This window comes from Chelonia mydas, chromosome 2 (genome assembly GCF_015237465.2).
Source record: "Chelonia mydas isolate rCheMyd1 chromosome 2, rCheMyd1.pri.v2, whole genome shotgun sequence".
NCBI classification, from domain to species: Eukaryota; Metazoa; Chordata; order Testudines; family Cheloniidae; genus Chelonia; species Chelonia mydas.
This window is the reverse complement of record NC_057850.1, coordinates 50321110-50464951: the sequence shown is the minus strand read 5'-3', so window position 1 is coordinate 50464951 and position 143842 is coordinate 50321110. Positions and strand designations below refer to the sequence as shown.

Here is a 143842-nt window from a genome sequence, read left to right as displayed (position 1 = left end):
TCAATATGAGGTCTCATATCAAATTCCCCAATGTTGGATGCAACACTTTTTGAGTTAGGACACCCTGTCATCTATAATATTTACAATTTCCAAGGATGTTTTAGTACTGGCAGCATGAGACCTCCAACATATATCACTCAGCTTAAAGTCCCCAGTGGTCACTCAGTAGTTTTTCCCCTGTGGAATTGGTCATCATATTTCTTAGTGTGATTTGGTGGTCTGTTGCAAGACACAAAACAGGTCCCCTTCTTGCACATTATCTGTTCGGACATTGACCCATAAGCGTTTCTTCTGAGTTGTCAGTGACTCAGAAACAGGTAATTTTAAAAGGTCTTTTGTTAAATACATACTGACAAACAGAAATGCCACCAAGTTGAGTCTAGGGCCTTGCTTTGCTCAGCCAAAAATACTCCATTGCTAAGTCCAGGGGCCAGATCCTCTGATTCACTAACTACACTTTGCGCGGCTGAGAGCGAAGAGGACAGAAATAGCGACTAATTTCCCAGTTTTAGGAGCACTCATTGCTGGAGTAAAGCTGATGGGAGCACTTTAGCTGCCTTCTGTGCCAGCTCCTCACTCCCACCTCCTCCCCCCAAGTATAGGGGTCTTGTTGGAAGAGAGTTAGGGGCAGAGGGAGGCTGTGGTGGAACAGAGCTCCACTGTGCTGATACTCACTGGGTTGAAATCATGTAGGTAGCTCTTGAGCAGCTCTAACTCAAGCAAGGCTGGGCAGTGCAGGATCAGGGAGCCACAACTAGCACCCTGTGCCCCTTTCTTCACTCAGACACAGACACCATGGCAAATTGAGCCCAAGGGGTCTTAAGCCCACAATCCCCAGCCCACCTCTCCTCCCTCATAGCTCTCAAATAGCCACAGAGAAATTTTTACAAGTTGCAGAGGCTTGAACTTCAGAGTGAACTACAGGGGGAGGGGGAAGAGTAAAATTGCTCAGTTGCTACTTAGTAAGAGAACTAACCCTGAAGACGTAGTCCTGGGACAGCCCAGCGAGAAACAGGGTACATGAAAGGGCACAGACAAGGATAGTAGGAACTACTGTTAACTCATTACAGCATATTTTTGGCTAAATATTTCTCATAGAGTTTGATGGTCTCTATTGATCTTTGGGCAACTTAACAGGTACATCTCTACCTGGGACATAATGAATTGAGTTCTGATAATTTATATCTGCATTGTGTTACTAGATCTATGTCCTGAGATTATGTACATACTGTGTAGATCAAAGGTGTTTCTTATTTTAAGACTGAGTTGATTACTTGCAAAAAAGTCACTATCTTTCAATATATCAATACATGTACTTTTTAAAACAGGCCGGGGGATGTGTGTGTTATGCTAGTATTGCAAAAGAATTGTTTTTGCATATTCCTCAGCAACACACATGGTCCAAATCCTCACTTATTGACTTCCAGGTATTTTGAGTAACTATCATGAGAAAGATAAGGTGGGTGAGGTAATATTTTTTATTGGACTGCCTGTTAGCAAAAGGGACAAGCTTTTGAGCTCCACAAAGCTCTTCAGGTCCAGATTCAGAAGTGCTCTTATTTCTATCCACCACCACTTTAAGGACAGCAGAAATAGGAAAAACTGGTCTTTCAAAAGGTACCCTGCACTACAGTGTATTTTCTAGGTTCAGCTGCCCTCTAGTGTTCAGGCAGGCACATTGAAACACACAGTATTTGTCTATATATTACTCAAACACTGTATACAAAGAGCATGAGCTAGAGTAATATTTTAAAGATTTTCCTTTTTTCTTCTTCAGGTGCAAGTCATTTTATGACCCAATCCAGAAAAAATGTTCATCACCTCTGAGGTCACAAAACAACACAGGCTGGCTGAATAGCACCAGCCTACCATCCAAGGGAAAATAGGGAAGTGGGCTATTTAACACAGGGAATTTGTAAATAGCTCTATGCTCTCCACCTCCAGCAGGCAGCACTTCATCTTCTGAAGTAACTTCCCCTGCATAGTCACATTAGAGAAGAATGGCTCTCATTGAGCCACACAACCAGGTATATTCAAATAAAAACTACCTCATCCCTTCTCATAAGAAACGATTTGCTCCTACACCTCAGTGTTGCTGTTGTATTTTGGTTTTCCCTTCCTCCTGCCCAGCTGTGAGAGAGGAAGACTTGTTCCCCACCCAGGATCACATTTGGCACGGGAAACTCTAGTGTAAGGGATGCTTCACTTGCCTTACTCTTTTCCACAGTGAAATTGTTACCCAATAAAAAAAGCATGGGCTGTACATCTTTAAGCTTCTTATTTCAGTCAAAATGATTTTGACTGGTACTATGCTTAACTGATCAACTGTGTAGGAACCCACCCATGGTAAGATGTTAATATTTGCATGAAGGGGTAGTCATGCAGTCATAATTGAAAGTCTGTGGCTGCAACTGGGACATTTGGACAGGGAGTGAGGGAACAGAAGGGTATTCCTTCTAACTAAGAATGAGGAAATGGAGTCACAAATCTGGTAGCTGCAAGGAGGCAGTTGCTATCTCTTGTACCTATGTGATAGATTATTAAATAGGCAGACCTCTCTCTCTCATTCACTCACAGACAAACTAGGCCATTTAAGTTTTAAAGGTATAATTAGAATACAAATTTCAGAGGGGTAGCAGTGTTAGTCTGTATCAGCAAAAACAACGAGGAGTCCTTGTGGCACCTTAGAGACTAACAAATGTATTTGGGCATTAGCTTTCATGGGCTAAAACCCACTTCATCTGATGAACTGGGTTATAGCCCATGAAAGCTTATGCCCAACTTATGCCTAAATACATTTGTTAGTCTCTAAGATGCCACAAGGACTCCTCTTTTTTTCAGAATACAAAGTTTTCTAGTTTGACTCCTTTTTATTTTTTATTAAAAACAGTTTTAATATTAATCAAAATTGGCCAGCAACTATTTTCTCTGTAATATGGTCTAAACACCTTTGACATTTGAAACACAGAATGAAAATATCTAAACAAACCAAATATGTACAGAAACTTTTCAGACCATCCACTAATAAAGCAATCTTTTTTCTTTTATTATTGCAAACATCTCTCACATCAAGTACTATGTTATACATTTCCATTTTACAAAACAAATCAGTTTAACATCAGAACTTCTGCACAGTTCATATTTCACACTGAAACCCAAATTTCTCACAAAAAGCCATAGACATAATATATTGGCCAGACCTGCTAAGACACCACATTCATATCTTAGATTTAAAAACAATTAAGCTGTGGTGAAGTTCAAAAGATTTTGATTATTTTTTTCCTACAGGGCCCCCAAGAAATGAAATTCTAATGAGTTCCTTCTCCTTGTCATTAGCCCCTGAATTATCATGCAATTCTTTATCTCACTAGGGCTAATTGTTTAAAGTGGCATGGAACTGGAGTTTCTAATTAAACATTTCTGTAAAACCAGCAAAACATAACTGGTACAATTTCCAAGGAATTTTATCAAGAGACCTGCAGGTGCTTGTATTTTAAGATACAAAACACCTTTTTCCACACTAAAAAATGAATAAGAACCACATATTTTCAAAAGTGATCATAACTTGGGGTATCTCAATTAGACATTCAAAATCAGTGGACACTTCTGAAATTTTTGGCCCTAGTTATTAATCAGTCCCCAAATTGACTAAATTTTACTCTAAAATGTACAGTAACTGTTCAATGTACCCACTGATATCAACATAATTCTAAAAATAACTCAGACTGCAAAGGACAACTAACCCTAAGGCTTTGAAATTGAAAAAATTACCATTAAAATTTAAAATACTGTAATTTTGGGGGGGTGGGGTAGGGATTGCTTTCCAAGTGAATGAGAATTTTTTGAATTTCAAATAGTCTTTAGACTTTGAGGTAGATTCTCCCCTGAAATGTATGAGTAAGTCCCCTAAACAGTTAATGGGAGCTACGCACACACATCAAGTAGAGAATATGCAAGAGGCAGCATCAACTGAAACCAATGGACTCATTCATCTTATGGTCTTACTTTTAATTATTAGAATAAAGCCCATTTCATTTCTCAGACTTTTGCCTGAAGGCATGATGGGAGGTGTGTACAGAGCTTTCTTCTTCCACATTACATCCTATTTTTTAGGAACAGTGGTCAGTTATTTCTATAGAAGTAATGGACACACAAGTCTAAAAAAATAAATGTGTCTACTTTTCTCCAGGTATTTCTCTAAACATTCCCTGCAATAGCAACTGAAATCATTGTTGAATCACTCTTCCACAGTGATAACATACAAGTGCCCTGAAGTGTGCCAAAAACTAAATGTGACTGCCTCAAGGGTGAGGTCTGGGATCATGTGATCTACTTCTACATTTCCTTCTCCGGTGAGAAATTCTGGACAGACTCATGGCACTAAGAATTTAGAGGCTTCATATGAAAATCTCATAAGCAACAATCAACCTTGATTACATTGGGGGAAACCATGAGAAAACTGGAACGAGGAGCATTAAAATTTCTCTTTGTAATATGATTTAGAGCATTAATTGCTCTCCTGTCTTCCAGTGTGTTATATAAATTGTAAAAATTCCTTTTATGGGATTTGGTCCTTTTTATCGTGAACTCCTTTAAGCAGCTATAAAACTACACAGGAAATAAAATTTACAGCAAAACTGATGTTTAATTTACACAAACTGCAAACTTTGTTAGAACCAGTTTAATAACAGTTTCAAATGGGTCTGGTTTCAAAACCCTATTTAGAAATCAATCTGTAATAAGATACATTCAGTAGAGGTATATTACTACCCATTTAAGTTCAACATGTGACCTTACGTGGGAAGTTATTTTCTAAATTCACAGAGTATGTGACAACTCTTGACAAACTTGGTATTACCACACTTAAGTGTAGTTGTGGTATTCAATTTGTTGCATCGTCCCTTTGTAGGGGGATTATCTGAAGCTCTTTGGCTATTCTCTCTCCTATGGCTCGACTACTTGCAGCAATTATTCTTCGTGACATCAAATCAAATGGTCCTCCTAAAAACAAAGTCAACAACGTAATTGGCTCGTAATCTTAGAAGAATTTTAATCTTGACAAGAATAAGCATTAAGATCAACTGTCAAAATGCAAAACTTAGTCTAGCAGAAAGTGCATTAACAAAACCAAATCTAAAAAAATTAACAATATATTACAGTGTGTAAAATCAAATTCTCAACACTAACAATGTAAAACACAATCCAGTGGCTCATTCATGTATATAGCAACCAAATTCTTCATGCTACTTAACCTTGGGAAATGCTGCTAAAGGGGATGGGGCCCTAACTCTACTTGGTTTATACCGAGTACCCCCTAACAATACTAGAAATGTGTGGTTGCATAAGGGAAGCAGCAGACATTTAACACGTTTCATTTAGAAACTACCTATATTTTATTTTTAGTTTGGAGGAATAGTAAAGGATTTGGCGAGAAATGAATCAGGGAAAAGAGTTAAAAAGAGACACAGCATGACCTCCTCCCCATCCTCCTCAGGGCAAATATTCAGCCCAGCATACAGACAGAATAGCAGAGCTGTGTGCTGAAGGAGGTTAGGAAGACATCCTCCATGCAACCCACAGAGTGGCTGAAGAGATGTTTTCCTGGGGCTATTTCAGCCCTATGGCTGATGTAAATCCTACAGGCCCCTAATTTGACTCTACCATTGAGGCAAAACTAGAACTTGACCCTTGCACTGCACAGGGAATGGCCATCAGAAATGGGGACCACCATTACCATGGAGGTGGGTGCGAGCTCTACTTGTACCCCTTTGTATGGGTCTAGATGTTCTCCACTTTCTTTGAAGCCTCTTATTGCCATTGCTTACACAAACATGGAAGGATTTTACTGTCTCTGTGGTTGAACGTATAGCAACATTTCACTTTGGCAGAATTAAAAAGTTACAATTTTTCTGTGCCAGTATAGGTATTTAGCCAATGTAATTAATTCAGATCAAATTTTGCCCCTGGATAAGCATGCACAAATCTCACTGAATTCAGCTGGTACCTAACATTCATACCTGGGAATACAATTCAGACTGATCATTTACTTTTATATCTTTTTATGCTTTCAAGGCCCGGCTTGACAAGCCCTGGCTGGGATGATTTAGTTGGTGTTGGTCCTGCTTTGAGCAGGGGATCAGACTAGATGACCTCCTGAAGTCTCTTCCAATCCTAATATTCTATGATATCCTAACAGGGAACTATACTACTGCAAGAGACTCAATGCTAGTGAGCAAGAACTTCTGCTAAGTGAACTAAAGGATAAAACAAGTGACAACTATTCCTCTGCGTTAATTTGATGGAAACACTGTTTAATAGAGTAAGAACCACCCAGATGACAGGATGACTGAAAATCTTATTGATATGGGTCCTCATTTTGGTTTGCCAGGTGGTTGACAAAAAAAGAGCAAGAGAACACCCATACACTCCAATGTTCTCCATAGCTCAGTTTTGAATGTATCCACATTAAAAAAAAAAAAATTTCCTGAAGGTTTCCTTCATTTACCTGATACATCCAGCAGCACTCCACCGGCTTCAGTAATGATAATTCCAGCTCCTGCCATATCCCAGCAATGAATGCCCATCTCATAATATGCATCGGCTCCACCAGTTGCCACAAGGCACATGTTTACAGCTGCTGTACCAACAGCTCTAATCCTAAAACAGATACAGAGATTAGTTAATTGAGAGTAGTTTACAGGAACATCAAAATATTAAAACTAACCAGACAGTGTATACTGGATAGCGTGAATGAAGCAAAGAAGGAAACTAAGGCTAATATGAAAGCATATTACTGTGAGAAATAAGCCAGTATATATTCATTCCTCTGTCTTCTCCTGCTTACTTTCTATCCTAATTGCAAACAAGTGTGCATACATTCATTCCCAGATTTCAGTTGACTAGTATTAAAAAGAAAGAGTAATTAATATAGTGAATTTAAAGGAAATCACTTTCAAAATTGCTTTCAAGGTGAAAGCATGAGGCGTGTTTAAATAACCCAAGATAAACATTATTAAAAATATCCACCTTTGAAATAATGGATAGTCCACTTTGCTTTGTGAGTGCTAATTAGTATGCAATTTAAATCGTTGTCTGATTGGAAAAGTTACTTAGCATTTCATTTCACAACTGAGTAAACAAGCAGCTTTCTTGACTTTTGCAAAAATGTAAATGCAATTCTCACATAAAACAAATAACTATGCAGTGTAAATCAGCTATAAATAGGACATTTTCAATATTCTTTTCTGTTTCATATTCACAGTACTCATCAGCATTGTTGCCCCTGAACAAGTTGTACAATTACCTTTTAGTGAACTTGTCAGATATCACATATTTTCATATATCAGACATATAACAATTCAATCTAGATTTTATTGGTAACTAAAGCAGGGTGGTGCTCAAGCCAAGGGAAGAGCCAGTTTAATCATCTGTGACCCTTGATTTACAAACAACATATAGCTGGCAGCTTAGAACTTCAAAGTGAAGATTCAGAATTGAACAGACAATACTACTGTGCTCTGAGCAAAGGTAGTTTAACTCTTCATTTCACAGAAAACTTTAAATCTGTATTCAAGTGTAGACAGGTGATACCTTGTTTCATGATATCAAAAATCTTTGTGGAAGTATGAATGGCATATGTGGTCAAGGAATCAGAAAGGAGCCTAAGAATCCTGGAAGAAAGGATATTTCCAGGCTGGTTCTCTGGGCCCAATCCTGCAATCCTTATTCATGTAAGTATTCCCACTAAACTCAGTAAGAGTACTTGTATGAATAAAAGTTACATGACCAGGACTGTAACTAGGCATTTTAGCACCCTGGGCGAGCAAGCATATTTGCTCCCCTACCGTTTTTCATCATCATTTTTCTGCCTCCACTGCTTTGTGCCCTAGGCAGCTGCCCTGCTTGACCCACCTGGGTTTCAGCCCTGTGCATGACTGGACCCTTTAAGCCAGATACATGTAAGTAAGGCTGGTCAAAAAGTATCCCTTGAAACTGTGTTTATGATAAAAAATTGACTGTGGAAAATTGAATTTTTGTGGAAAAATTTGTTGGCCAAAAACCAAAAACTACTGTCCGTGGCTGAATTTTTTTGTCTGCAGGAAAAAAAAAATTCTGAAAAGCTCTACATAACAGTTACAGTTTACCTCCTGATTTTTCTCCTTAGTTACATCAGAGAAGGGGAACCTAGATAACTGGATAGATCTTCTTTGTATCTAGTTTCTATGATTTCACATGACTTTTCCAAATGTCTGAGCCAGAAGGTATAAAACATGATTTCAGAAAAAAAATAGAAGACTTTTAATTTTTTGAACCCAGTATAAAATGATACTTTTTAGACCAGAGAAACTAACATTTAGTTCAAAGTATATACCAAAGTTTTTAAATCCACAATGCTGTTTTGATTGGCACGGAGAGTACTATATATCCTACTTTCTAAACAATAATCAATTAAGCAGGTTTTCCAAGGTAAATTCATGTTTTTTTCATTCAAGGCCTTGGGTTTAAATAAAGCCATGAGGATCTGTAAGAATAGCTGAGATTACAAAGTTTAGAACCTCTCTCCATGGGCATAATTTGGGGATGGAGGGGCATTGCCCCCCAAACTGCAAGCATCAGGCAGGTGCAGAATTTGCCCCCCCCTCCACACAGGGCCACCATTTAGGAGGGCAGGGGGACACCTGCTCACCCCTGAATTTTGTACCAGAGGTCTGCTCGTGGTGCACACCCCAGCCCCAGGAACAGCTCTTCACTGCAGCACTGTGCAGTGAGGGTCCCTTCCTCCAGGAGCCGGCAATTCACCAGTCAATTTCCTCCTCTGCTGCACTAGCTCACCGATCCCGTCCCGCTCCACCAATCAGCAGCTGAGACTATATGGAGTGACAATCCTCCAAACAGATAGTAGCGGGGCAGTGAGCAGGCCTCTGGGGGTGGGGCAGGCAAGGAGGGGGAGCACAGGGTCTCCAGTGGGTGGGGCGGGGGGGCAGAGGAGAGCATAGCACACCCCATGGTGGAGATGGGTCGGGGAGAGCACAGGGTCCCCAGTGGTGTTGGTGGGGGAGCACAGGGTCCCCTGTGGTGGCAGTGGGGAGGAGAGGGAAAGCAGAGCCCCCAGCAGTGGGGGTATTGGAACCTGCGGGGCTGGAGGGGAGGGCATAGGGCTGTGCCCTAATGGAGGAGGCAGCTGAGAGGGAACAGTCCCTACTGCAAAGATTCTGAGAGAGGGGGAGCTGCAGAAGACTGGGGGCCTAGGAGCAGCTAAGTGGGTCTTGGGGTCAGTTTGCCCTCAGAGAAGCAGTGAGCAACCTCTCCTCTCCATGGGAAGAGGCCGGGGACAGATCCTTCTGGTCCAGAGCTGTCATGTCCACTAGTGGTTGCAGCTTCAAGGACAGGTATGCGTCCGTGCTGTGCTGCAAATTCTGCCATTGGTGCTGAGCTCATGGGGGATGAAAGCTGTGCTTCTGGCCAACCCAGAGATCGACCTGTAACCCTCCGACAACCCCCCCCATCACGTAAGTCCCCTTCAGCTACCAGCTACCACCAGTAGGCATCTCAAAAGCTGACTAATATTACAGTAGCGCCCAAACACCTTAAATCAGTAGGAGTCCCCCATTGTGCTAGGCATTATACAAACCATTAAGAAGGCCCAGTTCCTGCTCCACAGATATCAATCTAATCCTTTTAATTCCATATGACAGGCGGACTAGTATTGTTATTCCCATTTTAGAGCAATGGGAACTGAGAGACAGTGTCCAAACACAGAATGGTACTTTGAGAAAATTCCATATTTTAAAGCTGAGAAAAAAACCCAGAGCTTCTAAATTATAAACAAGGCTCTTGTTTTTTTTTCTCAGCTTTAAAATATGGAATTTTCTCAGTGTTTGGTTTTAAATATTCTCCTGTGAGAAATGCTACTCAATCACTGTAGTGTTGTGATTAAGAGCCTCTGGAAATTAAGTAGATATTAAACTGAAGTGAAAACTTGAAAGTGTCAGTTTCACTCCTGTTTAAAGTCAGTTTCTAGTCTATTAGTATTTGTATTAGGGTAACACATCTAGAACCCCGGGCACATGCAGTATAAACTCACAGGGCCTTGCATTAGTAGAATGTTTCCAAAAGTTAAATTATCTAGTCCAAGCTTGGTGAACTGCAAAAAAGTAAGTAGCCTAAATGATAGAAAATAATCTAGGTTTTTCTACAATTGTGTCAACTGCTGTATTCAAGAGTAGTAATAAAGTAAGAATATACATTAAAATTTTAAACCTAACCAGTGTCCCTTTATTTAATTTTCTTTCTTTATATAGGAATTAGATATAGTGCTCCTGTCAGCTAATTTCTAAGTAGTTATCTGCAAAAAGCTAGAGTTTTCAGGTGCCTAAGTAGCCCCTTGAATCACGGCTAAAGTTGCCCCCTCCCCGCCCCCCACCTCCCAATCTGAAATGGCTCTCTGCCCATGCGTGACCCCACTGACCTGACTGGAGCTGCCTCTCTCCTCCAAATATAGAGGTCAAACTACGTCTATGCCTCTCTCTCATCATGATAAATAACAATGTTGCATAAATCTTGTCTCTTATGTACAGTTTCTTGGTAAAAGCCACAAGACAAAATTTAAACCCCCCCCCTTTTTTTTTTTTTAAATTACAGCAAAGAAAGCTGAGTTTGACTGCCATTTTCCTTCCTAAAAATCACATTTGGTGCAAGCTTCAAGCAGAGGATGAAGAACAAATTAAAAAATACCTTACCCATGAACAGGAATACTGAGAAGCCTTTCCATGTTAGAAAGGACTATCTTTAAAGTCTCTGGTTCACGGTTAGATCCCATTTCTGTTACTAAAAGTGATTTTGTAATATCTGGGAAGGGAAAAAGTGACAATTTTTTTCCCAACAGCTTGACTTACATAAGGACAATATTTAAGCATTTGAGTATATCATGCACTTTCACTGATTGCTCATTGTAATAAACATTCATCTCACATGTTCACTTTATATTCAATATAGCATAGAACTAACTATTTTTGGCTAGACACTAACAGGAAGAAAAACTTAGCAAAAAAAAAAGCACTGTCCAGTCTCACTTTGTGCATGTGTTCACTGGGATTTATTTATATCACGAATTACGATTCTTAGTAAGAATCAGAACATTTTTCAAATCGTTAAGGTCTTGATGCAGTCAAGTATTTAAACATGGACTTAACTCATGTAAGTTGAGAAACAGATGAACAGTGGTACAAATAAAGTTAGGCCTACACTTAAATGTTTTGCAGGTTCATGGCTGAAATAAGACTAATTTTTTGGTAGATTTGTCTCTGTTTCTAAACAGACCAGTTTAACAAATATAGGTGATAAAACTCCCAAATTTCTTAATTTTATTTTTATTTTATAACATTCACAAGCACGTTACGTGCTTCAAAGAAAACAAAATATGAGATCCTTCTCAAAGGGCTTACACTCTATGGACAAATAAGTGTACATTTATGCAGGGATGTGAGTGAGGAATAGTTATGAGAAAAGGAGACATTATACATCACTGGTTTCTAATAATTATATTTTGGAAAAAATAAATGTAAGAATTTCCATCCTCATTCCCCTTCCCAAAATAAGCTAATCAGTACAACTCACCTTCTTGTCCTGATACTTGAAGCTTCTGACCATTGCAAAATGCACCTTTTCCTTTCCTGCCAGTGTACATTTTGTCTTCCACACAACTGTATACAACTCCAAATTCAATCTGCAAAAAATTCTTTTCCATTAGTGTGGAAATGCCAGTTTTACATAAAGAGAGTGGTGGTTAATAATATGTTATGAATTTGATTGTATTTCTCTGTTGGATGTTAAGTAATAAAATAAATATACCTTTTTGTTGACAACAAAGCCAATTGAAACTGCCACAAATGGAAACCTTTAACACAAAACATAATATTTTACTAACTTATAATTGAGATATTATGTTTCTTTTGTTACTATACATTTTTTAAAATCCTAGTTGTACTCCAGCTATGTAATAACAGAGGAAATATGGAAGGTGTAAGCTATCAAGGGTGCTCTTCTGGAACTTTTCAGCTACTACCCTTCGCCACCAAACAGGCTCAGCAATGCGAACTGTAATTATAAAGCGTTTATTTGTTAATACTGCATCTTTTGCTTTCTAACTTTCTGGTTGATATTTGCAGCAAAATGGGTGTTTTCTTCTAACTCTGTACTAATTATACTACATAACATACTCAAGGCATGCCAGCTGTTGGTTACAGCTGGAAAGCATTCTATTTGAGAGCATTATAGTACTTGCAGAAGTTTTTGTAATACTTGCCTGGCTGTTTCTAATCAAATACAAGAAACTCAAGATCTATAATGAGATGCAATGACCACAATTGCAAACACCATTAAACATGATTACTTGAATGGTTCCAGAGAAACAGCAAAAAAACTCTAGTCTAAATGTTGCCCAATTTAAGTAATAATCAAAAATAAACAGATATACCTGTGTACAAAATTAGTAGTTCCATCAATAGGGTCAATAATCCACGTGGGATTATCTGTCAAGGTACTGCCTTCTCCAGCTGCAACAGATTCTTCTCCAATGAAACTAGGGTAGCCAAAATATATTTAAAACACGAATAGGTTAAGAGGCTAGATATTAACTTTGCTGTGGGTGATGTTTATCAGTCTTAAAAGAAAACCAGATATAACCTGAAAATTAAACAGCAGTTAATGTGAAATTTAACTGAAAACAGCTAAATTGCAATTGGTATCTCAGCAAGCTGGAGGGCTACCTGTTGAGGAGTGATATTAGTACTAGAGATAAGGAGGCACAATATTAGAGATAGTAAAAATGTTTCTATCCTTTAATATTAGTTTACAAAATTTAGCATTACTTTGAACATAAGATTGAAGTTTCTCTTATTAGAGCAGTCTGTTTTACCATTTTTCCATATATTCAGTGTCATGACATCATAGTACCATATAACGATGTAAAAAACTAGAAGACAACAGGGAATTTTGGCAAAATTGTTTTATGTAAACTGTACTAAACATAAGCAATAAGTCAATTGGGGGGCTGCCTTGGGGAGGAACGTCAATTAAGCAAAATACGTGAAATTCCCATTCAAGAAACCATTTATTTCTGAAGAACTGGGAAGGTTGAGGGATATAATTAAAAACTCTTTAGAGAATACGTGCAATTCTTGGTCATGTACGACCAGAAGGCCTTTTCCTGTGCCAAAGTGTACTATGACGACACACCATCAGGTACAAGTAGAAAATCAGAAATACTTAGACAGACCTCACAGTAAGTGCCACTTAAATATTTAACATCTGAAGTTATGGAGTTCTTCCTTAACTTCCCGGCAATCTCATATTAAATTTCCTTGAGAAAAAAGAAAGACTCCATACTTGATCCCTTCAGCCACCATTAGCAATTAAAATATCAACAGAAATTGTACCTGTGAGAAGGATATTTTTCTTTTATAGAAGAAATAATCATTTTTTCCACTTTTTGATCAGTGACTGTCACTAGATCTGCTGGTGAGCTTTTAACCATAATGGATATTTCCTCTTTCAATGCTTCCCGGACTACCTGTAAAGAATATTATTTTGTTTATAAGAAACTTCAGGAAAATACTAATTATTCTGGCTTCCAGGAAAGTCCAACACATCTTTATTCTTTTCTGACTGTAATAAGCTGATCCTAATTTACACATGTGCTTAATTTCATGTACTGCAAGTAATCTCATTTAAGGCTGGAACATCGGTCAGCTCCGTTTTGTTAGGAGCTGTTTTAAAATTTCTTACTCTTACAATATTTTAGCATTAACAATGCTTCAAAGCTGTAATAAAATATTGAATGCTGCACCTAGGTAAATTATTTCCAGGCCAGGCCATACACATGTGACTGAATCTCTGCCTCCCAGCCAAGAAAATCCTATTGAGGACTTCTAATGAAATGAGATGAACCTTTGTTTGAGGGAATGCTTACTGAGGCAGTTGAAGGGAGTTCAATATTTACTGTGATTCTGAAAACTGTGTGGCTGGTATATGCCCTCACCTTACCTGCATGCACAATAAGAGGCTACTGTATAGAAGCAGAGGCAGGAAGTGGAGACCTGCCCATCCACACTACCCCATGGCTCCTCAGAGATCTGCTAGCTCTTTTTCTTGCTCTCCTGCCATGTTAGACCACGGCCAGAGGGGAAAACCACCTATAGTGAGGGAGCAGGAGCTGTTGCCTGGCAAGGGAGAGAGCCTCAATGAAAGGGGGAGGAGGGAAGGAGAAGGCAAATTGTCTGCCCAAGGACTAGAGAGGCACCATAGCGGAAGCAGGCTTCCCGTGAGACGAGACATAGGACTGCGGAAAAACCACTCAGAGAAAATGCTGCCAGTAGCCATGCACACTGAAGTACAGTACAGAACTGTTCAGACAGAAAAACAGTGGTATGAGGGACAAATGAGATGCTACAGCAGAAAGGGAACTTAAAGGGAAACACTTTTAACCAAATTTAAAGTACCAAAAGTGTTTGTGCAACAAGGAGAAAGGATAAACCACAAATCATTGCTAAGTATCAACCTAAGGAGTTGCAAAGATTTTTTCCTAAATTAGCCTAGTCAAGAACAGGATAGTTTCCTATTTTGAACTTAATGCCGTTTTGCTTTAGAAAATTATGCTAATTTATGGGTTTTTTTTGACAAAATATAGAGGTGGAATATCTGAGCAAATTTAAAGTAAAATTCCCCTAAAAGACATACACGAGTTTCTCTAGACAGTAATTTATAAGTAAGTTTACATACCTCTCCAGCCTTTCTTGCTAAAGTAACTGCATAATCCATGCATTGTTGCCAAGGATCAGCCATCTTATCCTAGGTACAGTACCTATTGGGTAGATTTGTTAATTTCTTAATACAGTAAAAGCTGCGTCATCTGGCACTTTACCAACCGGAAAACTCTAGAAACCGGCATTTCTGCTATCTCCCAATACAAATCTTCAATGAGTTTGCCAGGTGTCCGGTTGTCCCTGCTGCACCTAGGCAGAGGAACGACCAAGGGGGCTCCGTGTGCTGCCCCACCCTGTGTGCTGGCTCCGCAGCTCCCGCTGGCCGGGAACTGTAGCCAGTGGGAGCTGTAGGGGTGGCGCCTGTGGGCAGAGGCAGCACACAGAGCTGCCCGGTTGCGCCTCCGCCTAGGGGCATGACGCTACTTGCAGGGAGATGCCCAAGGTGAGCACTGCCCGGATCTGGGACTCTGAACCCCTCTCCCGCACCCCAACCCCCACACCCTGAACCCTTCTCCCGCACCCAAACTCCCTCCCTCCATTGGTAAGTACAACTCTTAGTTAACCAGAATTTTTAACTAACCAGCACCCCCCATTATGCTCATCCAAAGATGCTAGACAATGAAAGCTTGCCTTTTCTCCACAGTACAGGGGTTAATTCATGAAAACACTAAAGCTTTGCTTTGTTCATGCATTGCTGGGTAATTTGAAGTTTAGATCATTATTATTAGTTTTCTATACTTTTAAAAACAAGCAGGCAAGATTAAATCCAAGACACTAATAAGCATAGACCCTGAAACTGGAAAGACATACATGTGTGCTTAACTTTACATAGGGTGGGCAGTCAGCGACTTTGATGGGAGTAATAACCATGTATAAAGTTGTTAGAATTTTCACTATAATTTGCTTTGGATGAAAAACTGGCATATTTCTAACTATTTTTAAACCAAGTTTGGGTTAAGTTACTTCAGACATTTTAAAACCAGAAAGCAAAATAAGTAACTGTCCTATTTTGGAGATACATTCCACACTCAGACCCCTCAAAAATGGTTAATTCCCCATAGAAAAATTTACAGAATATCGCAATTACTTTAGTACACAGTTGCCTGTACATCCTCAAGATATTCTGAACCAGTCTGAAAACACACGATCAATATTATAATTTAGGTAAGTCTGCACAAGCAGTGTAATACACAATGTGCTACACAATATTTTTAGATAAAATTAATTTTAATGACATAAAATTAGTGTGTGACCCACTAGATTATATGAACTGTAGGAACCTCTTGCATTTCTAGGGATTATTTATTTATTTATTTGAAACAGAAAGTAGAGTCCTAGTACTCTAAAACCTATTCTGGACAACCTGCTTTAACCTGATGGGTCCACCACTGAACTCCATCAATACTGCTCCTGAAACTGACAAAGGCATTGCTAAAAAGCAACACAATGCAAAGTATTCTTCCCATGGCAGAAAAGTCTGTTGAATTAAGAGCATGCTGTCAATATATTTAAATATCACAGCACTTATAATAAAGATTGCTGTAGAAATGTAAAAATAATCATGTTAGCCTACTGGATTTAGTAGGAATGGCATTAAATAAAGTTATATAGCCAGTAAAGATCTATGATGATAATGCGTAAAGTTACTATATTTCAGGTTCCCCAAAAAAGGATACTGCCGGAGGTGGGGGGGGGGGACAGGGTGCAGCTGGAGGGGGTATTTGGGGACACACTAGAGGGGTGTATGTGTTACTGGGAGGCAGGGTTGCCACCTTTCTCATTGCTGATAACCAGACCCCTGAGGCCCCGCCTCCTGCCCCACCTCTTTCCCACAAGGTCTGTCTCTGCTTCCCCTCTTCCCTCAAGGCACCACTCCCATTGCTGGTTCCTCCCCTCCACCACTTCGCTGATCGTCTCAAGGAGCCTGCCTGCAGGTAGAAGGCAGCCCCAGTTGAGCAGGGGCTTGTGCAGATTTATGATCCAGTGCCCCTCCTGCCCCACAGTAACCGTATTTTTGATTTGGTTGCCGGTCCTCTTTTCCACTGGACTTTCAGGTAAAAAAATCAGGCACCTGCCAACCATAAATTGCACCCAGAAGCCAAAACCCTGACTGTCTGGGTAAAACCTGAACTGGTGGTAACCCTATTGGGAGAGAGCACTGGGGGTTGCTAGAAGGGTGTGTATACTGGGAGGCGTGCCTGAGGGATGCGGGAGGAGATACCTCCACCCTTACCCCAGAGATGGTGGGGGGGGTAGTGTTGCTCCCTACCATGGTGGCAGGATGCTGGTGCAGACCTAGGATACATTGCCAGCCTGTCAATCGGCACCTTCCTGCAGCTCTCTCCCTAGGGCTGGGACCCAGGACCCGGGTGGGCTGGGAGCCGACAGCCGTGGCTGCAGCGGAAGGGACCAATCAGGGCAGGAAGACAGACAGCTCTGTCTGAGCTGCAATGTTGGCTCACAAAAATCCCAGGCATTGCCTCTCATTTGGAAAAAGTCTTCCCGGGCAGAGAGAGGATCACAGAATATGATGTGTCCAAGGAAACCCAGACGTAGGCTGGGAACCCTAGATAACGGGACCTTAGAACGAGCAGCAGGTAAGACAATCCGCCAACTTTATCCCTGGCCACCGGAGTGAGGCCTTGCCTACCAATGGAAACTGACCGAAACAGCTGTTCTGGAGTAATGAGCCCGGCATAATCCCTGCGCGCGCACCTGGTGTGCGACGGAAGCGCCCTCTTCTGCTTCAGTTCAATCCACTCCGGAGCCACTCCGGATCCAGGTGCCCCACCCGCGACGGCAACGCTCACAGCGGAGAGCAGCCGCGAAGTAACGGCTAGGGCTGGCTACGGAACAACCCAGGAGCGCGCCCCCTCCCCCCCCCGCGAGCCGACTCCCACACCCCGCCGGCCCGCGGCTATCCCGCTCGCTCACTGCCCCCGCGAGCGTAACCCCCGAACCGGGCCGCGCCTGCGCTCGGGGCCCAGCGCCCCCAGCCGCCCCCCGCGCGACCCCGAGAGTCTCTGCTCGGCGGCTACCGGGGACCCGCGGTGCTGTTTGTGCCGCTACACCGGCGCCTCCGCCGGCTGACACCGACCCGCCTGAGGCCGTCGGACGCCGGGTAGCCCCGGGCGGGGCGTCCCCCGCCGCTTACCTCACGCAGCCCGTGCCCGGCTCCCTGTCAGTGCTGGGGCTGAGGCAGTGACCCTCGGAGAAGCATCCCGAGCTGGTGCGCATGCGCGACCGCGAGCCCTTTGCCGCCACCTTCCCTTCCTTGGGCCCGATTTCCCCCTCCTCCCCGCCCTGTCTGACCGGCCGTCCCTCTGCGCCTGCGCGAGGCTAGTCCTGCTCGGCGTCCCTCCACGCCCCGCGTTCTCGGGGCAGCCCCAGGACAGGGGGGAGGGGTGATCTCGGGGACGGAGGACGAGGGGGTTTTAGGCCAGGTCTGCCCGTGACGATACTAGCGGGACCGTGCGGGTTTCAGGGGGCGTGACACGCGGGGACTCGGCAGATTCTGGGGCCGAGGCATTTATCCAGCGCGCTCTCTCGCTGGTCCCTGTGGCCCGCCGGACCCACTGCTCCCCATCTCCGCTGGCCTCCCCGCCGCCTGTATCGTTGTGCCAGCTGTCACTCCTGCCTCGGGGGTGCGGAGGTGGATTAAGCTTTTGAGGAGACCTGGGCCAGAGCCCTGCAGCCCCACCCCGCCCCCTGCGCGGGAAATGGGGTTGAGGCATGGGGGGTTACCCTGCTCTGCCCACCCGGCACTCCTGCCAGGGAATGGGGCCAGCCCCCGTGCCCCAATCTGGCAGGAGCAGGGCCAGCCCCCAGGTCTGCTCCGCGGCAGGAGTGCTAGCACGTTGAGGCACGGGGGGCACCCCCATGGGCCCAGTGGCTAATCCGCCACGGTTGTGGTGCATTCCCATGGTCTACCTACCTCATTGCCATCCAAGTTCAGGGATGCTGCTGTATTCCCTTTCCATCGTCCAGTAATGGTACCCATTCTAAGCTCTGCAGACAACACCTCTTTTGGGTGCAGACCTGTGTCTCTTTATCCCTCCTGCTCAGGGTATTTCCATGCTGCACAGTTCCCTGCCTACAGGGTGAATTTCCCCAGGAAATCAGACAGCCTCAGCAGGCCTGCTTTACCTTCTCAGAGATAACAAACAATGTAATTGCCTACAGTTAATTTACCACACAGTTCTTTCTAAGCAAACACATTTATTATTAAGGTAAAAGCATTAGAGAGACAACGCATTAAAAACAATAAAAAACCTACATGCATGCCAATTAGCTAGATCACTCACAACTTCAACAAGGGCTCTAGCAGGTGAACAGTCCTTCAGTCCCCACACTGGCAGTTTTGTTTGGTCACAGATTCATAACACTGTTACCTCAGAACAAGCATGCTCATGAATCTGAGATTCCCTTCCTTCCTTTGGGTATCTGATCTGGCCTTACATAATAGGTGATCAGAAGACAAAAGGTCCCCTTCTCAAGAGGTAGCATCAAGAGATTGGGTTCAGAGGTGAGAAATTTACATTCCTTCCCTCCAGATATTTCCTAAGAAACTCACTCAACTTTAAAAGTTCACACTGTTTCTAACTAGTCAGGTCTCCTCCCTAGAGACATTACATACAGGTCCACAACAAACATTTGCCTTTTGAATACAATGAACTTCTAAGGGTATGTCTACCCTGGCAGAGTTACAGTGCGAGCAATTACAGTGCTGCTCAGAGAGTGCTGAAAGGAAACTGCTGTTGTTTGTTCACGCTGACAGCTGCCTGCGCAATAGCGTGTTCACACTTGCGGCACTTGCAGCGGTATTCAGAGCAGTGCACTCTGGACAGCTATCCCACAGAGCATCTCTTCCTCTTCCGCCACTAAGAGTTGTGGGAAGGCGGAGGGGGTCACGGGGCATCCTGGGTCCGGATGGCTTTGCATCCCATCCATGCCTGTGCTTTCATCTGCATTTGGTGCCATCTTTCAATGATATGTGTACTGCGCACTCTGCCTCTTTGGTCTGCAGGAATGGATCCCGAACTGTTGACCAGTATGCTGCTCGCTCTCACTAATACATCACAAGTGATAGTGAAGTTATTCCTTAAACTACAAAGACAAGAGTAGTGTAGCTACAACATGAGATTGCTTGTGGCATTCACGGAGGTGCTGACCACAGTGGAACACCACTTTTGGGCTCGGGAAACAAGCACTGAGTGGTGGAATCACATCTGGGATGACAAGCAGTGGCTGCAGAACTTTCGGATGAGGAAAGCCACATTCATGGGACCGTGTGATGAGCTCACCCCACCCCTGCAGTGCAAGGACACAAGAATGAGAGATGCCCTGCCATTGGAGAAACGATTGCAGTGGCGATTGCAGTGTAGAACCTGGCTATTCCAGACTGCTACCGATTGGTCAAGAACCAGTTCGGAGTGGGAAAGTCGACGGTTGGACTTGTGTTGACAGAAGTGTGCAGGGCCATTAATCGCATCCTGCTCCAAAAGACCGTTACTCTGGGCAACATGCGTGACATTGTGGCTGGCTTTGCACAAATGGGCTTCCCTAACTGCGGAGGGGCAATAGATGGCATACATATTCCAATTCTGGCACCAGACCACCTAGCCACCAAGTACATTAATCGGAAGGAGTATTTCCCAATGGTTCTCCAGGCGCTTGTGGATCACCAAAGGCAGTTCACGGACATTAACGCAGGCTGGTCCGGAAAGGTGCATGATGCATGCATCTTTCGGAACACTGGCCTGTTCAGGAAGCTGCGAGCGGGGACTTTCTTCCCCATCACCATAGGGGAAGTCGAAATACCCATTATGATCCTGGGACACTCTGCCTACCCCTTAATGCTGTGGCTTATGAAGCCATACACGGGGCATCTTGACAGCAGCCAGGAGTTCAACAACAGGCTGAGCAAGTGCTGAATGACTACTGAGTGTGCTTTTGGCGGTTTAAAGGCCCGCTGGCACTGCCCATATGGGAGGCTGAACCTGGCCAATGACAATATTCCTATGCTTATAGCCGCGTGCTGTACACTCCATAATATTTGTGAAGGGAAGGGTAAAAGATTCACTCGGGCCAGACTGCTGAGGCGAAGCACCTGAAGGCTGAATTTGAACAGCCAGAGACCAGGGCTATTAGAAGGGCGCAGCATGGGGCTATAAGGATCAGAGATGCCTTGAGGCAGCAATCTGAAGCTGAAAGCCACTAATCTTTGTTGCTATGCTCAGGAGTGCAGTGCTTGTAATGCTAGGAGGTGATTGTGATGATGGACTATGAAGGTTTAAGAAAACTGCCTGTTGCTTTGCAGGGCTCTGTTTGCTTTCAATTAATGGAATAAAGATTGCTTTCAAACCAAAACAATTTTTTTTTTTTATTAAAAAACAACAACTGGAGGAGAGAGACAAGCAAAAAAAGACATCAGCACCGAGGGGGATGGGGGAAGGGAGGGTCCCAGGAGGAGGTAGGGTCCCAAGACAGTTAAAGATTTGTGTATGTCCAGGTATCATATCCAACCTTCTCCTTTGGAGTACAGTGAAGCAGGTACTGTATTTCAGCAGGGCTAAACTGCAGAGGGACGGGTGTTGAGTGCAGTGGGTACCAGAAGTCCTCATTGCAAGGTATTTACAGGCCAGATATGCTAAACATTCATATGCCCCTTCACACTTCAACCACTATTCCAGGGGACATGTGTCCATGCTGATGACGGGTTCTACTCGATAACAATCAAAAGCATTACGGACCGACACATGTTCATTTTCATTATCTGAGTCAGATGCCACCAGCAGAAGGCTGATTTTCTTTTTTGGTAGTTCGGGTTCTGGGGTTTCCACATTGGAGTGTTGCTCTTTTATACTTCTGAAAGCATGCTCTACACCTCGTCCCTCTCAGATTTTTGAAGGCAGTTCAGATTCTTAAACCTTGGGTTGAGTGCTGTAGCTATCTTTAGAAATCTCACATTGGTATCTTCTTTGCATTTTGTAAAATCTGCAGTGAAACTGTTATTAAAATGAACAAACTGTGCTGGGGCATCATCCAAGACTGCTATAACATGAAATATATGGCAGAATGTGGGTAAAACAGAGCAGGGGACATACAAATCTTCCCAAGGAGTTCAGACACAAATTTAATTTACACATTTTTTTAACAAGCACCACCAGCATGGAAGCATGTCTTCTGGAATGGTGGCCAAAGCATGAAGGGGCATACGAATGTTTAGCATATCTGCCACGTAAATACCTTGCAATGCTGGCTACAAAAGTGCCATGCAAATGCCTGTTCTCACTTTCTGGTGACATTGTAAATAAGAAGAGGGCAGCATTATCTCCTGTAAACGTAAACAAACTTGTTTGTGTTAGCAATTGGCTGAACAAGAAGTTGGACTGAGTGGACTTGTACGTTCTAAAGTTTCACAGTTTTGTTTTGGAGTGCAGTTATGTAACAAAAAAATTTACATTCGTAACCTGCACTTTCACGAGAAAGATTGCACTGCAGATTGTATGAGGTGAATTGAAAAATACTATTTCTTTTGTTTATGATTTTTACAGCGCAAATATTAGTAATAAAAAATAATATACACTTTGATTTCAATTACAACACAATACAATATGTATGAAAATGTAGAAAAACAAAAAATATTTAATAAATTTTAATTGGTATTCTATTGTTTAACAGTGCAATTAAAACTGTGATTAATAGTGACTAATTTTTTAAATCTGATTAATATATTTGAGTTACTTGCTTGAGTTAATTGCGATTAATCGACAGCCCTACTTATTAGTTCCTTACATATGTTCTTCCCTAGAAAACAGAAGCACATTCCCTTCCCTGCCATCCCTGCAGTGCATCTGGTAAATTCATTTAACAATCTGAAAATCGTAATACAACTACAGGAAATGGTCAAACAGCAGCAAATTTTCATGCATGTTATCCAATAGCAAAACAGGAATGATTAGTAATGAGCTGAATATCAAGATCTTTTGTCTCTTTCACTGAAGTCCAATCAGTACAAGATCATTATCACAGAAATTACTGGGTTGCCAAATGATCTATCCAGACCCTGTCACACCTTGTATGGAAATGGAGGCTGCACTGAGGTTACAGCAGCTGGAGGATGGAGAGTGCAATGCCTCGTAGACACTTGAGCATGACCAGATTGCTGCTCCAACTGGTGGCAAGGGCCACATCTTGAGGGAAAAAAAAACAGGCAGAATTATGCATCCACATTTGCACATGCCATTTCTGAAACTGTGCCCAAAAATGGGTATTTAGACACTTAGCTGCCCATTTGTTTGCACAGTTGCCCAAGTAAACAAGGGCCTGGCAGGGTAGTCATTGGGGGAATGGTCCCTTTTGCAGAAGCAGACGCTGGAGAAGGAACTGTATTCAGAACTTCTACACATTGTGACTTGTAGGGAGAGCGGGGGTGTACAGGTTTGGTTTTGGAGACTTAGATACAGTTTGGCCTGCCTGGTTGTGGTTTTGGAATGGTGTCTACTTCCACTTCCAGGTTTGGGCATAACGACATTATTCATGTGGTATTTCCTCCCTGCTCAGAGCCCCAGCTCTACCTTAGATCCACCTTCCATTTCTCTCAACCCCAGCAACAATCCTCGGTTCCTCCTGAGCTCTCCCTCGCCTATATACGTCTACCTCTCCTAGAGGCTTGGCATGACTCCTGCCCCTGAGAGTCCAGACCCTCTTATAAAGGTGCATAGTTCCTCAGGGACTATGAGGAAGCACAGAATAAGGAATGAAGGCTGACACTTCACCCTCAGCCATGTGGTGATAGCTTTCAAATCCTTTAATAATGCCCCATCACAAAGAGCCTTAAAGAGGGACCGAGAGGTTAAAGGTAAACAAGCAGCAGCCTTCTGGCATATCCAGATGGGGGGTAAGAAGAGATGCTGCCAGCATACATGCTCATATTTAAAGACCGACAAGCCAAGAGGAAAAGCCAAGTCAAGATAGAAAATTAAGGGGAGATTTTTCATTGAGTTGGGCACCTTACTGCCCTTAGTGGCTTTGAAAATTTCCTCACTAATGACTAGCTGCCTACCTATCACAAGACAGTTACCATGAGAGAAAAAGGGGTAAAGGGTGAACAGTGCTAATGTTCATCTGGAGATTTACCAGCTCACAAGAAAAAAAGCACAAGTCAGAGAGGCCCCCAATCTTCCCAACTCTGGGTTTCCTGACTTCTCACTCCCTTAGGTTCGGTCTGCCATTCTCAGAGGGTAAGAGCTTGCTCTACCGAACTCCTTAAAAGCTGCATAGGCAAACCCCTTCACTTAGACGCCTTCCCATCCTGCCTACTCCTGTATGTCAGGCTGTCACTCCCCTTTGTGTAAACTCCCATTCTGAAAGCATCAAAAGCTTTGCACATGTAAGACAACCTGAGCTTTCTGCTGCATAAACCTGCAGGGCCTGCCTGTAACATTATTGTGTTGAATGTGCAGCATGGGACATGGGTCCCTGCCTGGGAGAAGACACCTGTTTAAACTCAAATATCTCTGATAATTAGCTAAATAACATTTTACATGTTATGAAAATGTACTTGTCTTTGGTACTTATATGGCCCCAATTACTGTAGAAATTAAGTGCCTCAGAATCTTTAATATACACCTCTACCCCGATATAATGCGGTCTGATATAACGCGTATTCGGATATAACGCGGTAAAGCAGCGCTCCGGGGAGCGGGGCTACTTTAACTCGCTATATCAGAATTCGTGTTTCCGCAAGCGGTTCCTCTGCACCCGCCCTTTACTTGCTGCAGCCCCACCCGCCCCAGCTCACCTCCGCTCCGGCAGAGGTGGAGTGGAGGTGGGCGGGGGAAGGGGGGCGCAGAGGAACCACTCCCCGCCCCAGCTCACCTCTGCTCTGCCTCCTCCCCCGAGTGCGCTGCTGCCACTCCGCTTCTCCCCTGCCCCCTCCCTTCCTTCCTTCCAGGCTTCCCATGCCAAACAGCTGATTGGCACGGCAAGCCTGGAAGGAAGGAAGGAAAGGACGGAAGGAAGGGGGGAGAAGCAGAACGGAGGTGGTGTGCTCAGGGCAGGAGGCGGAGCTGAGCTGGGGCGGGGAGCGGTTCCTCTCCCTACCCCGATATAATGCGGTCTCACCTATAAGACGGTAAGATTTTTTGGTTCCCGAGGACCGCGTTATATCAGGGTAGAGGTGTATTTATCCTTATAACACCCCTTGGATGTAGGAAAATGTTATCATCCCCATTTTGCAGATGGAAAACTGAAGAATAGAGAGACTAAGTCCAAGGTCTCATTGGAAAACTGTGACCATGTAGGGACTTGAGCCCAGGTCTCCCATGTCATAGGTTAGCTCCCTAACCACTGGACAATACTTCCTCACTTGTGAGCTTGTAAAACATGGGTTTTTTTTTTTTTTCAAACTCTGTCCTGTACATTCTTAAAAGCAAGAAATAGAGAATAAAAAAATACATTACTGTCGTGCTTTAGAAAGGTACCGGACTGTTCTGTTCAATAGGGCTGCCACTCTGTTTAGCCACAAAAGAGGCAGATGTAGAATGAAGAAGGGCTCTAGGTCAAACCAGGTATCCCCTCCAATAATATAAAGAGCTTCTTACCTCTTTAGTTAACTGTTCACTCTGCTAGTTTACATTATTAATTCATTTATTGTTTTCATCAATACTTTGTAATGTACAAAAAATACTTTAAAATACAAAACCGAAAATAAAAATTTCATTTGATTGCATAATGGCAATAGAATAAAATAAATGGAAAGATTCATAGCATAGAGGTGATGCCCGCTTACCAATCCATTCTCTTTTTAGCAGTATCAACCACTCCCAAGTTCTGGTAGCTGGTGGATGAGTTAGTTTACTTGCCCATAGGCATCCTGTGCCAGTTGTGACTGGAACACTTTCTATCTTATAAATATTTCAAATTGACCAACATCAAATATTTATTAAATGGGTTAAACTATTGTTTCAAGTAACCACAACTGTTCTACATTAAAAATATACATTTATTTTTAGAGATAGGGCTCAATTCTACCCACAGTTATGCAGATGGAACTCCCACTAAAGTTGGTGGGAATTGTGTCTAGGTGGCTCAGGGCTGAATCAGGTCTGAACCCATTCTAAATGTAAGTTGTGCTTGGATTTAGCTCAGTGTTTTCTGGTGATCTTTGTTTCCATCCAGTTCACCAATTAGCTACTCTAAATATGAATTTGTATTTTCTATAAACTGATCTTCATTATCAAGGTATTCCAGAATAATGTTTCCACCATTATATAATGGACAATCTTGATTGGATAGCCAAGTAGCCAATGTGTGGTCCAATGGCAAAGCTTCTCCAGATGCAGTATGACATAGCCTTAATTTCTGCAAGAAAGCCCCCCACAAAAAAATCTTGTTGTTAATTCATATTCATGCATGAAGAACAGAAAAAGAATTGTAACATTAAATGAAAATTGCTACCACTGATTTACCTTGGCTGTTGACTTGTTGTCATTTTTAAGGTCTGCTAAGCAAGCTGCAAAATCTACTACTTTGCCAATACTCCACTTACTGCAAAAGAACATGGGTTTGCTCTTCTCCTTGCTTCCCTTAGGTAAAAACACTTGAAAGTAAATTCTTTCTGTCTACAATAAGAAACAGAGAAACATACACTCAGGAGAAACGAACAATCACAAACACACATCTGTTAATTTTGCTGGTCTAAAGAGAATTAAGCTGACATGTACATTATTAATTATAATTATTATTAATCACTTTATACTGCAGTAATCCCCAAAGGCCTCAGTCGAGATTAGGCTCCCATTGTGCTGGATGCTGTTACAAATACCTATGAAGAGAAAGTCCCTGCCTTGGCTATTAGACAATAATGATCACTTTGAAGAGGAAGAAGGTAGTTTAAAGAGGTAATGCTGGTTGGGCTCCCATGCTGGTGTATGTCAGGAATACGATATGTCACAATACTGTGGAAGATCCAAGCTGGAAGGCAAACAAAAGGCTGCTGGTAGTAATGTACACTGTGGAGGTGATGTGCTTGAGCTCTGATGATAAAGAGCAATCAGTGATATTAGAGGTGCCTGCCAGCACTTTTGTCTAGGCCAGCTTCTCAACCTTCATCCCATCCCTCCTCCCTGTAGGTACCAAAAGGTACCATGTGGCCTTCCCTTGACTGAAGCATTTATAAGAGAGGGCACTATTACAATCTTTATTTCCTAAAAGATGCATATTTTAAATATGAAGTAAGGGTAACCTGTTTTTTTCTGGTTTGTTTCCCCTTCATACTTGTTTCCCTGGTTTCATCAACTTCTATTTTATGTTCTATAGACATAATAGATAGGTTCGCCTTCGCCAGGTGCCACTGAAAGCAAGTAAGCAAGATAAAAAATATTTCTTCTTTTCATTGGTTTTACTTGGGCTTCCCCTAAAAAGAATTCATACCTCCCCACCCACACTACCCCTCAGTCTGTGGGCTTGCCTTCACTGCAGTTAACTCAAGTAATAACCTGAGCGCTGACCCTAACCTGAATTCCGTCCACACACAAAAACCTTTAACTCAAGTGTGGTGCTGCTTTTAACTCAAGTTAGCTGGCCCAAGAGGGGATATAGGCTGAAACTCAAAGAAGCGCAATTCATAACCCACTAACATGACCACTCTATAGTTGGATGCAGGATAGCGCCACTCCACTGCCAATAGTCCTCCAATGCTTTCCCACAATTCCTACTGTGTGCCCAGAAAGGACAGACAAGATCTCTCACAATTCACTGGGACAGAATTCAGACAGTGGCTCAGCTTACTGCAATACTAACCATGAGAGTTCCTCCAGAAGTCTCACTGCAACACCTGAGTGAGTACAGTGCCAGGGTAGACATAGCAACTTGACTGTTATTTCACAATCTGAATACTCTCACTCAAGCCAGGCAAACTCAAGAGGAGTAACTTGAGTTTATTCTGAAGTAAAAACATACCCTGAGAAACAATCTAGAAAAAAACCTAGAAATCTAGAAAGGGCCTGACAAGAAAAACATGAGGGCTTAACTAGACCAACTTTCCAGCTGTGAGAAGTGATGCAGAGAGGGATCCAAGGGACATCTGTCACCAGGCTGAAGGGAGAGTTGGGGAGAATAGCACAGAATGAGGGCTGGGAAGAGAGACTGACAAGGGAACTGAAAAGAGAGGAGAATTGTGGGTTGGAGTTTAATTGCATCTGTGATAGATTATCACTATTCTAGATAATTAAACAATTAAACTCCAGTTAAGCAAATGAATAATGAAAGGAATTAACATAGAACCATTTGTGCTGTGGGTTACGATCTTTAGAGTTAGGGAGCAGCAATTTAATTTTCTTGTAACAAAAAAACCCAAACTCATTATGTTACCTCCTGCATCTCACGACATTAATCACTGTCTCCCTTCGTACATCTATTAAAATGGCACAATCTAAGGACTGTGTGGCAAGCAGGACTTCACGTTAAGATTGCTACCTAAACAGGAATGTCTAATTTGTACTCCAAGCATGTGATGATTTGTAGTAGAGAAAAAGAAGTCAGAATAGGATTCAGAGAGGGAAGAGCTAAGTTTGTTTTACAATAATTAAATATAAAACAAGACAAAGACCAATAGTAAAAATGATGAAATGCATTGTATATGATGTGACCAATATGTAAAATTACAAACTGGTCTAGAATGAAATCCTGTAAGAGCGAAATGGAAAGTCGTTTACAAACTAAAAATCCTCCTGGCTTGAAAAAAAATGGAGATGTTGCTCTGAATGATCATAACAATGAAGCAATGAAGAATCTGTGAAGTAATGGATGCTGCTGACCTTGGCTATGGTGAGATATGTAGCTCAGCTAAACTGCAGCAGAAGTGTGAACAAATCTTGCTCTCACTCAAAGCTCAGGCCAAGTATGAGCTAGATTTCTCCTGGCTGGCACAAAGATACGCAAATTGCACCCTCCATGCACCAACCAGGGTCACTGCATCCACATGAGAGGGCAGGCAGTGCTTCAGGGGTTATAGGCTTTAAGACTTGGGCCATGTCTATGCTTCAGCGGCACAACTATGGTAGTGTAGATGCTTCCTTCATTGTCAGAAGGGGTTTTCTGTCAATGTAAGTAATCCATCTCTCTAGAGGCGGTAGCTAGGCTGATTATGTCTACAGTGGGAATTAAACTGAACTAACTATGTCACACCAGGGCACAAACAGTTTTCACAGCCTTAGTAGGGTAGAGCAGGCCTTCTTTTGGGCTGCAATTTGTTCATGGTTAGTGTCGCAGATTAATTTGCTGTTTAAGTAGCAAAATACATGTCCATTTCCTCTCACACACACAATATAAGAGGATTTGCTTTCAGACAGGAGATTCAGGCCCTGATCCTGCATATGCTGAATTTTACACACAAGTACCCCACTGAGTTCAATGGGACTACTCTTGTGTGTGAAGTTAAGCATAAATATAAATGACTGTGTTTTCAGGGGCTAATTCAGGAACAAAAATACGTAAACAGAATACTTCTTTTTTAATATTCTTTTTTACTCTAAATGAGAGAGTAAAATTAACAACAGAAGTCTAGAAATCTGTTTATATCCTTAAATAATAGAATAAATCAGAAACACAGATATGTTTGAAGGCAACTGCAAGGACTGACCTGTGGCAAGGACTTATCCCCACACGCATGCATTTTCAGTTTTATTAGTGCCACCTTTGCCGCTGTTTCACTGTTTTTTGCTCCTTTCCGTCTTTTGCTTCTTACTGCCTCCTCCTTTTTAGAATCTGGGGAAAATATTATTTCTGAAAGTTACTGCAAGTCACATTTTCTTTCACTCTGTTACAAATGAATTTACCATTGTGTCTATTGTCCCAAAATGTTTAGAGTTCAGTGCACTGGAATGATTTAGATCTGCCTCTATGGGTGTGCCTACACTGCAGCTTTCATCGTAACAGAAATTGATATTTAGACTTGATTAACAATAAAATCCAGGGTCCATCAGCTTTGTCCTCATCCTGTATTTGTACGGAAAGGGCAGCCTGGGCCACATCTGGATTTCACGGCACACTTTAGGGACATCTGACACAGTGTATCATGTACACTCCAAATATAGGAGCAGAGCTATATACAGGCACTCACAGGTAGGGTTTATCCACTCAAGGAACCTTCATTCTTTTGACAAGCTTGGACCTCTAGACTAATACAAAAGCTCAAACAGTCCACTGAAGAAAATAATACAATAAATATCCTATCGGCAACTGGGCAACTTGCCTATAATATCTTTAACTAGCTTCTGGGTAGCAGCCATGCGAGGTTTAGGGGTATCCAGTTTCTCACACTCATGGTCTGACTGATGACGGTGTCTATAAACAATAGAACAGCAAACTCTCATTAGATGTTCCATATGTTAATGACAGAGCATACGTGTTTCAACACTTTTCTCTGCTCACCTTAAGCAAAACTGTTTCTTGCAGTAGGGGCATAAAACTGGTAAAAGCTCTTTTCCATTGCAGCCCTTATACGTGCATGGGTAAGATCGGTGTTCGTCCGATTTCATGCTCTCGCTTCTTATATTCACCTAAACATTATTAAGAAACATGCAATGTAAATAAACATATGTAATGAAAAATAACTTGCATCCTTATCCAACTTGCTTTAGTGCTTTGATTCTGACATTACAGAAAAACAGTAAATTAACTTAGAGTGCTTTAAGGGAAACCTGCAAGCTACAAACAAACACACACACACAAATGCACAAACACACAAAAGTTCTCCATTTGCAGCTATGTCAATTGAATGTCCCCAATAACCAGGTTTTGTGGGGTTTTGATGTCTTGCAAAGAAATCACAAATTATCAGTTTACCTCAGAACAGCCATGAGAATCCCGGCTTCTATGTTGAAGGCTTAGAGTTAAAAGAAAAAAAGTCCCCATCACAATCCAAATTTCAAAAAGAAAACATGAGCGCATATAAATGTTTGATAAGTTGTAACGTAGCAAGGCTTACATCATGATCAAATTTCAACTAAATAACCACTATTCTCTTCCAAAACTTGTACCAGCCTACAGATTTTTATCACCAAGGGGATTGGTTTTAAAACTAAAAGTGTCATATGAAGGTTTAGTTCTCAAAAATTAGGCCCCAATTCAGCAAAGTACTGTTAGTGAAAGGGGCTACTCACATGCTTAAAACTAAGGCCCAGATCCACAAATCAACTTAGCTGGCTAAACCCCCAGATCTAATCCCAGTTTTAAGCCCCTCAGTGATCCATAAAACCCCACTAAGCTACTGCCCAACCGTAAACTCGCTCAGCACCTACATTTTTGCTGTAAAAGTTCCCTGGCCACCTCAGTTTCTGTCTCTAGATACATGCATCCAATCTCATGCCTAAACCCCAGCGCAATCCACAAACAGGGGTCAATGGAGGAGTACCTATCTTGCTTGCACAGTCCAATCTGGTAAGCATGCTCTGAGCATGCCTACCAGCCTGAGATACATTCAAAATCCAGGAAGGAGGCAGGAGGTGCGTGCCTCCCTTATAACTTTCAGCCCAGTGGCTAGAGCCCTCACCCAGGATGTGGCAGACCCAGTCAATAGAGCAGAGGGTCTGGACCCTGGGTCTCATCTTCCAGATGGGTGCTCTAATTACCAGGCTAGAGAGACATTCTCACTCCCTCTCTCTGACCCAATGACTATTTAATTATTTCTCCAAAACAGAACATCTTCAACAGGAGAGACTGAGGAAGACTCACATCAGAATCTAATCTAATTTGAGTGTCACATCAAATATATAGAGAGAACATTTATTTATCAAGATTCTCAGAACTGGAAGCAGAAAGGTAAACGAGTTCATTTGACCACATATTACCAGAAAACAATAAGAAGCCTATGAGCAGTGAGCTGCTTTATCTGATAGCTTAACTGGAAAAGAAAAGAGCTAAATTTATAGTACGCGTTCCAAGAATTTTAACTCCAACATAGGGAGCTCTAAGTGAGACAGCTCTGTTTTGATCTGGCTGCGTACAAAAATAGTCTTCCTGTTGACTTAAATCGGAGGTACCAAAAGCACAAGCTGAAGACCAAATATGCCCTATGGAGTATGGCCATCTTCTTCGTCTAACTGCACTCATTCCCAAAAGACCCGGAGAAATAAAATAGGACATTAATAAGAATTCCTGATATTTATTCCTGAATTTATGCAACAAAAAACTTGTTATCTCCTCTTTTATTAAATCAAAGTGACACCCTCCTTGATTTTCCTGTTCAGCTTAAAATACTGTAACATTTCCCTTTTGGTAGTTGGATTCAAGTTTAAGCGTGTCTAAGATCTTATATTATATGATGTCTTACCAAAAAACTCCTGAACAGCCATCACATACAAAGGGCAGAAAATCTGAAACCAAAAGAGCGGGATTTTTTTAGTTACATAAGGTAATTATTTAGCTAATAGTTTTTAGTCTAGATATTTATAAGGTTAACTACCAATGCCCACAAGAAATAAACACAAAAATGTCTTCCCTACCAAAGCATTCAAACGAATTTACATTCAGCCCCTTCATACAGTGCCTGCATTAATATTTAATAACTTGGACCAAGTCTTATTTGCCAATTCTACAGACTCAAAAAGACTAAAAAACTTCAATCTACTTAACAATGTTGTTGTTTTTTTGGTAGCACATCTTAAAACGTGCACAGTATACTCTAGTTTGCTACTGCTACTAACAAAATAAGAGGTAAAATGAAGTGCATGCATGTATATTCTAGGAATTTGAAGGGCATGTCTGTAAGCAGTGCTAACAGGATTTTTTATATAAAATCTATTTAAACAAAAATATAAAGAAAAGCAAGCTGTATTTTATCAGTGTCAGCCAATTTATTATTTATGGCAAGATCACCCTGATCAGTAGCCCAGTTACAGTTTTATGGAGTACAAGGGAGAATCTTTGCTTTTGTACAACTATTATAACGTGAGGCACAAACCAATCTTATCTTTTGATATATATTCATCCCTTAATTCTGTGGCAAATCTAGATATTTAAGCTATTATGCAGAATGACTGGTGCAATCAGTCATATATGAATGCTTTATTTTTTACAGGGGTGAAACCATGTCTAGTACTTAGACCATGGTACTGGGCATCAGTCCAGTTTACTGGGCTCTACTCCTGGTTCTACTGCTAACTTCCTGTATAAACTCAGGCAAGTCACTTAGTCCAGTGTGTGACCTTTACTCATAATGAGGAGCACTTACTCATGAAAGTAGTCTCACTGACTTCAGCAAGACTGTTCCTATTAATAAATGATTACCAACATGAATAAAGATTGCACAACTGCACCCCATATCTTTCTATGTGTCAGTTTCCCCATCCGCAAATGGGATTTCAGAATACAGAGGTGTGATGTTTCCCTAATTAATGTTTGTAAAGCATTATGACAACTTTTAATGAAAGGTGCTATAGGAGTGCAAGGTCTTATAATATACATTTCCCATCAAATCTGGTATTTGCAAAGTGACCTTTTGCCAACCTTTAACAAGACTGAACCTCTCTTCACAGCTTCTGCTGTCTTTATGGCTGTTCCTGAACAAGCATTTTTCAGAAAATCTCCCAGTTTTGCACCACCACTGCACCACATCAGCTCCAATGGTGCTAGCACTAGAGCAGACAGGGATAGATTTTTTTTACAAATGTGTTACCTAAAACTGCTCAGAGCAAAACTCGACAATGAGACAGAAAAACATTTGAACCCCATTTACACTAACGCAGCAATGGTGAGAGTTTTTCCAAAAATTGCTGGTGTAAACAAAACACGGGTAAGTACGACAGTTCTAAAAGAAAGGGCAGAAAGTGTGGCCACAAAGCTCCCTATTTGAGCATGAGCTTTCGTGAGCTACAGCTCACTTCATCGGATGCATAGCATATCGTGGAAACTGCAGAAGACATTATATACACACAGAGACCATGAAACAAAACTTCCTCCCACCCCACTCTCCTGCTGGTAACAGCTTATCTAAAGTGATCATCAAGTAGGGCCATTTCCAGCACAAATCCAGGTTTTCTCACCCTCCCCCCCCCCACACATACAAACTCACTCTCCTGCTGGTAATAGCCCATCCCTCTTTGAAACCTCTCTTTATAATGCGCATGATAATCAAGGTGGGTCATTTCCAGCACTAATCCAGGTTTTCTCACCCCCCCCCCCACACACACCCCCCTCCAAAAACCACACACACAAACTCTCGTTCACCTGCACATCCACCAATGTGATATATGCCATCATGTGCCAGCAATGCCCCTCTGCCATGTACATTGGTCAAACTGGACAGTCTCTACGTAAAAGAATAAATGGACACAAATCAGATGTTAAGAATTATAACATTCATAAACCAGTCGGAGAACACTTCAATCTCTCTGGTCACGCAATCACAGACATGAGGGTCGCTATCTTAAAGCAAAAAAACTTCAAATCCAGACTCCAGCGAGAAACTGCTGAATTGGAATTCATTTGCAAATTGGATACTATTAATTTGGGCTTGAATAGAGACTGGGAGTGGCTAAGTCATTATGCAAGGTAGCCTACAACCCCCCCCAAGACGTTCTGGTTAAACTTGGATTTATGCTGGAAATGGCCCACCTTGATTGCTGTGCACATTGTAAGGAGAGTGGTCAGTGTGGATGAGCTATTGCCAGCAGGAGAGTGAGTTTGTGTGTGTGGTTTTTGGAGGGGGGGTGAGAAAACCTGGATTAGTGCTGGAAATGGCCCTACTTGATGATCACTTTAGATAAGCTGTTACCAGCAGGAGAGTGGGGTGGGAGGAAGTTTTGTTTCATGGTCTCTGTGTGTATATAATGTCTTCTGCAGTTTCCACGATATGCTATGCATCCGATGAAGTGAGCTGTAGCTCACGAAAGCTCATGCTCAAATAAACTGGTTAGTCTCTAAGGTGCCACAAGTACTCCTTTTCTTTTTACGAATACAGACTAACACGGCTGTTACTCTGAAAGCTCCCTATGGCTCTCCTAGCTTGTGTGGTACTTTTACACATCTCATTAGGCACTGGAATGGCATTGATTTCAAAGATTCTCCCTTGTCCGCCATAAAACTGTAATGCCAGACCAGGAGGAACGAAGCTGTTAGCCCCATTAACAGTGGCTCTGCAAAGCTAAACTGTTTTTTTTTTTGGTTCACTAAACTACACACTTCAGTCCACCTGCTCTACTCCCCATCAAATGGGGCTGGACATTCTGTCAGCTGTTGAAAACATTATGGTAAACGAAACAAAAACTATGTCCAGTGAAGGCACCCCTTCCTTAATGACGCTTCAGATGCCGCCCTGTAATCGCAACATGCTTTTAACATGTTCCTCCAGAAACGAATTCCTCCGCATGCTGACGCTGGCAACCTAACTGCCAGGGGCCTCAACCTCCTGTGGAAACAGGCAGGCAGGTTGTGTGCAGTAACTCACACATACGACACCTGCCCTCTGATGATGGGGAGAGAGGACGGCCTCAGACCCAGCAGCCTCACTGCACCGTCCTGGGTCCGGGGGCGATGGGCGCACAGGGAGCACCGGCCGCGAGGCTGAGCCGAGCCAGCAGGGGTCAGCGGCACGCACTGGGTCACCGCCCCCTCGCTCCGCCACGCCCCCTGCCCATCTGGCCACGCCCCCTCTCGCCGGTCCCTGCCTCTCGCAACGGGGGCCACGCCCCTTGCTAGCCGCCACGTCCCTTTTTGCAGCACCAGGCTCACAAGCCTCCCCCCTCCCCGGCGTGTCCCGCCCCAGGCAGCTCGCGCTCGCGGCCCCGCCCAAGCGGAAGTGGTTCCTCCGTCCCCAGGCGGACGCAGCGGGGGCCCCGAGTGCCCCCTCACCGACCCAGCTGGCCGCAGTGCTCCACCCCGCAGTGCTGCCCGACCGCCAGCTCCGCCATGGCAGCCGCCTGCGCCGCGGCGTTGCTCAGCCGGCGCGATTGCGCGGGGATTGCTGGGATATTGGCGGTCTCCTTTCCGCGACTGTCGGAGAGGGGCGGAGTTACTGTCCTTGCGTATACGTCACAGCCCCCACCGCGGGGATTGGCCGGAGGCGCCGCGGGGCGGGGCGAGCCGGTGGCGCGTGCGAGGGCGCGGTGGGTGCTGGGAGAGGGGTGGGCGAGGAATGGGGCTGCGGAGGGGAGTGGGGTGTAGCCGGGCTGTGGGGTGGGACTGAGCCGCGGGGCGGGTGCGAGGCATGGGGTGTGGAGGGGGGGGTGGGTGCACGGGCTGGAGGAGTCAGGGTGGCCGTGTCTTGTGGATGGGTGTTCAGTGCTGAGGGGTTCCTGGCAGGGTGTATAATTTTTGGAGGTGCCCAGAGCGGGTGCGCTCTTGCTGAAGCTGTTCCACTGTGTATAAATATTAGCTGGAATCAGCGGTGCAAGTAGAATTCATTTCTTACTGGTATGCTGCACCAGCTAAAGCCGGAGGCATGCGATCGCCTCACGTGACCCCCAGCTCAGGGCCCCACAGTCTTCTCCTCCCCTCCCCAGCGTCCATCCCACCTTACCTAAGGGGGAGGCTCTGTTCTCCTCCCGTTGCTAAACTGGAGACTTCTGAACGGCAGGGCTCTCCCAGGAAGCGCAGCAGCGAAAGGAGCAGAACCTGGAGCCACCGCGCAGCCGCGTGCCAGCAGCTCCTCTGGCGCTGCTGTACCGGTACCGCCCCCAGCCCTGTCTTTCGGCGGGCTGCCTACAGACCCCAGACAGACGACGCTAGACGCAGCTGCGTGGAAGGGCTGGGGGAGGTACAGCCGCGCCAGAGGACCTGCTGGTGTGGGGCTGCCAGGCGGCCCCACGTTCTGCTTCTCCTGTGTCTTTCTGGTACAGTGTACCAGCTATAAATATGTTACTGGTAAGGCGTGCTGGACCATACCACCCTATTTGCACCACGAGCTATAATATAAATAATTGGGGCAGGAGGACTGGACCCTAGGTCTCTTACTTTCCAGGTGAGTGCCCTGACCACTGGGTTTTAGAGTCATTCTCATACTTGCTCTTTGGCTCAATGACTGTTTAATTAGCCAAAGTGGAATAGCTTCAAAAGAGCCTGAGGACACTCCACCTCAGAGTATCCCATAACCCAGTGGTTAGGGCACTCTCCTGAGTGGCAGGAGACTGCTGTTCAAATACTTTTGCCTCATCAGGCAAAGGGGGGAATTGAACCTGGGTCTCCCACAGCCTGGGTGAATGCTTTCAGCCCAATGGTTAGTTATAAGGAATGTGATGCTTTGATTGTCTCTTCCTCCCACATTTCTTGCAAGAATGGCTTGGGCTCCTAAGCTGTCTGACTCGAAGAGAGGGGTTCCTAGCTGTGGATCACAAGCAGGGATAAGTGCCTCATTCTGGGAGGGGGTGAGGCTTAGGGCACACATTCTCATCAGCATCTCCATTTAGGTAGCTTCCTGCCTAGTGTGCTGGCTTTTGTGGATCCCATTCTTAGGCACCTATTTCTCCTCATTCATTGTACAAGGATCCTAGGTGCCAAGCCCAGGCTTTGTGGATTCCGGTGATTTTCATGGTACCTAAGTCCCTATGTGGATCTGGGTCTACCTTCAGTTTCCTTGCCTAATCACCTCTTAGCCTGTCCACTGAGACTATCACTCAGGCTATTAGTTAGTACACACTTAATCCAGTCTGAACTGCACTGATACTAATAAAAGGCACCAGTCAGAATTGTACTAGTGATATTTACATGTTCATTTTATCAAGGGACCATTATCAAGTATTCTTTCTTATTTGCAAATCTGTCTAAAATACTTGGGTATCAGTTATCATATAACTACTGACCAGCCATCAGACAGTGACATTTCAATCACTATGAACTTTATGTGGATTTGAATACATACTTTAAATGATTAGTTCCTCAAAATGTATGGTGTAAGACCAAAGGAAGTTGCTAGATGTTTAATGTTTTAGCAATTAATGCTAATGGTAATTTCCTTCAAAGTTAATATTTCACATATCTCCAGAAAATACACCTATTGCATGAACCCTTTCAGTTATCCTATTTCTTGGTCAGTGCTGCCACATTGGATTTGCATTGTTCCCTGTGTACTGCAGGGATACTGTACTGTCTAATTCCTGATTTTTCAGAAGACCTGAGTTGTAGTCAATGGGAAATAAGGGTGCTTATCAGCAAATCAGGTCCTAAGCTCCCCGAGGATGGAATTATGTCTTACTATTAAGTATATATTATGGTAAGCATATTATTTCTCCTCAGCAAATAATACTGTAATAGTAGTGCATCTTTCAGCAGAAATTGTTAGTGGTCCTTGTACTGGACAGGTGGTACTACTAATATTGGATACTAGAGCTGTTACTAGTTTCAAAGGGCTGTTGTGAGGACCAGTTATTGTTTGTAAAAAGTTGGAGGTCCTTGGATGACAGGTGCTGTATCCTGACAAGTGCAAAGGAGTTTGATTACTGTCTGACGAATGGCTTTACTAGTGATTTCTTGATCAATATATGAGTTATAATGCAGCAAAACCAGAGAGACTGTCTGATTTTTATAGCATGCACAAATACTGTGACTCTGTGTGTACACACTTGGAAGCCCATTAGCACTGATGTTTCACAGAGATAGCCTGATCTAAAACTTCACATAACACTCTCTGCAAACACTTGGGAAGTTCAGATTTGGATCCAAACTTAATGATTTGGGCAGGGCTTAAATTCAGCTGGAGCCATCCAGAGCAGAGCTCCAGTAAATATTTTCAAACCTGTGGGAACCCCAGCACCTCCCATGGGACTGAAAGCCCAAGTCCTGGCACGTTCCATGGCGCAGAAGCCCTAAGCCCCAGCACCTCCCACGGGGCTGAAGCCCTGAGCCCCAGCACCTTGCCCCCCAACGGGGCTAAAGCCCCTCCCCTCAGCACCTCTCCCCCCTGCGGTTTAAATCTTCTTTCAAAGTCAGTGTCCAAAGTACTTTTGTATCAGTTGTGTCCTATGCAGTGACAAATTATAAATTCTATCTGACTTGAATTATTTACTAAAATATTACCAGGCCTGTTTTAAATACTTATTTAGTCATTTGTATTACAGTAATGTCTAAAATCCATAACCAAGGACAAGGTCATACTATACTAGCTGCTGTATATACACATAGTTAGGAACTTATTTACATATAGAGCATCTTACATGTCCATGGTGCTTTGAATACTGATGATGATAAGTCCCTGTCCCAATGAATTTACAATCTATTTGCCCAATCCTATTCTATTTTATTCAGGTTCTTATACCAGCATCATCACCATAGTATCTGAGCATCTGCCAGTAGTGCACTAAGCAACATGATTAACATCTGGCATATGTCTTCCGGGGAACACTTGCTGTCAAAGTACTTGTATTAGGAGTTCCATTGAAGTAAGAGGGCAGACATGTTAATCTGTCCCCTGTTGTGTCTCTTATTCGATTCATGAATCAACAATACACTCTTGGTAATTTAGCTATGTAAAACTGAAATAAGAGAGGTCATCTTTTCTGAAAAAGTTCCCTTTGTGTGTGGTTTGCCCTTTGAGGGGAACCATGGTCTGGTGGTTGGGGCACTAGTCTGGGCACAGGAGACTAGTGTTCAGTTCCCAGCTCTATCATGCACATCTAGTATTCCATAGGCAAGTCACTTAGCCTCTCTGTGCTTCAGTTTCCCCATCATTAAAATGGGACTACTAGTGCTTCCCGACCTCACATAGGTGTGATAAGGCTAAACACATTAAAAGATGAAGTGCTTTGAGATCTGCTGATCTATATAAGAAATAGGCATAATTATTAAAAACACTCATTTACAGCGTGAGGCTGGAAAATGAAAAATTGCACAAGCTGTTGAGAAACTTTTTAGAAAGCTTTATTTAATTAGATTCTTAATGGCTTGGGGCAAGGGCTGTGTATTTGTGTGTGGGTGTGGACAAAGCCTAGCTGTGACACATGGCCAGAAAGGATTAAGCATCCTGCCGGATAAATGACCCAAATTCAACCTTTAGGGACATATTGGTAGATAATGTTTGTGTTTTGTATGTTTACATATATATTGTTAGAGGTTAACAGTGTAACCAAAGAGTCCCTGCCTATGCTGTATTCTGTTAATTCAGAGATCAAAAGGAAATCTTAACATTTAAGTGAACTATAAATATAGTGACATCACTGTATTCATCTCTCTTTAAAATGTTTAGCAAATCACCTCTGAATGGTGGAAAACCAGCAATTGCCTTATGTTAATCCCTATAACTAATTACTGGTGATGCTTAGGAAATAGGTCTACTTCAAAGTCTCTATGATTGCCTATTGTTCGCCTAAGAACTCCATGCTGTCAAGAGAAGGCCTGGAACTGTATAAAGAAGTCTTGGGTTTTGATCCTTTTTATCTCAGATCTGCTTGATGCTTTATCCAGAGGAAGCTTGAGTCGTAAGACTGAGATCTCCCGTCCCATCTGGATCACTCTGAATATGAACGTTGGTTTATAATAGGGGTGGGCAAACTTTTTGGCCCGAGGGCCACATTGGGGTTGCGAAACGGTATGGAGGGCCAGCTAGGGAAGGCTGTGCCTCCGCAAACAGCCTGGCCCTCGCCCCCTCCCACTTCCCGCACCCTGTCTGCCCCTCTCAGAACCCCCAACCAGTCCAACCCTCCCTGCTCTTTGTCTCCTGGCCGACCCCCCGGGACCCCACCCCCTATCCAACCCGCACTCCCACTCCCTGTCCCCTGACTGCCCCGACCCCTATCCACAGGCCTCCCAGAACCCCTGACCCATCCAACCCCCTCCACACTCCTTGTCCCCTGACCGCCCCCTCCCGGGATCCCACCCCCTATCCAAGCCCCCTTCTTCCCCCCCCACAGGATCCCCTCCAACCCCCACCTCCCCTGCTCCCTGTCTCCTGACCACCCCCTCCCCCAAACCTCCGCCCCAATCAACTGCCCTCTGTCCCCTGACTGCCCCCCCCCCCCCCCGGGACCTCCTGCCCCTTACCTTGCCGCTCAGAGCGGCAAGACAGGCTTATTTGAAAGTCTGGCAGGTGGACGGGTGCAAGCTGCGCTGCCCACGTGGTGGCGTAGCTGCAAGAGAGGGGGGACAGCGGGGGGAGGGGCCGGGGGCTAGCCTCCCTGGCCGGGAACTCAGGAGCCAGGTAGGACAGTCCCATGGGCCGGATGTGGCCCGCGGGCCGTAGTTTGCTCACCTCTGGCCTATAACCTATGGACTACTTCTGAAAGAACTCTTTGCAACTACAAAGGTCACCATCTCTGCTATGAATCTGATCTCAGAACTGTACTCATATATGTATGTATATTGATCTTTTAACCAATACTCTCTCTCTCTTTTCCTTTTTATTAAATTTTAGCTTAGTTAATAAGGATTGGCTGTAAGCATGTATTTGGGAAAGATCTGGAATATTCCTTAACCTGGGAGGTAATGTGTCCGATCCTTTAGGATTGGTAGAACTTTCTTATATGATGAATAAGATTTTCAGTAATCCTCATCATATTTGACTTGGGTGTCTGGGTGGAGGTCTGAGGCTGGGCTGCTTTAAAGGAACTGTGTGTTGGCTTCTGGGTAACCAGTAAGGTATTATAGAAGCTATTTGTGCTGGCTTGGTAAATCTAAGTATTGGAATATCCACCAGCTTTGGGGATTGTCTCCCCATTCTTTGCAGTTTACCTTAATTGAGTAACCGCAGTATGGCTCCCCTCGGTCCCCGGTCACACTAGCACATAAGGAATGTAATTGGAATGTAAAGAATAAAGGTGCATTGGGCACTTACCACCTTAAGAATAAGGTTATTAAATTCCTTTCAAATAACATTGTATAAAATTGTGGAAGTCAAACTTATTTATTTTCTATTTTATTAATTTTTGTTTTACCCTTTTGGTCTGAAATTGTGCAGATGGAAGTTTTTGTTCAGTAATAATACAACTACTATTACTGCAGAGAAGAGCATGTAAAGAATATTGTGAATATTAATAAATAACTGTATTGTGTAACATTCTAATTATGCAATGTTATTAAAGATTGTGTGACTGTCAAAGGCATGTTTCAAATCCACAAGCATCTGTGCATAGCTCATGAGAAAGGAATACATAAGAGCATAATAAATAGATACTTTGCTCTGTGCCAGCTCTGCTCCCTAATAGGTCTTTATTGTAACGTGGCATATGTGACCACAGGGAATGTGTACATAGGTTGTTCCTCATATGGGTCAGCTGAAACGTGTGATGATGGAGCAGTGTGACACCACAACTAGGCCTACTGTAACTGGTGAGCCCGCACAGCACTGAACTTAGAGCACCGTGTAACGCCAGCAGACCCAGTTGTCGGTGGGCAGGATCGAACCTGGGACCTCTGGAGCTTAGTGCTTAAAAGCTGTAAGCTAAGGCTATAGAGCAGATTCGTTTTCTCCCTCTCTAAGTGGTCTTGGTGCCACAAGATGGGACAGAACACCACACCCAGGACAACTGCGCCATCTGTACTCTACACTATGAAAACTACCCAGGGGTCAGCCGTGAGTGCAATTGAAATGTTGATGAACATGGTTTAACTGCAAGCATAACCAAAGACAAACTGTTCAGCACCATTTTAGAACCCATAGTTAACCAACTGATCGGGTGCATTGTTGTCCACTTCTCTGCACCCAGATCTGCTCTTCTGTTCCCTCCACCTTCCTAGTCTGCTCATCAAGACCTATATGTATGTGCATACAGCCCCTCACTGTGCTCCTCCAGCCCATATGCATATACATATTGTCCTGGGGTCTCCAGGAATTAAAATTAATCTTTAATTAAGGATTGTGTCATTGATGAAACCTCCAAGAATACCTCCAACCAACATTAGCAACTGTAATGTACTTTCTGCCCAATGCCTCTCTTCCTGCTCATCCACCCCCTCACCTGTTATTCCTCCTCCTGAGTTTCTTATCATAGAATCATAGAAAATTAGGATTGGAAGAGACCTCAGGAGGTCATCTAGTCCAACCCCCTGCTCAATGCAGGACCAACCCCAACTCAATCTTCCCAGCCAGGGCTTTGTCAAGCCGGGCCTTAAAAACCTTTAAGGATGGAGATTCCACCACCTGCCTAGATAATCCATTCCAGGCTTCATCACCCTCCAAGTGAAATAGTTTTTCCTAATATCCAACCTGGACCTCCCCCACTGCAACTTGAGACCATTGCTCCTTGTTCTGTCATCTGCCAGCACTGAGAACAGCCTCGCTCCATTCTCTTTGGAACCCCCCTTCAGGTAGTTGAAGGCTGCTGTCAGATTCCCCTCACTCTTCTCTTTTGCAGACTAAATAAGCCCAGTTCCCTCAGCCTCTCCTTGTAAGTCATGTGCCCAAGCCCTGTAATAATTTTCATTGCCCTCCGCTAGACCCTCTCCAATTTGTCCACATCCTTTCTGTAATGGGGGCCCAAAACTGGATGCAATACTCCAGATGTGGCCTTACCAGTGCTGAACAGAAGGGAATAATCTCTTCCCTCAATCTGCTGGCAATGCTCCTACTAATGCAGCCCAATATGCCATCAGCCTTCTTGGCAACAAGGGCACACTGTTGACTGATATCCAGCTTCTCATCCACTGTAATCTCCAGGTCCTTTTCTGCAGAACTGTTGCTTAGACAGTTGAGCCCCAGCCTGTAGCAGTGCATGGGATTCTTCTGTTCTAAGTGCAGGATTCTGCACTTGCCCTTGTTGAACCACATCAGATTTCTTTAGGCCTAATCCTGCAATTTGCCTAGGTCACTCTGGACCCTCTCCCTACTCTCCAGCGTAGCTACCTCTCCCCCCAGCTTGATGTCATCTGCGAACTTGCTGAGGGTGCAATCCATCCCATCATCCAGATCATTAATGAAGATGGTGAACAAAACCGGCTCCAGGACTGACCCCTGGGGTACTCCACTTGATACCAGCTACAACTAGACAATGAGCTGTTGATCACTACCTGTTGAGCCCAACAATCTAGCCAGCTTTCTATCGACCTTATAGTCCATTCATCCAATCCATACTTTTTTAACTTGCTGGGAAGAATACTGTGGGAGAGCGTATCAAGTTTTGCTAAAGTCAAGGTATCTTATGTCCACTGCTTTCCCCATATCCACAGAGCCAATTTTCTCATCATAGAAGGCAATCAGGTTGGTCAGGTATGGCTTGCCCTTGGTGAATCCATGCTGACTGTTCCTGATCACCTTCCTGTCCTCCAAGTGCTTCAAAATGGATTCCTTGAGAACCTGCTCCGTAATTTTTCCAGGAACTGAGTGAGGTGAGGCTGACTGGCCTGTAGTTCCCCGGATTCTCCTTCTTCCCTTTTTAAAAGATGGACACTATATTTGCCTTTTTTGAATGTTCTGGGACTTCCCCCGATCGCCACCAGTTTTCAAAGATAATGGCCATTTGCAATCACCTCAGCCAACTCCCCCAGTGCCCTCGGGTGCATGGCATCCAGCCCCATGGACTTGTGCATGTCCAACTTTTCTCAATGCTCCTTAACCTGTTCTTTCACCACTGAAAGCCACTTCTCTGCCCACCCCCTCTTCCGCTCAGCTCTCTGCTCTCTGCCCCCCATCGCCCATCTATCTTGCACAGGGATTGCGAACCAGCGATCAGAGAGGTGGCGCCGCAGGCTGGGGCTCCAGCCGCCTCTTTTACCCCCCGGGGCGCTGCCAATGGAGGGGAACATAACTGAACCAGGCTCTGCAGGCAGGCAGGGCAGGGTGAGGCCCACAGTAACAGCTCGAGGTGGGGGACGCTGGTCCCTGGCCCGGGGCAGAGCCACCGCCGTCTACAGCCCCGCTTGGGGGCCAGGGGAGGGAGCAGCCGGGGGGGGGGTGTCACCCGGGGCAGCCACCTCGCCCACGGCGCATGCGCAGAGAGGGTCTACAGGCCTGGGGGAGGCGGTGTCTCCTGTGACACCTGGCCCAGGTGTGGGGCGCGTCACGTGGCCCCGCCGCCTCCCTGCCCGGCAGCTTCCGCCTCCTCCCAGCGCTGCTCGGGCCGGCCAGTCGGGAAATGCCCGGGCCGCTGGCGGCTCGCTGAGCGACCCCCAGGGGCTGCAGCGCCGAGCCCGGAGCGCCCGCGCCGCCATGAGTAAGCTCGGCAAGCTGTTCAAGGGAGGCGGCCCCGGGCGCCCCAAGGGGCGCGCGGGCCCCACGCCCCAGGAGGCCTTAGCCCGGCTGCGGGAGACCGAGGAGATGCTCGCCAAGAAGCAGGAGTACCTGGAGACCAGGATCGAGAGGGAGCTGGCCGCGGCCAAGCAGCACGGCACCAGGAACAAGCGGGGTGAGCCCAGCCCCCGCCCCCCCAGCCAGGGGCTTCCCCCCTGGCTCGCCCCCCGCGAGGAGACCCCCACCCCTACAGGGGGGCCTGCGAAAGCTGCCGCTGGGCACCTGTTGGGAGCTGTCCTGCAGGTGCTGGGAAGTTGGCGGTGAGGGGAAACTTAGCCAGCTGCTATTCTCGGGCCCGGGCTGCTGCGGGGCATTGGTGGCCGTTGCAGGGCAGTGTGATGCAGAGAGATCGCTGGCTTTCAGTGTAAATGCCTGCTAGGCATGTCAGCTTGTTTGAGTGGAAAGCTATGTCTGTATTGCACATGACAACACCAGAAGCCGCTGAATTTGGGTGTAATTCTCTCTGTTGGAGTGTGTAGGTGTATATAGGGCGGCGCAGGGATAGCTTCATTTTAGTTTATCCATCAACATGGCATTTTAAATACGTTTAATATCCTGCATGAGTTTAAATACTTCCATGTAGAGACCAACTATGTATCAATATTCATTGTATTCCTTTTAATGCCATATTTTGGTACAGAGAAAAAAAGAGAAGATGGAAGGTTTTGTAGGAGAGTATTGGCTCATGCTAGAGTCTAATCTATTTTAAAACTTGCATGTACATGGTGTTTGGTTTCTTTTATGACTTCCTCGAGCCTCTCCAGCTAAACAGTAAAAATGTTTGGGTGTGTGAAGTCAGAGGAGTTGTGTTTTCATGTTTGTACACTAGTGCTTTACAAGAAAAGATTTGTGTAATCAATGCTTTTCAGCTTAATCTGTTCTATGCTCACAATTACTAAATTATCTTGCCCTTAAATAACTTATTAACTGTGGGCCAGATTGTGAGGCCCTTATGGATATTGAATAGTACTTTGCACTCTACATTCTGTTGACATCAGTGGGATGTACTTGTGGTGCCAAGGATTGTTCGACATAAATAAGAGCAGCACAGTCCCGCCTTAGGGCGGTGAAATAAAGCACCAGCCTTGCAGCAGAGACATAGTAGCCTCCATTGCTGAAGTACCTGAGCATCTCCCATCTATTTACAGATTTATTCTTACAACGCTACGGGGAGGTTGGGGAAACATTTACAGATGTGTATAAATGGATTAAATGATAGGAAGTCTATGGTAGAACTGGGAAATGACCCCACGTTTCTCTACATGGAGCCTCAATCACTGACCATTTTTCTTCGTTTAGCTGTGGGAAGAAATCCGTATTGGGGGAGCGGGATAGTATGGGCTTGATCCTGCTCCTACTGAAGTCAGTGAAAAAAATCCCATTAATTTCTGAGAGTGCAGGAGCAGGCCTTCTGTTGCCTCGATAAATAATTGAATTTCAAAAGCAGGGAAACCTGAGCAACCTTAGAAATAAGTTGACTAGAGTTGCAACAAGCTGTTTTTTCAGAAAATTTAGCCCCTTTAAACGCCAGTGTTCTAGCTCAGCTCTTTTAAGAGCTCAGTGGTGAGATTTTTAACTGTTTCTGAGCCAACCATGGTGCCGAAATTATAAAGTAATCTTCAGTACAGGACCACTGCCTTGAAACATGTTCCCCCTTCCCCAAATACCATGAGAGGCAGTGTTGTTGTAGCTGTGTTGGTTCCAGGATATTAGAGAAACAAGGTGGGTGAGGTAATATCTCTTATTGGAGCAACTTCTGTTGGTGAGAGAGAGACAAGCTTTTGGATTTGACAAAATCTTTTTAGATCTGAAATTTAATATACCACTAAAATTGTGCTATGTTAGTAGGCAATCTGGTCCTTATTTCAGTAGTGGGTTTTCCCCTTTAGTTGATCTTTCTACTGATGAATAATTTTAAAGGCTAACATCATGTAATTTAAATATATAGGAGGATACTTTGGGGAAGTCTCATAGAAGGCTGCTTATTAAGGGTAGTCTGCTGTGCTTTAGGTTTACTGTACTTTTCTCTAAGGATTATTAGGAGTTAAAGATTTTAATTAAAAAGGACAACTAGGTAGATAACTGTATAAGAACAACAGGATAGTGAGTAAAGTCAACACAATAGAACCTTGCACAAATGACTGAGAACCACTGATTTACAGTATCTCAATCTTTCCAGACTACTGTATCCCTTTCAGGAGTCTGATTTGTCTTGTGTACCCCAAGTTTCACCTCACTTAAAAACTATTTGCTTACAAAATCAGACCTAAAAATATAAAAACGTCACAGCACACTATTACTGAAAAATTGCTTACTTTCTCATTTTGTCTGTATGGAATTTTAGCTAGTGCTTTTTATGTAGCCTATTGTAAAACTAGGATAGTATCTAGATGAGTTGATGTACACTCTGAAAGACCTCTGTGTACTCCCAGGCAGGGGCGGCAGGTTTGTATAACTTTTGGTGGTGCCCAGAACGGGTCCATGTCGTGTCCGTGTCCCCCTGCCACCTGCCTAAGGCTCTAGGAGGGAGTTTGGGTGTGGGAGGGGTAGGGCTCTGGGAGGGAGTTTCGGTGTAGGTGTGGGCTCTAGGCTGGGGGGTGGGGTGCAGGAGGGGGTGAGGGGGACAGGCACTTGGAGGGAATTGGGGTGTGGGGTCTGGGCAGGGGGTTGGGGTGCAGGAGGGGGAGTGAGCTCTGGGAGGGAGTTTGGGTGTGGGGGCTGGGGCAGGGGATTGGGGTGCAGGGGGGCAGGCTCTGGGAGGGAATTGGGGTACATGCTGGGGCAGGGAGTTGGGGTGTAGGAGTCGGGCTCTGGGAGGGAGTTTGGGTGTGGGGACTGGGCTGGGGCAGGGGTTGGGGTGCAGGAGAGGGTGAGGGGTGCAGCGCTTACCTTGGGCAGCTCCTGTAAGCGACCAGCACCCCGCTCTGGCAGCAGCTCCTAGGTGTGGGGCCAGAGGGGTTTCCATATGCTGCTGCCCGCAGGCACCGCCCCTGCAGCTCCCATTGGCCACAACTTGGGGTGTGGGCAGTGCATGAAGATACGCCTCCCTTCTGGGGGGCCACAGGGACATGTCGGCCCCTTCCGGAAGTGAACTGGAGCGGAAGCCATCTTAGCCCCGTTGCGCTGCCGGTGGTGGTGGCGGGGGCCCTGGGCCCTTTTAAATTGCCTGGGGGACACTCTGGGGGAGGCACGCAGGGGTGGCAGGCTGAGCCGGGGGAGAGACCCGGCTCCGAACTTCGGTGGAGCTTGGCTCTTGTGCTTTCAGATTAGTGAACCACGGGCCCATAAAATTCGCCACCCCTGCCCCCAGGGGTACACGTACCCTGGTCGAGAATCACAGATGTAAATGACTGAAATTTGCAAATTAGCTAGTGAACAAATAAAAAAAAAAACAAGTATGCTATCTCCCAAAATATATCCCTTTCATTTGTTTTGAGCATTGTGTGTTTTAATTATCACTGATAATATTTAATAACATACTAGTCAATATACTATGGTATATTTTGCAAAATATTTAGTTGAAAGGAAAATAGATAATACCTAAGTAATCTTGTTACATGAACTGGAACTATAAGAAACTGAGTACAAGTTTGATTTTACTTTGCTTAGCTGGGGTTAATATGTTGTGGGGGAGTGGGCACTGGGGACCATTTCATTTGTAATTGCATGATCTGAGAGGCCTTATGTACCTAAAATAGGAGTGTATGAGACAGGAGCAGGATGTACACTGCAGAAATTTTGCACATCCCATACAGAATGCATACTGGCTGAATAGGAATGACCTCATTAGATTCCAGGTGAGTGAGTCTGAGCTTAGCAATACTAACATTAGTGAGGTCCCATTCAGGCCCCAGTTCTTCATGAGCTCAAAGGATTCCTGAAAAGACTTTGCATAACATCAGCTGCCCAAGAAGTGTGACTTAAGAACTATAATAAATTAGCTACGCAAATAGAAAGATATTGGAATCTGTCATCTTCCTCACTGATAAAATTGTTGAGAATACAGCTAATTCCTGCATTTTAGTCTGAAAGTAGCTACAAATGTAGTCCTAAATGACTTCCACCTTTCCATGTTAATATCTCATTGCAGCTACATGAACTGTGGGGGTTTTCTCTCTGGCGAGGGTACAAGTGAAACATTTTGGAATTAGTTCTGTGTTGGTGCTTTCATTACAAGCTTTGTTTCCTTCCACAACAGCTTTGCAATCTCTCTGTGTACCATGTACAATCACCTGTTTGTACTGAATTTCTTTGCAGACTCATTGTGCCACATCCTTCGCTCCATTGACCTTAGTCAATTTGCACTACACCTATTGACCCCTGTTGTGGTCTGGCCTTTTTTTTTTTTTTTCAGCATGCAAAGAGAACCAAAGAAATTGAAAAGAATGTGAACCAGTCACTCCTTGATCTGCACAAGCTGGCAACTGACAAGAATGACCCTCATTTGTGTGACTTTAAAGGATAGAAAGTGATCTAAAATATAATTTTAGAAATTGAATAGGTTTGAGATAGGGGAGGAAGGTGAAGTTATTGGGAAGATGCAAGCTCCATGTCTGTTACCATTGCATTCTCTTCATACTTCTAGATCAGCAGTTCAAATCCAGCTGCAGGTCAGGAGTGGCCAGAAGTGGTTATTACTTGATGGTGATGTGCTTGCCCACATGGAATGCATTGGTGTTCTCTGTGCAGTGTTTTGTGGAGTGGTTTCCACATCACAAAAACCACCATCCCCTACAATTTCAGCAGAGAAACCAAGGACTGAACAAGCATATAGAATGAAACAACCTTCTCATGGCTAGAGGTGATACCTCCACTTGAGATCCACTGGTGAGGTAGGTTGGGGAAGTCTGCAATGCTGCTGCCTGGGCTACATTATTTAATTAGATTGTGGTCTCAATCTGGCACCTTCTATGAACACTCAGAATTGACTGAAAAGAAATTGAACAAGTAAAAAGGGGATAATCTTCTTTCGTGACTAGGAACAAAGTTTAACTAGAGAGCCAAAAGTCATACAGCAGTGATGACAAACCCTAGGTAGAGGCATGGGATAACAACAACCTTAGGACATTACTAATAGACCGTGCCGCAAATGTCATGTTGATGCATTTGGGCATGCCTGGTGTTCTGGCATTCCTTGTAAATGACTTAGTTGTCATAAGGTTACTGACACTGAACAATGATGCAACAGTTTCATGTTACCGCAAAACAAGTCCATCATTCCAATAGCAGGGAGTATGTCCGATGAGGATTGAAGTGGATTGGTAGAGCTATGTGGGGAAACTTTCCCAGCACCCTGACTGTACCATGTGTTACAGCCAGCATTCCTAGTCCTTCATTTTCTTATTTTTTTAAAAAAAAGCATCAGGCCCGGAATTGTCATGTGCTATTTGTAACAAATACACAATCTTCTCTCTCAAGTTTTTAAGAATTATGGGCCTGATCCTGATGTCACTTACTCTGGTGTTATTTCATTGGCTTCTCAAGTTACTCCTTATTTGCACCAGCGGGAGATTAAAATCTGACCCACTGGGTAAAAGAGAGCTGTTAATCAGTACTCTTACAGAACAGATCTTGTGGGAGGCACACGTTGCTCACTGCCTAACATACCTCTTAATTTGAGAGCCCTAAGGACAGACAAATTTGTGCCAAATACCTAGTCTGATAAAGTGAGAAATTTTCTGTACCATTTTTATGAAGTTTGTGTGCTTCAGTTTCCCTCGTTCATTGAATTGCTACTCACTAGGGGCAAAAGGTTTAACACTGCTCTGGGAACAGCACAGGAGACAGGTGTTTGTGTGTGTCAGCTCCCTGCCTGGGTGGAATAAACAGACATTAGGGAACTGGCTGAAATTGACCCAGATCAACAAGGGGTCCAGAGAGATGACTCAACACCCAGAAGCTCCTGCCTGCGGGGATTGTGAACTTGGCATAGACCTGCCTGGAGAACAAAGGACTGAGCCTCAACCAGGAAATGATAAAGAGCTGGCCTCTGAAAGAGGCTGGGAGCTCTTTATGGGTCTGACTAAGGAAGTCAGCGAGAGACAGAGCTTGAAAATGGAGTTCACTACAGCTTGGCTGGTGAATTGCTCTGGCTTGACCAGAATGGATTTATGCTTTAAGCGTTATTTCTCTATCCTAACCTAAGGACTTCCAGTGCTGTGTTCCAATAAATCCTACTCTGTTTTGAAAATGTCTGGGATGTCATAGCAAATACTTACTGGCTGGGCTGCATAAGTCCCTGGAAAGTGTACAAGTCTCTATCAGACTCTATCTGCCACAGTTGGACTTGCTGAGCAAAGCTCATGGTGTGAAGCAGGGTTGCTGGAGCCCAGTAGCTCAGTCTAGGAGGCAGTGAGGATGCGTGGCCTACCCTTAAGGAAGACTGGGGCCCTTTGGGGGTCTGGCACACTGAAGGGTCAAAGAGACTGTTGAAAAACTGGGGTGTAGCACAGCTCCGATGGCTTGGTGACATCTAGTACAATGGAACCTCAATTATCTGAACTCCAGTTAACTAAAATGCTGATCTCCAAAAGTCGGAATAGTCCCCTAAGGTTTGGCTTCAGTTCTTAAAGCTTAAGGGACTGATTCTTATCAATAATTTACATCCAGTTAGGCCCCTTTACATTGCCAGATTTCTACTGAAAACAATGGAAGTTAAGAGCCTAAACCTGCAAAGTTTGTAAGTGTCACAGGGGAGAGGCTTTTTACTGCATATACTACAGGCTCCTAGACCAATAATACCTTTTGTCCTTGAACCCTGTTACGTTCAAATGCTTAACATTGTACTGTAAATAAAGTGATTCGTAGCAAAGAAATTATGCTTTGGGCACATCAACCTAGCAGTGCTTAAGAATACTGTAAAGAAACGCCTATGGTAGCCACCATGTTCCCCTAATTAGGAACCACCAATCTGCATCCCGCTGGATCTTATGGGACACACGCTGGCCAGTGGCTTTTATCAAAGGTGGTGCGTTAATGGCGATAAGTCCTTCTGGAAGGTGGGCACCATGAAGTAAAAACTACTATTAAGAGCTGTAAAACCTGCACAGATTTTGTGTATTGGGGTGATTTTGTTTGTATTAAATTGTTTTGGACAAAGATTAATAAACAAATTAAATATACAGTCTGGACCAAATTCTTAGCAGTTGTAAATGGCATAACTTTTGAAGTCAGTAGATCGATGCTGATTTGCACCAGCTGAGTATATAGCCTTAAGTGTTGTTTCACTAACATGAAATGGAAATTGTACTTTGTGTAGAAAAATAGTTTGGTAAATGGATTGCAGAGTTGTGTAGTTTGACATACTGCCCTTAGGAATCACTGGTGTTACTGTCTATCTGGATTTCCCCTGCGAATACTGCATTTCCGACACTAGGCTCTTGTTTATAGTTTAGAAGATCAGATCTAATTCTCTACCGGTGGTCGCAATGGTGGAAGCCATTATGTAGTGAAAGCAGAGGTATTTTTATCACTCTGCTTCATCTCTCCTTGATTTAGTTTTCATGATGTGGCTCTCCAAATGCCTGTCTAACCTATTACTTGTAACATTGCCATCCCCAGTGAAGCTGAAGTGGTGGAGAATTGAAGATGCAAATTTTCCTAGTGTAGATGCAATGGTAACTTTGCCTGCCTCACCCTTTCCTCTCCACGTAAGCCTAACAGTTTAGCAATCCATTCATTTCATGCTAGTCACCTGTGTAAAACCAAACCAAAAAAAAAAAAAAGTGGCTTTAGGAAACTGTTGGAGCAAGGCTGATCCAGTGGTTATGGCACTAGCCTAGATTGTTCTGCTACAGACTTCCTGTGTGACCCTGGGCAAGTTGTTTAGCCTTGGTGCCTCAGTTTCCCATCTGTAAAATGAGGATGATAGTAGAGCTGGAAAAAAAAAATTCACCTAAAACTCTTTTGTTTGGAGAAAAAAGCAGATTCAGTGACACTGAAACCTTTTTGGAATTCATGTCCATTTCATCAAAATGTTTCAGTTGAAAAAAATAAAAAAAAATTTGTTCTGACATTTTCACAATGAAGTGTTTTTGTTTTTGGTTTTTTGTTTTTGGTTTTTTTTGTTGTTCAAAACAACTTTGTTTCGGAGTTTCTTTTAATTTTCATAAGCAACAAAATTTTAAAATGGTTGAAATCAAAGCAGTGTTTTGATTTTTGTTAGAACAAAACATTTCATTTGACGAGAAATAAATATCTATCTATCTATCTATATTTTTTTCAATGTGCTGGAAATGTTGAAAAATTTCATTTTTTTGTTTGATCCAAAATCTTTCTTTTTTTCTGGAATTACCCATGAACTGCAAAATCCATTATTCACACAGCTCTAGATAACAGCACTTCCCTATCTCACAAAGGTGCTGTGAGGACAAATGCAATCAAGACTGCAAGGTGCTCTGATAGTAAGGTAATGAAGACCCTGTAAGTAGTATAACTAGATAGGCCAAGTGATACTCTGCTGAGCCACACGCAGGCTGAAGCATAGTGCACCTGATTTTGAGAGCTCTGAGCCCTAGTAGCTGCCACTCACTTCACTGGGAGCTGCAGGTACTCAGAATTTCTTAGGAGCAGACTATTGTTAATGTAAGAGCTTGTGGTTTCCTGAAGAAAACATAGTTCTGTTCCTGGTTAAATTGGTGTGACATTTATTTCCTCAGATTATACTCTGATTCTTCCTGCCTGACTCTATTCTTTTTCTGAAATCTTTGGAATGGAGAACATCCTTTTTCAGCCTTTCTGTGAAGTAAGTTTATCTCCTCTGTTCACTTTCTTTGCTTTTTGATGTCATTTTATTCGTTTAGTCCATTACAGCTGGGTTATTTATTATACAGTAGCATTTCTGAGAAGATTTTCAATACAATTCTACCATCTACTTGTAACACAGTTACAAATGTTTAAGGAGTCCTATGTCTATCCAATAAGGGGGTGTGGGGGCGACCCTAAATCAGTTGAACATTATATCTGAGACTTGGAATCTACAAAATCTAGACATTTCAAATCTGAGATTCACAGGGAAGCTTTAACTCCCTTGCCTCTAGGTATTGTGATGCTGCCTCTTATGTACATGATCACGTAATACTAGGGGCAATATGATAACTAGCAAATGTGGCATTCAGTTCACAAATATAAGTTAATCAAGTGGGGGCATGGGAATGTTGTATATCTTGGAATGTGGAAGAGGTGAATAAATTGATTTGTTATGAAGTGATGCATTCCATAAGTGCATAGTGGGAAAGCTAAATTCAGTGAGTTAATAAAGATGGCATGTTACATTTATAAAGGCAGGCAGCTAAATATGTGAAAAATAAAGAATTCTCTCTCTTACGGTTTCTACTTGGAAGGAGTCCCCCTCCACCTTCAACACAGAACCTTCTGGATGTCAAAAATAACTGCTCTGCATGTAGAGCTAATCCATAGTCTGTATGAACAGTCACTAATACTAGGGTGACCAGCTGTCCTGTTTTTAAAGGGACAGTCCCATATTTAAACCCTCCTGCAGGTGTCTGGACTTTTTCTTAAAAACGGGCAAATTATCCCATATTTTCTGTCTCTCCTCCTCCTTCCCCCTGCTCCACACACACATACACATCACTAGGAGGCAGGTCCTGCTGCTGGCCAGATCCCTGCTTGCCAGCCGCCTGCCCATCAGCAGTGAGTGTGGGAGTCCTAGGGCCAACGATGGGGGTGGGTGTGCCAGGCTGGTGGTGGGGCAAAGATGCAGGGCGTAGGGCCGGCCGCTCCCCCTGCTGGTCTGTCAGCGCAGCCACCACTGTGTGCCAGCTCTTAGCCAGCAGGGGCCCGCCCCCAATTCTGTTTCCAGCTGGCACTGGCTGCGAGCTGCAGTAGTTGGTGAGTGCAGGCAGGTGCCAGGTGGCGGCTGGTTATGTGTTGCCTCTACTGCCCACCGATTGGCCCTTTACATGCTTCCCCTCTCACTCTCCACTCCCTGCTTTGCCCCTTTGCGCCCCCGCCCCTCCATATCTCCTCCTGGCGGGGTGCATCTCACTCCCAGCTCTGTGCGGAGAACCAGCCCCTGGTTGGAGTGCTCAGCTCACCAGCAGCCTGGCCGGCAGGCTCCTTCCTCCCCCCACTGCCTCTGGCTGGGCTGGCACCCCAGGAAAGCCCAAGACCCTCCAGCCCGGGGCACTGGCCAGGAGGAGCTGAGCCCTGCATGTGCCAAAGCCCCACACAGCGCTGGCATGGGGAAACCTCTCTGCTCCTCAGCTAAGCTCTGGAGTGGCGGGGGGTTGGGGGAAGCAGTTTTCAGCCTGTTCATGCCCTGAACCTGCAGGCTCCACAACAGCCCCCAAGACAGGGGCATAGCACCTGCTTCACCCCACCCTTCACCCCAAGTCCTACTCCCAGGAAGTGCAGGGCTGTTCCAGCCCCTAGGTACCCTCTCCTGCTGAGCCACCTCTCTGGCCAGGTTCGCTGAATCCCTTGCTGTCAGCTTCCCTGGGCCCTGCTGCACAGTGCATCCTTAGGGCTTAACCCAGGGGTGGACAAACGTTTTGGCCTGAGGGCCACATCTGGATATGGAAATTGTATGGCCCACCATACATGCTCAAGAAATTGGGGTTGGGGTGCAGGAGGGGATGACAGCTCTGGCTGCAGGTGCGGGCTCTGGGGTGGGGCCAGAAATGAGGAATTCAGGGTGTGGGAGGGGGCTCCAGGCTAGTGCAGAGGGTTGGGGTATGGTTGGCGGTGAGGGCTCTGGCTGGCGGTGTGGGCTTTGGGGTGGGGCTGGGGATGAGGGGTTTGGGGTGTAGGAAGGTGCTCCAGGCTAGGATCGAGAGTTTTGGAGGGCTGAGGCAGGAGGTTGGGGCATGGGAGGGCCTCAGGGATGCAGGATCTGGGCAGCACTTACCTTAAGCAGCTCCAGGAAGTAGCGGCATGTCCCCCCACTGGCTCCTACATGGAGGCATGGCAAGGCGGCTCTGTGCGCTACCCCATCCGCAGGCACCACCTCTGTAGCACTCACTGGCCACAGTTTCTGGCCAATGGGAGCTGCGGGGGCGGCGCTTGGGGCGGGGACAGCATGCGGAGCCCCCTGGCTGCCCCTATGTGTAGAAGGGGGGACATGCTGCTACTTCCAGGAGCTGCGCGGAGCAGCCCCCAACCCCGCTCCCCAGCTGGAGCACGGTAGCAGGGCAAGCTCCAGACCCCACTCCTCAGTGGGAGCTCGAGGGCTGGATTAAATCAGCTGACGGGACAAATGTGGCCCGCAGGCTGTAATTTGCCCACCCCGGTTTAACCTCTTCCTGTCTGTGCTGCAGCCGGAGGCGGCCGAGTTATGTCGGTGTCCAGCAGCAGCCTGGAGGCGTGAGCTGCCTTTTGACACCGTGTGGGCAGGAAGGGACAAGCTACTTCCAGCCACACAGGAGCGGTGGGGAGGCGGGGAAGAGAGAAGCTGTGCAAAGACACAGGCCAGGTCATCCCTTCGCCCCCTCCTCCTCCCTTGTAGATGGAAGCAGCTCCCGTACAGTGCCGAAAGGCTGCTGCTGGCCACATTCTGGTGTGAACCCTGGCAGAAATCTGGGGATGGGGAGCATGTGACCCTGCATACCCGCCCCCCTCCCTCCTCCCCACGTGTTGCCTTAAGAAGATGCGGTGCTAGGTACCAGGAGAGGCAGGTCTGTCCCGTGGGCCCAGCCAGGCATGGAGGGCGGAGAGCGCTGGGCAGGGAGGGTCAGGTCGGTTGGTCACCTCCCCTCTCATGTGAGAGAGGTGTACGGGAGTGTCTCTCTCTCACCCTTCCCCATGTGTGTGGTGGGATAGGGGAGTGTGTGTTATCCCTCTCAGCCCTTTGTAGGGATAATTTGATCCCTTCCCAGCTGGGTCTGATAAATCCCCCAATGTCTGGTCTTAAAGGGGCAGAGTAGCCTGCTACAGGCTGCTGGAGAGACGGAAGTGAGAGAGTGCCTGTGGGAAGACAGCTATCCACACCCGGGCCCGAATGAAACCCCTCCTCAAGCCCAGCATGGGTCATCTTTTCTTGTGTGTTTGTGCTTATGCCTTATGGTATTTTTATGCTGCTCTGCTCCCACTGAAAAATCCTGTTTGTTGCTATATTATTTCAGCTGAGTCACAGAGATAGTAGGGAGTGGCTGAACCTTGCTGGTGGCCTGGATGTAAGGGTCAGGGATTGGCCCCTACAACAGTTTTGACAAATAGATCCATCTAAAGCATGTTGATCCCCAAAGAAATCTGACTCCGCCCTCTCAGCTAGCTGACCTGTTTGGCTAGGTGACTCAGGATTTCTCTTTATCCTCCCACTTCGCAGTTCTGGAATGGGCTTTCAAGGAGCAACACTGACAGACACCATCTGTCACATGATAGTGTCTCTCTCTCCATCTTTTGTTTTCCCTATTTTTCTTTCCTGTTTTCCATCCTCCTTTTCCTTCCTTCTCCTATTTCCTCCTTTGCCTGTTGTTTTCCAGCCCCTCTCTGATGTGGCTCCTTTTCCTCCCGTCTTGTCCTGTTTTATGCTTTGACAGGGTGAAACTCAGTGCCTCCTGCAGCGGAGGAAGACGCTGCCTCTGGGCTCCAGGCAATGCTGCTTCTCTCTGATGCACAAGAGGTGATAGCCTATTTCCGCAGAGTAAATCTGTGCAATAGCAGAGCAGGCAGGCAGACCACTGAGCAGTGCATTTGATGGAGTGGGTCTCATTTTCCCTTTGTTTATGTTTATGTGCCAGTGCTTATAGATAACAGCTTAAAATAAGGCAAAAGAATGTGAATTCTTAATGTCTCCTACATTATATCCTGTTCCATTTACACTGTTCACTGTCACTGAATCTCAGGTGTGCATTTCAGTCTGAAAAGACAGTTAACTGTGTCCCTTCTGATTACACAATAGCTGCATTACAAGCCCTGAAGAGAAAAAAGAGGTACGAGAAACAGTTGAGCCAAATTGATGGGACGCTCTCCACCATCGAGTTCCAGCGGGAAGCGTTGGAAAATTCCCACACCAACACAGAAGTGTTCAAGAATATGGGCTATGCTGCACAAGCAATGAAAAAAGTGCATGAAAATATGTAAGTGCATTCTGTCCACTTCCACAGAAGGGGTTTCAGTGCTGTAAAACTCACCCTCTGACGGTATGGGTTAAATGTTTTCGTTTCACTGAGAAACCTGGTTCTGATTTTGTTTTTGTTAATGTTTGGGGAACACTCCTGATAGTGTAATGTTACATTTGGAAGAAAAATAGCTTGTCTTAACAGCAAATCTGAAAGGTTGCCCTACCGTCCTATGAAATGCACAGGGATGTTATTAGGTGTGAATTGCCTTTGGGAGGCGCTCAGGGCAGAGAGAGCAACAGAAGAATAGCACTTAGAGGAGCAATATGGACTCTTCTTTCCTAAGTCTCTAAATGGCTGTGTAATTCAGATTTTTAAAGGTGTCCTAATTCAACTCCAGTTTAGCAGAACTACTCATGTGCTTAAAGCCTGTTGAAGTAAAATCAGTTCTATTCAATATGGGTTCTTATACTCCCCCCCACCCCCCAGTGCATTAAGGGACGGGACTAACATCTGCCATGTTTGACTTGTCAACTTCTCACATGCTTAGTACCTTGCTAAATTGGCACCTTAAATTGGAGACTTTCTGTATTCAGAGTTTTTAGTAATAAAGGGACCAGAACCTTTTCAGATTAGGGTTTCCCAAGGCAGACATGGTCTAAAAATGTGTATTTTAAAAACAGTTTAAATACTATTTCTCTAGGGACCTAGACAAAATTGATTCTTTGATGGATGATATCACTGAACAGCAAGCGGTTGCCCAGGAGATCTCAGAAGCTATTTCAAACCGAGTTGGGTTTGGTGATGAGTTTGATGAGGTTTGTATTGCAATGAAGTCAAGGGTAAAAGTTGTACCAGCCTGATACAGTGATTTTTTTTTTAAAGCCTTTTTCCCATGCAAGTTGTGACTGTCAAATTGCTTAAATATATTTAATCATTTATAAAATGTATTTAGATATGTTTAAAAGAAGTTTTGATCTCACAGACTCGCTCTCCATGTTCTTACCCTGTATGTGTGGACGTAACTGAAATGTGTGATTTGCAGTGCTCCAAACAGATGCACACTTGACTGGGCGTATATCTGGAGCACTGCACATCAGCATTTGTATGGCACATTGCACTGTTTGCAACGCTAAACACTCAGGGCCAGACTTTGAAAGGTATTTAGGTGCTTAAAGATGCAAATATGCACTGAGCAGGATTTTCAAAAGTGCCTGAGTGGGTTACGTGCCAAACTTTCTAATTGACTCCAATGGGACTAGGCACATAACCTGTTCAGGTGCTTTTGAAAATCCCCATAGGCATCTATTTGCATCGTTGGGCACCTAACCTTTTGAAAATCTAGACCTTAGGGCTTTATCCAATGCCTGTTGACCTCAATAGGAGGCCTCCTGTTGACTTTGGGCACTTAATCAGGCCCTTAATTATTTCTAAACCAAGTTTTTTTCAAATGTGAAAAATACTAATTCTCACTGAGGGCCTAAGGGTCTGATCTTATGAAGTGATAAGTATTGAAATCAATGGAAGGCAGCAACTGATTCTTGAAAGCACCCAGCACCTCTTGGAATCAGGCTCAAAGTCCATGGCAAGTTGGAAGATTTTTATATATTGATTTTGATTTTGAAATGATGAGCACTAAAAATTGTTTAAACAGTGTCCAAAGCGGTAAAAATAACTGTAGTCACTTTTGCCACCCCAGTTGGAAACAAGCATACAGCATTCCAGTCCTACAGAGAGAGAGAGAATTTTTCAAACCTTTTAATACATGCCTGAAAAAAAATACCCTTCCTTTGTGTTTGATTTTTTTTGCTTGGTTCTTCAATATTTAGCCTTTCGGTGGCTTGTTAAAGAAACCTATTGTTTGTTTTTGTTTTTTTTTTGTTTTGTTTTTTCCATTAACTTCTGTTAAGTGAAAAGATGGGCAATGTAATCTGTCTTCTTTAGAGGCCTTTAAACCACAACTGGATGTCTCTCAAAGATGTGTTATGGTCTTGATGCAGAAATTACGGGGGGAGGTTCTGTGGCCTGTATTAGGCAGGAGGTCAGATTAAATGATCGTAGGCATCCTTTCTGGTCTTAATTAGAGCCTGCTGGGAATGTTTTGACAAAACATTAATCCATCAAAATGTCCATTTGCCAAAACTTTTCACAGAAGAAGGGTCAGTTTTGAGAAATTTACTGTTTCTAAATTTTTTTTAATTGACTTTTCATTTTGAAATTTAAGATAATTTGTATTATATAACAAAACACCAGTGGGTTTACCCATCCTTCTTGTTAAATTAAAACTGTTAGTTCAATTGCATCAGGTGAGATTTCTGGTAGAGATGGATAAGTATGAGTGCTGTTATACAAGGCACTGGTAAGACCTCACTGGAATACTGTGTACAATTCTGGTCACCCATGTTCAAGATTGTGTCACAATTCAAATTGTGACAGGTGCAGAGAAGAAATACTAGGATGATCAGGGGAATGCAGAACTATGTTCTGAGAGGAGACTGAGTATGTTTACACTGCAAAACAAACAAAAACAGCTGTGGCAGCAAAGCTCGGAGCCCAGGGTAACTGACTCAGGCTTGCGCTATGGGGCTAAACACAGCAGTGGAGACGTTCCTTCTCGGTTTCAGAACCCGGGAAGCAGCCTGCTATTTTTAGCCCCTGCAAGGCCAAGTTAGCTGATCCAGGTGTGGAGACTCACCACTTTTTTGTTTTTGCAGTATAGACAAACCCTAAAAAAGCATGTCTCATCTAGCTTAGCAAAACCAAGGCTGAGAGAGGATATTACAGCCCTCCATAAATACATTGGGATAAACCCCAGGGAGGGAGAAGAGCTAGTTAAGCTAAAGGACAATGTTGGCACAAGGACAAATGGCTATAAACTGGCCATGAATAAATTTGGGCTGGAAACTAGAAGAAGGTTTCTAACCATCAAGAGGAAAGTGGTTCTGGAACAGCTGTCCAACAGGAGTTGTGGGGACAAACAACCTACCTGGTTTTAAGACTGCGCTTAACAGATTTATGAAATGGATTATATGATGGAGCTACCTGAGCTAGCTGGAGACTGGACATGATGGCCCAAGAGATCCCTTCCTGTGCTATGTTCCTAATGGTACTTTGATCAGTGATTGTGGTTTGAGATGCCCTTGATGTTAACTGAACCCATTGCTTGAAATATAACTTTGCAAATGATGTCTTGCTTGCATTCAGGATGAGTTGATGGCAGAATTGGAGGAATTGGAGCAAGAAGAACTGAATAAGAAAATGACCGATGTCAGATTGCCAAGTGTCCCATCCACATCGCTGCCTTCCCGCCCTGGTAAGCTGCCTGCCATTTTAAATTTCCTGTAATTAAGCCATGTCCTGAGAGAGAAGGGGAAGAGAGTGAAAGCTCAAATGAAGCGTTTAACTCAGCTTTAACTTTTAATGTAGACTTCTTACCCATTTGTTGTGCCTGCTCACATGAAATATAATGAGGGTGTTTGGTTTGGTTCATGGAAATGTTTAGGATCAAATTCTCTGCAGGTGTAAATGGATGCATATCCATTGGCATTTGTTTGGCCTTTAACATAGGTGCAGAGGTATTTTCCAATGAATCATATAGGTAGGTACTGCAGAAGCAGGAAGTTTTTTCCCCCTTTCTGGCAATGCAGCCATTTGTTTCTTTTGAAATAGGAGGCTGACCTGGATTCAGAACATTTCATGAACACAGCTCCTTCTCCTTAGCATGACAATGGGTTGAAATTTGCCACGGATATTGTGTTTACCAGCGAAGGAAGCAAAACTCCTATAAATTTAGAGACATAGCTTCAGTTCCTTTCCTTATGGGCCACGCTTGCTCCCTGAACAATCTCATTCTGAAATTAAACAGTAGCTAATAACTAACCACACAGCCCTTCTTTTTCTAGAGTCCTTCTGAACCATTTACTCTACAGTTAACTTTTATCCACTGAATTTTTTTTTTACCTTGTTCCAGTGTTTAGGGCTCAAAATACCTCGCACTGAAGTCAGGGAGCTGAATCAGACCCATAATGTCCAGGGCTGTAAGTGAGCTACTGGTGAGAGCATAATGGCTGTGCATTTAGTCTGCCTACTCCCTGCGCTACCATCTTTAGCTCATATTGAGTAAACTGCTTTGAGATACCTCTAGGCTGACTAGCGTTACACAAATCCTGCTGCCAGTGAATAAAATGGTTCTGTTACTCGAGTCACTGATTATTGTTAATCTCTCACTGTAGCATCCTCCAGGAAGAGAGTGGAAGATGAAGATGATATGAAGCAGCTGGCGGCTTGGGCTTCGTAACATCAGACTGCAGTGTTTAGAACAACAGCTTTCTTATGATACAGGTGTAAAGAGTTGCAATAACATTTTATATGCTTAACAAGTCAGACCCAATTTGATCACTTGTTTTACTTTGGTAGGGCCAAATGATTTTTTTTTTTTTAACTTCGATACTATTTTTAAATGTGGTGGGGTTTTTTTGTTGTTTTTTTTTAAAAAAAAAAAGATTTTTAGGACTCGGTCAGTCTTGTCACTTTTACAGTGAAGAATCCAAATGGAATTTTTATTAAAAAGAGCTTTTACTGGGTAGAGCCTTACTACACAGTATTTTTGTGAGACACTAAGGCCCCATGTACACACGTGACCAAATTCACTGCTGGAGGGAATGTTTGAAATGTAGCAAAGTCGTCAAGGTTTACAAGCAGTGGTCAGCCTGGCTCAGAGTATTTGAAAGCTAGTGGAACAGCTTCCATAAGCTGCTCTGAACACATGGACCCAATGGGGCTGCATGTGGGCACAGAGATCATCCACCCAGAGCATCTTGCGGTATCAAGGTCACAGATTGTAAGCTCCTGGGGGCAGAATCTTCTATGGAAGGCTTTGGGTTTTTGGTTTTTTTCTGAAAATCACCATATACGCCTATATAATTAGTTATAATCAAGGTTTAAAATCAGTTCAGGCTCATTCAGTGAAAATAGAGTTTGGCTCTCAAGTGTGACTAGGGGAAAACCAGAGAGTGTAGAATTAGGTTTAATCTAGGTCCCTGCCGGTTTAAAACTGATTCGGCTAACTCTGTTAAAGACCCAGAGGAGATGCGGCCTAACTACTGCTTATATGCCTCCCAACTTAACTTTTCCAGGATGAATCTTAACTTCATATTACAGATTGTTAAAAGAAGTCATAATGGGACTTGTAATGCTGTGATTTCAAAACAACATTGGTTTCCAAGCATTGAGTTCCTGTACTGAGACGTGAATGGAAATTGTATTCAAATGTTAATATTTGAAATTTCTTTTAACTTCTTCCCTTGAATGTGAGTGATTTATTTGTGGTGATTATGTACAGTATTGCGCAACTGATTATTTTTAGTCTGAAAGGACAAATGTTATTTTGAGTGCTGAAGTACTATGTATGCAGAGAAATCAAAACAAGCAAAATTAAATGTTTCTCTGTCAAAGTGAATTTTGATGTTAAATGAGACCTCTGACTTAGTAACCCACTACCATCTGCAGTGAAATAGTGAAACACTTAAGTTGTGAGGTTTTCTAGAGTACTGGAAATCAAAGTAGTACTGATCTGGGTTTCTTGTTTTAAAAATTTTAATTGGTAATCAGGCCAGCCAGGAAACAGTGGACAACGGGGGCTCTTTATCCTTGTAGCAGCAGTAGATTAACCACTTAAGACTGTGACAAGCACTTTGGCCTCACACCAGCAAATGACTTCAGTTGCCATTCTCCTGTACTTAATGTTAAGCATGGGCTTGTGTGTGTCTGACTGGATAAAGGCCAGAGTGCTCAGCATCATGCTGGATTGAGCCCTGTTAGTGGAATGGGTTTGAAATTACAAATATGACTGGATTCTCCTTCCGTACACTAGTACAGAACTATTGTAACTTCATTCACTTCACTGGAGTTACTTTTGATCTATGCAGGTATGAATGGAGAATCACGTCTGGGTGCTAGGCTAAGCAGCTAAGTGGCCTGTTAGGCCTTGTCTACACTAAAGGGAAAAGTTGTTCTAAGCTACACAATTTGAGTTATGTGAATAGTGTAACTCAAATCGATGTAGCTTAGATCTGCTTACCGTGGGCTCCACACTACGCAACATCAACAAGAGACACTCTCCTGTCAACTGCCCTTACTCTTCTCAGGTGGAGTACAGGAGTCGACGGGAGAGCGATCGGTGGTCGATTCAGCCAGTCTTCACTAGACCCGCTAAATCCACCGCCGATATATCGATTGCCGCAGCGTCGGTAAGTGTAGACAAGCCCTTAGAGAAACCCAGGTGCATGTGCAACTCTGCTCCAGAGCTAGGAGGCACCAGAAAGAATCTTTCTGGAGCAATAGAAAGAAAGCTGGAACTTTGTAGGTCTCTATTAAAATAGTATATTTTAAATGTAAAAGACTACGCTTTAAAATATATTATGGAAACTAATACAGTAACGTAACAGTGTCATTCAATTATATTGCATTCTAAAATGCAAGACAAGATACTGATGAGAAGCTGCTGGGACTAGGGGGTTTATTAAAACAACTAATCTTCTGCGTTATTCAGATCTGTTTTCTATGCATTTGGTGAGAGTCACACTTTCGAGGTGAAAAGCCAGCTTTTCTACGTAAATGTACCTAAGTTATGGATAAACCGGGTAATGGTGATGGACTGCTTAGGCACATAACTGGCCAAGTGTTTGCACAGATCTGATCACTATGCACACCTCTGGCATTTCTATACATAAGTTAGGCAGTGCCAATCTGTTTACATGCTTAGTTTAGAAAGACTGGCCTATAGCATCTGTTTTTTCTCAAGTTAGTAGTTTTCCAATACTTAGCACTTAACCTATTCAAAGTGCTTGACTAACACTAATTAAATACAATGTATATTTGATTGTACCTTTTAGAAGTAGGCGGAGATATTTGTATGGCTATTTAATTTCTCTTGAAAATAAAGACACGGTCCCTGCACTGGAAAGCTTTCTCTGTGTCTAGTTGTGTACAGCACACATTTGTATGGGATCTAAGCATCTTATAAGTATCTAGATATTAACAACCAGCGACTTTTTGATAACTGTAGGCAGGGAGTCAGCGTCGTTGTGGCACAATGAAAGGCTTTTCCCCCCAGGCACCGTAGTTCTCAAACTCCAGAAATCCCCAGCATACCTTCAAAGACTATAGAGGACTCTGGAGTCCACGTTGTTTTAAGTTAGCAAAGGTCAAGGCAATACATAGCCATATCGATAACCCAAATTCTAAAGGTGAGAAATCTCACTGGAGAGACCACCACAAATTCCCAAACACCCTTGGTAGGCTAAGAGAATACATCCAAAGATGTATATGAATCTTCCCATTTCAGACTACCGATGACTTTAGTCCACTTCAGAAAATGCAAACCTGCTGCCTTTGTGCAGGAGCCTTTCCCGTGATCAGTTCAGAAGACAGTGGAAAGTTAAGAGGCCAGTCATTATCTTGAGCAAGCTGGCACTACAAACTGCAGAATTCCAGCTACATTTTAGCCTATGTCCTGGTCCCGCCCTCAACTCCTCTTGATCTCCATGGGAGTTAAAAGGTGCTCAGTGCTACATCAGAGTTGCTGAGGCTCTTGTAGAATCTGGCTCTTGAAGAATAAAGCCTTTGAAGGCCTGGGAACCGTAACCTACAGTCATCCAACTGAGATGTCCTAAAGACTTAAGTAGGATTGCTGTGACCCAGGGAGGCTGAGAGTTGGGTGGTCAGACGACTGTTTGGGAGCAGAGATGCCTCTTTGCTCTAGTACGCTTGTCCAAAGCAATCAGAGCATAGCACTGACTGGCCAGAATCTGAGTGAACATTTTGATTTTTAAGGCTTTTGAACTGAGGTACCTTCAGTTGAAAGGCTCTGTGTGGTTACAGGGCTGGATCCCCAGGTGCACCAATCAGTGCACTGCTACTGAAATAATTGGAACTATAGCTACAGCTGAGGAGCTAGTCTTTATGTGTAAATTGAGATGCAACTGAAAACTGCCTCTTTCTTTTTGAACATATGTCTCTTTTTCTGTGCCAAGATGGTATTTGTTTAGTATGGAAGCAGAAGGACTTGCTAGAGCCAACCTGCTACTGTAAGAGTATTCTGCATTAACTTGAGCATATCTTACAAACCGGATTTTAGAAGCATAAAGGTTCACTATAGCTGACTCCACTCTGTGAAACCATCTTTTTTAACAGTGTTTCTTTTAGGAATCTTTTTTTCTTACTGGGCTTTGATACTTTAATCTGGGTATTTTCAAAAAGGGAAATATTTAATTTTTTTTACAAATATTAAGTTTGTGCTGTTTGTGTAAATTAAAAAAATTAATATTTTGGTGTAAATTGTTCTATAGAAGCTTTTGCTTATCTTATGGTACCTAAACTGTCCTCCCTATGCTTTAATTCTGTTATCTGGACTGGGCAAACTTTGGTTGTGTTAAGGTTTTTTTCCAAATCTTGAACAATGTTGGGGGTGTGTGGTGGGACTCCCAAAACTAGATTTGAATTCAAAAGTTTTTCCAAAAGCAATTCAGCTTAATATATATATTCTAGGTAAAGTGATGCATAGGCTACATTCCTGGAGTCCTGTCGGGGATCTTCTACCTTGCAGAGAAAATTCCACTGAATTAGAATGAGTTCCTGTAAAGCGGACACTCCTTTCCTGGAGTTTTAAGGAAGACATGCAAAGGTGTTCTCTTCTTTAATTGGGCTTTGTGCCCTTTTGGGTTTTTTTTATTTTTATAGAGAGCCTCGAAGAGCTGGACAGATGCATGTTTTCCCTCTTTCTGAGGCTGCTAGAGATTGCCTCCAAAATATATATTCTTGCCTTTCAGCTCTCACTTGTCAAATCCACAAAGATGACCCTTCTCCAAACATTCATTAGACATTGGAGTTAAATAGGGGTCAACACAAACATGAGAGAGTTTTAAACAATCCAACTTAGAATCATCTAAGGGAGGACATCAAGTTGGGTAGTTTAGATGACGTGGTGCCTGAAAACACCCTTGGCTGCCTTGGAAGAATTAAAGATTACTCCAAAAATCTTAAATGTGTCATTTCTTGACTTTCTTCACTTTGTAACTCTGATGCTTTAACATAGCTGTGTTAATTGCTTAGGCCTGGTGTGTGGGTGTATACTGTGCATATTTTTTAATGAGATTTTTCTCTCTCTCTCCTTTCCTCACTTCCCTCCCACAGTCTTTCCTAAACAAAGCTCATGCTTGCTAATATTTGCGTTGAGCTTTTGAACTCATGTTACTTGAGTGGGTTCAAAATGAGACAACCCCAAGTCTGCCCATTCCTATCTCTCACTGAGTATTGTAATTCTACTGCTGAGGGCAGAGCTTTCTGAGCAGACCCACTCTTAAGCTGGAATTTGCTCTCTGTGGCAATCTTCTTTCCCAGTCCTACCCACTTAATGAAATCCTGGATTCCCAGCTCACTCACAAAGCTGCAAGCAACTGGGGAGCGTGTTTAGTCTGTTTCACCAAGAACTTGAATCTCTCAAGCCTTAATACCACAGTGATAGACACCAAGTAAATGCTTGCAGTAGGAATAATTTACATGGAACACACCTACTATATGTGAAGAATACATCAATTAACACTCAGCCCTAAACCCTGGTAACAGAACAGCTAAGACAAGTTGCTAGATTCCAACGCTCTTACTGGCAGCTGCAACAATGAAAAACAAAAAGGTGTCCTGATAGCAATATGCTCAGCTCCTAGGCACCAGGGGTAAAATTTGCAAAAGTGATTTAGGCACTGACGAGAAAATCAGTGGGACTTAAGCTAAGTCATTTTTGGAAATGGAACTTAAGCACTTCTGAAAATTTTACTCCTCCTTCTTAAAAGCCAGGAAATAGTTTGGAGGCTTTTTCTAAAGAGACCTTTAATATCACAAGCCTAATCTTATATGCACACCAAATATTAATTTCAGCATGTTGCAACTACCATCTTTGTATCATTTGTTCATTCAGGTAGTTGTGAGCTGGTGGGAATGAAATTGGTTTAATTTAGGAAGATAAGGGGGAAGTTAAAGATTCCAGAGTAATTTTTTATTTGAAAAAACACATCAATGGCCTTGAGAGCAACAAATTATCAGTGCTGGTAGTCTTTCCTTTGTTGAAATCAAAGAAAAAACCTAAGATCTGCTCTTCTATCAGTGAGGAAGGAAGATTTGGAAGCCCTATGAAGTCAAGTGGGAGTCACCGGTATCCCTGCACTCGCTACTATTTCCTTAAAAGATTAAATGGTACATGTTTTAGATGGGCTCTAAATCTTCAGATGTATTACATGGCTCCCTATGTTGTTCTCTGGGTTAAATCTAACCAAAGGAACATTTTGGCATGAGATCATTAGTTTAATTAAATACTGAACTAATCTAGGTCAGCCAGGATTTACTGGATATGGAGCTGGGTTGTTTAAAATGACTGATACATTCTTTGAATTTGCAACACATGAGTATCATAAAGCTGCAAAGCAGGTTGGTCTTGTAAGCTGCACCAAAGGCATGGCTGCGTAGGATTTGGAGGGAAAGGAGTTTGTTAGCCAGTAGGTGGAGCTCTGTATTCAACATAGGAACGGTAACAGACTGGGGGACTGAAATCCGCTTAGCAGGCTCCTGCTTTCAAATAGAATTTTATTTCAATCTCACTAATTGATCATCTGGCAAAGAAAAGGGCATTGCATGTAGGAATGTAAATTTTAAAGGGAAGAAAAAGGTTTTCTGGTTCAGAGCTCAAATACGCCTACAGTTACTGACCTGTTTTGCCTCCATATCCCTGCTTGGTTTCCCATTCTGCACATTTAACGTGTGCAGAGAGGAGACCCAGCCATGCAATGTTTGCTGGGGTGCCCTCCTGTAAGCATTTGAGACCGAACCAAGATTTGATGAGTTGAATCCTTGACTTGCAGGTGAATTTTTTAAAAAGTGCCTGTGTGACTTGAGCGCCAGACTGCAAAGTCACTTTGTGCCTTTGAAATGGTTACACTTAGCTTTCTTTCTCCCAGCCCCAACTTTAATTAGAGCTGGGTAAGTGGTTTATTGAATTCCTTAGTGCTAATTTTAATTTGCTTGAAAAAGACTATTTTGTCACACCTCAGAATCCCTGCGGTATCCCTTCAAAAAAATATCCTCACCCAAAAGTATTAAATCCCCAAAAATGCCTTGTAAAGGATATAAAATGTTCTCCATGAAGGACAAGAGTTGTCAGGCAGAAGCAGGCTTTCAGGGGACTATACTGTGCATGGCATCTATATAATAGAACAGCCAAATGCAAAACAATCCTTAATACTTCACATTCACAAATCATTGTGTGGGTGTTAACTGATCCTCATGTTATACCCGGGAGAGAGGGAGGTAAGAAGTTTATCCCCTTGGTACAGACACAGAAAGAAGTGATCTGATTTACTGAAGGCTACAAATGGTGATGGAGGCAGAGTTTAAGACTTTGTTGAAATGTTTTTTTCTTTGCATCTCTGCTCTATCTAGTAACCTTCACTGCTTCTCTCAGCCCTCTGTGCAGCCTTCTTAAACATTAGAGCCAAAACTAAATGCCAGCCATGGTTAAAGCTCTGTGTAAGCTCGAAAGCTTGTCTCTCGACAGCAGAAGTTGGTCCAGTGAAAGATGTTACCACACCTACTTTCTCTCTCTAGTGTCCTGGGAACAACACCGCATACAGCCAGGGCAGGGTTAAATCACAATGATCCAATCGTTCTCATTTTGCTTCAGATCACTGCTACTAAAACAAAGTATATACGAGAAATTGTGTATGTGAGTGGAATAGATGAAATGAATTGATTGGGTCACTGCTGACCTACATGTGGGCTGCAGCGTAAAGTAAAATAGCTTCAAAAGTTAATAGCTGAGCGTGGGTGGCAGTGAGCCTCTTACTTTTGAGGGTGAAACCTGATTTAAACATAAGGCTCCCAATGGTTTGAAAGCTTTGTCAGCAAAATAATCCTAATTTGCATTAGTTCAGGGTTCATCTGACCTAGAAAAATCAACCACGCATCCACAAACTCCAGATGTGATGGTTTCTAGCAACATTAACTTGGTTGAGGAGCTTCCTATATACTGTAGGATACAGTTTTAGTAACACCCTATTGTTTACAATTCACAAAAGAAACATTAATACAAAATGTCACATGGCAGATCCTTGTTAATGGAGCTATATGGATGTATGTGATCTGAGGATCTGGCCCACAGTTTGTGCTCTGTGGCCTACTGTCAAGGCTGATTCCCCACTCTGGCACTTTGAGTGCAGAAGGTGGGGGCCCACAAGGATTTTAAAAATTAATACTGGCCACTCCAGGCTGGAATTAAACTCCCACAGTTACAGGTTTTCTCTGACCTTGGTTTGCCACCACCCAAATGCAAAAAAACCCCTTGAACCCAGGAAGGAGTACTTGGGAATTCCTCCCTGTGGAGTACCCTCAAGCTCTTTCACCCTGCTCTGGGGAAGAGCTGAAAAAGAAAACAAAGGAAATTAGCTGTTGCCACCAGCTAAGTAAACAACATATGCACAAACCTTTTAGGGACACAAAAATTCAGTCCTGTTCTTAAAAAAGGTAAAATTTATTAAAAACAAAAAGACAGGAAATACATTTGCAACTTAGGCTTTTTGCTAATCATAAAAGAAACAATTACAAAAATTAAGCATCAAGATAGCTCTCTTGAGGTTCAGATTAAAGATTACAAGCAAAACAAAAGCATCCGGGGTTAGCTCAGGGGAGTCCATTAGCCATAAGAAATAAACAGAAATAACCCTAATCACGTCTTTCTAAACATTTCTGATATACTTACACATTTGGAGTCTCAGATAAGTAGAGTTGAGGTATGATTTGATGTTTTTTACATACCTGGTTTTAAAGCTACTTACAGCATTGCTGCTCTGTCTCTCCGCTCTTTCTTGGAGAACCACAACACACAGACAGAGGAAAGTTTTTTCCCCATTTTGAAAAGTTCTAGCCTTCCCATTGGCTCTTTTGGTCAGGTGTCCACTCCCGTCCTTTACCTGGGGAATGTTGTTAACCCTTCAAGCAAACAGAGAACAGCCACCAAGAGGGACTTTATAGCTAACTGGCTGGCTGGGTTTCCATAAAAGGGAGCTACCCTCCCCCCCAATTCATTTATCACACCTACCAAACAGCACTAGGACTTAGATCCTCAAAGGTATTTAGGCTCCTCATTCCCATCGATTTCAATGCAAGTACTGAGTCTAAATACCTTTGAGAAGCTGGGCCTAGAAACCTTGGTCTGGAGTCTTTCCTGTGCCAAGATCTGCTTCACCCGTCCCATTCCCTGTGCCAGGTGGAGCAGTAGGTGCAGGAGCCACCAACTGAGAACTCCACAGTTCAGGGAAAAGAATCTGTCCCCTTAACTTTTGAACTAGCCTAACTCTTCTGTGATTGATTTCACTGCAACGGGAGCCGGGGATGCTCATTTGAAAATCAGGCCACCGATTATGTGCTTAACTTCAGACACCCGGGTTTGAAAACATCAGCCTCCACCAAGACTTTGCTAAATAAAGGATTTAAATATTTCTGGCCTCTATGCAGAGAATGTTTATGCCTGGCAGCATCTAGGGGAATTCTTTGCATGTACAGACTCTTTCAAGTGTAAAATGTGATGTTAATTAATACCCAAGGACAAGCTCAAGTTTTCACTGCTTATATTCCTTCGTTGCACACAAATTTGTGGATTGATTTGGTCAGCCTTAACTGAACCTCAAGAGCTGCTTTTTACCTGTTTATTTCTTATTAGAATTAGGATCAGGTAAGCCAGATCAGACTTGCAGGCCCCCATAGAAAATGGAGCAGCAGCTGCAAGTCCATTATTATGTCAACTTCTCAGTTATAACAGCATTTTGACTCCTTCCAAAATTTCTCCAAAATGACCCAAATTTCTCACTTCTGGCTCTTTGCCATAAAAGTTGTTATTTTTTTTTCTCTTTTAAACTATATTTGAAGAGAATTGGACGAGGCCAGGTCTACACTGGGACAATGAAGTGTACCCAAAACCATGTTAATACTTTAGCTATTTGTGGCTAATCCTAAAAGGAACCTAGGTCACTGAGATGCTGCTTGTCTGTCTGTATGCGTGCCTCCCCCCCATCCTAATCACTGTAATATCTGAGCTCAGCACCATCTCTACGAGGTAGGGCACTGCTGTTATTCCATTTTACAGATGAGGAACGGAAGCACCTAGGGTTTGCCTATGGGGGGTGTCATAAATATAAAGGAAAGGGTAACCACCTTTCTGTATACAGTCCTATAAAATCCCTCCTGGCCAGAGTAAAAACCCTTTCACCTGTAAAGGGTTAAGAAGCTAAGATAACCTCACTGGCACCTGACCAAAATGACCAATGAAGAGATAAGATACTTTCAAAGCTGGGGGGGGTGGGGAGGAAAACAAAGGGTCTGTCTGTGTGATGCTTTTGCCAGGAACAGATCAGGAATGCAGCTCAGAACTCCTGTAAAAAGTTAGTAAGTAATCTAGCTAGAAATGTGTTAGATTTCCTTTTGTTTAAATGGCTGATAAAATAAGTTGTGCTGAATGGAATGTATATTCCTGTTTTTGTGTCTTTTTGTAACTTAAGGTTTAGCCTAGAGGGATTCTCTATGTTTTGAATCTGATTACCCTGTAAGGTATTTACCATCCTGATTTTACAGAGGTGATTCTTTTATCTTTTCTTTAATTAAAATTCTTCTTTTAAGAACCTGATTGTTTTTTCATTGTTCTTAAGATCCAAGGGTTTGGGTCTGTGTTCACCTGTACAAATTGGTGAAGATTTTTATCAAGCCTTCCCCAGGAAAGGGGGTGTAGGGCTTGGGGGGGATATTTTGGGGGAAGACGTCTACAAGTGGGCTCTTTCCCTGTTCTTTGTTTAACATGCTTGGTGGTGGCAGCATAGGGTCCAAGGACAAGGCAAAGTTTGTACCTTGAGGAAGTTTTTAACCTAAGCTGGTAAGAATAAGCTTAGGGGGTCTTTCATGCAGGTCCCCATATCTGTACCTTAGAGTTCAGAGTGGGGAAGGAACCTGACAGGGGGATAAAAACTCCATGGCTGGCCCCATCAACTGACTCAGGTTCACGGGGCTCAGGCTTCAGGGCTGAAAAGTTGCTTTGTAGACATTTGGGCTGGGGCTGGAGCCCAAGCTCTGAGATGAGCAACAATTGAGGGTACCAGAACTTGGGCTCCAGTTCAAGCCAGAACATCTGTCCAGCAATTTTTAGCCCACAGCCTGAGCCCCGTGAGCCTGAGTCAACTGAACCCAGCCAGGGCAGGGCAGGGAATCTTCCTCATTATGTGCATACACAACACCTGACGTAATAGGGCACCAGTGTTGGCGGGGCCCTGTAAGTACTCTTGTTATATAAATAGTAAGTAAACTAGAAGGAAAAGAAGAGAGCCCTTAAAATCATGAGTTGACTACCACAAAACCTGGCTGGGAGCCTCACTGAGCCTGTTTAGGATTACCTAGACACGAAGGCAGGGAAGGAGCCCTAGGATGTTTGAGTCCTGAAGCCCTGGAGTGCATTTGCCATAGCTCACAACAGTTTCTTAAACCATTTTTTAAAAAGTTTTACATATGACAACAGTAATGCAATGTTAAAACGTCAATACACCACCTGTTCCAATTACACGCAAGCCAGATGAACAATGCTTGACAGCCTGTATAATTATAAATGGAAACGGAAATAATTAAAGGGTATTTGATCCATAGAGTCATTCTTAACATCACAGAAAAAATATCTGTGGCCTCTCTTGGTAGTCTGTAGAATCATCACCAGATGGAAAGGAGAAGGCAAGGGCATTTTAGGCTTAATCTTCTTCTACAAGGTAAGAGAGTAATAAAATCCAGAACAAACCAATAATTTATGAGCAAGAACATTTAGACATTTAAAATTCAGTCAAGCTTTCCCAGGACAATTTTCCTGTACACAGACTACTGTCTCCTCACATCAGTGTGTCATCTAATTTTAACTGCTGTTCAGCCTACAGATTCAGCAGTAGCAGAGTGATGTGCTGTGACATTGGGTGACTCTCTTAATCTCTCTCTTCCTCAATTACCCCTTCTTCCAAGTGGGGAATAATATATTAAACTCTTTGTAAAGCACTTTGAGGTGCGAGGGTGGAACGCACAATACAAGTGCAGGCTATTATTATTAATAATAAACATTTAGACTATGATAGCGCCCAAAGCTCCTAGGCACGATGAGACCTCATTGTACTGGGTGCTGTACAAACATAGATAAATCCTTACTCTGGAGGGCTTAAAGTGGAAAAGTGACACAGACACATTCGGCATGGTGGTTAGTGCACTAACTTCCCCTCGTGTAGACAAGGTCAAGTCAGCCAGGGATGAATGCACTCCCTGCTGCCCCCACAGACTTGTCTGCTGGAGCATAAGAGTACAATTTGGCCAGAAGTTTCCCTCACCCAGAGGAAGGTGGTCTAGGCACAGCTAATAGTGATGGGACTGGAAAAGACCGATTCAAATTTCCCTCTTGAGCAGAGCTTCTCTCATCACAGCACCTCAGTCTGGCTGGGCCTGAATATCTCCCTCACTTCTCATAGCTCTCCTTGGGCTTGGCTTTTTGCCTGGCTCATTCTTCCAGTCTGATTATTTCTACATAGCCTCAAAGTGCACTAGAATCTTTGCAGTACAAATAACAATGGGACTGTCTATTGTTCTGTTTGCACAGTGTCTAGCCCAACAAATGGTGGGGAGGGGTTGGGGTAAGGGATAAGAAGGGTTTAAAAAAGCAAGCATGCTATTACCTGGTCTGTCATGCAATACATACATGGAGTTGCGGGTTTGGTATGAGTGCACCCACCCACGCAAACAAAAGAGGGATGGGAGAAATGAGTCAGAATATTTTGTGCTTGGAAGGGAGGTAGAAGAAGAAACAGAAGCCTTGCTGTGGATGGGGATGTAACTACACACCTCCTATACACACTTTGCAGTGCATGAATTTTAATTTTAGGGCCAGCTGTTGTTCTTGAGGACAAGCTAATTTTAAGCTAAAGCTGCCATTAGATCTCAGAGTGACAATAGGAGCAAAATTTCTTCCCCTTATGCCCTTTAATTTACACTCAATGGGCGCTATTTAGCAGAGCTACCATGCAGGCATACACTGTGATCAACTTGCTCCTCCTCCACAGCTGCCTGAGCCTCCCCTACCATCTTTAAATGACACTTTAAAACACTTCCTTTCAAAAACCTTTTCTGCTTCAAACACAGGCAGCCTGCACAAAACCCCATCTTGTTCCTGATTAAAAGGTGCTCCTTTGTTTGGCTGAGGAATCAAAGTATATGTTGACATCGTAGATATGACCATAGTTGCAGTGTTTGTGCCAATCAATGGAAAAAGCGCTGCTTTATAAATAATGTGTCTTGGGGTATCATTACGCATTTCTCTGTATTAACTGTCTCACTTGGCATTGGGACTCAAGCCTGGTCTACACTGGGGGCAGGGGTGGGGCAAAAGCGAGCTAAGTCGGTCTAAGTTACGCAACTTCAGCTATGAAAATAGTGTAGGTGAAGTCGACTTAGTTAGAGCTACTTACCGCGGTGTCTTCACTGCGGTAGGTTGACTGCTGCCGCTCCCCCATCGACTCCGCCTACGCTTCTTGCTCCAGTGGAGTGCCGGAGTCGACAGGAGAGCGCTCGGTGGTCGATTGATGGCTAGATATGATAAATCGACCCCCGCTGGATCGATCGTTCTGGATATAAGTGTAGACATGCCCTAAGAGAGGGTTGATTTTAGAAGTGTTTTGAATGTGTTTTAGGAACAGTAGACAAATTTTAAAGAGACAAATTTTCTTCTCTCTAATCTATAACAAAACTATCCAAGATTGTTACACCAGCCTTAAATCCAATTAGAAACTAGTTTATAATCCAACAGGAGGAACTTGCTGCTAGTGGTACTCACTATTTCCCATAAGTGCGATGGTTTGATCAGCTGCAGACTCAAATGAGAAACTTTAAACGGGGGAGGGAGAGCTCAGTGGTTTGAGCTTTGGCCTGCTAAACCCAGGGTTGTGAGTTCACTCCTTGAATAGGCCATTTAGGGATCTGGGGCAAAAATTGGGGATTGGTCCTGCTTTGAGCAGGGGGTTAGACTAGATGACCTCCTGAGGTCCCTTCCAACCCTGGTATTCTATGAATTGATTCTACATAATTTAGAGTTTCTTCAGGGTGAGGATTTTGGTTATTAAACTGGAGCTGTCCATAAGTACTGGCCTTTTTCAAAAATACCACACAGCATTGCAGGGAAGCTCATGAAACTATATCACACTCACATAGATAAAAAGCGTAGGTCAAATTTTGGATTACAAATTCTAAAATATATTAAAAACCCTGGCTTGGGTTATTTTCCCTGAAAAAGATACAGGGAAAACGGCAAATATAGAACTGTGCCCAGCAAAACAAGGCTGTGACAAAGAAGTACATGATAAAAATAAATGCCCAGAGAGTTAGGGTCTAGAGAGTTAGAGTTAAGGTTTTATAGACAAAGAAACTCCAGGATTTCAGGTATAGGTTTCTGAATGACAAACTCTGACATACGGCAGAACCTAATCCCATTGGAATGTAAAAGGCTATATTTAATGGATAAAGGAAATACCATGGGAAAAGTTTATCATGATTGACAATCATTTGATCCATCCTCACAGTCTCAGGGAAATTGAAGTAGAGCTGCAGAGAGCAGGGGCAGACAAAAACACTTTCTCCTTTGCTAGAAAGAGCAAACATTTGAATCCTGCTAATTTAAAAGGAAAGAAGATAAAAATCAATCACGCAGAACAGTACTTGTTATAGGATGTTACAGAATTTAATTGAACTTACCTGTCTCCATCTACTCTAGATGATCACATTATTTGGTGTCCAAGACTAAGTAACAGAAATGTGGATGTAATGATACAGACCAGGATAACTAAGAACTTCTTAAAGGCCAATCTCAAGCTTTATAGTAAAGTACGTAACTATGAACATTATGTTCTACAGCACTGTTCAGAAATCTCAAGGAAATAGCTCCAGAATGGTGGGGGTGAACTAATGATATACGGAGAAAAAGGATTAAGGGGCAGGGGAAATAATTCAAAGCAGGGCTGGCATTAAAACAAAGGAAAAGCAAACACATTACTCCAACTGGAGATTAATGACTACATGGAAGGGTTAGGGGGTAGGGTGACCAGAGAGCAAGTGCGAAAAATTGGGATGGGGTGAGGGGTAATAGATCTCTATATAAGAAAAAGCCCTGCATATCAGGACTGTCCTTATAAAATTGGGACATCTGGTCACCCTAGTCAGGTGATTTGGACTTCACACTGGACAGAGCCTGACAATCCCTAACAAAAACTCTGGTCCCAGTTGCAGAGATTTCAAGGCGTTGGACTTATGCAGGGATTCCCAGAACTCGCCATGCACTGGTAAAAGACAGTTACCTTTTCTGTAACTGGAGTTCTTCAAGATGTATTGCTCATGTGTATTCCACAATAGGTGTGCGTGCTCGCCATGTGCCCCGGTGCCAGAAGTTTTTCCCCTGGCAGTACCCGTGGGGGGAGGAGTGCCCCCTGCAACCTCTGGAATGGCGCCTGCCTGGCGCAGTATAAGGGGAGCTGCACACCCCCCAATCCTCAGTTCCTTCTTGCCGGACAACTCCAACAGAGGGGAAGGAGGGCGGGATGTGGAATAGACATGAGCAACACATCTCGAAGACCACCATTTACCGAAAAGGTAACTGTCTTTTCGTCTTCGAGTGATTGCTCATGTGTATTCCACAATAGGTGATTCCAAGCTATATTGTTGGAGGTGGGTAGGAGTTCACAAGTTCCCAGGAGGGAGGACAGCCCTGCCGAACCCAGCGTCATTCCTGGTTAGGGAGATGATCGCATAGTGCGAGGTGAATGTGTGAACCAAAGACCACGTGGTGGCCCTACAGATGTCCTGAGTGGGGATGTGGGCCATGAAGGCAATCAACGAGGCCTGTGCCCAAGTCAAGTGTGCCCTCACAATGTGTGTGGGGGGGACACCCACCAGCTCATAACAGGTACGGATGCATGAAGTGATCCAATTGGAAAGCCGCTGAGTGGAAATCGGCTGGCCTATCGCACATTCAGCTGAGGCAACGAATAGTTGCAAGGACTTTCTGAACGGCTTGGTCCACTCGAGGTAGAAAGCCAGAGCCTGTAGCACACTGAGCGTGTGGAGACGGTGCTCCTCACTGGACACGTAGGGCTTGGGGCAGAGGACCAGTAGAAAAATGTCCTGACCCATGTCGTAAGCAGAGACCACCTTCGGGAGGAATGCAAGTTGTGGGCGGAGCTGGACCTTATCTTTATGAAAACCCGTGTACGGTGGCTAGGAAGTCAGGGCCCTGAGCTTTGAGACTCGCCTGGCCAACGTGATTGCAACCAGGAAGGCCACCTTCCACGAGAGGTGAGACCAGGAACACATGGCCAGTGGTTCAAAAGGGGGTCCCGTGAGACGAGCCAACACCAGGTTCAGGTCCCACTGCGGGACCAGGGGTCTAGAATATGGGAAAAGATGGTCCAACCCCTTGAGGAACCGGCCAGGCATAGCATGGGAAAATACCATGTGTCCCTGCACCGGCGGATGGAAGGCTGATATGGTTTCCAGGTGCACCTTGACTGACGAAGGCGCCAGGCCCTGGGCTCTCAGGTGGAGGAGGTAGTCAAGAATAAGCTGGATTGGGGCAGTCACGGGAGAGACACCGTGGTCTGCCGCCCATCTAGAAAAATGGGACCACTTTGCCAAATAAGCACGGCGAGTGGAGGGCCATCTACTTTCAAGGAGGATGGGCTGAACCTTTTCTGAGCACATCCTCTCCTCTCCACCTAGCCACTGAGCAGCCACGCTGTCAAGTGAAGAGCTGCTAGGTTGGGCTGGAGGAGGTGGCCCTGGTCCTGAGAGAGCAGGTCCAGGTGGGGCGGCAACGGCCATGGCGGAGCTACCGCCAAACCTGTGAGGGTCCCGTACCAATGTTGCCTGGGCCATACCAGGGCAATCAGGATGACCCGGGCCTTGTCCGGCTTTACCGTCTCCAGAACCCTGCTGATTAGAGGGAATGGGGGAAAGGCGTAAAGAAGCCGGCCTGACCAGGATACGAGAAAGGCATTGGAGATAGCACACCTCCCCAGGTCCCCCTGGAGCAGAACCAGGGGCATTGCCGGTTCTGCCAAGTTGCGAATAGGTCCACCTGGGGAGTTTCCCACCTTCAGAAGAGCTGATGGGCCACTTCCAGGTGGAGGAACCACTCATGTTGTGAGGAAAAGTCCCTGCTCAAGAGATCCGTTCTCTCGTTCTGGGCGCCTGGTAGGTGGAAGGCCTTCAGGTGGATGTCGTGGGCTATACAGAAGTCCCACAGACTGAGGGCTTTGTGGCAGAGGGCAGAGGATTGGGCCCCACCTTGCCTGTTGATATAGAACATTGAGTCCATGTTGTTCATGAGGACCATGACTACCTTGCCCTCCAGGTGCGAGTAGAAGGCCATACTCACCAGCCGCAATGCCCTGAGTTCCTTGATGTTTATACTCAGGGTCAGGTCTTGGGCCGACCACAGGCCTTGGGTCTGAAAGTTCCCCACATGGGCCCTCCAACCCAGGTCTGACGCGTCGGACACCAGTTCCAATGATGGGGCCCTGACTCTGAAAGGGACCCCTTGGAGCATGTTGTTTGGGGTGGACCACCACCATAGGGAGGTGATCACAGAGGCTGGCATGGTGAGGACCTTGTCCATCCTGTCCGTGGCCTGGGAGAACTTCGAGGCCAACCAGAGCTGGAGGGGCCTCATCCTAAGTCTGGTATGATGGAGCACATACATGCACGCCAACATGTGACCCCAGACCTGCAGACAAATCCTGGCTGTTGTCACCTGGAACTTTGAGACTGAGTCGATGAGACCTTTCAGGGTCTTGAATCTCTCTGGCGGGAGAGAGGCTCTGGCCGATGCTGCATCCAGGAGCGCCCCAATAAACTCTATGCGTTGGACCAGGACTCATGTGGATTTGGTACTGTTTACCAACAGGCCCAAGGCAGTGCACGTGGACAGGAGGAGTGCCATGTGATCCCTCATCTGTGACCAGGAGATGCTCTTGACCAGCCAATCGTCCAGATAGGGAAAAAACTGGACTCCCCCTGTCTGAGGTAGGCCGCTACCACCGTCATGCATTTTGTAAACACCCTGGGGGCAGTTGACAGACCAAATGGGAGGACTGTGAATTGGTAGAGATTCTGTCCCACCACGAAATGGAGGAAGCGCCTGTGCCCCTCAAATATGTGGATGTGGAAGTACGTGTCCTGCAGATCGAGGGCAGCACACCAGTCCCTGGGATCCAGGGAGGGGATGATGGAGGCCAGGGAAACCATACGGAATTTGAGTTTCACCATGTACTGGTTCAGACCTCGCAGGTCCAGGATGGGTCTGAGCCCCCCTTTGGCCTTCGGGATAAGGAAGTATCGGGAGTAATACCCCTTGCCCATGAACTCCTCAGGCACTGCTTCTACCGCTCCTAGTCCTAGGAGCTGCCCCACCTCCTGCTCAAGCAGAACCTCGTGCGAGGGGGCCCCCAGTAGGGATGAGGGTTAGGGGGGTGGTTGGGCGGGGAGGAAGTAAACTGGACGGTGTAACCCCAGGAGATGGTGTTGAGGACCCATCGGTCCGAGGTTAGCCGCGACTATTCCAGGAGGAAAGAAGACAACTGGTTGGAGAAAGGGAGCTTTATTGAGGGTGGATCCCTGATGAGGACTGATGGGGTGCCCCTGAGCATCCCGTCAAAAGTGCCTTTTCCCCGCCTGCTTGCCCTTAGAGGAGCCAGGCTGGGGGCCGGCTGAGACTGCCTCTGAGGGCGTCTCTTATTGTCCCGCTGTTTCTTGTGGGCAGCCTCATACTTCTTGTGGGTGACCTCATACGCACACCTATTGTGGAATACACATGAGCAATCACTCGAAGAACTACTAGGGCTATTTGAAAAATGTTCATGAAAGAGGCAAAAACCCAGGAAAACATTTATGAAGTTTTGAATTGAAATCTTCATTTACTACCGTTCTCCTAGATACACAGCCAACTGCTGGCCATACCACTACTGGGCTCTGGTTTGAAGCTATGGACTAACTTCAATAAAGAGAAAGTAGAAGAAGCCAAACTGGGAATGGAATTTATTGCTGCTCTAAGCAGTGCTCTCATGTATATTCTCAGAATATTGTTTCAGAGAGCCTACCACCTAACATGGCTGCATCTTATTATCCCCCAGTACTATTCTAAGACTTTGCCACTCAAATGCTGTGGCGTTCCAAACAGATGAGGCACAGGGAAGGTAGCAGGAGCTTGTAAGGAGGATCATGCTGCATAGGCTCCACTTACCTGTAAATTTCAGGCCTGGTTTCATTGTGCATTTGCTCCCCCCCCCCCCTTGAGTAGACCCCAACAGAGCATTTTTGCTCATAGTAATTAATGGTTCATTGTCAAAGTGGGATAGGCACAACATGAAGTTGCACAGGGATCCATTCTTGGTTCACTACTGTTCAGTGTTTTCATTCATTCATTTTACAGGGCACATTAGAGTACACTAATCAAATCAGAGAGATGCAAAACTGGGACAGACTGCAAATACTTTAGAGGATAGAAATAAAAATCCAACTTGTTATTGATAAAGGTGAGAAATAGTCTGAAATAAAAGCAAGACTCACTAAATAAGCATGAGGTGGTTGAGGCAGGAAAGAGTAGTCAGGCACTAATGCAAAAAGGAAGAATATTAGCTCTGGGAGCAATATGGGCTAGGCAATGTTAATAGAAAACAACCTCCAGGTTGGAGTAGATGATACAATGTATCAACTCTGGCAGAACAGAGGCAAGGACATTATTGGGTTGTAATCCATCTATATAGTTGACTCTGCTCTGATTTCAATTTGCATGCTACACCCATTGACGACAGCACAAACAAAAAAAATCCACAATTCAGTGCTTATGAATGGAACCACTGCCAGCTGGTTTTTGTTGTATTAGAATCAGAATGTTTGAAATAACAGTATAGAAGGGTATTTGAGCTTGAAAAGAACCTTACAAAAAAGTGAATTTTAGAGAAACAAAGAGGTAAAAAAGTAGCTACTGGTGATGTTCAAGATGACTTTGTGTTGCTGAACTTCAAAAGGAATTACTTTTGTATTTCTATCAGTGGTGTAACTACATTGAAGTCCCATATTGTATGCTATGTGGATTTACATAAGGTGATACTAAGTATTTGCCCCACAAAATTGCATTTTTTGTTTAGCTGCATCTGACTATTACAGGGAAACCTTAGTCAGTACATTTCAAATGCATTGTATGAATAATTGATTTAAAAACCTACTGTGTCAATCTACTTAAGTATCTGAGAGGTACCAACTGGAAGTGTGCTTAAAGGGAATAGAGGCTACACACAAGATATGGCAATTAAAGCCCAGTTTATAAGAACAGAGGCATGCAGTAGAACCTCAGAGTTACAAACACCTCGGGAATGGAGGTTGTTCATAACTCTGAACAAAACATTATAGTTGTTCTTTCAAAAGTTACAACCAAACATTGGCTTAATACATCTTTGAAACTTTCCTAGACAGAAGAAAAATGCTGCTTTTAACCATCTTGATTTAAATGAAACAAGCACACACAGTTTCTTTGCCTTGTCAAATCTTTTGTATAAACTTTCCCTTAATTTTTTTTGTAGTTTATGTTTAACACAGTATTGTACTGTATTTGCCCTTTCTTTTTGGTCTCTGCTGCTGCCTGAGTATTTCTGATTCCAGATGAGGTGTGTGGGGCTGATTGGTCAGTTCGTAACTCTGGTGTTCTACTGTACTACAATCTTTACGGAGGGCAGGGCAAAACAAAATCACCCACAAATCTGGACCCTCCCATTTAACTGCTTTGTAAAATTTTTGTATTTAGGCTTATATTCATTAAATGAGTAAAGGCAGACAGAAAATTAACATAGGTGGAGAATTTTAAAACAGAGCTGTCTAAATGATCAGCGAAATTCAAGATATTTTTAAAAACATTTGTAATCCTAAAACCAATACTATTTTAGTCCACTTAGTTCAGACCAGTTTTTTAAACATGTAAGTGATTGCTGCGATTTGATGACAAGTTATCAAAAAAGATAAGTAATTTTAAATGTACCAGAAGTCAGTAATTGTATTGAATTCTCTGGATGCCTTAAAGGCTATCCCAGGAGGATATTCAAACTGTTTAATCACTTTTTATTTTACCTTCAGTAGAAGTACAGTAAGTTTCCCGATATGTTGTGCAGCATTCCTACATTTTCATGCAGACATTAAATTTTGGTACAAAGATGACTGAGTTTAGACTAGAAGTTGAACAACTATATGACATAAATAAGACACTGCCGATCTGTCTTTCAGACAGATTTTTATACTTTTCTCTCACAAGGCACTGAAAATCTTTCTACCAAACAGATAGAGAAAGTTGATGTGATGTCTGTAGTTTTATTTCCCCAGAAGGGTTCATACAGTTCTACATAAAGATTATATATACAGCCTGAAAATACAAAGTTAGCTTTGAAAACTCCAGCACACAGACACTGCATATTAACAGCATTAAACAAAGGAGTGAGTGAAATGGGGTGGTTGGGGGTGGGGAGAAGGGGGAGCATTCTTCCCACTAGAAAAGCAGAAGAAAACAAGGCACTTTCAGTAAATAAGTACAGAACAGAAACAAGCTGTATGAAAGATTTCATAAAGCTTACCCAGAGTACTATAGCAAACTTCCGTAGTAATGAACAAGTAAAATACAAAAAGGCATAACATAATCCTCTCCCTCCCTGCAACTCCCCTTTCTCAAAAGAAATTAGCCAATTGAACTTGGCACAAACGAGTTAATTATTATAAAGTGCATCACCTGGCTTAATACATTTTGAAAAATAGGCTATAGAATGTTTTGTAGCAATATTCCCATGTGTACAATATATCGAAACAAAAATACATTGAAACTAGATTCAACCTAATTATGAATGTGAAGAAAAAATATGGCTTTTTATTTATTTATTTTTACAAATCATTCAGTCATCTCCATATAATCTAGATTATGTTTAAAAAAACCCAAAGTATGTATGCATTAGCAAGAAGGTAAGAGGTAGTGTTCTGGATAAAAGGCAACATTGCTGATTTTATCATTAAGTGGGAGTGTGACAAAGGTGTAGGATTATAAAGATGCATTACTGAACTAAATCAATTATTACAACATGCTATAACGGGATGAACATACACCATGTGTTGGTTTCCATGGCTCACTTCTTTCAGCAAGTGCTACAAGTTTGTTTTATTAAAATGTCCATTGATAATCTCATTTCATAAATCCTTTTCTTTTGTCACTGCAAGTCTTATTTTATTGCATTAAAACTCCAGAGAAATTTTCATTTAGAACTTTAAAAACATAGTAGCTCCTATAGTCTTATTAAACCCAAGTTGTGTTCATCTTTACTTCAATGAGCATTAATTTATGGCTATATAAGAATGTGAAAAAACAAACATCAAACAGATGAATACATTAAATGTATCACATTTGTAGCAACATGCAATACGTAACACGTCACATGTGACTGGTGACTACATATACGTAGCTTTAGCTAGCAAATCATCATGATCTTCTGTGTTCAGTACTTAAGAATCTAGGCATAGCTGAATTTAGCCCTAATTAGATTGTATAATATATTAAATATATAAAGGCTGGATAAAAACTGAATCAAAGCAGCAATGAGTATATTTCCTATGTAAATAATTTGTAAGGATTTGTTTATGTAAACAATCAGTGTGTGCATTCTTGCACTTTGCTGTAAATTCTTTACAGCTATGCATGCTTTTACCTATGAATAGTCTGTCCCAAACATTATGAAACTTTTGAAGGTAATGACAGCTGCTGTTAATTTATTCCTCTTCATCAGCAGTATATGCTACTTCAGCAACTTCAATTTCTGGTACAGAGTTTTCAGCCAATAAGCCACTCCAGCATGTCTGATGATTCTCTTTATCAGAGCTGCAACAACAGATCAATAAGTAAGTCATACAGAAACCAGTTTGTTGCTCTGTATTAATTTCATGCCTCTCATCTGCAAAACATTTGCAAAACTAGGTAACTACTACTCACTGCAAGTCTACAACCTCCTCTTCTCCAGGGTCCACATCAAATACATTGTACAGCTGCTAATATTGTGCAGTAAACAGTTTTGTGCTACACAGATGAGTAGTATGTCTATACAGTCAAGTACTTAATGTATTTTAAGTTAAAAAATAAAGTTGCATTTACCAGCTGTCATCTCCCAAGGCACCCTGATCTGCTTCTATTGCAGAAGACTCCACCTCACCACTGCACTCACTTTCTTCTCCTGACATTCTGCGTGTTTTCCCATTTCCTAAAGACAAATCCCTATAGCAAATTCAAGAGACACATTTATGTTGAATACAACCAATATATTTATGACAAAACATTCAGTAGTGAATCAGCACTTGAAGAGCCACTAATGCTTCATTTTAAATGAGACATTTTGTTTAGAAACAACTATAATTCCCCTTCTTACCCCTCTTGTTTCTTTTATTATTAGAAAGTTCCATAGTTTACGCAGGATCTTTGTTTTGGAGCAGCTCATCAGCTCCAGCTGCTTATTCCTCACCTGAAGCTAATCCTCTGTCCTTCATATCACAAAATGATTCTGATGCCCCAAACAGAGGACTGTGATTTCAGGTAAGAGATCAGCAGCGAACGCAGATGAATGTTAGACAATATTTCTTAAGGCTCTACTTCATAGGTTCCAAGGCCAGAAGGGATCATTGTGATCATCTAGTCTGACCTCCTGTACAACATAGGTCATAGAAAATTGCCAATGATAGAGAATAAGTGGTATTGGTGGATATAACAAACACACAATTTTTTTCACAAGTTTGCCTAAGTAGGATAGTGTTTCATTAACAATGAAACATAAAAAGGTAACAGGGTCTTTCCTGAAGCATGGTGGGACAAAAGTTACTAGGTCAGTGGCAAGTTCCTGTACTACAGATCCTGGCTAAAAATGGATATTTTGCCATAAGAATATGGATTGTCCCCAGAGCATATTACGTCCGTGAAATATATCTGGCACTTAATTGTAACATTAATGAAGTACAAAGCTGTTTGTTTTTTTCACACTATTCATTAATTCCTTCTCATTCCTGCCTCCATCTCTTCTCTCCACCTCAGTCAAGTTTATTCTTTTCCTGTCCAAACATACATCTCTGCCAATCCCTACCCCTACTACTTTTTTTTAAAAAAGGTAAAGCTGCTTTCAAAGTAGAGTGTTCTGAAAAGAAGAAACTGTAGTTGGACGGGAAACATTTAAAATTTGTTTGAAAACAATCTTACGACAGTAGATCTTCAGATTGGTTGAAATTTAAGCTATAAAAAGCATAATATTTATCTTTGTTTATCGTGACTGGTGGCTTGTTTGTGAGTTTTCTTAATCTTTTTTGCAATAGCTGCAGTAACAGTTCCTCAAACTATTTTCTTATTGTGTTAATGACTAAATTCAAGTCATGCATCCAACATCATATTCATTGTTTTAGTGAACTTGTATATGCCATAGCACACATCCCTAGAGCTTTTCAAGCATCTAACATGGCTTTGAGGACTCATTCCTTTCCAAATAAAATTCCGGAATGATAGATTCAGCAGGTCCTGCAGAACTCTCAATATTTCAACATCATCTCCCCTGGATCTGCTGCATACTTTAGCAGATATGCACAATAAAATTTTATTACGAAGCCCTGCCGCCACTTTTTCTTTGATTTAAAGAGCTTTGAAACAGGACTACAAATTGTCTATCTGCTGCAGCATGCCAAGCACCTCAGAGCAACAAAGTTAAAACTACAAACACACATGAAATACAAGAGATGAAACCACAAGAACAGATCAAGCAATCATTTTGCCATGTCAAAGGCTTTCAGATATAGGGGAACTTTAAAACTTCTAAAGCAAGCCAAATAAACCACCATTCTCACTTCCAGGAAGGCATTCCACACACCAAGGACTGCAGAGGCAAAGTTCGGACTGTACTTAACCTTCTTACCTGTTCTCACTGATCTTAGAGGAGGTGGAACAGTATGACTGGCAAAATGATTTAAAAAACAAACACAGAACATTTCCTTAGCTAGCCCCTCAACATATGAGAAAGCATTATTTAAAACACTGCCTTCTGCACAGCCACTTGACTGATGTATCTGGATCGCTACTAACATCAGTCTGTGAAATTTTGAAAATACTGAAGCCACAACATACCTAATTCTCTTCTCTACAGTATCTATATGAAGTTGTTTTTCACTTAATAATTTCTTCAATGATTCCACTTCCCTTTGTTTTTCAATAAGTTCTTTTTGGAGACGGTAATTAGTTTCCTCCAGAGTTTCACAAAAAGCCTAAAAGAAAATTTCAAGGTTAGTTGCCAGTAACCCTAGTGGACTGAGTTTACGGCTTTTCTTTTAAAAATGTACAATAGTTACAGGGTTATAGTTGCTTTTCTTTGTATTGATCCCCTGAAGAGCTGTCTAATGAATTTTAAAAGTTGTACTTTTGTCTTTAATAAAAAGATGTAACTTGGCTTTGAACCATTTATTACACCATACCACAACTGAAATACTTTTGCCATGTCACGCCACTGACATTTATGTAACCAACTGCAAAATAAATACAGGATTGACAAAGTAGGCCCCCATCCTGAAAGTAATCCTTGCATGTATACCCTACTGAATTTCGCAGTGAACTCTCTCCAGTTTTAATGTGTAAGGCTAAAGTATACTGCTATATAACCATTTAATGCAGGATATGGTACAAGTCTTGGCATCTAGCCTACTGTTCTATTACTGTTAGCAGTAAGTCTGCCACCAGTAATGAGCACTTCTGATTTAATAATGTATGTGTCCTCACTAAATAATGAAACCATCCAACTCAGAGGTGAACTTTTTGGTTTATATTACATGCAGTTAACCATTTATTCACTGGACTTATTAAATGTGAACATTTTAGACAGGGCTATGCCCTATTAAAGTCAAAAGTAATATGGTTCATATTAGTGAAGTTACCTGTATGCTACAGTTAAGATAGTGTCAGCAATTCTATTGTTTTTCAGAGGTCTAAAAGTCACCTGTAAAAATATGTTTTGGGAGGATACTGTATTTTGCTTCAACATACAAGTCCATCGCTGAATAACAATTAATGAAATTGGTGGTAATATTTACAATTATATAGATTTGAAACAAAACACAATGTATCCCCAATTCAAAGATATTTCTATATATTAAAAGATATCAGATTTTACATTACTTCATGGTTTAAAAGTTAATTCATCTTATTGACTATAGTATAGTAAATTCCTAGGCCATTAGAAACAAACTCCTATGGCATAGTAAATTTATCTAGGCCATTAGAAACAAATTGTCAGGTTAGCATGAGTTTTGTTCACACCTGTGCATAGCAGGAATAGTCTTCCAGAAAACACCTGGCACCCAATTAAACCTTCACAATGAACATTTTCAGTGAACCCCTAACAATGACTCCAATTAAGCAGGCGTTCCATTTCAGGAAGCCATTTATGTGGATTCTGTTGTATTTTGCAGAATGTCAGAGTATTCCGGGTTTGGAGATTGGTCATTATACATGTACAAGTAGTGTAAGAATATTTATACGAATTCCTTATAAAACTGTATGAACAGCTAGACTAATGCACCTAAATGTTTGTCACATAAATAGTCCACAAAGAAAGAAAAATGTACACACTGAATTAAGAGTCAAAGCAGCAGCTGTTAATTGTGCTAAATGGGTACGTACTTTTTAAAAAAAATAACCCTGGAATATGGAATATGCATACCTGCTGCCCAAAGAAATTATTGAAATCTGCATGGGACTAAACACTAGTAAGTGTACTATGCAAGTTGTTAGGCTGGTAAGGAGATGGATTACTGCTACCAGAATCTAAGCTTGAGATACCTATCAGGAAAATATGTGTATGATCATTATTGCTATGAACAGAATGCTTGTTTAATGAGCGTGAACTAGTCATTCAACTAGTTTGCATTATTATAAATTGTTTGTTTTTACCTCAGAGTTTACAATCAAACAGTTAACATGAAAACTGATTTCACCATCTTCGAAATGAAAGTGTATACTATACAAAATGATACCCTGAATCCTTGAAGATGTACACAATAATGTACCCAGAGAGAGATTGTCAGAAGTTGGGTTCCAGGTTTCTTTGGGTGGTAAAAGTGGGTCTGGCTGAAGGAGTTGCATCTACATTTTAGCTTCCACCAGCATTAACATGAGTTCAGTTGAACCAGTGAGATTCTTTTAAAATTCCCCAATGCAGACATAGCTTTGGACAGCCATGCCTCAATTTGTTTATGGCTTTATAGGTCTAAACTTCAGACTGCATTCAGAAACAAATTGACAGTATAAATTACAATGCATCAGGGTAATGTGCTCCCTGCAAAAAGCATTGCTGAAGTTTCCACTGAACTGAAATGCAACCAAGGGAAGACTGCTGCCACAACAGACAGCTCAGTCTGAATCAGAGTTATTTTATCTGCAAAATAACTCAATGTGAGAAACATGCGATTCTTTTACTAAATGTAAATGGCGTGGATTAACCATCTGTTCACCACCTGAAATATTTCTGCTGATTGGGACTTTGCTGATGCTACTGTGAAGCCAGAAAACTAACTTGTACAACTATGACATACAATTGCAGTAACTTTATCCTGTAGTTTGTCATACTCTAAACTAGACCTTTGCTACTAACGCTCTAGCTATCTTCTTACCCACTTCACCTGTGCCAACAACTAGTATACGGTAGCAACCCCTGGGGACAAAGCACATTTAGGGATCATTGTATCAATAGAAGAGGACAAAAGATTATTAATGGGCCCAGATCATTCAAAAATGGTTGGTCAGTTTTAAAATTAAGCACAAGCAGTTACTGCTTTCTGATTATGAATTAATGAAAGTCTACCCCAGCTATACAGGAAAAATGACAATATTCTGCCAAAATTTTACAATATTCTAAAAACAAATATTATTATTGTTCTATATTCTATATTTACTATTTGTTCTTGTCACATGATATTATATAGCACTTACCCTGCTCTCTTCTAGGCTATCAAATGGACCTGGTGGATCATCCAAACAAAGAAACTCTCTCACTGCAAGGCTTCACCAAAAAACAAAAAAATTATATATATATATATATATATTGAGCTGAGGTGTAAAACTAACATGCAACAACATCTAAAGATGACCACAACTGAAGGGTTTCTGCAAGTGACTAATGATTTCGTTAATGAAAGGAATCGATGCTTTCATATTATTCCCGCCAATATATATAAGTGTTTACATACTATTCTTTTTATGTCAGCCATGCTTGTGTGTTTAGCCAGTAATAGTACTTAACAGAGACTATATGAATTTCTCATAAGCTTTTACATCCATGCTTAAGTTATGAATTTAAAATATATAGGGGAGTTTCTAGTTTAAAATGAGGATTTCTGAGCTTCTTGAGAGAAATTGATCATTTTGATGACAATTGACAAGCTATTTCCCAGGCACCTTAAATATTTAACAGTAAAGTTCTCCTGGTTACTAAATATTAAAAGATGAACTAAAATCACTACAGTACTATTTAGTAAGGGCTAGAACCTACACATGGATCCTTCTAGGGATCTCTTCTTCAATTACATCAGTGGGGCTCTGCATAGACACAAGGGTACACAAAGATAGATCTATTTGCAGGATCTTGGTTTAAAATCCCAATCCATTAACCAATACACAGTAAAAAAATTACAGGTACCAAGTTTGGTGTTACCTGGATGAATTACATGTAAGTGGGATATGTTATGTCATTACTAAAACCTATATTTTATAGATGACATTTGTAACTAATACAAATTCATCTTTAGAAGCCAGACATTTCCTGTATCAGAAAACAGAAGCTAGAAGTTCACACCAATAGATAATATAATGTCTGCATTCCTTTGTCTTAGTGTATGTAATTATTAATTTGAGTGCCGGGCATGCTCATTGCACTGCATAGCTTTTGTACATTTCTTGAAAAAATAAACATTTTAAAAAATATTAATATTAAATACGTTAAATACTATTTAAAAACACATTTCCTCAAATCTATCTCCTTCCTTGACTGGCCAAGACCTGACTTCTGGGGTTCTGGTTTACCCTGCTACAGATATCATCATCATCTTTAACTTGGATTAAAAACAATGTCAAGAATGCAGTCCCTTACACCCTTTAAGTGTCTAAAGCTAAAACTGGCGCAGTAGAAACACAAGTCTAGGTCCCTAATTTCCTATTCCCCCCTTCACTCCCTACAGGTTGCATGCAGGGAATGCCATTTTCCACTTCTCTCAACCACACCAAAATCTGAAACACAGGAACAGGTGTTCAGTGTTGTGGAAGAGCACATGTAAAACTTAATGGGAACAAGTTTTTTTCACCTACTTGTTTAATTAACCAACTTTAATTAAGACTGGCAACTAGAAATGCAGAAATACACTCTCCACCCTATGCTTAACCATTTATTTTGCTATTTTTTCTTCTTTCAGCTTTTCACTCTGCAGTCCACCACTCTAGTGGAAAGAGACTACTATACTCCATTTGATTGCTGGATTGTCGAGTATGTTCCTAAATGCTTTTTTCAACTCAGTTTTGAATGACCAGTTGATGGTGCTTCAACTTTCCCGTTCAAGAGACCTCTCCCTCTTTGGAATTATTTTTGCCAATATGTAGTTTAAATTCCCACTTGCCCCAATCGCCTCACTTTTTAATCACAGTAGGCAGCAGTACCCCTTACACCACCGTAAACAGTTCCTCTCTGGGAAATCAGTTGGCTGTTTTATAGATTAAGTGGAGGTTGGAGCCCATGTGAGAGACACAATATTGACTCTGAAGTTAAGATTGCATCCAGACTTTCATTATAGGCCTTAATTTTCAAGCCTCCATCCCATTCAAATTGTGATCAGTGTAAACTATTTGTGCAGAGTTTTCTGCAATTAAAATAGTTTTTCCTAAGAATTTTGAGTTTTAAATATTCACATAGTACTTGAAATCACTATGTAATCCTAACAATTGTGGCTGGATCTAATCCAACTGCTAATTTTAGATTTGCTCCAGGCATGACTGATTGGATTATAGAGTGATCTATTAATTTTCTAGAAAAAATAAAAACCAATCCAACACTTTTCACATGTAAAAATAGTTATTCAACCACAGAAAGTTGGCCCATCTTGAAAAACAACCATATTAGAGCAATGTGTCAATTTGTTTAGTTGACTGTTTAAACAGCTGACCCTCTTTTAATATGGTTCTATAGTCCATCTTTATCTGGTTGAACCATTCTTTTTATAAAATGTGAGCTGTGTTGAATGAGATTGCATATGGCTAATGCCGAAGAATTATTACATAAAAGCACGGCAGCTCACCATTGTCCTCTAATATCTTCACCCTTGATTTCAGAAAGTTCAATCCAAATGTATTTTAAAGTATCTAGTTTCACATTATTTTGGTAGGAATCCTATTACACTACAAAATGTGGGATTAGAATAATGTGACAAATACTGTAAAGCTCTTTAGTGTGGAAAGAGGATAACCAAAAAGCATAACAATTACATCTAAGTATTCAGTCTGCTATATAAATACTTCTATTTACAATAGGTCATATCAATTCCTTGGTGTCTCTGTAGAGCAGCTTGTGGGAAGTCCTGTGAGTTTCTACTGTAAATTATTTGGCAAATTAGAGTCAAGTACAACAATATACATTATGCATTTTTGCATTAACAGAAATTAAGAAATTAAAACTTATGGCTACTATTTACTGTAACTCCCTTGGGAATGCATTTTAATTTGTATTACTATGGTGTTTAACTTTAATTTCACTGCCCCATCCCCCTTCCAAACAGGAACTTTAGGGAGAAAAGAGGAAGAAATGAGAGTCTCTTCCCCTTTCCTTTATCCCTACCCTTTCAGACCATAATGGGGAAGGGAGTTTCCCATCTCAGATTGTGAGATAGAATCTTAGGACTGGAAGGGATTGTGAGAGGTCATCTAGTCCAGTCCCCTGCACTCATGGCAGGACTAAGTATTATCTAGACCAGGGGTTCTCAAAATTCATTGCATGCGATCCCCTTCTGACAACAAAAATGACTACACATCCCCAGGACGGGGGACCGAATCCTGAGCCTGCCCGAGCCCCACCACCCTGGGCCAGGGAAGGGGGCAGAGCCCAAGGACTTTAGCCCCAGGCAGGGGGCCTGTAACCTGAGCCCCGCTGGCCAGGGCTGAAGCCTTCTGGCTTCAGCCCCATGTGGTGGGGTTCAGGCTTCAGACCCGGGCCGCAGCAAGTCTAAGCCAGTCCTGGTGACCCCATTAAAACCAGGTCATGACTCACGTGGGGTCCTTACCCAGAGTTTGAGAAGCACGGATCTAGACCATCTCTGACAAGTGTTTGGAGATTTTTAAGAGTCGGCTAGACAATGATGGAGAGTCCACAACCTCCCAAGGCAATTTATTTCACAGCTTAACTGAAATGTGGCACCCAGAACTGGACACAGTACTCCAGCTGAGGCCTAACCAGTGCAGAGTAGAGCGGAAGAATTACTTCTTGTGTCTTGCTTATTACACTCCTGCTGATACATCCCAGAATGATCTTTGCTTTTTTAGAAAGAGTGTTACACTGTTGACTCATATTTAGCTTGTGATCCACTACGACGCCCAGATCCCTTTCTGCAGTACTCCATTTCCCTTTTTGTATGTGTGCAACTGATTATTCCTTCCAAAGTGGAGTACTTTGCATTTGTCTTTATTGAATGTCATTCTATTTACTTCAGACAATTTCTTCAGTTTGTCCAGATCATTTTGACTTTTAATCCCATCCTCAAAAGCACTTGCATCCCTTTCCAGCTTGGTATCATCTGCAAACTTTATCAGTGTACTCTCTATGCCATTATCTAAATAATTGATGAAGATGTTGAACAGAACTGGACCCAGAACTGATCCCTGTGGGACCCCTGTTGTTATGGCCTTCCAGCATGACTGTGAATCACTGATAAGTACTCTCTGGGAAAGGTTTTCCAACCAGTTATGCACCCACTTTATAGTAGCTCCATCTAGGTTGTATTTTCTTAGTTTGTTTATGGGAAGGTCAAGCAAGACAGTACTTATCACCTTATCTTCTAGGTGTCTGCAAACTGATTGCTTAATTATTTGCTCCATTATCTTTCTGGGTACTGAAGCTAAGCTGACTAGTCTGTAATGCCCTAGGTTGTCCTTATTTCCCTCTTTATGGATAGGCGCTATAGTTGCTGTTTTCCAGTACCCGGAATCTCTCCTGTCTTCCATGACTTTTTGAAGATCATCACTAATGACTCGGATATCTCCTCAGTCAGCTCCTTGAGTATTCTAGGATGTATTTTACCAGGCCCTAGTGACTTGAAGACATCTAGCTTGTCTAAGTAATTTTTAACTTGCTCTTTCCCTATTTTAGCCTCTGATCCTACCTCATTTTCACTGGCATCCACTATGTTAGATGCCCAATCGCTACTAACCTTTTTGGTGAAAACACCCCCCCCCCAACCAATAAATTTTTACTATTAATATTTTAATAAGTTTAGACTTCAGGCTTCTGCTATTTCCACATTTTCTGTTACTGTTTCCCCCCTCTCTTCCCCCCATTGAGTAACAGGCCTACCCTGTCCTTGGTCTTCCTTTTGCTTCGAATGTATTTGTAGAACGTTTTCTTGTTATGCTTTATGTCTCTAGCTAGTTTAATCCTGTCTTGGACCTTGGCCTTTCTAATTTTGTCCCTACATACTTGTAGTATTTGTTTATATTCATCCTTTGTAATTTGACCTAGTTTCCATTTTTTGTAGGACTCTTTTTTGAGTTTCAGATCACTGAAGATTTCCTGGTTAAACCAGGGTGGTCTCTTGCCATACTTCCTATCTTTCCTACACAGTGTGATACTTTGCTTGTGCCCTTAATAATGTCTCTTTGAAAAACTGCAACTCTCTTTAAGTGTTTATCCCCTTAGACTTGCTTCCCATTGGATCTTACCTACCAACTCTCTGAGTTTGCTAAAGTCTACCTTCTTGACATCTATTATCTTTATTGTGCTGTTTTCCTTCCTACCATTCCTTAGAATCATGAACTCTACCATTTCATGATCACTTTCACCTAAGTTGCCTTCCACTTTCAAATTCTCAACCAGTTCCTCCCTATTTGTCAAAATCAAATCTAGAACAGCCTCTCCTTTTGTAGTTTTCGCCACCTTCTTAATCCCCCTGCAAGGCCCTCTGCTTCTCCTACCACCCGTTACTACATGATTCCCTCTTCCCTCAGTCCTATTGCCTATCTATAAGAAGGCAAGAAGACAGAAACAGGCAGCAGTGCCAAGTGAAAGACAGAGCTGCATTATGCTGCATCTGGTGGGCAGGGGAGGCAGAGGAAGCAAACACATGTGTAAAGCTATCCTGCAAATCTCAACAGCAGGAAACTGAGTGCCTCTCTTTAAGACTCCCCCTAGGGTAGGGTGGAGGAACAAGAGAGATGCTGCTGCTTCTGAAGAACAAAGCACAGCTAAGTCCCCTACTCAGCAGGTTAGACTCCTTTCTCCCTCCTGCCCCATTACATGAATTTGCAGGAGTATGTTAAGTTTTGTAGGTAGAGATCTCAACGTGATCTGGCTCTCCAATGCACCAGGAAAATGATCAGACAAGATGCATAGCTACTAAGTTTTTTGCTGCTCTGTGACATTTTATCAAATTCAGACATAATTTGCATATTTGCAAACAACTTGCATACTACCATACATTTCAGCTTTAAATTATTGTGTGAATTTAGTGCTAGTGAAAGGCACCTCACAGCCCTAGCAAATGAAGTTCTTGATCAGCAGGCAAGCTTCCCACACATGCTGCTTTGCCAGCATGCCTCAACCCTAATATGGCAGGGAAGGGAAAACAAAGAAAAGACTTCCTCTTAAAAGAACAAAGGTAGTTCAGTCTCCATGACCCACGCAGTTCTTGGCCTCTCAGCAAATCAGCACAACATGTGGTGGTGTGATGACAAAGCTAGAACAGAGATCCACAGACTCCTCCAAACAGCCATTCAAAGGTAATCATTTTTAATCCCTGCTGAGCCAGGAAGGATTCAGACTGGTGACTTACTGATGAAAGGTTCCATAGCTTATTAGTAAGGCTGCAAGTCTGTCATGGCAGCCACAGATTCCGTGACTTTCTGCGACCTCAGCGACTTCTGCAGTGGCCGGTGTGCCTCGTTCAGGGGCAGCTCAGGCAGCCCCTGCGCCAGACGCACCAGCCACTGTTGGGGCAGTCTCGGGACACCGCACCCCCTCCTCCCCCAACACCCAGCAACAGAGTTTGGGTGTGGGAGAGGGCAGGGATGGGGTGAGGCGGGCTCTGGGCAGTGCTTACCTGGGGGGCTCCTTGAAGCAGCAACATCCCCCTCTCTCAGCTGCTAGGTGGAGACGTGGCCAGGCAGCTCTGCATGCTGCCTCCTCCCAGAGCGCTGGATTCGCAGCTCCGATTGACTGGGAACCGCGGCCAATGGGAGCTGCAGGGATGGAGCCTGCAGACGGTAGGAAAAGCTGGCTGGCCACGCCTCTGCCTAGAAGCTGAGTGAGGGGGATGTCGCTGCTTCTGGGGAGCCCCCCCAGGAAAGCGCCGTCCAGAGCCTGCCTTACCCCGTCCAGTGCTCCAACCTCCTACCCCCTCCCACACCCAAACTCTGCTGCTGTGGGGGGCAGGGAGGAAAGAAGTGTGGAGCCAGGTAGGGAGCCTGACGGCCCCGCCAACCGCCCCGGCCAGCACCAGAGGGGGTCCCGGGTTGCATGCTGCCGGCCACTCTCCCAGCACCCGGGCTGCCTTCCCCCAGCCCCACCTTCAGGTTTCAGTCAGGGGTATATCATAAAAGTCATGGATAGCTCACGGGCTGTGAATTTTTGTTTACTGCCCATGACCTGTCAGACTTTTACTAAAAATATCCGTGACTAAAATGTAGCCTTACTTATTAGTAATGACATGGGGCATCAAGTCCCCCAGTCAGTGTGAATGTTACACCTTCAAGAATAAGGCTTGCTTTCTAGAAAAATAAGCTTATTAAATCAAATTCTAAACTTTTTGGAGCTTACAGGGGCAGGGTCTTCCAGGTTTTGGAGGCACAGGCAAGTTTGCTGACATTGACACACTCACTCTTCTTCAAACACTCTAAAAGTACCACAACGCCACCCCTTCTTCAAAGGAAAGCTCCCATTAACCAAAATATGAACACTAATATGACAAAACATTAGCAAAATATTCAAATTCACTTCTAAATACGTTTTACAAAACAAAACCATTCCAACTGTTATTCCTGGGAATGGCATTAACTTAAGGGGTCATAATACACATTTTCTCCAACATGGGTCATCAGCAGGGTATAAGCCCATGACCTTTAGATCCACAGTACAAATTTCTTCCATTTCAGCTATAGACAAACCTCTAGAAGAAGACATGTCACATGTGTAACTACTGGAAAACTCACTCTCAGACAATACTAGAATGTTAGGTATCAGGATTCCAGGTGTTGGGAGTAGAGTCATACCTCATCATTTGGCATATTCCTTCTGAAAGTCAGCATGGAAAAGTGGATCTGTCATATTTGAGACTGGATTTCTATTCCTGCTCTGCCTGATGTGATCTTGTGCAATTTCTCAGGTATCTTACATGTAAAATGTGTGAATAATAATTACCACCCCTTTGATAGGGCATGAGATCTTGGTTAATGCTAGTTGTGAAGTGTGCTGAAACATTAACAGCAGTTGGTGCAAGAGCTGAGAAAACAACTCATGGTCTCCTGGCTTGGGATACATTCCACTAGGCTACAGGATATTCTGTAGTGGAACATGTCTCTCTCTAAGATGCATGACAGGCCTATTAAATATGAGAGTCACTGTGAGATGTGAGACCCTTGATAGAACTACAGATGCACGGCAGCAGAGTAAGGGCTTATCTACACTAGAAAGTTGTACCCATAACTATACGGGTATAGTTTAAGCAGTACAACACCCATAGTGTGGGCTGTTATATCAATATACAGGTGCTTTATACAGGTGTAGCTATTCCTTTACACTAGTATAACTGCAGGCACGCTAGAGCTTTCCCTGGTGTAATTATTCTGTTTTTGTTTTTTAAAGCTACACTCTTAATTAAAATAGTTACCTCAATCCAACTCTTAAGTGTAGATCAGGCCTAAGAGACTCTTGAACAGCATAATAACCAGTGCTGCAGTTTTGTGGGACTAAACCAGTTAGAGGCAAACAAAACTGTAAGGGCAATTCTAAAACAAACACACACACACTGAATTTAAAGACCAGGATGTACAACTTGACCAAGTAACAGTTGTCAGAGCCATAACTAAATTTCCTGATTTTACTTCATATAAAAACGCTTTTAGTAAAGGGTTTTGTATTCAATTTCTTCGTGATGGTGGGGTGGAAAAAAAGAACTTGACTGTTTAATTGTGCACTCATACATTCTCAAACAAGTCTCAGAGCATTTTTATGAACATGCACATTCTAAACGTAAGATCTAACAGTCAATTCAAATACCATGAATTCTGGACTATTGTATCCCAGAATGCATAGCATACTACAGAGTGCACAAAATTTGATTGCAGACTGAGGTGACCAGCAGGAAAGCTATTTTATTCAGGTTCTGTGATACAGCCATCATGATGGCCAATTTAAGTACCAATTTGGTACTCACTGCCTTACAATCTGAATACCACCCAACTATTTAAAAACAGAAACAAGTCTTACTTCCCAGCTTGATGAATAGCTTGATTAGTTTAACGCTTCCTCCTCATCAGGGTCTACGTAAGAAGAACTTACTGAGGAAAAACTAAGGTTCTGCATTTAGTTCTGCAAGTGGTGAGGGCCATGAGTATTCTCTTGTGGGAGCAAGTTCCATAGCTAGATCCAGCTTCTGTGAAAGTTCTGTCTCCTAAACTAACAAGCCTTCTCCTGTTGGTCAACAGTTCCATTTTTCTGGTGGAATGCAGCTATCATGCAAATGGTCATGTAGTTAGGACCAATCCCAAAAAAGATTTTGGAACAAGATGCCTTCCAGTCAAACATACAATAGAAATTTTTGCACTCTGCAAAAAGACATTTATGATAAGGAGACTTAAACTTGGTCTATGTTAGAAAATTAAGTTGGCTTACCTACATTGGTCAGGGAGGGATATGAAAAATCCACACCCCTGAGAGATGTAGTTAAGCCAACCTAACTCCCAGTGTAGACAGAGGTAGGTCAATGGAAGAATTCTTCTGTCATCCTAGCTACCGCCTCTCAGCGAGCTGGATTACCTACACCAACGTAACTGGTCACTTCAGTCTGCAATCAAATTTTGTGCACTCTGTAGTATGCTGTGCACTCTGGGATATAGTGGTCCAGAATTCATGGTATTTGAATTGACTGTTAGATCTTATGTTTAGAATGTGCATGTTTATAAAAGTGCTCTGAGACTTGTTTGAGAATGTATGAGTGCACAATTAAACAGCCCTCCCATTTGCACAGGTAGTGTTTACTACACTGAAGGGCTGCAGCTTCCTGCTGCTGTAGCATTTCAAGTGTAGACAAGCCTTAAGGGCTTGTCTTCAAAGCTAAAAAAGCTGCTTTTTTCAACTCAGGGTAATTAACATGCCTTACCTATCCCAAGCTAAAAAACACTGAAGAAAAAGCACTTCAGTTTTAGCATGAGGTAAACTGCCATGGTAAACTGCCATGGCTGGCAGGGGCATAGGGCTGTTTACTTCATGGTAAAACTGAAGTGCCTAGTCTTCAGTTTTTTATCTCAAGATAGCTAAGGCATGTTAATTAACCTGAGATAAAAAGGCAGCTTTTTTAGCTATGAAGGGCTGAGGGGAAGAGCACACGATCGCATTCATACAGTTTAAGGAAGCAACTTGGCGGCTCCTTTCTAAGTGCAAGCCCTGAGAGGGTGAAAGAGACGGACACGATTTCCCTTTCTTTTAGAGATTCCCCTTGTTTCAGTGTAGGCTACTATGCAGAGGCTCTCTAATCTATACCTCTCCCTCCCAGCACCCACTTCAACCTCTTCTCCTTCCCCAATTACTCCCCCAAGAAACCTTAAAATTGTATTTGTTACTCTTGCTTCACAAGAAGAGGGTATAATTATCCTCAATTCAAAAGTCTCATATCAGTGGGACTCTAGAAATTTTTTATTGTATTATGGAAAACCAGAATTAATATAGAAATACTCTTGTTGCCATACCACTGATAAAACTACCTTGCATGGTGATACTATGTTACATAACTTTAAACACCTCAAATTTATGCACATTGTTGCAAGTGATTTTGGTGTGGTACTGTAGGCCCTTAAAACTGTGAAAGCCTATCATCTCATTCCAACATAAATTAAAAGCCATTTATTAATTCTGTATTCAACACAGAGAAATAATCCCACAGTAAACATGCCTTGTGATTTGTCTTACATTTAATTTTTTTTAAATGTGCAATTTTTAATTAACCATCTAAAATAGAATATATCACAATTTCCTCTTTATGCAGATTAAAAAGATGCAGTAAAATCTATATAATGGTTGATTGCACAGCACAAGTCAAACTGCCAACAAAATTCCATACGTTATTGCTCAAATAGATGGGCTAGTCTGTTAGAGCCTAGAGAGGCCAACTCCAGGTGTTAGAGTACATGGGGGGAAAAAAAAAAACAGTCACATACCAGTTAGCAATGTCTTTGTGAGCTACTAAATTCTGCAGGAATGCTTGTAGTCCCAACTGTCGATCTTCCAGGAAGTCAGGGTTATAATTATCCTTGAACCAGCGCTTTGGTGGAAGTGCCAATCGAAAGCCTGGAAACATATCTTTTAACTGAAATAGAAACCAGAGACAAATGAAGGAAGACTACAAATAAAGTACCTACTGAAATACTCAATCAGATAAGCCACTAAACAGCTTTTACCTCGAGAATCAGAAATTCCCTTCCACCCTCATTAACTCAAGCACCATGAGTATTTGGCGTACATAAAATGACTAATCCACACTACAGAGTAAATTTCTAATCACAGCATTGCCATTCATTGTTTGGCCCTGGGCAGTCAACTGACCTCTCCATTTTTCCATCTGAAAAATGGGAGGAGTTACCCACCTCACTTTTGTGTTTTGATGCTTTAATTTTTTATACTGTTATGAGTTATAAAGCACTGTGCAAATCCTAAGTATTACAGAATCAAACATTTCATCGATGTTGCACATAGTTTGTAAAGCACAGAGATAGATTATATCTATATAGATATATATATAAAAATATAAAAATATAAAAGCCATTACAAATCCAGAGGAATGCAAGTCATCCCTTTTTTGGGCCAGCCAATCAAAATCAGTTTTGACACATAAATGAGGCACTTCTGGTATAGAGCATTAACATTTCAAGATACACAGATCCAGCAAAAATCCCACTGCTAAATATTTTGTGGCATATTCACACAGCAATGAAATGTTTTTGAAGTGTCAGAAATAACTAACTTTTACACTATTTTACCAAAATGTACAAATGAAATATGAAAATGAACTATTACTTATTCAACCATGCATTATAGTCTTGAACTGAAAATAAATTTGAGATAGCACAAGGGGTCATTTGTTGCAAGGGTTGCCAACTTTCTGATTGCAGAAAACCGCACACCATTGCCCCACCCCATCAATGAGGCTCCGCCCCTGCTCACTCCATCTCCCCTTCCTCCATTGCTTGTTCTCCCCCATCCTCACTCACTCATTTTCACTGGGCTGGGGAGGGTTGGAATGCAGGAGGGGGTGTGGGCTCAGGGGTGCAGGAGGCGGCTCCAGGCTGGGTGGTGGGGCAAGTGGTTGGTGTGTGGGAGGGCTCTCGCTTAATATGAGTCACCTATGCACTACTGCAGATAGATGTGTCTGTGCTTACAATCATACATATCAATTACTCAGGGCAGTAAACATTTAAAAGCTATTCCATGATAAAAGCAAAAAATACTGCCCAATGGTCTACTTCTATGATAAATATCACCTGTATTTCAACTAGAAACCTTAGTTGTAATCTCCCTGAAATTAAAAATGATCTCATGAATCTCAGTACTAACCTAGGTTGGAGGTTTTATAAGTGTAATGTTATCTTCATCTTGCTACAAAACTGAAGGCTACATACACCTGTGACTATATCTGGGTTCTGCCATCATCCCAATCCACAGCCTAAGCTGATCTGTGTATTGCATCATGTCTTTTGAACCCTGTTGCATGTATGGCCTTTTAGCTCAGCTATCCAGAGACCACAGTATTAGCATTAACATACATGTTGAGTAAACAACTATAAATATTGGTGCACAGACTTCTTTTTCTCTCTGCTTCTTTTAAGTCTTGTCTATCCTTAGAGTACCAACTTAACTTACTGTAAAGCACTCTAAGCCTAAAACTTTGAGAGGATTCACCTATTAAAATGATAAAGAAAAATTCCAAATTAAGCCAAAAAAATTTTTGAAAGTACTCTGCAAGAGGAATGAGACAAAAAAATCCACTAAAATAGTTTTCCCTTTAAAACAAACAAAATGTCTTTATTATGTTATGATGCTGATAAAAAACTAGGAAATTCAAATTAAAGGCTTTATATTAATGGCCTTCACTCACTCTCATCCAAACAAAACTCCCTTGACAATATCATGTGAAAGTTCAGTCTTAGTTTCCAACTTTAACAACCTATATCCTAAGTAATGTTTTTTTGTAATGCATCCAGAAAATGCTTTCAGTACCCCATCTACAAAACAAGATTAAGCTTTCTCCACCAAAACAAATCAGTTTTGACCTGTAGAGAAAGAGTGTCGCGTTAAATCTCTATGTTTATCAATTCTTGGCCTTTGTCTTGACATGACGAACAAAATTTAATAGTTAGATGATGACTAGGCTACTAGCAACTGAACTGATACCACCAACACTACAGCCAAGGAAAGAGAAAATGTGAAGGAAAAGGGTATGATCATGCTTTAGCTAGTGCGAAAGCGGTACATAGAATGAGGAAGATGGAGATCAGGCTCTGAAATTTGTCCAGGAGGACAAACTAATTTACATTCAGTGGTCTTCTAGTTTAAACATTCTATTATATTTTGACACCTGTCATTATACAGGTGGCCTAGAGCAGAGGTGGGCAAACTACAGCCTGCGGGCCACATGCGGCCCACGGGACCGTCCTGCCCGGCCTTTGAGCTCCCCGCCGGGGAGGCTAGCCCCTGGCTCCTCCCCCAGTGTCCCCCCTTCACCGCAGCCATGCCGCCATGCGGGCAGTGCTCTGGGCGGTGGGGCTGCGCGCTCCTGCAGGGCGGCGCAGCAGCATGTCTGGCTCTGGCCAGGAGGCGCAGCTGCCAGACATGCTGCTCTGAGCCGGCATGGTAAGGGGGCCGGGGCCAGCGGCGTTTGGATAGGCATGGGAGTCCCGGGGGGCCTGTCGGGGGCATGGATAGGGGTTGGGGCAATCAGGGGACAGGGAGTAGGGGGGTTGGATGGGTGGGGAAGTGAGAGGGGGCGGGAGGCCAGGCTGTTGGGGGAGGCACAGCCTTCCCTACCCAGCCCTCCATACAGTTTTGCAACCCCAATGTGGCCCTCGGGCCAAAAAGTTTGCCCACCCCGGCCTAGAGGATAATTAACAACAACAGGCACAAGGACTCCACGGAAACACTGTATACGCGCAATGTGCAAGTTGTTACTTAAATTGCAAGACAATAACCAAGACATTGGTTATAACCATTATTGCACCCATGCTTCTTTGGGTCCATGTGCCTAAATAATCTCTTGATGTTAGATCAGGAGAAAAGGAAAAAAAAGAGAAAGAACAGAACAAAAATTTAACAAGGATGAAAAGACAAATTACAATGTGTTTAGAAATATAAAAATGAAACATCAATGAACATACTGAAGAGGAAACAGAAATGTCAAATAGTAAAAGGCAAAATGTGAAGCACTTATTCTTGAGAATAAAGAGAAAATATAACTTCTTGTTGTAGACTCCCATACTCCTAAATTTTCACGTATCCTACCATTTGTGTTCTATAAACACTGAGCAAACTTGTCCAGCAGAAATATCAGAAGTTCACTGTAAAAGGATATTATTTCTGTAAAGTTCAAAGTTAAGTTGCTGGCATATACATGCTCTCTCCTGTGTTAGCCTTTACTTTTATATCAGCTTCTTGTAATTAAAAAAATCAATACTTATGGAATCTATTAACTCACAAGTCTCTGAAGACAAACACAGAAGACTAGCATTTCCCATAAACATATGTAATACTTTTGGTGCTCATATAAATCAGGAGCATCAGATCATACTGTTGATCAATACAATTCTACTGCAGTGGAGACACTATGAAGATGAGGAGCTTAGATAAATACTCTATCATTCTTATAAGAGAAACTGGATAGTCTTACCCCATTTCTATCCAAGTGTTTAATTATTATGAGTTAAATACCCTGCACTCAGGTACATACAGAGTGTATTATGAAGCATTAAAAGTTTCACTTGAAAAAAAAAATCATGAATTTTTTTCTAAAAGTGATAAATCCCAGTGTTTTCCAGTCATTAGGATAAACAAACAAGTCCCTTATATGTGCAAAGGAAGCAAAAGCAGAAGCAGAAGAAAGGTTAACGTAAGATAAGCAAAGTTAGAAATAAAGGAAACAAAAGAAATAGAAAGATCACACAAAATCATTTGAGAACTTGCCAGTTTAAACTTGTTACTCACCTTGTCATTAAGCCTAGAGAAGTCAGTGTACCTTCTGAAAACCACCCAGCTCTCCTCTGGACTTCTCTTTACCAGTATTTTGTAAACCTATTATGTAAAAATCAATAGCATAGCTTCAAAAAAGGGTACAAGCAGGGCATCTTGCTATTATAGTTCTATGATTGGAAGGCTGAAATAACTCTCCTGTTCGAGAAAGTGGAAGGATATAAATGAAAAAAGTTTAACCAAACATATTAGCTAAAGGTATTCTACAGATTAAAAAGCCCTAAATTTAAAAGTTCTCTTACCATTTAAATTAAAATTAACATGCACTGATCATGAAGGGGAAACTAAGGACTGACTTGGAAAGGGAAGGGCAAAAAAGGGAAACTCCTTTCTCTCGGAGAACAAAGGGTGAAATCATGGCTCCAATGAAGTCAATGGTAAACTCCGATTGACTTCAATGGGGCCAGGATTTCCACCAAAGTATTTTCCACTTAAGTTGAAACCTCTGGTACCAAAGATACATCAATAAAACATGCTATAACTAATTAGGTCTGTTGGAATTAGCCTGTATTACAGCTTTACTTTTTACTGATCCATGACACCAATCTCGCTCTTAAACATAACATTGATGCTATCAAGCAGGCTCTGGGGCAGTATTAATTTTGAACTCTGTATCATCTAAAAGATCCAGATCTGCACTGGATAACAGTTTGAAAACTTGGTTGCACACACTCAAACGTTTAGGTACTGCAGGACAACTCTGCTCCCTCCTGCCCTCCCAAAAAGACAATCACTGTTTTGGCTTCCATTTTTATTGAGCCTGGTAGTTTTTGTCCTCCCAAGTGACTGAACATGACAAACGAGCCAATAATGTACACATTAGTTCAGAGTGACCGAGCTGACAGTATCAAAATTGTAGTCATTGATCACTTGACTCAGATGTGGTGTCATTACACCACAACAACCCCATTTGATCAGGACATGCATGCAAATGAACAGGCACAAGGGATGGATTTTAATCAGCAAGCCAAACTTTAACACTAATGTGCCCCTTCCCCATCTCACATACAACAGGTATTTAAGTGGGTCCAGTTTGGTGTTCACGACTTACAACATACAACCAATAACTTGGGGTAGACCCAGCTAGGCCCAACCTTGGGACTCAACTCACTTCTGAATGTCTCTACCTACTTCTGCATGGGAGGTAACAGTTATCAAGGGAGGACCTTAGTCTGAAGATTTCAGGTTTCCCATTTTTCCCCATAGCAAAAAGACCACCAGTGAAATCCTGAGTCTCACTTACCTTTGGAATCTGGTCCTTTTTAGCCTTATCCACGATGGAGGAAGAGGCTTTTGAAAAGCCCAGGGAAGTTTAAATAGGAGAATGGGCTTCCAGGAGAACCAGCTGACTAGCCCGTTCGCCCATCCCAACCCAATGGCAAGCCAGCAGAGCTGAGGGGTGGAAGCCCCTTTACCACACATGCATGAACTTTCATGTTCTCCCCATGCACTGTGTACTCCCCCTTCAGGCTGCTCAAGATTACTCCCCTGTTGACTGCAGGGAAGGGGCATTCTTCCACCTTTCATTATGAATGGGAGACTCAACCTTTTTGGATATGGGGGAGAGGAAAGAGGCATGGAAAAAAGTGACAGAGGCAAGATAATGGTATAGAAAAATGCATTAATACCATGGAGCTAAAGAGGTACTGTTACACAGAAAATATTAACATTGTCCAAAAGAAAATAAGCTGAGTATCAGTGATCTACAATATATAGTATTTAAGTACATGAAGATCTGCAGTGAATCAAGAACTCATGACTTTATTAGTAAAAAAACAATGTGAAGATACTTCCAGTACTCCAAGATTACAACCTTGACTTCCAAGTGTAAGAAAAATAATGAAAAGTTTAGTTAATATTGGGGTTTTTTTGCACTGTATAGGCTGATACAGCTCCTTGATTAAATTGACAAGAAGCAAGAAATTTCTGGCAATTTAATTGTAAACAATTCTTCCCCCAGAGATATCCTATACATACTCTGCTTCATACATTTTTCTTAACCATCTTTTTCCACTTGTATAATAAATTTTACAGTACTTCAAGTTTTTCATAGCAGATTCTTCATTTACTGGTAAATACAAATTCTGCTATAGTCTCAGTAGTTGATAACTCTCAATTCTGGGAAATCTATGTGAATCCTCCTCAGAGAGTTAGACTACTTTTTGCTTATTTGGTCCTTCATAAAGGTAAAATTGTAGACAGTTGTACTATGGTTTAAAAATACACAGAATGATATGAAAAAGAAAATACAGATACACACATATATGAATAGGTCTTTATGAATATGTCTACACAGTAAAGAGAAACCCGTGGCTAGCCCATGCTCGCTGGCTTGGGCTGTGCGGTGGTTTCACTGCTATGTAGACTTTCCCTTCTTATAAACTAAAAACACTTTTTATATATTTAACACCATTATAAATGCTGGAGGCAAAGTGGAGTTTCGGATGGAGGCTGACAGCTCGTGACCCCACCATGTAAGAACCTTGTGACCCCCTGAGGGGTCCCAACCCCCAGCTTGAGAACCCCTGATCCAATGGCTAGAAGTTGAAGCTAGACAAATTCAAACTGGAAAAAAGGTATAAAGTTTTAACAGTTCGTAATTTAATTAACCATTGGAATAATTTACCAAGGCTCGCGGTGAATTCTCCATCCCTGACAATTTTTAAATCAATATTGGATGTTTTTATAAAAGATATGCTCTAGGCATTATTTTTGGTAAATTCAATGGGCCTGTGTTATACAGGAGGTCAAACTGGATGATCACAATGGTTTGTTCTGACCTTGGAATCTATGAATCTATAAGGCAATGAACTGGGATCTAATGCACAGTGTCTGAGACTTTGGGAAAGAAAACCTATGTGCCTCAGTTTCCCCATCTGTACAATGGGGAAACTACTCTCACACCTCACAGCAGTATTTAGAAGCTAAATTAATATTTGTAATGCACTCCGAGATCCTTGAGCTGAAGGTTTAATTATTTAAATGAAAAGCATTATGAAATCAAATTCATGATCCTATTATCTTTACAGGAGGAACTGCACTTCTCTGAAACAAACTTACAGTGAATTTTGCCCTTTCTTCCATCACCTCATAACCCAGTATAGTAGGTGTAGAAGGTCGATCTTCCCAGCTCCCAGAGTCTGTATTTTGCTCAGTATCTTCCATAGGCTGAGTACAGTATTCAATAGATGTGTCCACAGCTGTAAATTTAGTCCTAACAAGTGGACTACTGCATATAGATGACATGGAGCCAATCTGTTCAGGCACACTCATCTTTTTAAAACTACCAATGGTAGAGTCCTCCAGCTGCCCTTTTGAAGAATTTGAGCTTGTTGAGATGCTCCCAAAGGAAGAACTTCTTTGGTTTCTGTGTGTTGTAAAGTTGGAAGAGGAATTTCCTATAGGAATAGGAACAGGAACATAGGGGGTTGCCATTCTTCATTAGAAAACTTCAGCAAATCTATACTTTGTGGTCCAAGAGTTTAAGGTTCATTCTCTTCTTTTCAAGAATACAATATCTGGAAACAAAGAAAACTTTGAAATGACTACATTCATTGTAGAAATATGAAGAAAGATAATGTTAAAATACTGTATTTGGAGGAGTCCACAATTACATTAAGATAACAGTTAAAACACCATTACATGGAATTTGCTATCATTTTAAGTGTCCCCTCAAAAGTTAATCTTTAATTTTTAAAAGGTGCATTGTCAGAGAGGTACCTCTACCTCTCAGAGCCTCAAAACCTGAATGGATAGTTAAGGTATGACTTGCATCCCATTACATAACCCCCGCAAAAAGATTACATTTAAATACTGTTGCATCATGGGTGACGTGTAGTGGAGGCTAAGCCTCCCCGAACCTCACACTGCTGGGAAGGAGGGGCCGTGGTGGATTTGGGACCCTCAGAAAAATCGCCCCCCACCATGGTCCCGGGGCTGGAGGCGCTCTCACTCCCTGCCATGGCCTCGGGGCCCCGGCGGCGGCACAGAGCTTTTCCTGTCTCAGGGCTGCAGCAGGGGTGGGGCAGGGGGAAGAAGCAGGGCCTTAGAGGGAAGAGGTGAAGTGGGGGTCGAGCCACAGGGGAAGAAGTGGAGCAGGATGGGGGCTTGGGCAAACGGAACAGGCAAAAGAGGGGAGAGGCTCCGGGCTCCAGCTAGGGTCGAGAGCTTTGCCGGTCCAGGCCAAGAGCTCGACCCCGGCTGAGTTCTCAGGTCCCCCATCCACTCGTGGCCCCGACCCAACTCTCAGCAGGATGTGGGTGGGGCCTGAGAGCAGCAAGTGGGACATGGCCGTGGCCGAAAGAGGCGAGGCAGGGCAGGGGACTAGCCTTCCCAAGGGGAAGCGTCCCTCGCCGCCCATGTGTTGCATCACTAGTCTGCTGGAAAAATTGTAACTTTAGGTTAAATATATAGATACTTAAAACAAACTGCAACTTTTAAAAATTTTGTAATTACTAATATTTAGCATAAACAAATTGAAGCTTCCCTCCTGAAGTGTTACCAATTATACATTTTTGAAAGGCTTAAGAAGCACACAATACAAACCAAATCCTTATGAATAATAATGATGATTTACATATTATGAATCAACGGAAACACACAGTAACCTACAGGTGTGGGTGGAATGGAAGATACATTTGCGTACATATCATATGTACTAAAATATGACAAGTATCCTTGGAAAGGAAATTAGGAGTATGAAAAAAATGCTTACGTGTAGAGCATATAATATGGCAGGCATTTGTAGGGCATTCATAACCATGTTATCTGGGCACATTTTACATGGTTTGAGCTGGAAGCAATTAAGTATTAGAAGCATTTGCAGAACGAATGGAGATTAGAGATTAAAAAGCTCAATAATAATAATGGGGGATTTCAGCTATCCCCATATTGACTGGGTACATGTCACCTCGGGACGGGATGCAGAGGTAAAGTTTCGTGACACCTTAAATGACTGCTTCTTGGAGCAGCTAGTCCTGGAACCCACAAGAGGAGAGGCAATTTTGATTTAGTCCAACGAGAAGTGCAGGATCTAGTCCAAGAGGTGAATATAGCTGGACCGCATGGTAATAGTGACCATAATATAACTAAATTTAACATCTCTGTGGCGGGGGAAACACCACAGAAGCCCAACACAGTAGCACTTCATTTCAGAAAGGGGAACTACACAAAAATGAGGAAGTTAGTTAAACAGATATTAAAAAGGTACATTGCCAAAAGTGAAATCCCTGCAAGCTACATGGAAACTTTAAATACATCATAATAGAGGTTCAACTTAAATGTATACCCCAAATTAAAAAACATAGTAAGAGAACCAAAAAAGTGTGACCGTGGCTAAACAAAGTAAAAGAAGCAGTGAGAGGTAAAAAGGCATTCTTTAAAAAGTAGAAGTTAAATTCTAGTGAGGAAAATAGAAAGGAGCATAAACTCTGCCAAGTGAAGTGTAAAATATAATTAGGAAGGCCAAAAAAGAATATGAAGAACAGCTAGCCAAAGACTCAAAGTAATAGCAAAAAAATTAAGTACATCAGAAGCGGGAAGCCTGCTAAACAACCAGTGAGGCCACTGGATGATCAAGATGCTAAAAGAGCACTCAAAAACGATATGGCCATCGCGGAGAAATTAAATGAATTCTTTGCATCACTCTTCACAGCTGAGGATGTGAGGGAGATCCTTAGATTTGTCACCTGAGAAGAATGGCTCAAATTTGGGAAACTGTCTCAGACTGAGGTGTCATTAGAGGAGGTTTTGGAACAAATTGATAAATTAAACAGTAGTAAGTCACCAGGACCAGATGGTATTCACCCAAGAGTTCTGAAGGAACTCAAATATGAAATTGCAGAACTACTAACTGTGGTGTGTAACCTATCATTTAAATCTGCTTCTGTACCAAATGACTGGAGGATAGTTAATGTGACGCCCATTTTTAAAAAGGTCTCCACAGGTGATCCCGGCAATTATAGTCCAAGAAGCCTGATTTCAGTACCAGGCAAACTGGTTGAAACTATATTAAAGAACAAAATTGTCAGACATACAGATGAACATAATTTGTTGGGGACGAGTCAACATGTTTTTTGTAAAGAGAAATCACGCCTCACCAATCTACTAGAATTCTTTGAGGGGGTCAACAAGCATGTGGACAGGGGGATCCAGTGGATATAGTATAGTACTTAGATTTTCAGAAAGCCTTTGACAAGATCCCTCACCCAAAGGATCTTAAGCAAAGTAAGCTGCCATGGGATAAGAGGGAAGGTCCTCTCATGGATTGATAACTGGTTAAAAGATAGGAAACAAAGGGTAGGAATAAATGGTCAGTTTTTCAGAATGGAGAGAACTAAATAGTGGTGTCCCTCAGGGGTCTGTACTGCAACCAGTACTATTCAACATATTCATAAATGATCTGGGAAAAGGAGTAAACAGTGAGGTGCCAAATTTGCAGATGATACAAAACTACTCAAGATAGTTAAGTTTAAAGCAAACTGTGAAGAGCTACAAAGGGATCTCACAAAACTGGGTGACTGGGCAACAAAATGGCAGATGAAACTCAATGCTGACAAATGCAAATAATGCACATTAAAAAACATAACGCCAACTATACATATAAAATGATGGGATCTAAATTAGTTGTTACCACTCAAGAGAGATCTTGGAGTCACTGTGGATAGTTGTTCTCTGAAAACATCCACTCAATGTGCAGCAGCAGTCAAAAAAAGCAAACAGAACGTTGGGAATCATTAAGAAAGGGACAGTTAATAAGACAGAAAATATCATATTACCTCCATATAAATCCATGGTACGCCCGCATCTTGAATACTGAGTGCAGATGTGGTTGCCCCATCTCAAAAAAAATATACTGGGATTGAAAATGGTTCAGAAAAGGGCGAAAAATGACTAGGGGTATAGAACAGCTTCCGTATGAGGAGAGATTAATAAGATTGGGACTTTCAGCTTGAAAAAGACGATTAAGGGGGGATATGATAGAGGTCTATAAAATCATGACTGGTGTGGAGAAAAAACAAGAAAGTGTAATTTACTCCTTCTCATAACACAAGAACTAGGGGTCACTAAATGAAATCAATAGGCAGCAGGTTTAAAACAAACAAAAGGAAGTATTTCTTCAGACAATGCACAGTTAACCTGTGGAACTCTTTGCCACAGGATGTTGTGAAGCCCAAGACTATAACAGCGTTCAAAAAAGAACTAGATACCATTCATGGAGAATAGATCCATCAATGGCTATTAGCTAGGATGCGCAGGGATGGTGTCCCTAGCCTCTGTTTGCCAGAAACTGGGAATGGGTGACAGGGAATGGATCACTTGAGGATTACCTGTTCTGTTCATTCCCTCTGGGGCACCTGGCATTAGCCACTGTCGGAAGACAGGATTCTGGGCTAGATGGACCTTTGTTCTGACCCAGTATGGCCGTTCTTTTGTTCTTAACTCCTTCAGGCACCCTGACTTTAAAGACACATATAATGTGCAAGAACAGACTACTTCATACTTGGAGATCATGTTTATACAGTTTTAAATTCTCAACAAACAAAAAAACATTTTGACCTGTCATTATTTGCTAATGGTGGAGCTCAAAAATACAAAAAAACCCTAGAATCTTTGTATGGAACCAAATCATCAGAAAAAGAAAATGATGCAAATGTGACAGCCCAAAATCTCAACTGAACTTCAAGTAATTGCTCCTACACATTTACTTGGATTGACACAATACATGAAAAGGAAGAAGAAAAAACAGACAAAAAGTTGTTTTGCTACTTGCCTAAAAGTGGTTTGACAGATAAGAGGTTCACACTGATGCAGTGAAGATGACCGGTTAAGGATCATTTTAAATGAGCTACCCATCTAATGCATTAAAGCTTAATACTACTCTCACATTTAATTACAATAAAGCAATGGAATCATTTACACCTTAGCTACTTCATAGATACATACAGCAAAACATTCAGCACACTCTTTCTAGTGCTACAACAAAATAAACAACTTTTCTCCATCTTATCCAGACAGACCTCGATTTTCCCTGTTCTTCAGAAGAGATGTGTTCCTCTCCCAAACCTCTGTTTGGGATAGTTCACCCCAACAGCAAGCAAAAATTACACCGAAAGAAAAGAGCAGTCACCCTTGAAATTGTTGTCTGAAAATGATTAACTGCTAAACAAACACCATCAAAGAACTGGATTTCAGAATTTCTGCATCATCGCATGCTACAAAACAAAGATGCTAATTTCTCCTGCCTCCATGTTTACAACACCCAACTCTTCTCTCCTTGAAGTGAAGCATCTAAACTCAACACACCATAAAGAAAGAATCTGTCTGTATTTAAATGTATTGGATACTGCTAACGGTTTAAAAATCAACATGTTTTTCACTAAAGCCACACCAAAAAAAGAGTTAAAAATGACAAAACTTAAAATCACACATTGTAAACAAAATTTTATTTAGAATTTAAGATTTGTTGTTTTTAAAAACAACAACAACAACAACAACTTACTTGTCACTATTTATGCTCTGTTTAATTTGAGTGCTTCTCTACTTGGACAATGAAGTCAGTATTGTTTTAGTCAATTTCACTTCTAGTGTTCTGGTTTCAAACACTTGACTTCTGTTAAAATTTAGCAACATCTCTATTGGTCTTAGGTTCTATAAAACTTTGTTTTTACAAAAAATAAATTTTGGGTTAAATTTACATGGATACTGTCCATTTAGCCATTTATTAGTTTACTGAGATATTGCTCAGAGACTCAGTGAAGCTCAGGCCATTGTGCAAAATGTTGTAAAAAAAACCATACAGGAGCTTATTAATCAACAAGACATAGGTGGCAGCAATAAAAAAGTGTGCTTACATAGGCTAGCTATGTCCATATGGTTCTGAATAATTTACATTTTTAAAACTAAATAAGAATCTCCACTAGCTCTTTACCCAGACATCAGCTGACATCTGCTCAGTAGTTTGTATTACTTCAAAACTGTTAGAACACATTCCAAAAATGTGGCAAATATCAAGCAAATGAACATTTGGCACTGTGATACAGCCCCAATCCTATTACACTATTAGAGTGCAAACTGCTTTCTTAACATTAAATTTTCCAAATCTATCAGATAAACAGGCATATCAGATGCATCTAATTATACAGCACAAGAGGACACATGGAAAACTTCCTCCCCTTCCCCCCCGCCCCCCACACTACTGAGTGCTCCACTATCTGGAACCTGGTAATTTGAACATTTTCTTCTTACATAATTTATACCATATAGGCCAGTGCTTTTCAACCTTTTTTCATTTGCGGGCCCCTAAACAATTTCATGGGGAGGTGCAGACCCCTTTGGAAATATTAGGCGTAGTCTGGAGACTCCTAGGGGGTCTACAAACCACAGGCTGAAAACCACGAATATAGGCAATCTGAGTATTTTTTATAATGCATATAACTTTTATGAATAAGAAGCACTATCTTGCATTTACAGAATCTGCACTTTCTTCTTCATATTTAGGCCTTCATACCTCGTGTATGTTGTCACAACAGTCTTTTCTAGCCCATTAAGTCAATGGCAAAACTTCAGCGGGAGCAGAATCAGGCTCCAGTGGCAGGCCCCCTGAACCAGACCGCAGCTTCTTTACCTACTATATAGGTCCACAAGCGATTCCCACTTTTAAGACATCCAAAAACGTGAACACCTGCCCGCAACAAGGCAGGAGGATGTACCAGCCCAGACGCAAAATACATTCACCCATCTGACGACGAAACAGGATTTATTTTATTCCCCAGTGACTTTCATTCGCCCATGCAGCCACCGCCGGGGCGGAGACCGGCCAGGCAGCGTGGGCAGGGCAGCAGCCCAGCGCGGCTGTGGAAGGGGCGCGCTTCCGAGGCCCCCGGGACGAGCCCGGCCACGGCTGCGGCGGGGGCTACCCTCACCCCAGCGCCCGAGGGCCCTAAGGGGGCGGGGGCTACCCGCGACCAGGGTCTCAGTGACTAGCCGGCCAGGCAGGGGGCAGCGGGTCACGGTACCCCGCACCGCCCGCCTCAGAGCGCGGGGGGCCGCCCCTGCTCCCCCGCCCCCGGGGCGCCAATACCCCGCCTCTCGGCGGGGCTCGGCTCCCTCCCTGCGCAGAGACTCCGCCCCCCACCTGAGTGCCCCAAGGGCAGCGGGGACCCCGACACCTCCTCACCTGCTCCCCGCCGTGCTCAGCCGCCGCACCAGCTACCCCGCCCCCATCTCGCGCGCAGGGAGGCGGGGCTAGGCCCAGGTTCGCGAGGGAAGGGGCGGGGTAACGGTGTCCGTACCTGGGCGGTTCGACCCTGCAACGGGCACTGGGACGGACGGGCCTAGGCCCGCCCCCCTACGCCGCTGGGCAGTGCCGAGTGCCCCTCCCTGCTGATTGTCGGCCGCGAGCTTGAAAAGCATTAAGACTACAAGTCCCAGCAGGCATTGGGGCCACAAATAGACGGCCGCATCCGGCAGACACCGCGGCAAAAACTGCGGCGCATGCTAGGACCTGCGGGCTCTACTCACGGCATTGCGTGTTAGGTCACGCACGCCCCATGCGTCGCATTGTATGCTGGGAGTTGTAGTCTTATGGGTTGGCTAGTCCTGCTGCTTGCTGTGCAGACTATATTGCTGATACTTGTGCTATCTTGAAGCAGAATCTGACTTTCCCCCTCCCTTCTGTTTGTACCAGCACAGCCAGTAGCAGCAGGTAGTGCAGTAAATAGACACTTTGCCATAGGGAAAGGATTTTAAACTTTTGCAGCCCTCAGCCATGTCAAATGAAATAACAAAAAAGCCAAGAAATAACAAAAGTCAAGCTCCCATCTGTTCTTCTGTGTGTCACTTCTTTCTTGCATAGTCCTGGAGAAATAACCCCTACTCCAGTATACAGCAGTATTTGCATATAGACAAGGGATTTGGGTTTGTAGGTTGGGGAAACTGAAAATAACTGAAAACTAAAATTCTTTTGGTTTTTGAAAATCAAACATTTTTCAGTTTTCAAAAACAAACGAATGTTGGGGTTTCCTTTTTGGGAGAAACCCTGCTCCCTGCCTTCCCTGAAAAATCTTGATGAAAATATTAGCTTAAAAATATCCTTTAAAAATGTTTTTGTGGAAAATATTTACTATTTTCTAAGTATCATTAGTCCCATTTTACAGATGAATAAACTGAGCCACAGAGCAGTGAAATGACTTGTCCAAGGTCATGCAGCAGGCCGGTGGTAGAACCCAGCCCTCCAGAGACCCAGTCCATTGTTCTGTTGACTAGGCCATACAACATCCTTTACTAGTTTCCAAACTGCAATAGCTGAGAACCAGTGGCTAAGGCAGAGACAAGCCATGCCTGCTGATAGTGTGGGGGGAAGAGTGAGGGCAGCCAGCTTCAGCAGTGTAACTGAGCATGCACAGTACAAACCAAGCAGCAATTCTGGGGGAGTATATTACCCCACATGCTGCCGCCACCCTCATGTGTTGTTTCTGGCCTAAAGAAATCAAGGACCCTTGCTGGATGAACTAAGGTTGCCAACTTTCTGATTGCAGATAACCGAACACCCTTGCCCCACTCCCTGCCCTGCCCCTCCCCCTCTCCCACCTCCACCGCTCCCCAAGGCCCCTGCCCCACCCCTTCTCTGAGGCCTTGCCCCCACTCACTCCATTTCCCCTCCCTCTATTGCTCACTCTCCCCCACCGTTGCTCACTCGCTCATTTTCACCGGGCTGCAGCAGGAGGTTGGGGCGCGGGAGGGAATGAGGGCTCTGGCTAGGGGTGTGGGGTGTGGGGGAGAGGCAGGGATGATGGGTTTGGGGTCCAGGAGGGGGCTCCGGGATGGGGTATGTGGTCAAGGGCTTCGGAGTGTGGGAGGGGACTCTGGGCTGGGGCAGAGGTGCAGGTTCTGGGAAGGAGTTTGGGTGCAGGAGGGGGTTCTGACCTGGAGCAGGAGGTTGGGGTGCAGGAGCGGGTTCAGGGTGCAGGCTCTAGGCAGCACTTACCCCAGGTGGCTCCCAGAAGCAACCAGCATGTCCGGCTCCTGGGCAGAGGTGCTGCAAGGTGGCTCTGTGCACTGTTCCCCCACTTGCAGGCACTGCCCCTGTAGCTCTCATTGGCTGCTGTTCCCAGGCAATGGGAGCTGCGGAGCCAGCACTTGGGGCGGGGGCAAAACGCAGCGCCTCCCTGGCCACCCCTGTGCCCAGGGGCTGGAGGGACATGCTGGTCACTTCTGGGAGCCGTGCAGAGCCAGAGCGGGCCGGACTTTTAAAGTCAGTGGTGCTGACTGGAGCAGCCAGGGTCCCTTTTCTACCGGGCATTCCTATGAACTCCTAGTGCAGAACTTAGTAAGAAGTTTATAGGTGGAGGGCCCCCCCACAGAACAAAAAGGATGAAAGAAAACACTTTATAAAGCAAACAGAAAATGAATCAATGAATCAATCTATTAACACATTCCACATCCCTGGCCATTTCCCATGTCCCTGACCCATGTTTAACTAAGAATTCTGAGAGTTCTCCTTTTCCTTGGGCCCAGTGCTGGCAGAGGGGTATGACTGGAAGGTGCAGTTAATAGATGAGTAACAGTCTTAAAGGAATACAAGAATTCAAAATAAGCAGGGATTCAGGCCACTGCATTTACCCCATTTTTGTCAAAGATTAAATTTTCTTCTGGTACCATGTAATAAAAGTGTGACTCACAGTGTTGTTGGCAAGACACTGGTCTTTATTTCCTGGGCCATCATATAGGACATGTGTACAAAAAGTTATTTGCATGACAGGCGTCAGAGCTGCATGCCATCCTTGTCAGAGACCTCACCACCACCACCCTCAAGTGCCCTGTGGATACTTTGGAGGCACCCAAGTCACAGGCCTGTACCATTAACAGCAAGGAGGAGGAGGTGGACAAGCAAGAGGAGGAGGAGTATGGGGGACAGGCAATAAGGGGAGCAAGCTGACAGTGATCCAGGATCATTTTTTGAATCCAGCGTAGTCCAGCCAGTGAAGCACAGGTGAGCCTGATGCAGGGGAAGGAACCTCTGATAAGTGTGCAGTTTGCTTTGAAATCATAGAGATGGAACCTGCAAAGTAGCAGGACACATTGTTGATTTACTCTTTTTTACAGCTGGTAGAAAAGGTAGTGGAATAACCAAGAGAGATAGAGTTGCTATCTGCTTTTTGTTTCCCTCTAGAGTTAGGCAGAGGGGGCCAAGTGGAGCAGTTTATTCATCTGTACCAGGACATCCTGTGAATCTTCCATAGAAATCTCAATGAAACTTTCATGGAGGTACTCTGCAATCCTCTGCTGAAGGTTTCTGGGGAGGTGTCAGGATTCCCTCCCCACTCTGAACTCTAGGGTACAGATGTGGGGACCCGCATGAAAGACCCCCTCAGCTTATTTCTACCAGCTTAGGTTAACACTTCCCCAAGGCACAAATCTTTGCCCTTGGATGGTACGCTGCCACCACCAAGTGATTTAACAAAGAATCAGGGAAAGGACCACTTGGCGTTCCTATTCCCCCGATATATCCCTCCAAACCCTAATATCCCCTTTCCTGGGGAGACTTGAGAATAATATCCTAACCAATTGGTTACAAAGTGATCACAGACCCAAACCCCTGGGTATTAGGACAATAGAGAAATCAATCAGTCAGGTTCTTAAAAGAAGAATTTTATTTTAAAAAAAGGTAAAAATCACCTCTGTAAAATCAGGATGGAAAATAAGTTTACAGGGTAACAAAAGATTCAAACACAGCAGAACTTCCTCTAGGCTTAGTTTCAAAGTTAAAAAAACAGGAATAAACCTCCTTCCAGCAAAGGAAAAATTCACAAGCAGAACAAAAGATAATCGAACACGCCTTGCCTGGCTTTTACTTACAATTTTTGTAATATGAGAGACTTTTAGGTTTATAGGAGAAGGAGTTTTCTGACCTGATGCTTCTCTGCTTCCCAAGAGAACACACCAAACAAAGCCTTCCCCCCACCCAAGATTTGAAAGTATCTTCTTTCCCTATTGGTCCTTTTGGTCAGGTGCCAACCAGGTTATTTGAGCTTCTTAACTCCTTACAGGTAAGGAGGAATTTTAGGCTACCCTTAGCTGTATGGTTATGACAGGAGGGCTGCTTTATTTCTTCCATCGCGTTTGGACACTTTCTAATACTGCTCAGGCAGCAAAGAGAGATGCTGGGGACTCTGGTAGACCTGCAGGTCCAAGAATCCTGTGGTCGCTTCCCTCTGCAGCCCTGTCATGGTTTGCAACACTCACCACTGGACTGGTGCCATCTCCTGGTTTCTATGGGGATTAACTCAAGGATGACGCCCTCCTGTCCACCGTTTGCACCCCGTCACTGTCTCTGCTTCTGAAGGCAGTCTCTCCAGGAGCTGCTGCGTCTTCTTCATGACTCAGTCCTCCAGCTGTGTCACCATTTGTGTTTCCCCCTTCTGGGGGTCAGTACCTCGCAGTCCATTTGTCCAGCCACTTCCCTCAGTGGCGAATGGGGGGGGGGACCCGGGCCTGCCCACTACTCCAGTCCTTACCCAGGGACCTTGTAGTTGGCAGCCACGTGCTGCGTCCCTTCCAACTGTTCAGTACATTTACCTGGGTCACTTCCCTGCAATCCCAGCTCCTTCTTCACCCTTACTTCAGGGCCTCTGATAGTCAGTCCCAGCAGCCAACTAGGAGCGCCCTCTCTCTCCCTTGGTCTGTGCTAGCAACAGCCCTGTCCATGGTGCTAGTGCCTCTTTTACCTGCTAGGAATACAGTCCTTACTCCTGGAGCCCCAGGCTATGACTACCTGACTCCAGCCCTGTATCTCCTTTTATATGAGCCCTGGTGAGTACAGATTAGTTGCTCCCTACAACCTCCCTCTGATTGGTTCCATCTGCAGTCGCTCTAAGACACTCTGGTATTTCCCTCCTAGGAGTAACCCCTTCCAGCCGGTGTGGGTAGATATTCCATCACAAGCCCATAGACAACTCAATGTCAGGACCTCCCCATAACATTCCACGTACCATCAGGGGCAGCTGCACTACCCCTACCACTCCACACTATGGGACATTAAAGACAATCACAGCTGCACGTACACTGACCTGTGAAAGACATAGTTGGTGTATGTGTAACTGAAATGGAAATAACTGTTCTTTCCCCTTCATAAGTTGTGTTCTCTTAATTTATCAAGTTCCTAAAGTTCTAAGCTTTTTTTATTTGGTTCATGTTACACAATAAAACTCTATTTTTTGGAACGTAATTCATCTTTATTAGTTCACAACATATGCTGGTTGGTGCTGAGCAGGTCTGACACCCACTAATTTCCTATTGCTTCATTTTGTCACAGAACCCATAACATCATTCTCAGACAGTATTAATAGGTGCATTGGCAATGTTATATTCCTACACACACAACACTCACTGCGAGATTCATACTGTGCTACAAAAGAACAAGGCTAGGTAGAGCACACTACAGAAAAACACATACTTTGGCTCACTATTAAAATGGTCTTTCAAAGCCTCCCTGAGCTGTATAGCTCTGCATTGAGCTTTTCTTATAGCCCTTATAACTGGCTGTGCAAATTCAGCAGACAGCCGCTCCACCTCCATCCTCCAACCCAGAGGAAACTTTTCCTCCTTTGCTTCACAGACATTATGCAGCACACAACAGGCAGCTATAACCATTGGAATATTTTTTTCACTGAGGTCCAATCTTATAAGTGAGGGGTAGTTAATTATTTTTTGTCAAGGTCCAAATTTCTTGGTCAAGGTATAGTCAAGGTCCAGACTCCAGAGAAAATAATTTCACAAAATGATAATAATAAGTAAATAAAAAGATTTCGGGGTCCATTCAAAAGTGTCTGGATGTCCAAATTTGGCCTGTGGTCCACCTATTGACTACCCCTGTTGTAAGTAGACAATGACAGCGACCCTTCAAATGACCAAAGGCTCATTCAACTGTCATTCTGCACCCGCTGAACCTGTAGTTGAAGCACTCCTTGGTGCTGTCAAGGTGGCCAGTGTATGGCTTCATGAGCCATGGGAGAAAGGGGTATGCTGTGTCTCTTAGGATCACTATTCCCAGTGGTAATTCACCGGTTGGGAAAGAAAGTCCCTGCTTGCAGTTTTATGAACAGTCCTGTGGTCTTAATGATGCACATGTCATGCACCTTCCCTGACCAGTTCACACTGATGTTGGTAAAGCATCCCCGGTGATCCACCAATGCTTGCATTACCATAGAAAAGTAGCCCTTTCTGTTGATGTACTCTGGCAAGGTGGTCAGTGCTAAAATAGGGATATGTGTGCCATCTATCACTCCTCCCCACCCTAGTTCGGGTACCTCATTACTACAAAACCATCCACTATGTCCTGTACATTGCCCAGTTCTGTGACTGTCCTCTGTAGCAGGAGGTGATTAGTGGCCCTGCATACTTGTTTGACAAGGGCCCCTGTGGTGGATTTCCAACACCAAATTGATTCCTGACTGACTGGTAGCAATCTGGCATTTCAAGTTTCCACAGTGCAATAGCCACTTTCCTCTCCACTCTCAGTGCAGCTCCCATTTTGGGGTCCCTGCACTGTAAGGCTCAGGTGAGTTCTGCACACAGATCCAGGAATGTGGTCTTGCTCATCCGAAAGTTCTGCAGCCACTGCTTGTCATCCCAAACCTGCATGACAATGCGATCCCACCAGTCAGTGCTTGTTTCTCAGGCCCAGAACCAGCGCTCCGGCTGTCTCCAGCTGCTCAGTGAATGCCGCCAACAACCTTGAATTGTTTCTTTCTATGTCCCACAGAAATCTAGCCTCCAAGGAATTGTCATGTTCCCTGTGGCTCTTCTTGCGGCAATATGATTTGAAAACAGATGACAGTTTTCACCTCTTGAGACATTTGATGGTGCATATCTAAGTGAAGTCATTTTCAGCCTAGTATTTTGCATAACATTAATGTTGCATAACATTCAGCCTAATATTTTGCATAACATTAATTAATTAAAGCCTAATATGATATAGATTTTTGTCTAGTCATCTATAAAGCAGCACTTAAAAAAATTTAGTGTACCAAAGAACTCTGATTTAGGTCAGAGTTTGTGAACAGCAGTAGTAAGGAAGATATCCCCAAGGGGCCTGATCCAAAGTCCACTGAAATCAGTTGAGGCCTTTCCATAAACTCAAATAGGCATTAAAGCAGCCTCAGGAGCTTGATTCTGAATTCCTTTTACATTCAAAAATTCCACAGGAGTCAGTGGTATTTTTGGCTGCTAAGGAATGCAGGATCAGGGCTGGTGTCATAGGGCTCTCTCGTGCACCCACTGAAGTCAATGGGAATTTTGTCTTTGACTCCCTTAGACTTAGAATCAGGCCTATAGTGCAGGGCTTTGGAGAATCAGGCCCCAGGTGTGTTCCTGTCCTGGTTTTCACGTACAGTGAGTGTTCTCTGTAAAGCAGATTCAGCCTGCAAAACCATCACTGTAGTCTTTGAAACTATTTTGTTTCAAGCTGTTTATGAAAAACAGAAGGAGCACAATGTGTTTCAATGGGAGGCTAGACTGAGCCATCTTGTGGCAATAAAATGCATTTCAGTTACTGAATGAGTTATGAATGACAAAACCAATTATTAAACTTACAAGTGATTGTTTGGAAGATATTTGTCCAAGGGACATTGGACTACTCTTGAATGTTTTGTTGTCCACTTGGGTACCAGATCCCACCCATGTTAGGCCTCATTCCATCAGAAATGTTGGAACTACAAAAAAATGGTATCTTTTATGTAACCCTTCTGCCAGTTGGCATCAGCAGCAACAAGGTTCGGGTTCAATATCTACGGGGTTCTTTTCAACAGTGCAACACAGAACCGGCTCAAGCCTCCACCCAGTAACCTGGGACAAATGCACACCACCCCTTGGGCAAGCATATAGTTTGAGTGTAGAAAAGAAACTTTTAATAAATAGGGGAAAAGTAACCTGGCATTAACTTGGGAAAACGCCGCAAGCAGGATTCATAAACATAAAACCATGAGCAAAACCCACACCCCAAAGCATGTTGAGCTGTGTCCTTTACCTCAGGTTCTTAAGTCCAAAGACCAGAAGTTTCTTTAATGTGCCCCTCCCTTCTCTCTCCACTGCACCCCACTCACAGTTGTTCTCCTTGGTCAGTGAAGACCCAGAATTCAGAGGTGCATCTGCGTGAGTTCCCCTCCCACCCAGATTACGGTGCGGGGAGTAGGGGAAAGGCATCTCGCTTGTTCTGTTGTCCAGGTGCTCGCTCTGGCGTCAGCCACTCCGCTGGCTGCCATTCCGCCGGCTGCTCTGCCCTCCAGCTGCTAGCCACACCACTAGCCGCCCTCCCACCACTCCGCTCCCTCTGGGATGTCATGAGGTCTCACCTCTTTACACAGCGCTCAGTGACTTCAGCTCTATGGTTTGAGTTGTTCATGAGGAATCCTCATTGCCAAGGGCGCCGGAGCCTTCCCAAAAGTGGGAGGGGGTGGGGGGCCCCACTCTGCCCCTCGAGGTCGCACCCTGCCCCTTGAGGCCCCACCCCACCCCTCCTCTTTCCTGGAGGCCCAACCCCTGGCCAAGTTGGAAGCTGGAGTGGGGCTGTGGAGCCTTCCTCCCCGACCCAGGGTGGGGTTGGGCTGAAAGCAGCCCCTGCCTGTGTCCCTGCCCCTTGTGCCCCCCAGCCAGGGCAGGTGGAGGGACCCAGGATCCCCACAGCTGCCTGCGCGGGTCTCCCTGACATGGCTCCGGCTGGGGTGAGGGTGGGGGGAGGCTTTGGAGCCGCAGTCTGGCCATGATAAGAGCCATGCGGGAAGCTGTGGGGAGCTGCGGCAGACCCTCCACCAGCTTGCAGTGCGGGGAGGCCCATCAAGAGCAGCCCCTGGCCTGTGTCCCTGCTCCCCAGACACCATGCCCAGGGCAGGTGGAGGGTCCACAACTCCCCACAGCTGTCTGTGCAGCTCTTGTCATGGCCGGGCTGCGAGCTGGAGCTGGGTCAGGGAGAGCTCCATGGGCAGCTGCAGGGAGCCAGCGCAAGAGTCACGGACCTTCCACCTCCACCTGCTCTGGGCTGGGCAGGGAGCTCGGGGGGGGGGGCAGGGACACAAGCCGGGTGCTGCTTTTAGTCCTCCCCGCACCACAGGCAGGTGAAGGGTCCGCACGGCTCCCACAACTGCCCGGGCTCCACGCTGGCCTGGCCAAGGGGTGGGGCCTCGGGGGTGAGATAAGGGGAAGGGTCCACCCTGGTGAAAAGTGGATGGGCCAGGCCTGTCCACTTTCAAAAAGTGGGAGGGCCCTGGCCCCTCCAGTTCCAGCGCCACTGCTCCCTGCTCGTGCAGACTGGGTGGCCTTTTGCATCAGAGACTCTGTCCCAAAGCAGCTCTAATGCTTAGACCTGGTTATTAGTGATTTCAGCTCTATTGGCCTGCAAAAAAAGACTCTCAATTGAGTCTTAATCAACTTTGTCATTACACACTAGAGAGAGGAAGTGTCAAATGATGTCTAAGATGCTTAGGCAAGGCCTACACCATCAGATACAAGTACTTGTCTTCACCTCTCTCAACTCTACTGGGCTTTGGCACCCCTGTCCCCTGCCTAATGAGTGCAGTTTAGTTGAGTGAACCCCTCAATCAGGGCATGCCAAGCACAGTTCTGACTCCCTTGATTCACACAACAAAGATAACAACGCTTTTTTACCCCTGCCCCAATAATAAAGTGACTTGTGATCCAACAGCAGCCAAAAGTGATCATTTGGGCAAAGCAGCCTCATCATGCTTAGAACCCAGGCAGGGTGAGTGTGTCCATGCAAATAAGGTTGGCCTCTGAAGTCCTCTTCCTCAGCTCATCCCTGGATGTCAGGGGAGAGCTCATTCAGACCCTGCTTACATCTACCATGGGCATGTTCAAAAGTAGATTGGACAGTGTCACGTTTTGTGGAGTGGTTCATGACCATGAACCTCAGGGCAGACTGTCAAGAAGCTGGTCAGGACCCCAAACTGGTTGTGTGTTCTATAGTTAGATTTCACCAACCCAGTAACAAATATGAACTCCTAAAGCACTATAACAGTCTTACCACAGAGTCACAGATATTCCAGTCTATCTTGCCACCCAGGCAAACTGGACTTAGTGATAGTTGGTTGCTATACACCAAAGATCACAAAATATTCAAGTTGCTCCTAGTCCCAAGAGACAAGTCACTTACCCATGTCAATTTGTATCTTAGATCTCTCACCAAAGACAACACTTGTAGCCTATTCTATAATAAACTAACTAAAGATTTATTAACTAGGAAAAAGAAATGAGAGTTATTACAAGGTTAAAGCAGGCAGACATATATACACAAATGAGTTATGGTCTATGCTTTTAAAAGGCAACAGAGTTGTAGTAGTCTGTCATCCCTGAATGTGTTTTAGAGTTAACCGAGGTTGACCCTGGGGATCTGAGCTTCTGTTTTGTAGCTCTGGCCCTGAGAGAGTCCAAACAGCAGAGATGAAAATTTTTCTTTTCAACTATTTTTATTTCCTTCTTCCAGAATTCAAGCTGATGGGACCAGCCCTTTTGCACATAGCCTTTTTATTAGTGTGAAGGGGCAATTAACAAAGTCTTTGCATTGTGGTATCCCACAATGGTCCATTTCATTTTGGTAGCCTTCCTGATGAGCAGGAGATGATCCCAGGTTCACAGTTTCAGAGCAAACATCTTTTACAGTTATAAAGCAAAAACTTAAATATTGCTTTATAACGTGATAAAGATATTATAAGTGAGATTAATGTATGCAGCAATTTACAAGCATTTCATGAAGTCTAAAAACTAAACACATTGTTATAAATTGAATGCTCATTTTAACCATACTAACACAGAGGTGAAACAGACTGGTTTCTAGCAATGAATTTGTCAGTGCTCGGCTGAGGCCTAAAGCCTTGGCAAGAGCTGGCACTTGGTTTGCCAGTGTCATAGACAGTATAATCCAACATGCAGGTGTTACGAATTACACCTGGTAGGACACGCACACATGTGCTACGAATTACACCTGATAGGACACGCACACAAGTGCTACGAATTACACCTTGTAGGACACGCACACAAGTGCTACGAATTACACCTGGTAGGACACGCACACAAGTGCTACGAATTACACCTTGTAGGACACGCACACAAGTGCTGCGAATTATACCTGATAGGACACGCACAGTTCGAATCTAGGCTGAGGCACAGAAATAAAGTCCACAACTGCAGAGTTCCCAAAAGACACTAAGTTTATTACGCTCGAGCGTGGTGCCCCCCTGCTAGCCAGGAGGGGACCCTGAATACAGATTATACAAAGGTTATATACTTTTTAGCAAAGCATGTTGCCCTCGTGCATCGGAAACCTTAGCCAATAAACAAACCCTTGTCTTATCTACCACCTATCCCTGCTTGGTGCATTCCTCGTGCTATACCAGTATGTTAATTACACAGCATGGTCCTAAAGCCATGCATCAGTAACTTTTATTATCAGGATGGGAGGCCTCACATCAAGGCCAAGAGACAGGGAGTTAGAGACTGACAAAAACCAGATACTGCAAATCAAGGCAGGCTGGAGACAAGGAGGAGGATTTTCACACGGATTCGGTATCTAAGGATTACTCCTCCTGGTGTATGATGTGCTGGCATTTAGACAATGGTGGGCCCCAAACCAAAATGGAGTCACATGTGCTAACTTTTCCTTAACACAGGAGGGAACTTTCTGCAGATACTAAGTGCTTTGGAGACATTTGTACCTCGTATAAAATTAACCTGGCTCAGGAGACTGGTCTTGCAGAGTCAAAGCAGCACTAGGACCAAGAGAGTGCAAAGGAGAGCATTATGCATCTTGTACACAAATAGGGCTCGTCTTCATGTGAAGATGCCACTACACTGGTGGGAGAACTTCTCCCATTGGCGTAGTTAATCCACTTCCTCAAGAGATGGTAGCTATGTTGATGGGAGGTGCTCTGTCTACACCTGGGATTAGGTCGGTATATCTACATTACTCACGCGTGTGGATTTTTCACACCCCTAAGTGACATAGTTGTAACCGATTTGAGTTTGTAGTGTAGACCTGGCCATACTCATCTGTGCTCTGTGCAAATAGGAATAATGGAATAACCAAACAAGCTCAGACCACTAGTTCATTCACTCCAGTATCTTGTCTCCGACTGTGCCCAGTGTCAGTTGCATCAGAGGAAGGTGCAGATAACAGTTATGCGATAAACTATTCTTGAAGTAAAATAAATTTCTGAATATGTGTCAACCATTATTATGTGAAGGACAGTGCAATGTATTCTAACAGGTCTCAGCTCTTTCATATATTATCAATTACCATGTGAGATTTTAGGTTGGGATTTTCAATGATCTCTTTGGACTTAGGTACTCAAATATCTATTGCATTCCAATAGGATTTGGGCATCTAACTCCCTTAGGATCCTTTGAAAACCCCATCCTTAAAGTTGTTAATTTTGTACATTTTCTGTCAAGCAGAATGGTTTCTTTTTGTCAGATGCAGCATCAGCAGTGAAGGAACGACTTAAGAGGGGAATTATTTCCATGTGTCCTTCCAAGGTCATAAAATAGAGAACTTTAAGCAGAAGCACATTTGATCATTATTTCTGGGACTGTAGTTGTGTCTCTGATTTTTAGTTTCAGGTCTGTGCTCTCTAGTGCGAGACACTCAAATGTGAAATACCTGTTGACCCATTTATTTCTCTCCTAACTGACTGCTCTCAGTATGAATGCTATATCAACTTGATAATTTCTGTCATAAGTGTGTGTTACAGCATGTAAAGTTGTATTTCTTCATTGGTTTCAAAGGTCTATCTGACACTGGAGTGTTTTGAAGGGCCAGATTCACTGGTATGCTGGAGCTGCTTTGCATGGCTCCTGCAATGCAAAACAGCCATAAAGGTGATTTAACCACTTATCCTTAATTGTTCCCATCATGCTTTCCTCTTCAGCAGCCAATGATGCCTGTCAGGTCCCAATCCCTTATGCAGACTCGAGATCACTTGTGACAAGGTAAAAGCTACAGCCTGAAAAGAGTTACGAGATCCCTGTCAATCACAGGGCTAGGCAGCATATATAAAGAGGAAGCTGGGTCCAGTGGGGTTATTGGGGAGGAAGGTGTTTTCTTTTTCCTTGACTGGTTGAGACTGGGAAGCCGTTGGGAATTATGACCAGTGTTTTCAGCTGAGTTTTATTTTTTTCTGCTTGTTGTAAATAAGAAACAGTGACTTGCAAAAAGGGCTTTAAAAAAGAGTTGGGTATGGAGTTCCCTTCACTTCCCTGGAGGGTGAAACATCCCACTAGCCTACACTGTCCCTTTTCTGACTCAGCCATCTTCCTCTGCTCATCTGCTCTGTCAGCCCATATCCTAGCAGGGCACTTTCCTACTTTGGCTTCAAGACCTTCTCCAGTTCACCCTGATTCCCTGTCCAGAATCCAGCCGCAACCTTTGGTATGCCCTGCGTCAGCTCCTGTTTTGCAACCCACCAACTTCTCCACACGGCCAGTTCTGAATGCTAGTGTGATCTGGCTCTTGACTGTCCACCCTCCCTGTGCAGTATCTAATCCTCTTCAGCACTTCCTAATGTTCATCTTCTGTCTCATCTAACTAGTCGTTCATTTATACCATGCTCATCACCATAGCATGTGGTGTTGCCTTTCTCCCCCTTCTCCTGATCTGCCATGGAAGGAGAACTGTTGCTCACCCCAGGCAGGGCTGCAGGCTCTGCTTACATCATCCATATAGGTAGAAGTTGGATACAGAGAGGATAGCATGTACAGAAAACACCATATTTCCTCCCCAACAGGAAGGTTTTTTTCTCCTGGCCCAGATTTCTTCATGGATCCTGGTAGAGGAGCATTTAACCATAATATACAGTTCTACTTAGTGGCCTACCTTCTGATCTGTTTACTTTTGTGAATGAACTCATAGAGAGATTAGATATATATGTATCTCCTTATCTTCTGTTAAATCAATAACATTTAGACTGAAATCTTCATGGGGGGGGGAGATGTGCCATTTTATTTATCTGTAAAGTGTTATTATGGAAGTACATGAATAAATAATAATGATCAGTAATTATTAACAGTGATGTTTAGATAAGTAATAGTAATATAGAAGCACAGATATGAATTACATATCTTAATTCTTATAAAATACCAAAAAATAGTGCTAGATATTGCCAAATAGAGAAACTTCTTTTAGTATCTAGTTATCCTTCTTGGAAAGGGAAAAGGTAAACAAGTATTTCTGACAATAGGTGATTCCTTTTCAATATTGCCTTGGTATTCCACTTTCACTAGACAATAGCATTTAGTACACTAGCCATGTAAGGTTTTGCATTCTTGAATTATAACTGCACTATGGTACTGCATCACCACTATTCTGCTGCTGCAGAATGACAAGATATATTCTCAGTTTCTATTTTCTTTGAAGATTTATTGCTTTAAAGAAAAGAGAGGGAGGGAAGTAGAGTTTGGTTTTTTCCTTTGAATTTGTGCGAAGAGACAAAATTCAACTTGTAGCAAATTGACAAGCAACCTCTGAAGGCCTTTGCAGATGTTTAATTTCTGAATATGATTATTTTTGCCTGTAATAAATATTAAAGGAAAAGAGAATTGGGAGGGAAAGTGGGGACGGGAGAATAAAGAATCACTGTTAATTGAAAAGTAGGTTACAATTGTTTCTTTTCAATCTAAATCAAATTATTATGGCAGAGGTTGCAAGCAATTTGATTGAGGAGTAATATTCATGTGCAATAATGACCTCATTATATACAATTGAAGATCCAAGTTTAAAAATTGTCAGTTTGCTCTTAGCTAGAAGAAGTGATTTGAAATGTTCTTTGTTTTAAAAACGTTGACACATCCACTCAATTTCCTTTTTAGGTCATTGTGAAGTGTACAGAGAACAGGCTGTTCATTTTCAGTAGTAGCTTCTGGACAGAGTGAAGCCCTGAGAAATATATTAATTTGGCAAAGATTTTGATTCCTTGAAACTTCCTGTATGGTAGGACTATTGTTTTCCCTCATAATATTTGGCAGCTTGGTATTTCTTATGACACAATTATTTACTTAATTGACCTATGAGAAGTATAAAAAGTCCCCCCACTTCCCAGGGGATCTAAAAAGAATGATCTTATAGGTAAAATACATGAGGGAATCAGAGCATCTGGGCTCTATTTCCAGCTGTCCCACAGGCTTCCTGTATGACCTTGAGAAAGTCACTTGTCTACACTGGGGAGGGGGGGGAGGGGGGATCGATCTAAGTTATGCAACTTCAGCTATGTCGACATACTTAGATCTACTCATTGCGGTGTCTTCACTGCGGTGAGTCGACTGCTGACGCTCCCCCATTAACTCCACCTGCGCCTCTCTTTGAGGTGGAGTACCGGAGTCGACGGGAGAGTGCTCGGGGGTCGATTTATCACGTCTAGACTAGACGCGATAAATCGACCCCTGCTGGATCGATCGCTGCCCACAGATCCAGCAGGTAGTATAGACATACCCTTGATTTCTCTGTGCTCAGTTTGCTAGTCTTTAAAATAGGAATAATATTACTAACCTACCTTACATGGGTGTGGTGAGAATAGTCTTCAAAATGCTTTAAGACCTGGATGGAAAGTGTCACATCATTGCAAAGTATATTACAAAGAATTATTTTTCAGGGCTATTTGTTCTGAATCTAAAGTAGCACTGGACTTGGCTGCGTTATACATGAGCTCAACCTTAATGTTTGATGATTGCTGTTAAAATTAGCTGTTTCTATGTGTCCTTACCAATGCAGTCCTATAAATGGTAACATGCAAATTATCTGAGTTTCATTGTTTTTAACAATATCCAAACCTTTTAATTTGTTTCCAAGCTCACATGCCAGCACCGTGAAACAGCTCTGCCCTGGATGAGCATGCTGCATAGTGATATGCAAATAAGCACATCTTGTGCTTCACTTAGCTCCAGAATTCTTATGCCGCAACAAGTAACTTTTACATTGGAGTTGGTGTATAGGTACACTGAGTTCTTTCCTTTGTGTTTCATGAGCCAGAATTGTGTTCATTTTCACTTCTTTAGCCTGTATAATATATTAAGAACAGTTTGGAATATCGTTACACTTGAAACACATATCTATACATCTGTCTCTATAGGCTCACAGAGGGCCACACTTTTTGCACTCTGTCCATGATAGAGGCACTATGTGGCCCAAAATTTCATTTTTTTAAAAATTATTTTAATAGACTTTGGATAACATATACAATTTTATGCAAAAGCACACCAAATAGTTTAAAAGGCACTTAATAGATGTGAACTCCCTAAAAGATGGCTCCATGCTCCTGAAGAATTCCATATCTGTCTCTCCATGTTTATCTAGGTTTTTACATTTCACCCTTTACTATTATATCTGGGTGCCTAATTGTGGGTGCATGTGGGGATGACAGTTCAGAATAGAAACCTACAGGTTATTGTGGGGCTGGATGATATTATTAATTATTATTATTACTTTTTATTTTGCAGACCCTAAAGTGTGCTACACACTTTGTAGAAGCCACAGAAAATTGTGGTCACTCTCCTAATGGTCTTGCAATTTTCTTTTAGATGTGATGAGAAAGAGATGGTAACGGACAGTTGAGAGGGGAACAAAACAAGTTGAGGGAGGACAAGGGTTACCACAGGAAGATCAAGCAATTACTCAGTATTGGGATTTGCATGTTTTGTTAACCATACAAAATATCTGACAATGATGATGACATTACATAAAGATTCCCTCTCTTTTAAACAGCTCCACCCTGAGTGCATCCATTGATCTCAGCTGTGACAGAGAAATAAGTTATGCAGAGAAAGAGAGAGAGAGAGAGAGTCTCAAGTAGGAAAGTCCCAGCCCAGTTGAGGTTTTTTAGCCAAAACCAATATTTCCACCTAAAAACTCCGAGGGCAAGCTGAGAAGCACTGCTGTGTGGTTCATGTTGACAAATACCTCTTCAGTTATTTTAATCATCCTGTGAAGAGTAGACACTAAGAAAACTGAATAACTTTTTGAGAGCACTGAGGAAGAAATTAGTCTTAAGGAAAGATGCGTTTGAATAAAGAAACTACAGTGCTTTGGCAGACTGAAAATAGGAGGACATAACAGGTATGGGCATGGGATGGAGACAGGCATGGAGATGGGAATGAAAGAAATGGACAAATGGGTCTTTGATGTTGCATAATTATAGAAAGACTGAGTTTTTTACCATCAAATCTGTCACAGGTTATGTAAGTAGGCATAGCACATGTTGGTGCTAAGACAATATGGAAATAAGATTATTTTTAAACAGTAACAAAATACAAATAACCTTCTTCACACTAGGCATGAGTACACACATCCACACATGTGCACCACATCTAGATAGCTTTAAAACACATGTGGCCCAATCCTGCTTCCAACAGTGCCTAAAACTCCCATTGTCATCAATGGAACTGGAATGGGAGCCCTCTGTACTTGTCCTCCTTTGGTATTAAACAAAATGGCATTTCTTTGGAGTGAAATAAATCCAGCATTGTAATTTAAATGGTAGCAATCTGACTTATGTGCAAGAGAAATGGTTGAGAGGAAGCATAAATAATTCTTTTCGGTTTCCTTCTGATCATCAAATCCAATTCACATTCATGTTGAATGATGAAGGTTTTCCTGTCTCTTGATACTCTACGTTCTTACAACAAATTATTATACATCAAAGAAATGAGCTCTGAGTCAAAATGATACTAAAGGTGATGAGCTAGAAAATAATGAAAAGAACTAGCACCTATGAAATTACTGCAAAGATCTGAAGAAATGAGGTAAAGGTTATTGCTCACAAATTTGTTCAAATGACTTAAGCCGCTGCTTGAGCAATAAATAATTTGGGGTATGAATGTTAGATGCAAAATATGGTTAAAACTGAACTTTTACAAAATATTACAATCCTCTTTGATGGGAAATAAAATTACTGTACCAAGAGCCATCTTTTTTTCATTAACCTCCTTCCTTGTTGGAAGTGTTAAAATGATCAGGCCTGGGGGAGTGAAGGGCACAAGGGATTAGCAATGTCATAAAGAGTCTCTCATTAGGTTATGATTCTTTTCCAACCCATGTCAATAGTCGTAGACCATCTAAAGACTCTTCAGTGGCTTTTGTGAAATGAATTGGTTGTCTCATTCTGGTTCTTAATAGACAGATGTTTACATAATAAAGAACAATACTCAAATTGATACCTTTGGGGGCAGTCTGAGAAGAGGTTGAAGATTATTCACAGAGATAAAATTATCTTCTCTGCCTCGATGATAGTCCCCTCAGGAAAGTGTTAAAATACATTGCTGGGCATTGTGGGAAAGCTTGTCCCCCACTGTCTGGATTCTGTTCTATTCTATTCTGGTCTATTCAGGTTCTAATACCACCTTTTGTCACCTCATCCAACTGCCTTCCAGTAGTATGTTAAGTGACATGTCTAATATTTGTCATGTGTGGTTTGTGTTTTCTGTCATCGCATCCCCTTGGGGGAAAAACTATGTTTGCAGTGCAGTGTTTTGTTTTGGGAGGATTTGGGATTATTTATTTTTGTTTAACACATCGCTATGCATTTATGATAGAAAATTCCTGGTTGAAGAAGTGTGCTGTGCACTTAGAGAGGAGGGTGCTGAGATTTGCGATGGTTCTTAGTTCCTGAGCAGTTTGTTCCAGAGTCTCAGACTGACCCCCAAGACTGACCCCTACACAGATAAGCTTTACCCTTTTGACAAGAAAGTTCTATTGTGCTTGAGGAGTGGAGTTATTGACCATGGTCCTCATCCTGAAGCTTTAGTTAATCTTTCAGATATTATGGGGTTAAGCCATTGGGTGCCTTGAAGATAAGGACCAAGACCTCACATTTGACTCTATATCCTCTGGGAAGCCAGTGTAGAGATCAGAGGACAGGTCTGATATCCTTGTGGTAGCCTGTGCTGCTCAGGACACATGCTATATCATTCTGTAGTAGTTGGAGTTTCCTAAGCATTGAAGGCTTCATGCCCACGTGTAGTGCATTGCTGTAGTTCAGATGGGAGGTAACAAAGGTGTGTATAACTGAGGCCAGGTCTATGAGGATGGGATGGAGTCTCCTAGCCAACCAGAGGTGGTAAATGTTACTATGTGAATGCTTGGTGTTAGCAAGGAGACCAGGAGCTCTCCTTGTCTTCACAGTCCCATTGCACCTGTTGTGTGAATTACTGAAAGACTTAATTCTCCAGGTTGTCCATCTAGTGCTTCTCATCAGTAGTAAAATCTACCTATCACTCTCCTCCAAAGGATTATTGGGGTTTCAGCCTCAGCCTCTGTTCTCATGATTTGAAAGGAAAGCCCAAGTAAGGCATCTCTGTGAAACAAAAGGGTGAGGTTTTTGTTCCCGAACAACTTTCAAATCTATAGTTTAGGTGAGCCACAATCAAAATATAATGTGTTCAAGAGAATCTTAGGTCTCTCCCTACATTCATGGCAAATTGGGATAGTGTTTTAATAGGTATTTAACATTCATATTAAAAATACCAATGATGCAATTCATTTTTATGGAAGAAAGCATACAAGCAACATTTTCTACTAATCTGAGCAATTAGATCCAATCCTGTTTTAATCCTGGCTGTGACACTGACTCTGTGGATTAGGGCAAGTCACTTAGCTCTGTTTCAGTTTCTCCATCAGTAAAATGGGGATAATAATGCTTAGATACCTCGCTCACAGGGATATAATGAAAATTGGTTAGTTAAAGCATGTTAAAGATGAAAACTATAATGTATGTGCTGCACTCGCAAAAAGCAGCATTTGCACAGTCAGTGTGGTTGGGTATGTATATGTCAGGGGCACAGTTGGCTCCAGCCTGGTTGCTAAGCAACCCAGCAAGCTCAGCTGGGCCCAATGAGCCCCCTCCAAATGGTTGGGCTTCTTGATTGGGCAGGGCAGCCAGCCATCTACTATTTGAGCCTTGCAGCAGCCACAGCACAGTGGCTGCTCAGTGCATGCCATGCTCACAGCTGAGCTTACCCTGCTCTCAGGTCTGCTTCCTGCTCCAGCCTGCTTCCAGTACTTGCTCCAAGTCCTACTTCTGCCTTGGTCTCCATCCTGCTCCTGCCCTAGCCCCAACCCCAACCTGCCTGCTCCGCTCTGGTTTCTGACTCCTGCCTCTGGGCTACATCCCTGATTATGACTCTGGCTTAGACTTTGACTTCTGACTCCTGGCTCTGATCCCCTGGCTATGTCTCTGACTACTTCTCTGGCTTACCCTTCATCTGGGGCTTTGACTTCTGACTCTGGTTCTGACCTCCAGCTTGGCTCCTTGACCCTCACTCTGGTTCTGCCCTTGGACTGGTGCCTAATCCCTATGCTTGTCATTACCCAAATTGCCACCACAATCACCAGGCAAGTCCTGCTCCACCCACTAGATAGGCAGCCCACAAAAGATCAGATGTAGGTGTAATGGGCTTAATGACAGGGAGCTTTCTTCTGGAACGATCACTATGGGAGCACAGCTCAGCCTTGTGCATTTAGTAGGGTGACTTACAGGAACTGCAGACCCAGACTCCTGCATTTTGATAGCAGAATGCAGTCCTGAAGGCCCAAGTGCATGCCCATGAAATGCAGGCCCATGCAACTGCCCTCCAGTCCCAGGTGCAAGCCCAGGCAGTGGCTATGCCCCCCACCCCCCACCCCAACCGGCACACCGACTGTCTGCAAGCCCAAAGTTCCCTTACTGGACAAGATCTGTGGGAACTGGACCAAATTCAAGGATTTCTTGAATCAGTGTATCCTGGTGTGCATACTGTGACTCCTATCAGACCCACAGACCAGTCCTAAGCAGGGCTCATGATTAGCCTGCTTACCAAAGAGGACCTGGAATGGGTTTCCACACTATTGGAGACATCTAGCCCTCTTCTTGAATGTTTTGAGGAGTTTGTCCAGGCAGTGGCAGGTATTTTTGATGCTCCTAACAGCGCATTGCATAGGCTGTTCATCATCCCTCCCACCCCCCTCCACACCAACAAGGGTCCCAGCCTCTTGCCAGATATGCAGTCAAGTTTTCATGCCTTGCAGCTGATATCCATTGGAATGAGGCAGCACAATGACACCACTTCCAGCAAGGACTCAATGATACTATTCAAGATGAATTAGCTCAGGTGGAAACCTTGCCTAGTTCTGATTGAATCTGTGCATCAAGATTGATGACCGACTAACAGAATGAGGCCAGGAAAAGAAGCACATCCCCCAGTCCTCACTGAACTGGACCTTTCTGGCCTCGGCAACTCCAAGTAATTTACCAGACCCTGAGCCAATGCAGATGGACAAAGTTCAACCCTGCCTTCTGCTAAATAAAGGAACCAGCTGTGGGCTCTGTGACTCTGCTTGTACTGTGGGGAACCAGACATTTTGTGGCAGGTTGCCTAGCCAAGAAGTGCTGCCCACCTGAGTTGGGAAACCCCAGGACCCAGCCCCAGCAGCAGGGCCAGAGCTGGGTCCGTACTTGGCTCTGCCCCACTGTGAGCTGCTTTGTCACCACTCTGCTGGAATCCTGACAACTGCTAACCAGCACCCCACACCCCCTTTGTGTTCCCCTCCATGTCAGGCACCCTGCAATGCCCAAGCTCTGCTTTGAGACACTGGTCGACTCGGGCGTCACTGTTAACTTCATAGACCAAGAAGTTGTCAAGGATCATCTGAGTCCCACTCTCCACAAGGACTTCCCCAAGCTCGTCAAGACCATCGACAGGTCACCCCTCTCTTCAAGACCTGTAGCGTATCAAACAGCACCCCTGGAAACCATCTCGCAGAAATCATGCAATTCAGGGTGATTTGTGCCCCACATTACTAGTTGTCCTTAATGCCCTTTGGCTTGTTGCCCATGACACTCTAATCAGCTGGCAATCAAGAATGGTGCTCTTATGCTCCCTGTGGTGCCAATGAGAATGCATCCCTATCTCTTGTCTACAGTTGACAACACTCTGTGGTGTGCTCCAGCTTCTGAGACTCTCAAAGAGGCAAGCAGCGGGCCCAGACACACCAAACGTTCCTGTCAAATACCTGAAATTTTCCAAGATGTTTGATAAAAGAAGGCAGACACTTTATCTCAGATATAACTGACAGATTGAATTGTCCCCAAGAATGGAGTTTCCCTTCAGAAACATTTACGTGCTCTCTGAGCCAGAGGTACAAGCCCTCCAGGAATATTTAGAAGGAAACCTGCAGAAGGGATTTATTTGTCCCTCCACCTCCCCAGCTGGCACCCTTTGTAGCCAAGAAGGATGGCTCTCTCCAACCCAACATCAATTATCAGGAACTAAATCAAATCATGGTATGCAATTGATATTCTCTTCCCCTTATTAATGAGCTCCTGGAGAGTCTCTGCTCAGCCCAGATCATCACACAATTAGACCTGCATGGAGCATATAATTTAGTCAGAAGCCAACAAGCGGATGAGTGGAAGATGGCATTATGATCTTGGTATGACCATTTAGAATATTTAGTTATACTGTTTATCCTCTGTAACTCTTCCTCTACCTTCCAGCATTTTGAGTGATGCCTTTAGGGATATCTTTGATCAATTTGTGGTCATCTCTTTAGATGACAGTCTAATCTTCTCTGAAAATCAAGAGCTCCATAACTGCCATGAATATATTGTTTTAGATCGGCTTTATCAGAATCAACTCAAAGGCAAGCCCCCCAAATGTGAATTTGACAAGAGCACAGTGGAGTTCCTAGGTTATATCATCTCCCTGGCAGGACTTGCCTTGGACCCCTGCAAGGTAGTGGCAATCACAGAGTGGAAGGCAACTTCAACAGTGCAGGGAAAACAGAAATTCCTGGGTTTTGCAAACTTTAACAGACAATACATTAAAGCGTTTTCCAGCCCAGTTCCCCCTTAACATCCTTCTTCAAGAAGGGGGCCAAGTTCATTTGGGTCACTCACATGCATCATCATCATCATCATCTCATTATCATCGGCAATTCCTCAATTCGAGGATGATCTCTACTCTGACTCTGGTTCCACCCTTGGACTGTTGCCTGATCCCTGGATCTACACATACCACTACCTGAACTGCCACCACTACCACACAGCAAGATACTGCTCTTCCCACTTGGTGGGCCAAGCATGCCCTGGCAGCTTACAGTATGTACCTGAGGTAGCAGCTGGTGCAAACTACACGTGTGCATTTATCCAATTTTCATAAGCAAATAATCATATACTGGGTACACTCACATTTTGCAGTTGCATCGTTTGAACCTATCCTTGTTAGTGTAGCCCTAAATAAATGAATTTTCATAAAGGCAAAAAAAGCAGAGAAAGGCTACTCTTGACTGTGCTCTTTGATATATTTTGTTGTTACTGAGAATTGGAAAACAAATTATAACCTTGTCTGATTAAAGATCCATGTGTCTGGACCAGATGTTTGCTCTACAGCCAGTCCTCTTAGGGAAGAAAAGGGTAACTAACCATAATATGATTGATTTCTGTGTGAAAGTCCATTCTTGCTTCAAACCTCACAGATGCGCATTTGTAAAACTGACAATTTTCTTTATTGAAGACCATATTGTAGACCCCATCCTTTACCGGGAGTTATGAAGAAACATATGCTAGCAAGAACCAGCAGGTCAGCACTGATTTTTTTAAAAAAAGTATTATTTATTAATGTAATCCGGAGACAGATGGGTCTGCTTTTATAGTATTTATTATTGTTTCACCTGCCTTGAAATGCCATCTGCAGTCACTTTGATAGATGGATTGAAAGTCTGTCTAGTCTCACTGTAGTTTCCTAAAGTACCTCTCGGTGTCCTTTGCTGAGTTGCTATTTTGTAATTTATAACATCAATACCATGCAGGGAATTACTGCAGATATCTCTACACCCTCTTCACAATAACACACTAAGGGTACTATTTTTCCATCTTTCTCCAGCAGTGAAAGAAAACTGTCCTCACAAAACCGTGCTAAATTAAGGGACTAGCTCTTTCCAAACTAATACCCTATTGTTATGGAGTAACTACTCTGTCTGGAATCACAGAGGAAGATAAAGCAGCACAGCTGGCTTAAAGGACCTCAATCCCCTTTTCTCTCTGTCACAACTGGTTTTAGATTTTCTTTAGATCTCAAGTTTGAGTCTGTAAATCCTCGTAAGATAAAAGAGGGATTCAAGTAAACTCTAACTGTCACTCTATTAACTTGGGAGCAAGGAGAGGAAATCTGTGAGGTTCCCTAAAAGATAATTTGGAGGAAGAGGAGACTATCTCCCCTACCCCTAAAGAATGTGCTGAGGGTTCTGCTGGTGGGCAAGCCCATGAATCCCCAGGGTTGTGTCTAAGGGCAGGGCCAACTCTGTTGAGGACCCAACAATATTACAGGCACTTCACCCTGCTAAAAAATTTGCTTCTTTCCTGTTACTGGAAAAACGTTGTGCTACCTCTGTTGAAAGCTGTAACTATATTAGCACACATATGACAGACAGGAAAATGAAAGAATTATTTTCGAAAAGGTAATATAATTAAAATATAAAGTATATTCAAATATAAAAAATAATATAAATACTATGCAAACATCTTAGTCTATTATATAAATGTATTGTAAAAATATGGCATTGGTTAAAAAATGACTTCACTGAAGTGATTTTTAAAAAGAATTTCTAATGAAAACATAAGCCTATTGGATATAAGCACACAGGACCACATTTTGCTGTCAGTTACATTATGTAAATGTTAACTTTTTAGATTTCCAACTCACCTTCAGTACCTATACTCTACTTCAGAATGAGTGATTATTTTTTAAGGGCCACATTGTGTATTCGGATATTTATGCCCCCATCTCCTGTTCTCACTGGGAACTACAAATGTGCATTTGTGAGCAGAATTTGACCTTAGGATTTGTTGACTAGCTCTGCTTATTGAAGTGTAGTTGGGTCTAACAACTAATGGCATGTGATCGTACTAACTTTTAGCAACATAACACAGTTTGCTTTTAAAAAGTCCTGAATCTCTCTCTTTCTCTGTAGCTCAGTCAGAATGCTGTATCATTTTTCTATTCAATAGACATTTTGTTTTTTTGCTGTCAGTCTCATTCTAAATTATCTCCATTTAACTGCCTGTGTTGTCTACTTGCCTAGGGATTTAGTCTAAATCCTTCTGTACTTGATTGCATTGTTCATCATCATTTGTTATGTTTCCAATTAAGTATCATCTAGAAATTTGGCCACTTTCCAAGACATTTAAACAATCCATATTTTTCTTTTTGGCTGTTTTCCTTTCCATTTCTTTAAAGGCCTTTAAAAGAAAAAAAAATCCCACACCAAGCTGGTTTGTTTAGACACACAAACAGCCCATGGTGGTCTAAAGGCGTTGTTAAATAAAAGGTACCACCTTGACCTAGGTTGAAATTGTTCTTTTCCTCTTGTTTAACCCTGTTAAACTACATTTTCCAAATCGAGTCCACTAAGCTATTACCAGTTTTAATGGAGAAATATAAAAGTAATACTATATGTAATTTTACATTAAGGTACACTTCTACCTTCCATTCCTTTTCCAAGCATATGGGGGATGCTTTCAAAGAGAGAAACCTATCAGACACTGAGGGTATGTGTACACTGCAACAAAACACTCGTGGTTGGCCCACTCAGGCTTGCGGCGCTTCGGCTGTGGGGCTACAAAGCTGTAGTGTAGGCAGACATTCTGGCTTGGGCTAGTGCTCATAAACCTGGAAAGTGTCCATCCTGTTTGTGGTGGACCAAAGGGCAAAAAAGGGAGTTTTGTCACAGGGGGCAAGAATTCACCCTAAATGTTTCCTTAGATTTCCCAAGACAGTCCTGTTCGCGCTGCTGTAATCAGGCTGGGGCCTGAAAACAGGCTTCCCACCCCCAGACAAGCCCTCTATAGTCAACTGGGGTAGCAAGTCTACTTGTTGGCCCTAACAAAAATATTTGCTCATGGGGGAATGACTCCAGTGATCACCCAAAATATTCATCCGGCTGCACACAAGGTTTCAGGGTGGGAGAAGCAAGGGCTACTTGCTCTCTACCCAGAAGGCACCCAAAACAGATCAAGGTGTGGTTGGGCCTTTTTTAGGAGAGAAAGTTGTGTGAAGGCAGCCATAGGTCCTGGGACCTTAATGGACGGGGGTTGGAGGGTCACCCTTTGTAGCCTTCAGGGACAGCTAAATCTTTCACAGACCTCACACTGAGATGAGACACTTGCTTGAATGTCTTAGAATTTTGCCTTTTGCTTCAAACCTAGAAAGCAGACAAGCTTTGCTGTGAAAGTTTTTCATATACCTCTAAAGCTCACGTCCTTCATGTATCTGTACTAGAGTTATCATATGTCCCTCACTCATCATTTAATAATATGAAACATATTTAGCTATGATGATCTTTACTAAAATTAGTGCCTCCAGCCCCAGGGCTGTTTTGGTTGCTCTTCTCTGAATTTATTTTAATTTGTGAGCATCATTCTTGTATTGCAATGGTCAGAATTGTTCTCAGGATTCTAGTGTATCACCAGCAATTGTATATGCAGGCCAATACTGCATTTTATTTTTGCCACTATATTGCATTGTTAAGCTTAAATCTGTAGTAATTTGCAATCCATTATAGCCAAATATATTCTTCCCATTGAATTTACCTTCAGATATATTGAGATATCCCCTGTCTGAGCCACATTCCCAGACCAAGATATGTTCGTCACTACTAATTCACCAGTCAGAATCACATGCCCTCTTTTATCTTTCTGGTTTTGCATTTTGATCAGTGGTTAGGGGACTCTGTTCATACCTTTCCCATCTGATCAGCCTCCAACTCTAGCCTGAACTTCCCCATTCATGTTTCCCTAAGACTCATTTTTTTGCTATTCTTTCATCTTCCACATCCATCATGCTGGTTCCAGCCTGCCATTTTTTCTCCTAACCTCCTGTCCACCCATGAGGTTGACCTGGTATGTCTCTCCTTATTATACCTCTTTCCATGACCTATTTCTAGTTTTCCTCAATAACTGCGGCTGCTGTTTGAGTCCCTTCAATCTTTTCCCCAGAATAGAAACTAACTTGCACTTCGTGCGTATTTAACCCTTTTGTCTTCATGCAAATGATAGAACATTGCACATCATTTGTAGAAAATTGCTCTGGTTGTTTCAGAACCTATTTTGTTTATCGGATGCTTACTTTTAATGATGCTTTTCTCTTATTTGAATCTATGAATTCTATTTTCTCCCTCTTTAATCTACCTAAGGAATTTATCTATTTTTGTCTTTCTGCTTACTGCTAAATACCACTGACTGTTTATTGTACTGTTTTAAACTCCCAGTGCTTTAGTCTCTCACATCTATTCAATCACTTATAATCTAACTCCTTTATATAAGGACGTGCTCTATTTCGTCCTCACTCTGTTGGTATTTCACATCATCTGGTCTCTCAAACTCAAGATGCATTCATAGTGTGCATGTATAAGGGGGCCTGATTTTTATATTGCTCTATGTAATTACATTTGTATTCACTTTAAGACCCCTTTATATTGCCAAAACAATGCAAATGAGGCTTACGCTATATTAGAACCAGGACCTATTTATACATATAGGGCTCAATTTTGTGACCCTGACTCAGGTTAAGTAATATCTTACTATATGAACAGCGCGATTGACTTCAATGGGACTGCTCATGTGGTAAAGTGCTACTTGACATGAGGAAGGGTGGCAGAATTGGGCTTCTAGTAACCTAACACAATGGGAAATAACACATGGACTGACTACACTTTGGGTGAAGAAGATCTATAGTGAGAGAAACATTTGATACTGAGAGAGAGAACAGGTCAGCAGGATAACTCCTTGAAAACCACAAACAAAAATTATGTGCCATTATTTGTCACTACTCCTCTTCTGTAGAAAAGATTCATGTTGGCATGTGGATTAACATTAATGGGATGCTGGCATAGCTGAACAGTTTAAGTAATGTGGACTGAGTATGGACTGCCTTTTTATCAGTGGCTGGCAGGCAGGCAAACTGAAAGGTAAATTGACCAGAATTCCCTTGAGTATATTTTCAAGGATGCTCTCTGTAGAGGAAAACATTGTTTTGGAACTTTTATTTGATTTGCAGCACTTACATCCACAAGGCTCAAATTACTGCTGAGAGTTCAAGAATAAAAGGTTTGAGAGGAACTGATGAAATCTCTGTGCACAGCAACCACTACACTTAAGAACTAGATTTTTTCCCAACATACACAGTTCTAAATATTGACAGGTTTCAGAGTAGCAGCCGTGTTAGTCTGTATCCGCAAAAAGAAAAGGAGGACTTGTGGCACCTTAGAGACTAACAAATTTATTTGAGCGTAAGCTTTCGTGAGCTACAGCTCACTTCATCGGATGCATACAGTGGAAAATACAGTGGAGAGATTTATATACACAGAGAACATGAAACAATGGGTGTTACCATACACACTGTAACAAGTGATCAGGAAAGGTGAGCTATTACCAGCAGGAGAACGGGTGTGAGGGAACCTTTTTTAGTGATAATCAAGGTGGGCCATTTTCAGCAGTTGAAAAGAACAGTATGGGGGGAAATAAACAAGGGGAAATAGTTTTACTTTGTGTAATGACCCATCCACTCCCAGTCTTTATTCAAGCCTAAGTTAATTGTATCCAGTTTGCAAATTAATTCCAATTCAGCAGTCTCTCGTTGGAGTCTGTTTCTGAAGTTTTTTTGTTGAAGAATTGCCACTTTTAGGTCTGTAATCGAGTGACCAAAGAGATTGAAGTGTTCTCCGACTGTTTTTTGAATGTTATAATTCTTGACATCTGATTTGTGTCAATTTATTCTTTTACGTAGAGACTGTCCAGTTTGGCCAATGTACATGGCAAAGGGGCATTGCTGGCACATGATGGCATATATCACATTGATAGGTGCGCAGGTGAACGAGCCTCTGATAGTGTGGCTGATGTAATTAGGTCCTATGATGGTGTCCCCTGAATAGATATGTGGACACAG

At 43.1% G+C, this 143842-nt stretch overlaps 4 protein-coding genes across 22 annotated transcripts; 1 reads left to right on the top strand and 3 right to left on the bottom strand.

Moving 5' to 3' along the window:
- Positions 1-3022: 3022 nt before the first annotated feature.
- Positions 3023-18104, bottom strand: IMPA1 (inositol monophosphatase 1). 5 transcript variants are annotated; one of them, XM_043539421.1, is made up of 10 exons: positions 17917-18043; positions 15850-15895; positions 14779-14860; positions 13437-13570; positions 12476-12580; positions 11851-11896; positions 11617-11725; positions 10740-10848; positions 6506-6657; positions 3023-5001 (listed from the first exon to the last, which is right to left on the bottom strand). In XM_043539421.1, exons 3-10 carry the CDS (start codon positions 14839-14841, stop codon positions 4883-4885), a joined length of 837 nt encoding a protein of 278 aa, XP_043395356.1. In that variant the 5' UTR covers positions 14842-14860; positions 15850-15895; positions 17917-18043; the 3' UTR covers positions 3023-4882. The 5 variants fall into 5 exon arrangements, with proteins under 5 accessions (XP_043395356.1, XP_007052995.1, XP_027674382.1 ...); XM_007052933.4 differs by lacking the exon at positions 15850-15895 and having other exon boundaries at positions 17917-18104; XM_027818581.3 differs by lacking the exons at positions 15850-15895; positions 17917-18043 and adding an exon at positions 17427-17880.
- Positions 18105-25142: 7038 nt separating this feature from the next.
- On the bottom strand, positions 25143-36398 carry ZFAND1 (zinc finger AN1-type containing 1). 10 transcript variants are annotated; one of them, XM_037892374.2, is made up of 10 exons: positions 33996-34039; positions 33276-33403; positions 32101-32143; positions 30615-30654; positions 30201-30328; positions 30022-30113; positions 29410-29534; positions 27013-27120; positions 26237-26389; positions 25143-26129 (listed from the first exon to the last, which is right to left on the bottom strand). In XM_037892374.2, the coding sequence occupies exons 1-10, from the start codon at positions 34001-34003 to the stop codon at positions 25959-25961; spliced, it is 996 nt and encodes a 331-aa protein (XP_037748302.1). In that variant the 5' UTR covers positions 34004-34039; the 3' UTR covers positions 25143-25958. The 10 variants fall into 10 exon arrangements, with proteins under 10 accessions (XP_037748302.1, XP_037748307.1, XP_037748303.1 ...); XM_037892379.2 differs by lacking the exons at positions 33276-33403; positions 33996-34039 and adding an exon at positions 36286-36392; XM_037892375.2 differs by lacking the exons at positions 33276-33403; positions 33996-34039 and adding an exon at positions 35623-35777.
- Positions 36399-44618: 8220 nt separating this feature from the next.
- On the top strand, positions 44619-66978 carry CHMP4C (charged multivesicular body protein 4C). The gene is made up of 5 exons (XM_037892373.2): positions 44619-45031; positions 57776-57953; positions 58639-58753; positions 61140-61248; positions 62168-66978. Exons 1-5 carry the CDS (start codon positions 44836-44838, stop codon positions 62230-62232), a joined length of 663 nt encoding a protein of 220 aa, XP_037748301.1. The 5' UTR covers positions 44619-44835; the 3' UTR covers positions 62233-66978.
- A 16447-nt stretch (positions 66979-83425) lies between these two features.
- SNX16 (sorting nexin 16) lies at positions 83426-115379 on the bottom strand. Of its 6 annotated transcripts, none has more exons than XM_037892370.2 (8): positions 115168-115379; positions 107936-108393; positions 104831-104917; positions 100798-100946; positions 90112-90181; positions 87259-87395; positions 85258-85377; positions 83426-84987 (listed from the first exon to the last, which is right to left on the bottom strand). In XM_037892370.2, exons 2-8 carry the CDS (start codon positions 108308-108310, stop codon positions 84879-84881), a joined length of 1047 nt encoding a protein of 348 aa, XP_037748298.1. In that variant the 5' UTR covers positions 108311-108393; positions 115168-115379; the 3' UTR covers positions 83426-84878. The 6 variants fall into 6 exon arrangements, with proteins under 6 accessions (XP_037748298.1, XP_037748296.1, XP_007052994.2 ...); XM_037892368.2 differs by having other exon boundaries at positions 115053-115274; XM_007052932.4 differs by lacking the exon at positions 115168-115379 and adding an exon at positions 114615-114979.
- Between the last annotated feature and the right edge of the window lie 28463 nt (positions 115380-143842).

What these genes read in the sequence shown, in the direction of transcription:
- CHMP4C (XM_037892373.2), top strand. Translation starts at nt 44,836, where the DNA reads ATGAGTAAGCTCGGCAAGCTGTTCAAGGGAGGCGGCCCCGGGCGCCCC. An exon ending in CGGCACCAGGAACAAGCGGG is followed by an intron (nt 45,032 to 57,775) that starts GTGAGCCCAGCC and finishes ATTACACAATAG; the next exon opens with CTGCATTACAAGCCCTGAAG. An exon ending in ATCGCTGCCTTCCCGCCCTG is followed by an intron (nt 61,249 to 62,167) that starts GTAAGCTGCCTG and finishes CTCTCACTGTAG; the next exon opens with CATCCTCCAGGAAGAGAGTG.
- SNX16 (XM_037892370.2), bottom strand. Translation starts at nt 108,310, where the DNA reads ATGGCAACCCCCTATGTTCCTGTTCCTATTCCTATAGGAAATTCCTCT. An exon ending in AAGAAAGGGCAAAATTCACT is followed by an intron (nt 104,918 to 107,935) that starts GTAAGTTTGTTT and finishes TTTACATAATAG; the next exon opens with GTTTACAAAATACTGGTAAA. An exon ending in ATAGCCTAGAAGAGAGCAGG is followed by an intron (nt 87,396 to 90,111) that starts GTAAGTGCTATA and finishes ATTTTCTTTTAG; the next exon opens with GCTTTTTGTGAAACTCTGGA.
- IMPA1 (XM_007052933.4), bottom strand. Translation starts at nt 14,841, where the DNA reads ATGGCTGATCCTTGGCAACAATGCATGGATTATGCAGTTACTTTAGCA. An exon ending in ACTACTAATTTTGTACACAG is followed by an intron (nt 11,897 to 12,475) that starts GTATATCTGTTT and finishes TTTGTGTTAAAG; the next exon opens with GTTTCCATTTGTGGCAGTTT. An exon ending in AGTGCTGCTGGATGTATCAG is followed by an intron (nt 5,002 to 6,505) that starts GTAAATGAAGGA and finishes CTTTGTTTTTAG; the next exon opens with GAGGACCATTTGATTTGATG.
- ZFAND1 (XM_037892374.2), bottom strand. An exon ending in GGCTGTTCAGGAGTTTTTTG is followed by an intron (nt 30,655 to 32,100) that starts GTAAGACATCAT and finishes TTTAACTCTAAG; the next exon opens with CCTTCAACATAGAAGCCGGG. An exon ending in GCTAGTTAAAGATATTATAG is followed by an intron (nt 29,535 to 30,021) that starts GCAAGTTGCCCA and finishes TATTTTCCCCAG; the next exon opens with ATTCTAAAAAGGAGGAGGCA.